Source organism: Dermochelys coriacea, chromosome 11 (assembly GCF_009764565.3).
Source record: "Dermochelys coriacea isolate rDerCor1 chromosome 11, rDerCor1.pri.v4, whole genome shotgun sequence".
Taxonomy (NCBI): Eukaryota; Metazoa; Chordata; order Testudines; family Dermochelyidae; genus Dermochelys; species Dermochelys coriacea.
In genome coordinates, this window is record NC_050078.2 from 23,182,195 (window position 1) to 23,304,090 (window position 121,896).

The window sequence follows — 121,896 nt, forward strand, 5'->3', positions numbered from 1 at the left end:
ATAGAGAAGAAGGGACCTTACACCTATCGATTTTCTGATGAGTGGGTATAGAATGTTTCTTATATTGCACCTGCCTATGCACTAAGAGGAGATTATGCCAACACCCAGTCTGCATTGGATGACTTCACCATAGTATCAACACAACAAGACATTGCACTGGAACCGCGGCTTGAGAGACGGCCTGTCAGACCCAGACAACCACCTGTCTGGACTAGGGACTATGTTATGTAATATCTACAGTGTTTTCAGTGTAATATTTCTGCCAACAGTATAGTGTCTTGTTTCATATTTGTTCCTGTGGTTAGAACAACAATGTTTATTTTAATTGGGAGAGTTTCTTAAGGGAGGAGGGAATGTGGTGTTTAGATGCTGCTTGTAATTATTAGAACTGGGAACACTGGCTGTTGGGAGTCTGAAAGGACAGGAAACAGGAAGGAGGGGGGAGGAGTTGAGGGGGCTGAGTGAGAGCTCCTGCAGGTGCAGCAGCATCTTGGTAAAAAGCTTTCCACTTTAAAAATAAAGTCCTGTTGAAGTTTGTTAGGACCTTGCCTGGTAGCTACAATACATGGTCAAGTAAAATGGAATGAAGATCTGACAATTTCACAGATTTACTCGGTGCCAAAATTAGAATCTGACAGAAGCAGGATGAGCTATTACCTGTAAATTGACATGAATGTGTGACTTGATCCAGCCTATTCCTGCAAGAGGTTAAAACATAACCCTGTACTTGAGGATACTCAAGGGCCAGACTACTGGATTAAGCGGGAGCAGGTGAAATCCCTCCACTAGCCAGGAGATACTAGGAATTTTAATGTGCCTGGAACTCTGGAGGAAGAGAGGTCTCAAAGGACTTTTGGAAGGAACAAAACAGGAATAACAAACTCAGTGGAGAAAGAGCAAAGATTTTACGCTAGAATTTACTAGGCAGTTGCTGCCATTAAGTTTGAGGTTTTGAAGTTCGCTGTGCCTTGGGATGACATCTGTGGATGATTTGGTCAATTAATCTTGATGTGAGACATCTGAGCTGAATGTTTTGAAAATGTTTAGTCTTCCCAAGCAGAGACAACAGAATCAAGCTGCATAAAGGTAAAGCACTGTCTGCACAGCTTCCCCATTTCCCTTTGAGCAGATGAACCAGACCAGTTCTGCTGCCCAAAGGCCTTCAGCAGCCTTCTAGAAAGATACAAGACTTGGTCTTTATTACAGCTAAATGTGTTCGGTTAATCTAACCATCATTTACACACACATGCTGTCAAGGTTCCTTCCCCATTCTGAACTCTAGAATAAGAATAAGCTTAGGGGGTCTTTCATGCAGGTCCCCACTCTAGGGTACAGATGTGGGGACCTGCATGAAAGACCCCCTAAGCTTTTCTTCCCAGCCTAGGTTAAAAACTTCCCCAAGGTACAAACTTTGCCTTGTCCTTGAACAGTATGCTGCCACCACCAAGCGATTTAAACAAAGAACAGGGAAAGAGACCACTTGGAGGCTTCTTCCCCCCCAGATATCCCCCCTACACCCCCTTTCCTGGGGAAGGCTTAATAATAATATCCTCACCAATTGGTACAGGTGAACACAGAACCAAACCCTTGGATCTTAAGCACAATGAAACATCAATCAGGTTCTTAAAAGAAAAATTTAATGTAAAGAAAAGGTAAAAGAACCACCTCTGTAAAATCAGGATGGTAAATACTTTACAGGGTAATCAGATTCAAATCATAGAGAATCCCTCTCGGCAAAACCTTAAGTTACAAAAAGACACATAAACAGGAATGCACATTCCCTCCAGCACAGCAAATTTTACAAGCCAAAACACAAAGAAAACCTAATGCATTTTCTAGCTAGATTACTTTCTAACTTTACAGGAGTTGGAAGGCTTGCATCCTTGACCTGTTCCCGGCAAAGGTATCACACAGACAGACAAAAACTTTTCCCCCACTCCAGATTTGAAAGTATCTTGTTCCCTCATTGGTCATTTTGGGTCAGGTACCTTCTGAACCCTTTACAGGTGAAAGGATTTTGCCTCTGGCCAGGAGGGATTTTATAGCATTGTGTACAGAAAGGTGGTTACCCTTCCCTTTATATTTATGACACATGCACTGTAGAGTCTTCCAGCAATAAGCGTGATTGGTGGTAGTTGTAACAGGGCAAAATATGCCACTTCCATGAACTACATGCCCTGGCACATAGTATCAAAATAGCCACGTTATGGGATAATCTCATTTCTTTTTCTTATGTATTTGAACAGGGTTTTTAAAAATTATTTATTCTCTAGGTAGGATTGGGAGAAAAATGTTGTATACATTTTATTATATCAGTGTTATGATGGGGGCACTGTGGTTGATTGGCTGTATTGCAGTATGACCTGGAGGCCCCAATAAGGAAACAAGGTTCCCTTTGATCCAGGTGCAGTGCACACATAATGAAAAGACTTCATCCGCCCTAAACAGCTTAGAGTCTTAATATAAGAGGAGATGACAGATGTGTAAAACAAACAGAAGGGTAGAGGAAGGCAACAATGAGACAATTCTGAATGGTATTAAAAAGCAGCAGTCATGGCACACCACTGGCCTTGGGTCACAGTGCCTGGTGTAGCAGTGCTGAGGTACAAATGTAGCAGTGCGAGTTAGTCCTAAAAATGAGCCTGGAAGTCTGCTATTCAGAGATGTTCTCGTACTGCAGCATCCTTAGTCCTAGCCTACCTATATGGTCATACATAGCTCTGCACCCAACCACTTGATCATCTAAATATGTACCTAAACATAACCATGTTTCTCCCCAAACACCTCCACTCCAACTTCTCATTTCTTAACAGTGAGCTTTAGTTGACCCAGTTTCCTCCTCTGGTTGCTCTTACTGGGTTGATCTTCATAACATATCCAGCCCAGTTGCCTCCAGTGTTGCTTGCATTGGCTTCCTAACACTGGGCTTTCAATGGCCTGAGCCCAGACTCATTCTGTTCATATTAATGGATGGATGGTCTCCTCAATGTCGGCAGAGGCGCTCTCCTCTCTTCCCATATAACAAGACCTCCCTCCCACCATTTGGAGAATGAGCCTGCTTTCATGTTAACAAGAACTAGACAAGCTCTAAACAAGGGTTTTCCTGGATATGTGGAGTGTGGAAACTGTAACTTTAAGAAGCTAAAGTTATGTTACTCAGAGGCTGTTGGAACTGAGACACTGAATGAAGCAGATTTGTCAAGCAGTTCGTCTGTGATTACTGAACGCCCCAAGGTACCATGATGAAAGAGAAATTAAGAAAATAGCCTGAGTAGAAGAACAGAGAAGTTAAAATCTCCACTGGAGCTGATGCTTTCTGGAAATGTGAAAGGCAACCGGTGGAAGTTCAAACAGTGATTCATTCTCTGTCTGCCAGCAATGACTGCCAGTAAAAAGGAAGACAGCCAGAAGGTAGTGTTATTTTTTATTTTAGTGAGAGAATATGAAGCACAGAGCCTTCACTTTTGCCTGAATAGTTCTCAGAAAGGGACCAACCAAAACAGATTAAGACAGGTAAGTCCTAGGACATGGAACAATCAGAACAAATTGACTTACTGCCTCCTGACAACAGTTGTATTGATATCTCAAGGGAGATATCAAGACACAGTACAAGGTACCTCAGAGACTAATAGAATATAGTTAGTAAATGTAATTAGTAGGATGGTTATAAATATTTGAAGTTCTGTATTTATATAAATGTTGATTATTCATGGTTGTTAAATTTGTCTGGGAAAGGAAGTTGTGGGCACTATACTTTTTAAGATATTTAACACAGAGGCAATTGAAGCTGAGAAACTGAATGAAGTATATCTCTGTCCAGCAGCTTGTCTCTGAGTGATTGCTAAACACCACACAAAGACCCAAGACACAGATGGTGAGTGAGATGGATGGAGATACAATCAATTGGTGATCTTCCTGAAAACACCATCCTGGCCACTATGGATGTAGAAGCCCTCTACACCAACATTCCACACAAAGATGGACTACAAGCCATCAGGAACAGTATCCCCGATAATGTCATGGCTAACCTGGCGGCTGAACTTTGTGACTTTGTCCTCACCCATAACTATTTCACATTTGGGGACAATGTATACCTTCAAATCAGCGATGAGTACCCGCATGGCCCCACAGTATGCCAACATTTTTATGGCTGACTTAGAAAAACACTTCCTCAGCTCTCGTCCCCTAATGTCCCAACTCTACTTGTGCTACATTGATGACATCTTCATCATCTGGACCCATGGAAAAGAAGCCCTTGAGGAATTCCACCATGATTTCAACAATTTCCATCCCACCATCAACCTCAGCCTGGACCAGTCCATACAAGAGATCCACTTCCTGGACACTACGGTGCTAATAAGCAATGGTCACATAAACACCACCCTATATCGGAAACCTACTGACCACTATTCCTACGTACATGCTTCCAGCTTTCACCCAGATCACACCACACGATCCATTGTCTACAACCAAACTCTGCGATACAACTGCATTTGCTCCAACCCCTCAGACAGAGACAAACACCTACAAGATCTCTATCAAGCATTGTTACAACTACTATAGCACCTGCTGAAGTGAAGAAACCGATTGACAGATCCAGAAGAGTACCCAGAAGTCACCTACTACAGGACAGGCCCAACAAAGAAAATAACAGAACTCCACTAGCCATCACCTTCATCCCCCAACTAAAACCTCTCCAAAGTATCATCAAGGATCTACAACCTATCCTGAAGGATGAACCATCACTCTCACAGATCTTGGGAGACAGGCCAGTCCTTGTTTACAGACAGCCTCCCAAACTGAAGCAAATACTCATCAGCAACCACACACCACACATCAGAACCACTAACCCAGGAACCTACCCTTGCAACAAAGCCCGTTGCCAACTGTGTCCACATATCTATTCAGGGGACACCATCATAGGGCCTAATCACATCAGTCACACTATCAGAGGCTCATTCACCTGCACATCTACCAATGTGATATATGCCATCATGTGCCAGCAATGCCCCTCTGCCATGTACATTGGTCAAACTGGACAGTCTCTATGTAAAAGAATAAATGAACACAAATCAAGAATTATAACATTCAAAAACCAGTTGGAGAACACTTCAATCTCTCTGGTCACTCAATTACAGACCTAAGAGTGGCTATTCTTCAACAAAAAAACTTCAAAAACAGACTGCAATTAGAGACTGCTGAATTGGAATTAATTTGCAAACTGGATACAATTAACTTAGGCTTGAATAGAGACTGGGAGTGGATGGGTCATTACACAAAGTAAAACTATCCCCCGTCCCACCCACACTGTTCCTCAGATGTTCTTGTCAACTGCTGGAAATGGCCTACCTTGATTATCACTACAAAAGGTTTTCTTCCCTCCCCCCCCCCACTCTCCTGCTGGTAATAGCTCATCTTAAGTGATCACCCTCCTTACAGTGTGTATAGTAACACCCATTGTTTCATGTTCTCTGTGTATCTTTGTATATAAATCTCCGCAACGTATTTTCCACCGAATGCATCCGATGAAGTGAGCTATAGTTCATGAAAGCTTATGCTCAAATAAATTTGTTAGTCTCTAAGGTGCCACAAATACTCCTTTTCTTTTTGCGAATACAGACTAACACGACTGCTACTCTGAAACCTGTCACTAAAGGTATGTCTACATTCGGAGCTGGGGATGTAAATCCTAGCTGAAAGAGACATACCCACACTAGCTATGACTCAGCTAGTATGCTAAAAATAGAGTGTAGCCACAGTGGCTAGAGTGACAGCAGGGGCCCAGCTAATAGCCATGTACCTCAAGGTCGCTAGCCAATGTTCCTTTTAATTTTTGACAGGCCATGTGCGCAAAAAATTTCTTCTGTGCAAATTGTTTGCTTCTGTGCAAATTTTTGTGTGTGTGGTGTTTTGCAGTGTACGCGGGGTTTAGGATCTGTGTGCGTACACATGCGCACAGCTTAGAGGGATCAGTGTCAGTAGTGTGATGGGGAATGCCAGATGGCTATAGAAAAGTAGTCTTATTGGGATCCGGGAAGTGGGCGGGCGAAGCCCGTCCACTGCTAAAGGATCCCCCCCAGCCTAAAAGGGGGATCCAAAGGACCTAGATACCCAAAAAATTCCAGGGGACAACTAATAAAATAACAGGGACAGGAATGAGGTCAAAGGGTCAAAAGAAGGGAACCGGATGGGGACACCGAGCAGAGAACCCCGGACAGCGCCCACTGCCCCTCAAAGGCGTCAAGGGAGTCAGAGGACGCCGCCCAGAGGAACTCTGCCCGGATACGTGAACGGACCGAGGATCGGAAATAGGCCCTACAGTCACAGGAGACTCCATCGGCCAACCTCCTCACTCTGGTTTTGTAGATGGCCATTTTAGCTAGGGCCAGGAGGAGGTTGACCAGGAGATCCCGTGACTTTGTGGGGCGGATAGGGAGTGCATAAATGAGAAGATGAGGGGAGAAGTGCAACCAAAAACGTAATAAGATATTGGTGAGGAGCCGGAATAGGGGCTGCAGCCTGGCACACTCCAGGTAGACATGTGCCAGGGTATCCCTCACGCCGCAAAAGGGGCAGGTGTCTGCGATTGTGGTGAACCGCGACAAGTACACGCCCGTGCTCACGGCTCCGTGAAGGAGCTGCCAACTGACATCCCCGGCGGGCTTTGGGACTAAGATGGAATATAAGCTGGCCCACCGGGGCTCCTCACCCTCCGAAGGTGGCAGGAGGTCCCGCCATTTTGTATCGGGGCGGGACACGTGGGTGCGGGCGTGAAGGGTGTGGAGCACGAGCGTGTAGAGATGTTTTCTTGGCGCGGTTTGAAAACAGACCAGCTGCATCTCGTGCAGCCGGCTTCTAGTGAAGGGATCGGTTGGGTCCACGGGGCAGGGGTCCAATGAAAAGGTCCGGCGGGCCTGGGGTAGTGGGTGGGCGGGGCGTGCCCTCGTGCAGGACCCGGTTGAGATAAACCCGAGCAGCGGGCGGCAAAGCGGTCTTCACCTCCTGAAGTATGCGTCGGGGAGTACAAGGTCTGGAAAGCCCCATGCGCTGAGCGAAGGTTAGGGGATCCAGCCAGTCTCCCCGGTCATAGTCCAGGAGGTCTCCGACTCTTGTGACCTCTGCCAGGACCAAACTCTGGCGCACCGAGCGGGTCTCCACCACCTGCAAACGGAGCTGGGGGTTGTGTAGCAGGGGCTCCGCGAGGAGATCTGCCCCCTCGGTGGCCGCCACGGACCTGGTCGTTGTAAAGAGTTTCCAGGTCCGGAGGAGGTCCTGGTAGAAGACCGGCAGCCCGGAGAGGTCTCGCGGAAGACCTCTCGGATGGAGATAAAGGAGCTGCCGGTCGTATCGGAGCCCTCGGAAGCGGCGCAGGAAGGCGTGCGCCAGTATGCTCCACGCCGGACTACCTGCACCATAAAGGAGCCTCTGCAGGGTCTGGAGGCGGAAGACATGGACCTGAGTAAGCAGACATTTGAGGCCCTGCCCTCCCTCCTCCACAAGTAGATGGAGAACCCCTGCAGGGACCCAGTGCAGTCCTGACCAAAAGAACTCCAGAATCGATGTCCGCAGGTTGGTCAGGAAAGCCGGGGCTTGGACCAGGGTGTTGAGCCGGTACCAAAGCATGGACAGGACTAGTTGATTAAGCACTAACGCTCTCCCTCGAAGGGAGAGGCACCGGAGTAGTCCTGTCCATTTCCGGAGCCGCTCTATCACCCCGCCCTCTAAATTCTGCCAGTTCTCCGGCAGAGAGGGATGCGTGGCAGAAAGGCAAACGCCCAGATAGAGCAGCGGACCCGTGCTCCACCGGATGGCCTGAAGCGCGGGTGGGAGGGAGCTCGCCTGCCGCCAGTCCCCTACGACCAAGCCAGAGCTCTTGACCCAGTTGACCCGCACAGTGGAGGCTGCTGAATAGATGGCCTGGCAAGCCTCCACTCGCACCAAGTCGCCCGGGTCCTGGACAATGAGGAGCACGTCATCAGCGTACGCCGACAGGACCAGCCGCAGCTCCGGCTCCCTCAGCACCAACCCTGTCAACCTTCTTCAGAGGAGACAGAGGAAGGGCTCGATCGCCAGAGCGTACAGCTGGCCTGAGAGGGGGCACCCCTGCCGTACTCCTCGCCCAAAGTTGACCGGTTCGGTCAGGGTCCAGTTGAGCCTTACCAGACACTCTGCGGAAGCGTACAGCACCCGGAGAAAGTTCACAAACCTGGGTCCGAAGCCAAACCCCTGCAGAGTGCTCAGGAGATACCCGTGATCCATCCTGTCGAACGCCTTCTCCTGATCTAAGGACAGGAGGGCGAACGACAGACCATCCCTACACCCAAGTTCCAATAGGTCCCGGACCAGATATAGGTTGTCGAAGATGCTGCGGCCCGGGATGGTGTAGATCTGGTCTGGGTGGACCACGTCCGCCAGCACGGACCCTAGCCTCAGGGAGATGGCTTTGGCCATGATTTTGTAGTCCGTGCTGAGGAGCGAGACGGGACGCCAATTTCGTAAATCGCGGAGGTCCCCCTTCTTCGGCAATAAGGCGAGCACGGCTCGCCTGCACGAAAGAGGGAGGACCCCGCTCTGCAAAGACTCGGCCCAGACGGTGACTAGGTCTGGGCCCAGGACGTCCCAGAACACGCGGTAGAACTCCACGGTTAGCCCGTCCATGCCCGGAGATTTATTGGTGGGCATGCAACGGAGGGCTTCCGAGAACTCAGCCAGAGTGAGGGGCAGCTCTAGCCGGTCTCGGTCGCCCACGCTGACCGTCGGGAGCTCCTCCCACAGCACTCTGCAAGCATTAGGATCGGTCGGCTCCGGGGAGAATAGGCTTGCGTAGAAGGCTCTCGCCCTCTCGCACATCTCCACCGGATCCGTGAGGGGGGTGCCATCTTCTGCCAATAGGCAGACGATATGTTTCTTAGCCCCCCTCTTTTTTTCCAGGGCATAGAAGAAGCGGGAGCCGCAATCCATCTCCCGAAGGAGACGGATGCGGGATCGAACAAAGGCACCCCGGGCCTGATGGTCCTCGATGGTCCGGAGCTCCTCCCGCTTCTCCCAGCACGCTCCGCAGAGGGGTGGATCCTTGGGGCTGGCGGCCAGACGCCTCTCCAGCTCTAAGACCTCCCGTTCCAACTGCTCTATCGCTGCATCCCTCCGTCGGCTGGTGCCCCGGGTGTAGTCACGGCAGAAGAGCCGGACGCGCACCTTCCCTACATCCCACCACCGCCGTGCCGAGGGAAAGGCATGCCGCTGCCCTCGCCAGGCCAGCCAGAACTCCCGGAAGGACGCCACGAAGCCCGCATCCTCCAGCAAGCTGTTGTTAAAATGCCAATAGGCCGGCCCCGGCCTCTCCGCGCAGAGGGAGGCTGTCACGATGGCTATGTGATGGTCAGAAAATGGGGCCGGCCGGATGCTGGAGGAGTGGGCTCGTGAAAGATGAAAGCGTGATAAATAAATGCGGTCCAACCGGGAGTGGCGCGACCGATGGGCCTCCACCCGGACAAAGGTGAATGTGGAAGTGTCATCCGGGTGGTGGTCGCGCCAGACGTCCACCAGGGAGTGGTGTTCGACTATCTCCTGGAGGACGGCGACGGCGGCCGGGCTCTGCTCGGTTCCCGAGCGGTCCCGTTCCTCAAGGGTGATGTTAAAGTCCCCTCCCAGGACCAGGCACTCCTGAGGATCCAAGTTGCCGAGGAAGGCGGACGCCTGCTGATAGAATTGCAGCCGCTCCGGGCTCGCTGCTGGGGCATAGATGTTGACGAGGTTGACTATGAGCCTCTCCATGCGGAATCGGAGGTGCAGCAGACGACCCGGCACAGCCTCGGCGACCCCCAGCACCTCGGGCCGTAGGTCAGGGGAGAACAGGGTCGCCACTCCACCCGTATGAACTGTGAGGTGGCTAAAGTAGACCCTGTCCCCCCAATCCAGCCGCCAGCTGTCTTCGGCGGTTGGATCCGTATGGGTCTCCTGCAGGAAAACCACAGAGTACCTCCCCTCTCGAAGGAAGGAGAGCACCTGGGACCTGCGGAGACCCATCCTACAGCCACGGGTGTTCAATGTTGCGATGGTAAAGGGTGCCATGAGGTGGGCTGGGGGGGATCCTCGCTGGCAGGGATGCTCCTGGCTCCCGGCGGGCCGCGCAGCAGTCCGTGACCCACCCCGTAGGTGAGTAAGGAGTCACGGAAGTGGCGGACCCGCTGGTAGGCCGCGGCGCCCTGTCTCCCGGTCCTTTTCCCCTCCCCCATGAGGGCCCTTGCGGCCCGGAGGATTTGATTAAAGTCCCCCCATCGCTGGAGGGCAAGCTGGACTTTGTTGCGGGATCCACGGACGTCTTCTAGGAACTCCCGCAACTCCTCTCGCAGCGCATGGGGGGCTGGGGTTATGGTCTGGTTGCTCCCCGATGGGGCCCTTGGTACAGCCACCTGGCCCAGCGAGACGGGCAGACAGGGTGCAGACCCCCGACGGGGCTCTTGATGGGTTGACCTGAATGCTGGGGCGATAGGGGGCGGCGGAGGGAGGATAGCAGCCCCTGGTGGTTCGGGACGGGCAAACACAAAGGCCATTCCCTGGAAATCATCTGTTGGAAAGGGGAAGGAGACTGTCCCAGGGGTGGCAATAATATCTCGGGAGGTGGGCGGGATAAGGGCAGGGGCAGGGGTAGAAATGAGAGTCTGGGTCGGGAGAGGGCTCTCACTGATGCCGGGCGCAAGCTGTCTGGTGGATTTGGCAGCCACGGCATCAGGAGGTGGATTTCTTCTGTAGGGTCCTCTCCCGGAAAGGAGGTTGAATGCTCCTCACCAGCGAGGGATGCCCCTGGTGGCTCAGGTTCCAGCCGCGTGGCACTGGCCGTCGCCTCAACTGGCTCGGCGGCTCTCAGCGGGGTGCCCTCTGCAGCCGGGTTGATGGAGGAGTCCAGGGGCTCCTTGGAGGTGGGAGCAGAAGCAACGGTTACGGGGAGGGAGTATGGGGAAAGGGGGGCTGGAATGAAGTCGCCCAGATCGAGGCCCGCTGGCATACGATCGTCCTCCCCCTGGGTGAGCGGGGTCAGACCCAGGGCCTCTCTCTCCTCATATATAGAGGGGAAATTATTTTCTGCTACCCTGGGATTCTCCCCGCCGACACCTGACGCGACGGTTACTTCGGGGCACACTGGGGTTTCAGATGGTGCCTCGGGGGTCTTGGAGGGGAGGGACTCCCGTGGAGGGGAGATACCGTCTTCCAGTGCTGCCACGTCTTCCCCAGCCGGCTCTGGTGGATGGAACACACCCGTGGGTAGAGTGGAAGGCTCCGCATCGGTGCCCCCCTTCCTGGTCTTCCGGGGGGCCCCCGCGTCAGATGGGAGGAGCGGAGCTCGAGCCTTCCGCTTGCCCCGCTTCCCCTGGACTAGGGCCCAGCCCTCCATGGCATCATCCGGGGGCTGGCTAGCAGGGGTTGTGTCAGGGGGCAGAGGCGATGGCTCAGGGACTCGAGGGGGTAACGGTGGGGCAGCACAAGGGAGGGAAGATTCCCCTTGGGGCGGGTCCTCTCCCATGCAGGGCGGTGTACCTGCCGCACCCTCCTCCACACGCCTCCCCAGATTGCAAACAGCGGGGGAGGGGTTCTCTCGCTCGTTTGGCTATAGTCGGGGAGGTACCCCTTGGGCCCGAGCGGGAGCAATGGTGGACTGGGAAGGAGGAGGGGCGGTTTCGGGTGCCGGGCAGCCAGGGGCGTCGGCGATGACGGGGCCGGTGTCCTGCCGGGGCTCGGGTGTCCTGGATGCCCCTCCTTCCCGGGCCAGGAGGCAGTCCCTCCGGACGTGCCCCATCGCCCGGCAGAGGTAGCACCGGGCCTCCCCCGTGGAATAATGCACCCTGTAATGGGTCCCCTGGTAGAGGACTAGGAAGGACCCCTCCAGTGCCTCTCCGTCGCGCGCCGCCGGCAGCAGTTGAAGCTGCACTTGCCAGCGGAAGGAGAGGACGTGACGGAGGGCGGGGTCTTTGCAGCCCAACGGGAGAGGGCTGATGACAGACAATGGGCTTTCCCAAGGTAGAAAGGGCGGGTAACAGGGCGGCATTGGGCAGAAAGGGAGGGACGGAGGTCAGGACCAGGCGGACGCCCAGGTCCTCTAGCGGCTCTAAGGGGACGAACACGCCCCCGACCGCCAGGCCCTTCTCCACCGCCTCCTGGGCGGCGGCCTCCGATGCTAGGAAGAAGACGACCTTGCCATACATTTTGGAGGCCGCCACAATGGCCGTGGGCCCCACCACCCTCGCCAACGCCCGCACATAGGTCTCCACGTGGGGTGAGGCGGGCACCATGAGGCAACGGACGCCGTGCTTCCTGGTCATGGTGAGAAAGGGGCCCTGGCCGCTATAGATGGTAGCGGAGGCGGTGGGCTGGAGAAATGATGTAGCGGCAGGCGGGGGGGCTGCCGCCACCTGGGTGTATGGTCTGGGGCCGGGGGAGGGTCACCTGCAGAGCTGGTGGAGGGAACAGCGGGGAGGGGCGCCCCAGCTGGAGATGAGGCCGGGGCATCGGGGACAGCTCCTGCCATGGAGGGCCTGGTCTTTTTAGCGGGGCCCTCCCCCTTCTTCTTCCCCTGGCCCTTCCCGCTGGCTGGGAGGACTCCCCCCAAATCTGAGGGGGGGAGAGATGTGGCAGCAGTGGAGGTCACCCCGGTGCCCGTCGCTGCTGGTGCCCCAGCGGGGGCGATGGCAGATGGTTTGGCAGCGGAAGTAGAAGCTTGAGGGGGTGACGGAGGGGTAGGGGGAGCTTGGGCCACTGGAAAGGTCTCACCCGTCTCATCCCCCGCCATCCTGAGCAAGGAGGAAAGGGGGACACCAAAAGGAGGAGGGGAGAGGGGAAGCAGGTCGACCACTCCTCCCGCTAGGCTGCAGGCAGGGGAGGAGGGCGCCAAAAGGGGTGGGCTGGACGGGGGGCAATCAGGGGTTAGGGGTCAGTCACCGACACAAGGTGGAAATTCCGGCTCCTCTTGGTGCACTAGGGGAGGGGGGGATACAACAACATTGGGGGTGCAGTGAAGAGGGTTGCAACTAAAAAGGGGAATTGCACAAGCGCATGGGAGGGGGCATGGGCACACGGAGCGAGGGGCTAGGCGGTCTCGGGGTAGAACAGGGAAACCAAGGGGCTAGCTTCAGAGGCTGGGGCGGGGCAAACAAACAAAGGCTGCAGAAGGAAATGGGCGGGGCAGGCAAACAAACTGAAGCTAGTAAGGGGGGCTGGAGCAAAAGAGGAGGCAAAGCAAGTGGCAAATGGGGCAGGTGGTAAAGGGCAAAGCTGGGGGGTAGGCAGTCCGGGGGGGGCACATGTGCCCATGTGCACTTGCACAAGTCTTTTTTAGCTGGCTGCTGCTTCTGGCCCAAAGGGTGGAAATAGGGCGTGGCAAGCCAAGCAAGCAGCTGAGTCCAGAGGCAGGAGCTGAGGCAGATGGTATACAGCCAGTGGGGGTGGTGGAGGGGGCAGCGGTGGTGGTAGTAGTGGTGGGGGTTGGGGGGGACACACAGATGGATCGGGGGGCAGCTCCCCGCCACACCTCCTGTGTCCGTACAAACCCAGTCAAAACCCCCACCACAAGAGCACAGTTTGGAAATTACTCAGTCTTAGGGCCCCCTCCATGGTGGTCTGCAAAGTCTCTAGGTGCTGCCCCACTGGCAGATGATCCTCTTCTTCTCCTCCTCGGGCTTCAGCAGCTTCAGGCAGCGGCCTTTGCAGCAGCAGCAGCTCCAGGAACTGCAGTTGGTCGTCCAGGCAGGCAGAATGGACCCCTCTCAGGTGGTGGTGCTGGTGGTGGTGTCCACAACAGCAGTGGCTGGGGTCCCTCACTCCTCCTCTCTGGGGAGTGGGCTAGCAGCCCCCTCCCCACCCCAGGGCTGCAGTTGGAGCAGTAGCAGCACCCAAGAGTGGGGGGTCCAGCAGCCAAGTAGCAGAGAATGGGGGTGTCTGGCCCAGCCAGGGGAGCAGCAGGTAGAGCTTAGGGCCTAGCAGCAGCTGGAGTAGCAGCTTCCCACCTCCCTCCAAGCTAGAAGGCTATTGGAGAGCAGTGTGGGGGAGAGAGAGATTCGCTTCAGGCTAATCCCTGGTACCAGGATAAGTGAAATGGAAGCTGCTCCAGATCTATTAAGACAACTGGGGCCAATTAAGAACTTTCCAGAAGGCAGGGAGAAGGCTAGGTTGATTGGGACACCTGAAGCCAATCAGGGGTTGGCTGAAACTAGTTAAAGCCTCCCAGTCAGTCAGGTGGGTGTGCATGTCAGGAGCTGTGGGAAGAAGTTGCGCGGTTGGAGAGGCTGAGTAGTACACACCATATCAGGCACAAGGAAGGAGGCCCTGAGGTAAGGGTGAAGTGGAGCTTGAGGAAGTGAGGGCTGCTGTGGGGGAAGTAGCTCAGGGAATTGTACATGTCATGTTTCTAAAAGGTCAGCTACCATAGCTGATACTGTTAGGGTCCCTGGGCTGGAGCCTGGAGTGGAGGGTGGGCCTGGGCTTCCCCCCTACTTTTGCCCCCTGTTTAATCACTGAGACTGGGAGACAACAGAGACTGTGCAAGGAAGGATAACTTCTCCTCTCCTCCCTCGCTGGCTTATGATGAAAATGGCTCAGTAGACTGTCACCCTTATCTCTAGAGACAGAAGGGTTATGTGGAGGGTCACAGTGAGCCTCTGAGGCTAGCGAAATCCGCCAGGAAACGCTGGACCCACGGAGGCAAGGACAGAGCTTTGTCACACTAGCTACTTGCACCACTGAAGCTACATTCTATTTTTAGCTGCGGCTGTGGCTACACTCCATTCCCAGCACCAAAAGTAAATACACCCTAATCTGATAGCAAAGATCCATTAATGTATCTCTACATGAAAGAAAGTTAAATTACTTCTAGCTTTTTTTTTTAAAGTGTTGCATTTAATTTTGCTGTGGTCAGAGGAATAGGTTTCATGTATCTGACTTCTGGCTAACTGCAGATGGTCACGTGTTCAGAGATAATGTTGTTCAGTGTTTACATAGAAAACACAGGTCTGTGGAAAAAGCTGTTCTTACCACAACGCTGTTTGTGTGTTGAACTTCCTCATTCTTCGTCTGAAATGGCTGCTAGCTGCAGGGTAATGTAGTTTTACTATGGAGTAGAAAGATGAGCTTTGTGAAATTACTTTTAACACTGGTTTCAGAGTAGCAGCCGTGTTAGTCTGTATTTGCAAAAAGAAAAGGAGTACTTGTGGCACCTTAGAGACTAACAAATTTATTGAAGCATAAGCTTTCGTGAGCTACAGCTCACTTCATCGGATACATTCAGTGGAAAATACATTGGGGAGATTTATATACACAGAGAACATGAAACAATGGGTGTTCTCATACACACTGTAACGAGAGTGATCACTTAAGGTGAGCTATTACCAGCAGGAGAGCGGGGGAGGGGGAAACTTTTGTAGTGATAATCAAGGTGCACCATTTCCAGCAGTTGACAAGAAGGTCTGAGGAACTGTGTATGTGTGGGGGGGGAATAAACATGGGGAAATAGTTTTACTTTGTGTAATGACCCATCCACTCCCAGTCTTTATCCAAGCCTAAGTTAATTGTATCCAGTTTGCAAATTAATGCCAATTAATTAATTTCAGTCTTTATATTGTAGCAGTCATGATGTGAATATTATATTTAGAATTTTTTCCATTACTAATAGTTCTGTAACTTACTTGAATTTAATGCAGTATTTTGAAAACCCTATTAGGATGATGTAAGTTTAGAAAGCAAATTGCTTTGGCTTGCATTTTTAAGGACTGATCTTGCAAAGTGTACTCTTATGAATAAGAATTACTAACATGACCAAGAGTTGCTTGATCAGACTCTTGTACTTAACTTTGTTTTTTTAAAGGCTGCAGGTCTGTAGTTCTTTAGTCCTTTACCACGTCTAGTAATGCTATTGGTGCATTCAGCTGGTGTCTTTTAACCCTTGAGACTACGGATTTATATTGCTTGCATATGACCCTCTTAAACATTTATTTGGACAGCAGCTTGGAAAAGATCCAAGTTCTATGGGTTAAACTACCTTTGGCAACCTGGTGAACTGCTATTGGAGGGCAGAAAGCAGAACACTTTTTCTTCATGTCATAACCTCTTTTAAGAGGTTACTGATTCAGCTTTAAGTAAAGACTCATGTTATGCCGTGTGACAGCAGCGTGTTAGGCAGAAAGTACCGTGAGTAATCAGCTCTGAACACAGTAGGAAAATATTGGGGGATAGTTGAATAATGAAGATATGATGACACAATTATATAGGCAGAGAATAGGACTATAAAATAGTATAAAATTGATCTAAAAATAATCAAATTATAGTTCTTAACCTAAAGGTCCTTTCCCTGTAAGTTTGATAGGATGGTTTGTTAATATTTCCTCATTGAGATTTTTTTTTTCAGTTAGTAAATTCTGTATAAATGGCAAAAGAGAAATATCCACACTGCTGTTAGTGGCATTTGCGTTTGGTTTATAGCTTTAAAATGGGAAATGCAAGGATAAAACTGATATTTGTGCTGAAAGACTATATAATGACTGTTTTTCAGCTTGCTTAATTTTGGCTGCATCTGTTCTGCTTGAAAACAGGAGATTGCCAATAGTCACTGGTGGGTCTTTTTCATCAAATCATTGCATAAGTGTGTGTGTGTGTATGGGGCGGGGTAACATACAAGGAGGATAATGATATGAAGTAAGAGACGGAGGAGAACAAAGAACTAGGTCCAGATAGGGAAGCATGGGCAAGGATTGGCAAAAAGGGGGAATGGTAAGAGGTGTGGGGAAACGGACAGCAGAGTCCACAGGGGAGAAAGAAGAGAAACAGAGGACTCTGAAAAATACAGGTAGAAACATAGAAAGAAACTGAGTCCCACTTAGGGTTATCATCTTCGAAATAAAAAAAAATTGCACAAGGCAAGCCTGCTCCAACCCTAGACCCCAACCACAAAGCAACTATGCAATAGCCCACTTATAGTATCCAGAAAGAGAACATGTATAGATAAGACTGATAACATCAATGATAACAAACGGGCTTTTGTTTCATCAGCAAATTTTGCCAGCCGGTCTTTGCAGCCTGTTTCCTTTTAGCCTCTTGTCATTGAATGGGAAGTTTCTGAAGTGAGCTTCGATGTCTCCTCACTCTGGCGTGACTCAAACCCTCTATCACACATGCGTGGTGCACTTGTGTGTTGGTGGGCACACAGTTGCTGTATTTTCAACAGTTTTGATCTATTAGTGCTTAAACTGTGGAAGTCTGAACACTGCAGCATTTTAGCTGGACACAGAAACTTTTAATATTAGATATCCTTGTGTATTGTGATAATATTGCAAATCTTTAGTCAAACTTGAATTCCCCCCCCAGCTGATTAAATTATTTTTTTGTCCACTGGAAAATCCATAAAAAAGCTGACCAGGTCAGTCAAATACCAGCCAGGCAGTAACCCTAGTTCCCATAGAAACATTGATTCTTTTCTGTTATAAAAAATAAATGCTGTCTCTAGAAAGCCAAGTAGGCATTAGAAAGTTGAAGGAGAAAAAGTAGAGGAGGAAATCACATCACCTCAACTAAATTTAAAAAAATTAGCCTTGTTCGTTAGTTAGCCTTGTTAGTTAGTGAAAACTTGCTCCATTTTGACAGAATTCTGAAGTGAATTCATCAAGGTAGGATGAGGCTTTTGCATTAATGGGTCTCTGAATTTCAACTGGAGAGGAATACAGCATATATTTTTTTCAGTTAGCTGTCAATAATTGGGTAAAACAAAAAGAAAAGGAGTACTTGTGGCACCTTAGAGACTAACAAATTTTTAAATGAAGTTGTTAGTCTCTAAGGTGCCACAATTACTCCTTTTCTTTTTGCGAATACAGACTAACACGGCTGCTACTCTGAAACCTGGGTAAAACAGGTTTCAGAGTAGCAGCCGTGTTAGTCTGTATTCACAAAAAGAAAAGGAGTACTTTTGGCACCTTAGAGACTAACAAATTTATTAGAGCATAAGCTTTCGTGAGCTACAGCTCACTTCATCGGGTAAAACAGTGTTTACAAAATTCTCAAAAAATATTAGATAGGATATAACAAATCAATGTTGAGAATTGTATGAAATAATTGCATGGTTCTGTTCAGCAGCAATTAGGATGCTCAATTATACGATAAAGGCCGCACAGGCTTTCATGGTTTAGCATCCAGCAAGCCTAACTCCTATTCCAAAGACACAAACGTTTACTCATTCTGGTCTCAGAACCGGGTTTCTGGGATTTCATTCCTCAGTGGGATTTTGATTGATTTTATTTTGGTAGTTTTATCTTATTTTATAATGTTTATGCCACATCACATACCACAAACTGTTATTATTCATTTATAGCATCTAGATATTTGTGGGGGTTTTTATTTGCTGTCAAAACCTGATATAAATAAGAATCTTAATAAATGGAAGTCATTGATCAGGTATAGCAAGATGCAGCATTGACAAGGGACCAAGGACCTTATCCAAACTCTACTGGACTTAATAGAAGGACTGATTTTTATTTCTGTGGGCTTTGGATCATGCCTCAAGTAGGGGGTGGGAGTAATGATATTTGCTTGTCAGGCAAAATATAGTCATCTGAAGTATAGTGGTCATTAATTCAGGTTGATAACTATTGGGCATATATAGGCCTTATTTAAAAATAGTGTATAGTAAGGCTAAGGGTGAGATTCTATACTGTGCCTCTGAGACGGGCAGAACAGACCTCGCAGCCTAGGAGAAAAGAGGTAGGTGGGGGTGTAAGGTGGTTTTAAATCACCTTAGGCCTGGAGAGGAGGCCCCTGGTGTAATTTAGACCTGCCACAGACTACCTAAATTACAGCTGCCCCCTAGGGCTCCCTTATGGGACTCAGTGCTGTCTGAAGAAAAGGAATATTTGTGGCACCTTAGAGACTAACAAGTTTATTTTAGCATAAGCTTTCGTGAGCTACAGCTCACTTCATTGGATGCATGCAGTGGAAAATACAGTGGGGAGATTTTATATACACAGAGAACATGAAACAATGGGTGTTAGCATACACACTGTAACAAGAGTGATCAGGTAAGGTGAGCTATTACCAGCAGGAGAGAAAAAAACCTTTTGTAGTGATAATCAAGGTGGTCCATTTCCAGCAGTTGACAAGAATGTGTGAGGAACAGTAGGGGGGAATAAACATGAGGAAATAGTTTTACTTTGTGTAATGACACATCCACTCCCAGTCTTTATTCAAGCCTAATGTAATGGTGTCCAATTTGAAAATTAATTCCAATTCAGCAGTCTCTCATTGGAGTCTGTTTCTGAAGTGTTTTTGTTGAAGAATTGCCACTTTTAGGTCTGTAATCAAGTGACCAGAGAAATTGAAGTGTTCTCCGACTGGTTTTTGAATGTTATAATTCTTGACGTCTGATTTATGTCCATTGATTGTTTTATGTAGAGACTGTCCGGTTTGGCCAATGTATATGGCTGAGGGGTATTGCTGGCACATGATGGCATATATCACATTGGTAGATGCGCAGGTGAATGAGCCTCTGATAGTGTGGCTGATGTGATTAGGCCCTATGATGGTGTCCTCTGAATAGATATGTGGACACAGTTGGCAACGGGCTTTGTTGCAAGGATAGGTTCCTAGGTTAGTGTTTTTGTAGTGTGGTTGCTGGTGATTATTTGCTTCAGGTTGGGAGGCTGTCTGTAAGCAAGGACTGGCCTGTCCCCCAAGATCTGTGAGAGTGATGGGTCGTCCTTCAGGATAGGTTGTAGATCCTTAATGATGCGCTGGAGAGGTTTAAGTTGGGGGCTGAAGGTAATGGCTATTGGCGTTCTGTTATTTTCTTTGTTGGGCCTGTCCTGTAGTAGGTAACTTCTAAGTATTCTTCTGGCTCTGTCAATCTGTTTCTTCACTTCAGCAGGTGGGTATTGTAGTTGTAAGAAGTTGTAAGACTACTATAAGGGGTTGTAAGAAGTTGATAGAGATCTTGTTGGTGTTTGTCTCTGTCTGAGGGGTTGGAGCAAATGCGGTTGTATTGTAGAACTTGGCTGTAAACAATGGATCGTGTGGTGTGGTCTGGATGAAAGCTGGAGGCAAGTAAGTATAGCGGTCAGTACGTTTCCGGTATAGGGTGGTGTTTATGTGACCATCGCTTATTAGCACAGTGAAAGTTATTGGAACATAAACTCTGAACTAATGGTTGAGTCAACAGTTTTTGGAATTCAAAATCTGGAACATAGAAGTCACCTCTGGCATGTGGTATTTTTGAAGAAGAGCAGAGTTGTCAGTGCCAGTGATGCCCAACATTATTAACTAGGCTAGCTGAGTTTTCTGGACTCTTAGGAGCATTAGCAAATTTGGGGGGAAATCATCATTTTTATAAAGATTACCAAATAAAATTTAATTGGTCAATGTCAAGTGGCTCCAGTGGTTTAATCCAGTTCTAATCCCCTGAGGGACTCCAGGAAGACTATCAGGGAAGGCAAAACAACAAAAATTAGAGCTGGGCAAATAACTGATTTTCTTTCTTTTTTGGTTCACTGGCATTTCCAAAATAATAATAATGATGATAAAAAAAATTGTGTTGAACTGAATACAAAAACCTTTGGCCAGTCAAAATAGTTAGTTCTGGATAGAACAACACATGTTTGCAGTAAAACATTTTGTTTGGGGTCTTTTTTTTTTTTAAAGGGCACAAAAGTGGGACAGGGAAGGAAGGGAAAAGGCAGTGGTGGTAATGTGATTAAGCCCTAAGTTTAGGGCACTCTCCTGTGGTGTGGGAGACCCTGGTTCAACTCTCCTGTGCTGTCATGGGGATTCAAATTTTCACATCCCAGGTAAGCACCCTTACCATAGGGGGAGTGGGGGGGGCAGAATCTCAACATTTGCTGTCAAAGCTGTTTAACATTGTGCACATAAATATTCATGGGAATAGACACTTGAACTTGGGTCTCCCCTCTCCCAGGGGAGAGTCATATCTACCAGACTACGTAGTCAATCTCATGTTCTTTCTCTGGCCCAATGAACCTTCAGGTATTTTATGCAAAGTGGAGCTTCAACAAGAGAGTAGTGAGTATCTTGGTGGCTGGGAGGAAGGAGAACTAGGAGAACATGCTTATCTGGGAAGAAGAACTAGATTGAAATCTTTGTTCCAGAGCAGGGATTCTAAATTGGGTCTCCACTGTCTTAGGTGAGGACTCTATCCACTGGTCTAAAAGTTATAAACTGGGCACTAGAACCCCCACCTCCTCTTCTGGCCAGTTTGTGAATCTTACCCTGCCCTCCCAGCCTACACTATTTGCTGACTTTATATCTGATTCATGATTTCTGAGTCAACCAAATCTAAATTTGTTGGCAAATAAATTATTGGTCTGAAAATTATTGCCCAGATCTAATTATAACCCATAAGAGGTGTTATCAAACGTGGAATCTTTGGTCTTGGCCATGCAGTGTCACAGTACCTGACAGAAGGCCTAAGTTTCCCTTCTACAGCTGGCCGCTGAAGGGTAAGGAACTTGATCATACCAGCAACATTTAGACTTGTCACAGTCAACCATACTAAACTTCCTATTTCACTAGGCTATGGCTCCATTAACACTAATCAGCTAAGCTAAACAAAACATCACCTACCGTTTTTCCAGGTGCTTCAAATAACCACCCTGAAGTCTTGAGAAACTGTAAGATCTGACAGGTTTCAGAGTAGCAGCCGTGTTAGAGAACACTTCAATCTCTTTGGTCACTTGATTACAGGTCTAAAGGTGGCAATTCTTCGACAAAAAAACTTCAAAAACAGGCTCCAAGGCGAGACTGCTGAATTGAATTAATTTGCAAACCGGATACAATTAATTTAGGCCTAAATAAAGACTGGGAGTGGATGTGTCATTACACAAAGTAAAACTATTTCCCCCTTGTTTATTTCCCCTCCTACTGTTCTTGTAACGTGCTGGAAATGGCCCACCTTGATTATCACTACAAAAGGTCCCCCCCTTCCACCTCCACTTTCCTGCTGGTAATAGCTCACCTTTCCTGACCACTCTTGTTACAGTCTGTATGGTAACACCCATTGTTTCATGTTCTCTGTGAAAATAAAATGTCCCCACTATATTTTCCGCTGTATGCATCTGATGAAGTGAGCTGTAGCTAACGAAAGCTTATGCCCTAATACATTTGTTAGTCTCTGAGGTGCCACAAGTACTCCTTTTGTAAGATCTGAGAAGTTTAAAGTTAAATATCAACCATTTTTTTTTTATTTTCTCTCTTTTTATCAGATGAGCTATGTGTCTGCTGGTTGAAAGAGAGAGTGAGTGTAGAGATAAGTAATTGAATACTATGAATTCAAACAAGAACAGTACATAAAACTAATTTCCCATGTGCACCAGCCTTAAACTACATAGAAACTGCTGTCCACATGATATGTGTGATCTCTTCTTGTAACTATATCTTGGTAGCAGAGGAAGGACTGTTACTATGTAAGTAAAATCTGGCAGGGCCAGACGAGAGGTGTGTTTGCTAAGCCCCACTGTTGTCTCAGATAGGTGCCTTCATCCGGGCTGCAGGAAGGCACCTATCTCCGCTTCGTGATCCATGAATGGGAGTCAGAGGGCTTAGGAGCCTAAGCTGTTTCTTGCCAGAATGAGTTACATGCCTGCCTCACTTTACACAAGTCAACCACAGCAGGCAGTGCCTGCTTATAGCCCAGTGGCTAGCCCAGTGGCTAGCCACTTGCCAAAGAGGTAGGAGATCCTGGGTCAATTCTCTCCTCTGACAAAAGGGCTTAAACAGGGGTTTCCTATTTTTTTTCAGTCAAGTGCTCTAATCACTGAGGTATAAGATATTCTGACCTGTGGTTCCCTCAGCATCTCCTTTTGAAGTTGTTCCAGTGTGGGTAAATTAATGAAAGGGGGACTGGACTTGGGATCGCCTACCTCCAAGGTGGGTGCCCTAACCACTGTGCTACCAAATAATTCTTGTTCTTTCTAACCCATTTAAGTATGTATCCACAAAAGGACAGCCATTGGACCAGAGACTGTGAGAATGATTCTGTTGCCCATTACTTAGGGCATCCACTTGGGAGGTGGGAGATCCTGGGTCCAGTCCCCCTGCTCCAAACATTATTTATCCACATCATTATTTATCCACAGTGGAACAGCGTCAACAGGAGAAATTGAGGAACCACTTCTTCTGAGAGGAGGGTGTCAAGGTTCCTTCCCCACTCTGAACTCTAGGGTACAGGTGTGGGGACCTGCATGCAAGAACTCCTAAGCTTATTCTTACCAGCTTAGGTTAAAACTTTCCCAAGGTACAAACTTTGCCTTGTCCTTGAACAGTATACTGCCACCACCAAGCATTTTAAACAAAGACCAGGGAAAGAGCCCACTTGGAGACATCTTCCCCCAAAATCCTCCCAAGCTCTACACCCCCTTTGCTGGGGAAGGCTTGATAAGAATACTCACCAGTTTGTACAGGTGAACAGAGACCCAAACCCTTGGATCTTAAGAACACTGAAAAATCAATCAGGTTCTTAAAGAATTTTAATTAAAGAAAAGGTAAAAGAATTACCTCTGTAAAATCAGGATTTTAAATATCTCACAGGTAATCAAATTCAAAACATAGAGAATCCCTCTCGGCAAAACCTTAAGGTTCAAAAAGACACAAAAACAGGAATATACATTCCATCCAGCACAGCTTATTTTATCAGCCATTTAACAAAAGGAAATCTAACACATTTCTAGCTAGATTACTTACTAACTTAACAGAAGTTCTGAGGCTGCCTTCCTTATCTGTTCCCAGGAAAAGCATCACACAGACAGACAAACCCTTTGTTCCCCCCGCTCCAGATTTGAAAGTATCTTGTCCTCTCGTTGGTCATTTGGGTCAGGTGCCAGCTAGGTTACCTTAGCTTCTTAACCCTTTACAGGTGAAAGGGTTTTGTCTCTGGCCAGGAGGAATTTTATAGCACTGTATACAGAAAGGTGGTTACCCTTCCCTTTATATTTATGACAGAGGGGGACCCTTGTTCAAATCCTGTCCCCTCCCCTCCACCTCAGGCAGAGAATTGGGAATTGAGCTCCTGTCTCCCACATCCCAGGCAAGTGTTCTAACTATGAGACTAACAGTTATATTACCACCTCATCCTCTGGCCAGATTTTGAATGGGATCCGAGCCAGTAGGCAGCCTTAGCACAGCTACCAGATTGGGCCCCGCAGACAGCCTAGGTGGCCGAATGTCTGTCTTCCGCAGCTTGTGAAATGTTCTGGTTCTTAGGCATTGTGACACCTAAAGTAAGGCAATAGGGTGTATGCCCAGAGTAGAAACACAAGTGCCTGGGGAATTTTTACCCTAAAAACATTGGCACCAACTGAGTTTAGGCAGCATTTGGCAGCAGTTTTATGGATCACAGTGAAGCCAAAACTGGGCCTTAAGCTCCTAAGCCCCAGTCTTAGGCACTTGAATGCCTTTGTGGATCCCCTCTAGCATCCAAATGGTGCACTGTGATGATAAGATCTCATCTGTACTGATTTTGTGTCTGGCTGAGTTTCTGTCTATCTATCTAACTAATATGACCCCTTTCACTGTAGTAGCTGTAGGTTTATGGAACGATGAAGCCAGATCAATAAAGCGAGGAACTTGCTGGAGGTTATTTGGCCATATTACTCTATGGTAGAATAATTTTTACTGGAGGTATATGTAGGTAAGAAGAGTGGAAGAATATAGGCCCAGTTCTCAATTGCAGCAGAGTTCTGCTTGGTACAGCTGGAGGGGTTGGGGAAAGGTGGCTTTAAACCAGTTTTCTTTCCCTAATTCTCAGAGCTGATCTGGTCTTGTGTGTAATTGTAGAAGCCTTTTCTTTGGGCCGTTAAAGGGAGTGACGTAGAGTGCATTCTAGCTGCCTGGAGATTTCTTTAAACTGGGCCAATCCCCAACTAGCTTATTAAGTCAGTCTTTCCCAAGTGCTCCTTGTGCTTCAGAACATAGCAGGGGTTCGGTAAGAACTGGCCCATAAAGTACATAATAGTTAATTCACAAAAAAGTACTTCAAAGGCAAATATTCTTTGACAAAATATCTGTTAGGCCAAATTTTCAAATAAGCCTGTGAAAATGTATCAAAAATGTATTAAGGGTAGTTTTTTATGCTCCAAACACTTCACCTCTAGGACTCTCTGTTTTTCATGTGAAGACTAGTGGGTTTGCAGATTTTGCATTTGTGGTTTGCATACTCTGGAAAATATGGCCTATCACATTGACTGCTTGGCCTGTGTTTTCCCACCCTCTTTCTCAAGAGCAAGTATAATGTTAAAAACAAACTGGAATGTGGTCTAGTAAGAGTGAAATATTATTTCAAATCCTGTTCTAGAAAACATAACTTCCAATTGTGCCTTTGTCTGCCATCAGTGTTTCCTTTTTCTTTCTCTCACTTTCATTACTTATTTATTTATTTCAGTAAGTGAGAAAGCTGAAAGTGTTTGAAGATTGCACAGACTGGAAAACAACTTCAAATGTAGCTACACACCTGCTCTCTTTCAGAATACAGATTGAAGAAACAATAAAATAATAATGCTGCCCCTGGCTTTGAGTTCTGCAAATGTGAATGACACTATAGAACTTGTTACCGCTGTCAGTTCAGTGATAGAATTTAGAAGCTGCTGATATAATTTAAAGAGGAAACAGCACTGTATCTGTATTTGGGGCTATAGCAATATGTTGTCTTGTAAATGCTTGAATTGATCAATTGTAGTTTGCCATCACATTCAAATATTTCACTTTATAAAAGCTTGGAATCAAATAAATCTTCTATGTCAACTAAATCAGCATTAGTGGTCTCTTATCAGCCCTTAGTGAATAATGTATCCTGTAGAATTTAAACTATGATGTTTTTCATTTTTAAGGTGAAATTGAATGACTGGAAAATGGATTCATCTTCTGATGGGTTCCCAGTGACCGTTTTAGAACTAACTGCCTCACAGCTAGGATGCAATCCAGCGGATCAGAAACTTGCTTTCCACTTAGATGAAGAAGATGAGCTGAAACACCTCCGTGAATGTTTCCATATTCCAAAAGTCAAGGATCTACCTCCAAGTGAGAATCATACTTCTATTGGGGAGTTTTACATCTTTTGCATATGTTTTTTCATAAATCTTTGGAAATTGTCACCTATAAGATAATGGAGCAATTGCAGACATGTCTGAGCACAGTACGTCCTCAGTGTTGCTAAATCAATCCATCAGCTTATTCTGACACAGAATGCTTTATGCTCATTCCCATCCTGAATTAAATGTGAAAATACAGAATTTACATTATGCTTATGCTGTCATTCAGCATCTTTGAACAATATAGTAACTGATTGAAAATTATAGGCAAAGAATTTTTATCTAGTGGATTGAAACTGCAATGTCTCTAAGACCTTGCAGCTCAGCGTGATTGCTTCTTCAGTACAACATAATTTAGTGTTATGTATTTTGTTACAATTATTTTGTGGTAATGGAAGAGACCATATATATGTTATGTTAGAGTATATAATATTTTATTGTTAGGACTCGAGAGGAAATTAATACAGGATCTTAAGGGAAATATACAGGGCTATCTTTTAAGAAAAAAGATTCATGTGGGCCAGTAATTCAGTATGAACAATTTATTTGAACAATTGCTCCTCTTTTTCTGTTCATGAATTGTCTGTAAATAGAGCAAGACTTTCGCAAATATAGTAATTCAAAATTAATCACTAAATATCTGAATAATTTTTGGTCTGAAGTTTGCTTGTAAACAAATCGTTGTGAGCACTAGAAATTTAAACTCTTTTGATTGGATAAAATCACAATGTGTTTCTTCTGTTCCACTGACTGGATCAACGTAAGTATTAGAATCAGGTTTCTTATGGGAAAACTCATAATTATATACTGAAAAGTCTCTTTTATCAACATTTTTACAATATTAAATTAATATTCCCTGTTTCGTCAAACAATCTTGCCATCATACACATCAATAGATATTCATAGGAAGCAAAGGTGCGAAGCTAAAAAAGAAAGGATGCTAATACTTAAATTCAAGTGAGTAATTGAAGAATAAAATAACTATTTAATTTTTTGCATTATTTTCTCTCTTCTATGAAAGGACTCTGAATTATAGACAGACGTGTAGCATTTGAATGTCAGGCTTGGGACCAGCAAAAGCAGAAATGAGTGACAAACTTACAGCTTAAAGGGCGAGCAAAAAAACTGGTACAATTTTAATAATGTGTGCATCATCTTGACCAATGTATGTAGGGCAATGCTAATACCTTTTCTCATGATATTAATAACAACAAATCTCATGTAAATCATTGAACTGCTGTAATAGTAAATTACTATTCAGGATGAATAATGTTATTGAAATAGGCTCTTATTTTAAAACATGGTTTAGAAAAAAAACCAATTTCCCCAAAGTGGTTACAGTAGAACCATCATTACAGAAATGAATCCATCTTACAGGAGACTTCCTATTCAAAGGTTAGGAATGATAATCTGGACATATCCAACTGCTTCATATTGACAGGTGCGTAATTGGAGGCTATTACCGGTACTTGTTTTTTGTTAAGTGCCAGTAATAGGCTGAGTGGTACACAAGACAAAACATAGACAGTGCCTGTCTTGAACAGTTTACAATCTAAACAAGAGTGGACAAAATGTACTGCAAAGCTCAGAGAAGGGCATGGGAAGGATATATGAGTTTTGTGATTATTTATTGTTATTTACTCTGTTCATATGTGCACCATGGATCTGGTAGCTGAATACCGGCACAAGAGTAAGTGAATATTATTTGTGGATGCAGTAATGATAGTTTTATAACAAAATCTTTCAAATGAGGAAAATTGTAAATGCTGCTATCCATAGGGGACATGTTGGAATTTTTTTAAAATTTAAATTGTGAATGTTCTAAATGGTAAATGTTTCCAATAAGGTTTCTTATGAGAGGATTAGTGTAAAATATCTTGAGAGGATTAGTATAAAACATCAGTTGCAAGGGCTGGTGAGCAGGTTTCTTGTTTCACTAAGGATCCCTGATGATAATAGCGTCATTAATAATTCAGTTAATCTTTTCCCACCTCCAACCACTCTTGTCCACAAAGGATCCTTCAGTTAGTAGTGACTGTCAACACAGACCCTTCACCCCCATGCAGCCAGTACCAATGCCATGCTTGGTAGCAGGGTGCTGTCTGAAAGGATATGTTGGTACTGAAATTCTATAAAGAGAAATCAAAATAATCACCTTTGCAGCACACCTACTATCATCTAAGTTTTGGTTTAGGAAACCAAATCTGTTTCAGATCTCCCATAAGCAAGTCTAAGCACAAAGTGCACACCAGTTCAAATCAATATAATTCTAGAAGCTTCAAGGACATCATGCTGTTTCCTTACATTGTAAATCTGCGTAGCAAACTTGTTCCTTCCTGCTGTTTCAAGCTACTTGGAGACATTTAATAAACAATTCAAGAAAAATTCAAAGCTGAAACCTAGTAGATCTATAACTAGCTTCTTTCTGCAAAATTTGTCCATTATGAAATAAATAAATCACTCTGTTTATCTTCAGTGTAACAACACATAGAAATAAATATTTGCCCACAAAACTGCTACCAAATAATCCACTGCATGTTCCTCTGCAAGTGCCAGGTACAGGTGGCACATCAGAAAACACAGGGGAATATGGAGTAAAGGTGAGTCCTTGAACTGTGTGTTAAGTAGAGATCCATGGTAGAAGACAGAGGGGATTCCATGAATCTATGGACAAATTTATGAAAGTATCTCTGCTTTCCTACTCCTTCCTGTTCATCCTAAATACTGGCAACATGATTTGCTTCTGTTTCCATACTGTCATTATATTCCCTAGCAAAGCTGCACTCTGTGACCCCTCTGAGTTACAGAGCATGGAGGGATATCCACTCTAGTTCTCTGTATGTGCAGGTGGGGAATGATCCTTCCTCTCTTTGAAGTCAATAGGAGTTTTGTCACTGACTTCAATGGAAGTAGGATTGAGCCCACATCATCGATATTTTAGTTTAACAGCAGGTTACATATTTGTTTGTGGTCCATCTGCTCTGAAATGGAGTTTGCACAGAGGGTTTCTGACAGATGCACATTTGGGGGATACTTCTGAACACCTGCTTTCTTCTCTGCTCCCATTTTGGGCTGATTACCCTGCTTTTGTTCTTGTTTCCCCCACGATGCATAGCAGAGAGGCAAATGAATATGGAGCCCTCTCTCTCTTTGTCTCTGTCCCAAATATCTCTAGGGCACCTATCGGCTTAGTATCTCAGCAACTTGGAGTCCAAGAAAGTATCTTTTCTGTACACACAACTATAAGGAGATTTCTATATTCTGTTTTCTCTATTTTAACACACTTGTAATGTTGTTGTTTCTCCCTCCCCACCCCAACCTCCAACTCCATTCACCATGGTATCTAGGCCCCAAGACTGCACTGTTACATATTTCGTTGATGGCACAACAACATACAAGGCAGTAAAAGTTTTAACAGTGTTCAGAACCCATTGTTCTCACACATCCTGAGTCCTCTATCATTTTTTTTAAACTGTCATGAAATACAGCCCCTGTCCTGAAGAACAGCAGGGTAAACAATATTTACATTGTATAGATATACTATGACTGATCTTTCTTGACATTTAGCTTCACGCATGAGCGGATCCTAGATAACTCGCTCCTGAAGATAAATGTCATTACAGATATTAGCCATCAAGTATTCTTTATATATTTACATAAAACATTACAATGAGGTTTTAACATAGTCTTGAAAGAGGGAGATGAGAACATCCATAGGAGACAGGTATAATATTATGTACTCTAAAAAGTGTCAAATATCATAATGATAGTTTAACTTCATCATAATGTACATTGTAATAACTGTTTGCACTATATAAATCAAATGAAAACCTGCCAACAGACTAATTCCATGGCACATTGTTCTGGGAGTCTGGCAAGAATATGGATGAGTGGAACAAGTGGAGTGAGATGACAGCAGAAAAGTTAGATAAATATTCAGACTTCTAAGCACTTCTTTGCATAGTCTCCATTATACTTCCTTTGTTGGGATGCCCTCATCTTGAAACTGCTGAACTATAATTTCTTAAAGAAAATATCAAAAGGTTACGGTAAACCTCCTAATCTCTTCTTTGACCATCTACCCTTCATTCTACAACAAGGCATATAACTTTATAATATACCAGCATAGCCAGTAGCTCCTCCTTGGCTAATGAAAAAAGTATATATTTCCCCTTCATTTAGAAAGAACATCACTGAAAGACCACTTGCTCTTGGTCTTGGATTAAAGGTGACCTTAAATCATTAGAAACACATCTCTAAATTATATGTAGAGCAATGTTATACTTCTGTGTGCAAAAGGATATGTTATTAAATCTGACCTGTTGGAATCATTCAAGTAGGTCTGGAAACCACTTACTATATCTTATCTAATGAATTTGAATATATTGTTTTATATTCAGCCTTATGTAAGGGCACATGTTTTAACTGCAGTTGTCTTTTTGTTACTATTATGCTCTAGTGCTTAGCAACAGTCCTTCAGTATTTTGGAATACTGCAATACAGACCCACGCCTATCCCTCTAAGCCCCTCCAGAAATAATTTGATGGCCAATGGTGTGAAGAAAAGGAGGTGCAGAACAGCTACATAGAGAGCTAAGTAGTAGCATAAGCTATTCAAATGAAGAGCTCTGTGAATGCAAGGGGAATAGTAGTGACTGGTGCAATGTCATGGCTTTACAATATGCTAGTCAGAGAAGTTGTGGAATAATTAATATGGTGCTGAAAAGCAAGCATAGTTGGACAGCCACTACAGTGCAATGTGGCATTAAAGATTCATAGATTCATAGATACTAAGGTCAGAAGGGACCATTCTGATCATCTAGTCCGACCTCCTGCACAGCACAGGCCACAGAATCTCACCCACCCACTCCTACGAAAAACCTCAATAGCTCATACATTGGTGAAGTCCTTAAATCATGGTTTAAAGACTTCAAGGAGCAGAGAAGCCTCCCTCAAGTGACCCATGCCCCATGCTATAGAGGAAGGCAAAAAACCTCCAGGGCCTCTCCAATCTGCCCTGGAGGAAAATTCCTTCCCGGCCCCAAATATGGCCATCAGCTAAACCCTGAGCATATGGGCAAGATTCACCAGCCAGATACTACAGAAAATTCTTTCCTGGGTAACTCAGATCCCATCCATCTAATATCCCATCTCAGGGGATTAGTCCTATTTACCCTGAATATTTAAAGATCAATTACTTACCAAAATCCCATTATCCCATCATACCATCTCCTCCATAAACTTATAGAGTAGAATCTTAAAACCAGATAGATCTTTTACCCCCACTGCTTCCCTTGGAAGGCTATTCCAAAACTTCACTCCTCTGATGGTTAGAAACCTTCGTCTAATTTCATGTCTAAAAGGTAAAAGCCCAGGCCCAAGCCCTATATGCAATTGATAACCAAAAAAAGAGAATCCACAGGATAACAGATGTAAAGGTAGAACAATGTGGGAAGGAGATAGGGCTAGCTTTCTGCATTAGTAGCCAATGGGCATTTGTCTGAAGAGGGGACTGCAGTACAGAGGAGCAGTTTAGCTTTTAATTCATTACCTGTTTTAATGCTTGATTGGAATTTAAGGCGTACTAATGAGATTTACAGCTCTAAATTCTGAATAAGATTCTTTTCTCTAGTCTCAGTGAGACTATTATTGTCTTCCTGGATAACAAAGGAACAGTTAATAGAACCAATTTAGAAGTGTGAATAATATTTACACCACTTTATCATTCATGTTAAAAAGAATGTGCATGAAAAACAGGCACAGAGTATCTGTAAAACAGATTAGATTAAAATTGCTGTCTGATTTATGCTTTTTAAAAGACTTTTAAGGTTTAATTAAGAAGTTACCCAAGTTGTCTTTACTTCTGACAAATGTGCTAATGGTTCAGTTCAATGAAGTATTGCAAAACCAAGCAAAAGAGATTTTCTAGTCATTTAATCTATTTTTCTATAGCCCTAAAATCAAATCACTGCACAAAGAAATGTAACCTTAATGTGTGTTTCTAGCATGTATTTTAATACATTTATTTGATCTTTTCATTGATCAGGAAATTGGCTTTCTTTCGAGTGGAAGGGGATGATACAACTGTCTGAATAATGGTACAGTTATAATTGAGCTGTTTTATTTTTTCCCCTCCCAGCCGACTCAACTTTAGTGAATGAAAATGAAAGCTGCATATACTTTGCTGGGAATTCTCTTGGACTTCAGCCAAAAAAAGTTAAAGCTTACCTGGATGAAGAGTTGGATATGTGGGCTAGAAGGTAAGTAATTAAAGGATATGTAAAACATTAACCCTCATTGCTTCAGGGGGCAACCTTTTATGTTATCTGGAGAGCTAGCCTGAAAATATTTTATTAGGAGAATATTATGTTCAAACCATTCCCAAGACAAAGATAAAGCATATTCAGTCTCTTCCTAGCAAAATTTAAATCTTCTTTAGAAGGTGTGAGCTGGAAAATAGGCAAAGAGAAACTTCCAGGAGACCATTTTAGTCTGGCTTTCATTGGTTAAGCCATAGGGAGGCTCCCATTTGGCTCACCTGGAAGATCTTCAGATTACAGACTTCAGCTTGCTCCATTCAAGCTCTAGCTGTGCTTCTACATAGAGAGCACAAAGAAAAGGAGTACTTGTGGCACCTTAGAGACTAACAAATTTATTTGAGCATAAGCTTTCGTGAGCTACAGCTCACTTCACCTCACGAAAGCTTATGCTCAAATAAATTTGTTAGTCACACAAGTACTCCTTTTCTTTTTCCGAATACAGACTAACACGGCTGCTACTCTGAAACCTGTCATAGAGAGTACACATAGTCATATAATTATGGCTGCTTGCTGATATACATGATACATGATACCACGATGTTCTTATTAGTATTCCTCATTGCTCATAATTCATCCCAACAATCCTTAAAATAGGCAAACTCCCATTGAGATGGCCCTCAGTGCAGGTAGTATGACCGCTAGCATTGGCTGTTCCCCCAGCTGTTCCTATACCATGCCTGAAAATTCATTCTGTATGGGAAGAACAAACTTTCTGTCCATAGCAGAGTCTGAGCAAGCAGCCAAACATGGATTAGAACTAGCACCACAGAGTGGACCTGGCATAAGAAAAGCTGGATAAATTACAGTACTGGGGACTTCACAAACATCTCCATGTGCTGCTTAAAAGGGGAATTTATTAGAAACTAATTAAACTTTCAATTGAATAATAAATAGTAAGGCAGCAGCTGCTGGGCTCACAATTTGTCCAGCTGTATTGAGAACAATGATATCCAAAGACAACAGCTATATCAGGTGACTAAAAGGGGACCTCCTTCTGTTGCAGCTAGTAGCCCCACTGCTATGAGTGGAGAGTCTCTCTGCACATTACAGCTCTGCTAACCACACTGCATGTACTATAGTAAAAGTGCAAAGAGCCATACCAAGTAGTGCAAGTGCTTCCAATGTGGATCTGATGTAGAAACACTTGGAGAGTTCCCACCATCAATGGCCTAACTAAGGGAACTAGGGTCACTTTAAAATTGAAGAGGAAGAGAAGAGAAGAAGGAAGAAGTTAGAGGGAGGGAATAGGAGAGAGACAAGACAGAGGAGAAGATTCCCAAAGACATCTCTGAAGTCTGTCCCTTCCTTTCTGTTTTAGCAGCCAAATCCCTTCTCCACACCTTTATCTGCTGCTTCAACTATTGCAATCTTCTAGTGTTTCTTCATACAAACTTTTCTATTAAGGCTAGTCAAAATTTTTCTATCCTTTTTTCTTTCACCAGGACTTGCAGCTAAACAAGTATTTTTAAGGAAAATCTATCGTTTCTGTGAAAATTTTTAATTTTATTTCCACTAGAAAATTCAGCATTTTTTTCCCTGTGAAAAATCAAAATTTTCCATGGGGAAGTGGGGGCCCTATTTTTCAACCTGCTCTAATTTCTGTATCTTCTTTTATGGCACATTCAATCCCACCTAAAAACTTACTTGTGAAACATGTGGGGAGAAAATATATGAAACAAGAAAGAGAGAGAAAAGGAACTGAACTATTGAATTCTCATGTTACCTTATTGCCACTCTTTTCCTCCCTCTCCTCTTCCCTAAGGGATTGTCAGGTAAATTTAGATAGTATGCTCTATGGAGCGTGGAATCTTAGCCTGCTTTATGAAGTGTCCAACATATACCTGGGCAACTGCAACAGGGGAGAGAGGGAAGGGATAAATAATAATGACGGAGTGGAGACTAGAAGGAAAGAGAATAACCAGATGACTGAGTTATTTGGGAAAAGAAGAAAAAAGGACAGTTTTACTGGGTAGAGTATATTGACCTTAAGAACCCATCAGTGCCAACGGCTAAAAGGTTCACTGTTCCATAACAGAAACTCCTAACAGGCCTGGCAGACTCACTATGCTGAACACATTGCTTTCATGATATTTATCCAAAGAGGGTCAAGGGGGCGGTATCTAATACAAATTTGTCATACTGATTCTCATAATCATTGTGAGATGTTTGTACAGATGATATTTAAGGAGTTGTGTATAGGTACTGAAATTATGTTTTAAAATCTGTATCCAAGGCAGAGATGACAAACATGTTTTGGATCAAACAAAGGACTTTGATTCACCTGTCTCTCTGTCAGCTATGTTGATTAAGCATTACAGGCAAAGTTCTCTCTAATTTTTTCCATCCATGTGCAGAATGAATTTTGTTATGTGCAACACCAATATCGAGGTAATGTGCAGATGTGCAACACCAGTAGAAACAAAAAACCCTAGATGATATAACTTTATATATATATATATATATAAATATAAAACCATGATGAAGCTGAGGCAGCCCGAGAGAAAAGCTGAGGCAGCCCACAGACTGCTGTGGTGGAATAATAACACTAGTGGGAGCTGTGGTCACACACAGGGATGATTCTGTCACCTACACCAAGCTCTATGGGGACCTCACAAACCCTGCGGTAAGGGGTTAGGGAAAAATAGGTTTGGGGATTTGAAGAGGCACGCCCAGCCCTGTTTCCCTACAGCAGCCCTGGCTGGCATAGACAGGTGTCTCTCTCTGCAACCACTCCGGAGCTGGGAGAGACAGGCATCTCTCTCCACAGCTGCCCCAACAGGAGACTACAAGATACTAGAAAATAAACTCCAGTGGAGGAGGGCCACATCCTGACTCTGGGGACAAAATAAAAAACTTTGGGGGTATAAGACAAAGGCAAAAAGACACCATTTTTTTTTCATTCCCTGAGGCATGAATGCTTGGATCCTAGTTTGACTGAAACCCAGCTAGCTCTGCAAAAGACTGAATCCTAGGGGAAAAATCTCCTTTATTAAATAGGAAAGGTAACCATAGAGAAGTGTAGACCCAGGTTTGCTTTTTGTGTTTCTTTTTTACGTAATCCTTTGTTTCTATTGTCCTCATTGGCTATCTCTTGTATCTTATCCTGTGATAATTAACTTCTGGGTGTTTTCACTATACATGTATCAGTGCAGTAATGTTCTATTGGAGCTGAACTTCCGTTGACTCTAACAAGCTGGTGTGTTTAGTTTCTTTGGGGACCTCTTATCTGATAATTTCTGTGAGTGTTTGTTTAGTGCTTAAAGGCTGGACATTGCAAGGAGCACTCCGAGCACTCAGGGATTGGTGTATTCCTATCACTAGCCTGCACAGAAAAAGTGAAGTCTGCAGAGACCTGGATGGCAGTGCTTGTGTGACCAGAAGCTGTTGATTTCAGGGAGCTGAGCTACCACAGGCACAGAAAAGTATGCTTCATACTGAAGGCAGGTAGTGGTAAGGTGCCTCAGAACTCTGGGTACCCCTGGGGCACATCACAAGGGTATGACTGGAACAGATATGAGTTCCTGGTGAGTGGTCATAGGAAAGGTGGGGAGGTTGACTGGGGAAGGTAGGTTCTACTAATTGGATAAATTTTCTACAATAGGCAACTGGCTGCTACAGAAGCATAATTATATACATTACACTGTAAATGTGGAAACATTGCACTTCCTTGTTTTACTCCTTAAAAGATGAAAGTTACAGTTAATAAACATGGCTTAGAACTTACAATAGCTAGTTGCATTCTTACAGGGGAGGAGGGAGTTGTTCTGAATGAATTTGAACTTTGTGAAGCACTCTTTCCTCTTGGCTATTCATTGAGCACAGCTCTGCAGTTTCTGTATTCATTTAAAAAAAAAATTGCAACCCTGTCCATTTCTGTATGATTATTGTACTTTATCATGGAAACGGCTGACTTCTTTCAAAAGGTTAAAGTCAGATAGACTATTCTCTGTAAAATGATGCAGAGAGAGCATATTTCAGCTCCCTCACTATCCCTTTTTGTTGGTTTGCTTTCCATTCTTCTGTTTGTCTTTGTGACAATGAAGGATTTTTTCCCGCTTAATGAATATAAACATCCAAAAGGAAAGGTGATGGAGTATGAGGTTTCATAATATCAAAAATGCCTTCACAACAAAACCTAGAGTCTTAGAAAAAAAAATCTGGGTAAATATGATTCCAAACCTCTGAATAGAGGGAACAAATCTACAAAGGCTTCTTGCGAAAAATACAATTTGGCCCAAAACACCTTACTCAGTAAATAGCAAAAAGTTAAAAAAAACTATATCACTGTATTAGCTATAGAGACACCTAAGGCAAATGAGAATGTCAAAATAAGGTCAGTACAAAATAGAACAGAGTAGAGAAGCTTATACTTGGAGAAGCCAGCATGCAAAAGAAAAAAAAAACAATAAAAATAGAATGTAGATAGTTGAAGCCATTCAAAATGGTTTATGGTGCCTTTTACCTTTAGGTTACCAAGCACAACTAGGTAAACACCAGGCCAAGTAAGTAGTGTCTGAGGGTTGTTACAACTGATGGCTGTTTAATGGCCTATATGTTGGCAATGTAAGATTTTTGCAGTGGGGGATAAGTGAGGTAGTACAACTAAATAAAAGGAATCAAATAAGTAACATTATGCAAATTAGATGCATCCTTATGAAAGCAAGTAAATCTATATTTTACACAAGCAGTACTCTCAGGGATCCTGGCTGTCTTGTAAAGCAGTACTTCGCCTTTTCTATCAGGTTGTTAGTGTCTTGGGTCTTCTTTCAATAAACTTCAAAGCTAGTCCATTCAAACTGTGCTCACTCATTGAAGTGCCTTTGTTGTTTCTCAGGTAAGCAAGAGCAGCAAAGGAACACTGCCCAGTAGCGGCAAGAATAGTGGCAGAATAGCAAATATCTTAAGCTGCATGTAATTAAAGCATCTAAACAGATTAGGATCTGGGGAGAGACTAGAAACTTCTCCTCTCTTGCCTTGGTTCTCTTTACCCTCCTATGTTGGCCCTTTCCAACTTGCTCCATGTCTTCTGTTTCTTTCTCCTTTTCACTGGCCCGAGTCTCCTTTTCTTCTTCTAGGTCCTTTGCCCCCACTCACTTGCACCCCCTTAACTTTCCTGTCCCTTTCCTGAATCCTTTATTATTTATTTTCCTTTATACAAACAGTTAAAAGGTGCCCATCTCACTCTCTAGGCATCCTAATCAGACACTGAAAAATAATCAAGCAAATATGAAAACAGGGAACTAACAGCAATCCTCCCAAATATGCTGGTAACTTAATTACACCAGCACAGTGATGAAAAATACTCCATCCTCCCTAAATATTACTCTTCTTGCAGCATCCACTTTCTAAAGATGGGAAAATGAACCTTTTAGTGCTCTCTGAAGATCAACAAATTCAGACTATTTCTGATGAAGTGAGTGGAAGCAAGTTTCTAAACTCTTGATCTTTGTTGAACACCCTGCCGCCAGCAATTATCAGTAGCAACTAACAGATCTGCTGCCATCAGCATAGACACTTGGTGGCAAGATCTGAAGTCAACAAATGGAGGGTTCTTGAATCAACCCCCCAGTGAGGACAGGCAGGATTAACCAAACTGTTGATGTCCCCAGAAAAATGAGCTGGTAGAGAATTAGTAGATGCTTTAGCGAAGGCAAAGAATCTCTTCTTTGCCTCATGGACAGCTGAGGCAGCTTTATGATATCAGAATCAGTGCAGTACTTTGGCCATTGGCACTCAACCAGCCTTCTCTCTTGGTTCATACATCGCAAATAATCATGCACCAAGTTCAGACTTGTGTGGATGGAGGTAGGGAGTAATAAGAATACTGTAGACAAGGAATGGCAGTTTTCATTAGTTCCTGTTACAATGCTAGTTTTGCAGTGTGATTGGTAGGTAACAATGGGAGTGCCCTCACCACAGAGTCTGCACCCCCAGCCAGAGCCCTCACTCACTGCACCCGATCCTCTACCCCACCCCTGTTCCCCTCATCCCTAGCCCCACACAACTGTAGCCCTCACACTCCTGTACTCCAACCATCCGCCCCAGCCCTGATCCCCCTCCCACAGCCCATGAATTTTGTTATGTGATTTGTCACACACCACCTCCATATTGGGGCACGTAACAAAATTTATTCCGCACATGGGTGGGAAAAATTAGAGGGAACACTGGTTACGATCCCAGTTTAATGGGGTCACCAGGGCTGGCATTAGACTTGCTGGGGCCCTGGGTTGAAGCCCAAGCCCCACTGCCCAGGAACAAAGCCAAAGCCTGAGGGCTTCAGCCCTGGGTGGTGGGGCTCAGGCTATAGGCCCCCCCACACACCTGGGCCTGAAACTATAATCAAAATTTAAATATATGTGTTGGCTCATAAAATAACTGATATAAAACACTGGTGAAGGAAGATCCTTCCTTTTATTTGTAGATGATTGGGACAGGAGAAGATTCTCTCTCTCTCTCTCTCTCTCCCTCTTGTACAAGGTTGGATGAGACCAGAAGACCCTTGAAGTTGGAAATTTAAAGTTCCGTAGGGAAATAATCAGCTGGGGGACAGGCCCCCAAAGGTCTTAAAGGGAAAAAGGCATTAAGATGTCATGCCAAATTGCAAACAGACAAGCAACTGCATAAATACTAATTTGCTCAGTGAGAAACTCACTGTAGTCTACACAATGGTTCTCTATCAGCTTTTCTCCTGTGCTTTGATAAACCAGGCATGCATTCATTTATTCGGGTACCTCCACTAAAATCTCTGTCACTACCTAAGGGTAGAGTGGACACAAATTGAGACAGTAGGCTATCTATGTCCAATGAGCGGAATGCCATGAGAACTGCAGTTGTTACTATATCCTTAAAGATTATTATCCCCAGTGTCTACCAGACTTGGGAATGGGGTGGCATAATATGCAGAAAGATAAATTCTCTGAGGCAGAGCATAGAATTTTACAACCTAAGTGTAATAGAATGTATTGTGCCATCAGCAAAGGCTACAGAGTTCCATGTGATTAAAATAAAAAAGGAGCCAAGAATATGCCTTAAGTACCATTTTAGCTGTAATAATTTTTGTCTCTTAGCATTTATGTTGGCCATCAGGAAAGAGACAGGCTGAAAGCTGTTCCATAATAATATGAATAATAATAATTAATACTGCTTCTCCCATTCTCCATTATGCTTTTATTTCCAGGGGTTTTTTTCTCCCAAAATAAAATAAAAAAGTGTTCAAGGTTCATATCAGTTTTCTGGGTAAACTGGAAATTAGTTCTGGAATTCTGATACAGAGCTGAATGTTGGGGAAGAGATCTTTCACCAGTAAATTCACCTTAGGAGGACATTAATGTTTATCGAAGAGAGAAAGCTAAGAAAAGAAGAAAATCCCATAGGTTGTTAAAAGAAAAGGAGTACTTGTGGCACCTTTTCTTTTTGCGAATACAGACTAACACGGCTGCTACTCTGAAACCTGCCATAGGTTGTTGTCACTTTCCACTCAACCATGTAAAGGGTGCCCTTTTCAGAACTGCAAATCCAGTGAGGACATGGAGGTAATTCAGCCCAAGGAAAATCCTTCTGTTTTCCCATCAACAATCTGTATTGTTAAAGCTTGGTTGGTTGCTATCCTACCATAAAGATGAGTTTTGAAGGGAAGTTAGTGATGGCTGTCTACTTGTTATCCTCTGCACAGAGACAGAGAGAAATTGTTTTATGGACTGAGCCCAGCCTAGGAACTCCTTCAGATTAATCCTCCTGGCTCTGAGACTGACTTCTTCTGTCCCAAAACCACTGGTCACTTAGCATCTCTGCCTCAGTTTCCTCATCTATCAAACTGGAAATATTACTTACCTACAAGAACCATGCCTATTACAATTATTTCTTTAGGGGTTAATTTTAAGGCTGGGAAAAGATGTTTTAGTCTAGCCCATAATGATTGTATCCACACTGGGGGTAGTGATATCCTCTGGTCTCAGTGTTAGATTTCTTCTCATTTAGTATCTTAGGGCCAGATTGTGCTTCTTGTAAACAAGATGAGGGAGATGGCAGTGTCTTTGCTCATCTTTGCTCCATTGTGCATCTACATAGGGGACAGTGCAGGGGTTTGCTCTTCTTGAGCAAAGTGAGGATGAGATAGGTAACACAAGTCTTTGCTTTGTTCAGAAATTGTTCTTTACTTTGAACCAGTGAATTGCTGAAGTGTAAAAGTCGCTCATGTCAGTCAGAAACCATAGGATTATAAAAAGTCCATATATGTGTGGAAGAGGGGTGCTGCAGGACAAAAATTGATCGGGGGAAGGTTTGGAGCTACTTGGGGAAAACATTTTAAAGAAGGTGGGAAAGGGTATGAGCCCTTCTGATGTTGCTGGCTGGTTCATACAATGTGTTTGCTGATGCATTAATATGCCAGAAGGCTCCTGCTGAGTTTGGGGGAACATCATAAGCCTGCTGCAATTCTGAAAGTTTATTTAGACCACGGTTCTTTTTTACTTTTGTCACAGCTTCTGGTTCTTCTTGTTCTCCACCCATTTCTCCACTGGCCCAGTTCCTCTTCTGAGGCAGCTTTATTCTTTTTCAGTTCAGCCACCTGCAGTCTGGTATTTCAGATTCCACATGTGCCTTCTGGTGTTCAGCAAGCAGGAAAATTATACAGTGTATGAGAGATGAGTCCAGGAATAAAATTCCCTTAAATGAACACCAATGTTATTTTTTCATATACTGATTTTGTGATTAAACATTTGCAATTTTGCATGCGTAGATTTATAAGTACATTGGTTACCTTACAAACTTATCTTTTTGCAGTGTTTGTAGCAGAGATGACTTCCAGCCATGTAGTTCAGATTCAGATGTAGATTCCAAATGCTCCAGAGGTTTGGTTTGGTCCCCATAAAGAAAGGAATAATTTTCAAAATATGATTTAGAAATACCAGCTATGGTTTCATAAACCCCCCAAAATTCAAAGGACATTTGTATCTGGGGTTTTATGGCTCTGAATAATTTTTTAGGGTGAAGAAAGGAAATGTCTGGTGGAGCAGGTTCACCCCTGAATATACAGCATACACATACATGTCATTTTGTACAATATGATGAATTCAAGTGGGCAAACTTTTTCTATTCAAAGAGGCTCTAAATGATCTTTGGCAAGGATTGCTGTAACCAAACAGCAAGGAAATCCTTCTGTCCTTCCCCCTCCACCCTATGTAGCCCCCCTTCAATGTAAATGCTGCTTTTGGACTAGATTGTGCCTTATGCTATGCAGCCATGCACAAGAGTAAGGGAGTGTAAAAAGCATCCCTTACTCCCCTGCACTGGCTACCAGAATTGTCGTTAGCAATGCAGGTGGGAAAGCAGCATTGAAGGGTCACTAGTCTCCCTTCTGCACATGTGTGTGGAGTTGGTGGGCAGGGATAGGAAGTGCCTACTCCAATGCACCAGCCAGCACAGCTATGCCAGGTATATGGCTGGTACAGATTACTTCCCTTCTCCACACACACAGCAAGCCCCACCAAGTTCCGATCTTGTACCCAGTCTGCTCCTGAGACAGTGCAACTATGTACTGCCCCTTTATATAGGACTTGTGACAAAGGTGTTATCTAACCCTTTGTGGTTCTCTAAACAAAACATCCATTTTGGGGTTTATTTGTCTTTGTTTTGTTAGTCAAAATTTTGAATTAGATGTTTTCCAGTCTTTAAAACCCCTCTTAGATGCCAATAAATGCATTGTTTGTTGGTGACTCTATTTGTTACGTGCTCATGTGGTATAATAAATGTACTGTGTTCAGATGAAACAAGCCCCATATTGAGGAGGACTGAGTTAGTGTTGTTAGCAATGTACCAAAGGGAACAGAATACATTTTCATCATTTGTTTCTCTTCCTTTTCAGAGGTGTTCATGGTCATTTCAATGGTAAGCGCCCATGGGCTTTAGGAGATGAGTGCATCGTGGAGCTTATGGCTGATATTGTGGGTATGTGTGGGCCAGAGAGAAAACTGTTTTTGAAAAAGTGTAATTTTTTGTCTTGTGATGGAGAACCCAGAAACTTTACATCCAAAACTTAATTCTCAGCACTTTGTTTCACAGTAGTCTTTCTGACTGCTCAATCCGGAGTCCAACTTATTTTAAGATCTATATGATTTAGGAGATGAATATGGATGATAATATGACCATGAGTATATCCTGAAACTAATTGCAGTGAGGGCTTCTAGGATCATCATAAACCACTTGCTCTTGTATATGAAGCCAAAACCCTTCTTAAAGGGCAGTGAACATCACTTCATTTCTCTTTTAAAGGGAGAGTCGGAGTGAAACAATAATTCCTTTGGTTCTAAGCAAAAGATTGTCTAGATGTTTACTGCTTTTCCTCCTTGTCTTGCCTACATGCTCAGGGTCTGACTGATTGCCATATTTGAGGTTGGTGAGGAATTTCCCCCCCCCCCAGGGTAGATTGACAGACTATGGTGATTGTTTTTCACCTTCTTCTGCAGCATGGGTCATGGGTCACATGTTGGTTTAAACTAGAGTAAATGGTGGATTCTCTGTAACTTTAATTCTTTAAATCATGGTTTGAAGACTTCAGTAGTCATCTTATGGGTCTATTTCAGGTGTGGGTGGGTGAGGTTTAGTTGGCAGCGATGTGTAGGAGTTCAGACTAGATGATCTTGATGGTCCCTTCTGGCCTTACAGTCTATGACTCTGTGATCTAGCATGAAACCCTACCCCATGTTAAGAGTTGTTTACCTCATCAGCATGGGGGCAGAACCAGCTGCCAAAAAAGAATATTTGACTTGCACCTCTTGTGAGCACCAATCCCCTCATTGCACCCCTCTAAAGAATCTGCCAAAGAACAATGAACACACTTGTTTATTCTAGAGTTAGTGTGGTGGTAGCCATGTTGGTGCCTGGATACTAAAAATACAAGGTGGGTGAGGTAATATATTTTATTGTACCAACTTTCTGCTGGTGAAAGACAAGCTTTCAAGCTACACAGAGCTCTTCTTCAGATCTGGTGAAGTTACTCAGTGTCATAGCTAAATATGAAGTGGAACAGATTTTTTTTAGCATAAATACTTAACACACATTCTAAGAGACCACTCATGGTGAATAGTCCTGTTAACACCTTTGCAGTCATAGGACAAAAAAAATGGGGTTAGTGAGTTACCGATTGTTGCAATAGACCATAAATCCAGTGTCTTTGTTAACACCATGATTTTTAGTGTCTAACAAAGTTAGGAGTCTAAGCTCCCAAGTTCATTTTTTGAAGGTGTTGTGCAGGTTTCTTTTGAGATCAAGGACTGAGAAGTCAGATATGGACTGATCATTTTGTGAAAAGTATTCAGCCATGGCTGATATGGTGTTTTTGTCTTATCATTTTTGTGTCTTAATTTATTCAAGAGTGTAGTGATAGTTGTTGTTTGGAGGCATTTATTTCACCCAATGAGGTACACCACATGTTGTGATAGGCATACGTAGGGCTCATGGATCTTGAAAGGTGTGTTGTGAGGGATATTGATCATTATAGCTGCAGGTTTTGCATCTTTCATGGCAGGGTCTGGTGCCACTTTGAGTTGGTCGGTGTGGTTTGTGAGGCGCTTACTTCTGACAATGAGCTTGGAGAGGTTGAAGCATTGTTTGAAGGCCAGATGAGGGAGTTTAGGAAAGATTTATTTCAGAATGTGGTCCCCATCGAGTATGGGTTGTAACTGTTTAATTGTACCCTGTATGGGTTCCAGTATGGGGTGATAGATGACAAGGGATGTGAGTGTGTGTTTGGAGGAGTGGTTGGTTGGTTTGTTTTTTTGTTTTTTGCTTATGTATGAAGCAAGTTTTCTCAGGGTATTTAGGTGGCCCTTTCCATTGTGTGATCTGCTTCTCTGGTGAAATGACCTTGTTTGGTGAAATTAAGTGTGTTTAAGGTTTGTTGGACTTTCTCCTCAGAACATTTTCTGTGAATCTGTATGCCTGGCTTTAGGTAACTGGTTTCTTGGTGTGTTTGGGATGGTTAATGGATCTTTGAAAGTAAATGTGGTAATCCATGGGTTTCTTGTATATACTTGTCTGTGGGGTTCCTATGTTGTAGCTGATTGTAGTGTTCAGGAAGGTGACAGTGAGGGAATGTTCTGGAGAGAATTTGATGGATGGGTGATGGTAGTTATATTTCCACCATAAATTCATGTGGGAATTTAGGTCATCTGTCCAGAGGATGAAAATATCATCAATGTATTTCAGGTATATGACAGGTTTCATGATCCATTTGTCCAGAAACTCTTCCTCAAGGTGGCCCATGAAAAGGTTGGCATATTGGGGAACCATCCCTAGCATTCCTGGCTGTTCCCATGGTTTGGACAAAGTGTGTGTTGTTGAGTGTAAAATTGTTATGGGTGATGATGAAAAGTGTTTGGAGTGAATATCTGAGTGTTGTCTTGTAGATATTTGAAGCAGGCAGAAATGCTATCATTGTAAGGAATGTTGGTGTATAGGGAGGTGCCATCCATGATGGCAAGGATTGTGTTCTGAGGGTGGTTGTTAATATTGTAGAGTTTCTGGAGAATGTCGGTTGAGTCCTGGAAGAAGCTGGTCCTCTGTGTGGTGAATGGGTTGAAAATGGTTTCTATAAGTCCTGATATTTCTTAAGTGAGAGTGACCTGGCCAGATATGATGGCTCTGTCTGAGTTCCCTTGTCTATATATCTTGGGAAACATGTTGAAGGTCCCTGGGGTGGGTTTGTGGGGGACAAGGTTGTAAAGTTTTTCTTGGAGTTGTTTGGGGAAGGATTTGCTGATATTGTTAAAATTCCTGGGTGAATTGTGATGTGGGAGGTCTTCTTTGAGTTCTCTATAGTGGATGGTGTCAGAGTTTTTGGTTGGAGTCCTCAATGTACTCATCACAGTTGAGAACTATGATGGCAACCCCTTTGTTTGCTGATATAATGGTTGGATTTCAAGGACTGCATAAACGCCCTCTTGACAGTGGAGAGATTGTGGTGGAAGTGATATTTGTTAAGAATTTCACAGTCAATTTTTTTCCCCTGAAGCAATCAATATAATCAAGTGTGTGGTTTCATCCACTGTGGGGTGTCCAATTAGATGATTCTTTTTTCTGATGACTGTCGGTGGGGACACGGTAGTTGTGGTAATGTGGTCATTGTTGTGAAAGAATTCTTTGAGGTGGAGTCAGCAAAATAATTCTAATTCTCCATGTTAGTTTGGTATCAGGTTCCAGAGCAGAAGTTCAGTCCCTTGGAGATCAAAGACAATTCAACTACAGTGAAGGGTAGTCTTGATAAATTGATTATATGGGGCATTGTTTAGTGTCAATCAAGCACTAGGCTCTGGAAAGAACTGGCTCAGAAAAATAAGACAAAAACACCATATCAAACATGGATAAATACTTTTCACAAAATGATCACTCAATATCTGCCCTTTTGATCTTCATCCTCAAAGGAAACCTATGTAACACCTTCAAAAGATTAGCCTTGGAGCTTAATTTTTTAATTTTGCTAGACACTAAAAATAATGGTCTTAATAAAGACACTGGATTTATGGCTTATTACAACACCCTGTAACCCATTAACCCTCCCTTTTTCATCCTAGGACTGCAAAGGTGTTAAGAGGCCACTTCACCTTGAATGTGTCTTAGAATGGTTACTTATGCTAAACAATCTGTTTCGCCTTGTATTTATCTGACACTGAGTAACTTTCCCAGACCTGAAGAAGACTGTGTAGCTCAAAAGCTTATCTCTTTCTCGAACAGAAGTTGGTCCAATAAAAGATATCACATTGCTTACCTTGTGTCTCTAATATCTTAGAGGTATAAAAGGCAGCCATAGAGAGAGCTCCTGGAAGCTCAGCAGGCCCACATGCAATGGATTGGGTTTGAGTATGAATTTTCCTTCGTAGCTCCTCTCCAGAGCCACAAATAAATGCTGACATAGATTTTCCACCCTGGCTGCCTTCCAAACTGCTCTGAGGGGAAAAGAAATGGTGTAGGCAGTGTCTCCTCTTGTCCCTTTCTCTCTACAAAGATCACAGAGTTTGCATAGAAAATAAGAACTATAAGAATAAATAAGAAATAGAAAATAAGAACTATAAGAATAAATAAGAAAATAAACTGAGATTAGGCTGGAGTTGGCTAGTATCTTTTACTTCAGTTTAGCAAATTGAGGTAAGGATTGGCCTCAATTTGCTAAACCCACAAAATTGAGGTGTAAGGTGTTAACCTGTGTCTACACTAGGGAAAAGTCAAGGTTAGATCAGATTAATGCATGTTAGCTAAACCCAGTGTATCCTAGACCTTTTCTTACTATAGAGAATCACATTGCATGGGAAATCCAGGATCCATACCTGTGGCCAAGGGAAGAATAGTAGGACTCTGGGGTGATGGGAGAGAATGCCTGGAAAGCATTCTCTAATGCTGACCATCCTATTTGACTATTCCTCATATAAATTAATTTTACGATATTTAAACCTTGTGAAAGAAATTTTCATTATTTTATTTTATGAACATATTTACTTCTAATGAGGGAAAAATATTTCTAAATATCAGATTGTTAAACAAAGCTCCCAGCCAGCTAGGGTTCTGGCAATGATAACTAGACTTGAGATAATGGGAGGAAGTTTAATCATGGGCTCAGTCTTAAAAGGAAAATCATAGGCAGCTATATTTGTTTGGGTTTTTTGTTTAATTTCCCTCACACACTTGTGCAACTGGGTTTCATTCATGTGAATGTTTGGAGAAGAATTTTTATTTGTGAGACTACAGGTATCTGTTTCTTTGCAAACAAGTATATTCACTTTCCCAGCAAAAGATTACAAAAAGATTACATGTATAAAAATCACAATATATTCATGGGAAAGTCATAAAAATATAAATAAAAACCAAGTCTGATCAGTTGTTCAGCATGAATAGTGCAAACAGCTTTAATTGTTTTTCTGTCTAGGATCTAACATTGGTACCCATCAAGCATACCACATAGTACTGGCTAAGAGAAACAACAATATTTTTCTTTGTAGAGGTGGGGTTTGCAATTAGCACTGAATACAGAGAAGTTAGTGGTCATTCTTATTTCATCTGGCAGTGAGTTTCATAGTTCTGATCTATGAACGATCTGTCTCCCACAGTCACAAGTTTCTTTCCACTGGTCAACATTTACTGTTCTGGTGCTGGGTAGCTGTTATGGGAGGTTGTGCTTAAGGAGAGACATTTAATCTCTCAGGTAGCTAGCACCAATTCCATTCAGGGCTTTGAAAGTCAGGACAGAAACCTTGAACTGCACATCTGAGTGCTGTGGCCATTTTGTGCCACCTACAAGGGGACAATACATCCCCTTGCATAGAACAACCCTCAGCTACCCAGTGCAGAGATGCTTTGCAATTTCTGCACTGCCTCCACGTAAGCCCTGGCATAGGAGGCACTCCAGGGGGTAGACTGAAGTGGGAGCAGACATAATCAAGGCAGACCTGCACCCTGATTTTTCCACTGTCACAAGCCCTGTATGAGTTATGGCTACAGGAGATGCAAGTTACAGTAGCTCTGGTTCTGCCCTAGCCTTTATTGTTTGTTGTTTGTTTTACAGTAGCATCTAAGAGCCCCAGTCATAGACCTCCGCTATATTAGATACTGTACAAACACAGAACAAAAGTCCCTGCCCCAAGGAGCTTACAATCTAAGTATAAGACAAGAGACAACAAATGGATCGTGACAGTCCAACAGTAGTATAAAGAAACAATGAGCCAGTATTAGCCAGCATGTTGAGTTGCAGTCTCAGCCCCACCAGCCAGTACCTTGTCCCACAACAGCAGACAATAGGAGAGGTACATGCATTCTCTATTCAGACTGTGTGCTAGCACTGATGCAGGGATGAATCTAGCTGCAACTCTTAATTGCCTGACAGAAAGTAGGGAATTGGAGTGATGTGTTCTGTGTTGCAGATCTGTCAGACTTCTGCATTCTGTATTTCACCATCAAAACAGTGTATTTTAAAGTACTCCTTTAACTAAAAAAACTATGCACAGCTCGGAGAGAAGAAATTTAAATCTTTGTGTAGCAGCCATCTCATTTCTACTGTTGCTAATCTCCTTGCTCACCCCTTCTCTTTTAGAGCACTCATACACTTATTGTGTATCTTATAAATATTTCTTCTGGTCTTTCACCAGAGTCAAAATGTTTTTAAGTTGTTACACCTTTATCCATTTTAAGCAGCATGAACAATGAATAAAGGTCAACACGCTATTAACCTGCGTTTGTTTTGTTTTCAATTGTTCAGTGGGCAGGATTCTGTAGCCCTGTTGCACTCTACGGCAGTTAAGGTTCATTATGTACTGAGCTGTAAAATGTGGTCTGAGTTGGAATTTGGCATTAAGATAATCAGCCCAGCAGGATTTTATTTGTGGGAAATTTCCTTAGAACTAATTTACAGAATCTAAATGATTATTTCTTTGAAAAGGAGCTAATTAAGATAATATCTCCCCCCAAATAATGGATGAATTGTCAACTATCTAGACTGGTAAGATCTCCATAATATGGACTGATTATTTCAGGCTCTTTTTTTCTTTTATGTAACAGTGAAAAAGTGAAGTGAATAAATATGAACAACAACACTGTTAAAATGTCTTCTCCAATGTGGTATTTACAATTAAGCATTCTCCCCAGCAACATGCAATGCTAAGTATTTAAGTGTGTCAAGGAGAGAGGAAGGCTGAATTCTGAATTTTTCCTTTAGTAGGTTTAATGTGAAGACATAAACAGAATTTTAACACTGTTTGGTACTGAATATTTACCATATTATAGAGGAGGAAGAATTGTCATAGCTTATGCTGAGAAGCAGTAAGTATATGTTGTCTGGTGGAATTTATTTAGGAATGGACTAAAGGCTGTAAAGATTTTCTTTTGTCCATTTAAAGGTTTATAGCCCTATAACACCTTGCTTATTAAATGTGCACACTTTCTTTTAAAATGAAAGTTACAATGGTAAATATATTGTGAAGTGCAGAGTCAAGGTCACTAGATGTCAAAGCTCTTTTCTTTTCTTAAGCCAAATGGCGTAACAGGGAAAATGTAATATTGCCTTTTCCTACTATACTTTATTAAAACATTACAACCTTGGCAGGATCACCTTCTAATGAAATCAAACTAACTGTATTGCTGCTGTTGTACAATGTGCTCAGGCAGGTCTCTGTTGAGAAAAGACTGAGTACTGAGCAGATTGGTAGTGACTTTGAGCGATAACCTGTTTTCAGGATTGGGGCTTTTAGCCTTTTCCAATCATTGCACAAAATGCTTTTTACTTATTCTGGTGAGAACCAGACTCCTGTTGCCAGGGGTGCTGGAATGATTTTTATAGTCAGGGTGCTGAATGCCATTGAACCAAACTGTAAACCCTGTATAAAATGGAACCCCACTTCAAGCCAGGGGGTGCAGCAGCATCCCCCACACCCTTGGTTCCATCACCTATGCCTGTTGCAGTCACAAGGCTGCAGGGGTGGGGAAAAAACTGGCAGTGGTTGCCTAACACAATCAGAATTATTTCCAATGTTGTAGCAAGGATGGTGTTTTACAAACACTGCTTCCTTTCACTAAAGAGAGGATTTATCAAGCAGAATATATAGAGGGTTATTCTGTCTTGGTGATATAGTATAAAGATAGGAGATAGTGATGGCAAATATAGTTTTGTCTCTTGAATGGTCTTTGAATATAGTAATAGGTTAATTGGATCATACAAGGGTTGTTTCTTAAATACAATGCAGATTATAAAGGATTCCAATGAATCATAGACTATCAGGGTTGGAAGGGACCTCAGGAGGTCATCTAGTTTAACCCCCTGCTCAAAGCAGGACCAATCCCCAACTAAATCATCCTAGCCAGGGCTTTGTCAAGCCTGACCTTGAAAACTTCCAAGGAAGAAGATTCTACCACCTCCCTGGATAACCCATTCCAGTGCTTCTCCACCCTCCTAGTGATTTTTTTCCCCTAACATCCAACCTAAACCTCTCCCACTGCAACTTGAGACCATTACTCCTTGTTCTGTCATCTGCTGCTACTGAGAACAGTCTAGATCCATTCTCTTTGGAACCCCCTTTCAGGTAGTTGAAAGCAGCTATCAAATCCCCTCTCATTCTTCTTTTCTGCAGACTAAATAATCCCAGTTCCCTCAGCCTCTCCTCATAAATCATGTGCTCTAGCCCCCTAATCATTTTTGTTGCCCTTCACTGGACTCTTTCCAGTTTTTCCACATCCTTCTTGTAGGGCCCAAAACTGGACACAATGGCTTGGATGAGGCTTGCTTTTTGTGGCCATGAAATTCAATAAAAGAAAGCTTTAAATTTTAAATATATAAATTACAAGAGAGCAAGACTTATGTGATAAATACAGTGTCATATTTAATTTGGGATATTGGCATGCAGTCAACCATTTTTGTTAATGTGTTGAACAGTACAACAAGACACAGGCAGAGAAATGGTAGTTTTAGCTCCACTGCGGCTCTAGTTAGAAGGGGCTCTGTGTGCTTATGGAGATGGGGAGATAGGGGCAGGGGACCCATCACTTCATGGTGCCACCCCTTTTTCAGCCCCATGTTTCTATATCAAAACAAAGGATGCAATTAATATAGCTCTGAGCTGCACTAACTCCCTCTGGCTCCCTCATGCAGCTGCTATTGAGCAGCTATGTAACTGCATGGCATCTGCAGGAGCATGCTGCCAAGAGAAAGAAAGGGTAGTAGAGAAATATAGGTTGGCTGAGGGTGAAGCAGTTTTGTACCTATAGATGACCAGGCTTGATGTGCTTGCCCCCAACAAACTTTACGGTGCTTCAAACCTCTGCCCATTGAGTCTGGAAAATCCATGTGAGGAATTCTTCAGGAGATCTCCTGACTCTTTAGAATCTTGCCACAGTTCCCTCCCTCTCATACAGTGGCAGGTTGAATGACACACACAAGGAGCAACTGAAGACCTATTTATATTATAAACTCTTCAGGGCAAGGATCATCTAATACTGTGTTTGTACCTTGGCTAGCATAATAGGTTCCCACTCTTGATTGGTCCTTAGGCACTACTGTAATAAATAAGGTTGATTGATAATAACAACAACAGCAATAAATCATCCTAGACAGCATAGTGCTTGGCCGTTCATCCAGTAGTAGCAAATAAGGCCTACTGCAGGTATGTGATCCCTTATACAGAGGTTTTGGGACAGTAAATTCATGTCGTTTCCAAACCCACTGGCCATGCACCTTTCTACTTCAGGCCCATTCACAAGTACTATATTTTTCCTACACCGGTGCACTGACAATCCTGACAGAACAGTTCTCTGGAACCCAATCGATGGCAGAATCATGGTGCTGGGTCCTTCTCATCTGCTTTTCCTTTTTTTTGTGTATGTGTTCATTCTCCCCTTCAAGCTTTAGTCCTCTCTTGGGCTTCTGTTCTCCTCAAGCCTATCCCACATCTGTAGAGATTATCAGGCAACTCAGACAAGCCCATCTTCCAGCAAAAGAGACTTGGCAAAGTGCTAATTCATCTCTAGGGTGTACAGATGGTTGTAATTCTTTTCAACAAAAAGACATGAAACCAAAGCCAGGAACCGGTAATTTTTCATGTTTAAGCTCTGCCCTGTATAACATATAGCCCCTTATCCTGCCTAAAACCTCCCCAGCAGCTGATAGGTGTTTGAGAATTGGTTCATAAATAAGCAGTAAGAACAATATTGGAAAAATCCATTAGTTGTGCCTGAGGTTCCTATTAGCCTCCATATATCTATATAGTTATCTGAGAGCTATGTACTCAAAGCTGAATCCAAAAGCTTGGCTGTGGATAATAATTAATTATATTTTGCAAAAATCTTTTTTATTTAGGATGCATTTTACCTTGGCATTGTATACTAACCATTTAAAAATAGATGATTTTCCTTAATATATATTTTTTATCTAGAGATATTTGTTTAGAGATGTACTTATGGCAAACATACACTGTTGCTGAATTTGGCTAAAGTATTAATGATAAGAATAAATCAACTGGTGGTTTGCTGGGAAATGAAGATACTTCATTATCTCTTAATGGCTATATCAAACCTGAAAAAGACATACTTTTTGTCAACTGACCCAGTGAGTCAGACAGGAGAACTTTTTATTTCAGTGGGATGACACATCAAATATGTTTGCCATCTAGTCTTTTGAGAGACATTGACTGAAAACCATGCATTTGCTTTTTACATCATTTTACCAGACTTTACACAGGGTGAAAAGAGATAGAAACTTCTGTGTTATTACTTTTCAGGTTCTCGAAAGGAAGAAGTAGCCCTAATGAATGGCCTGACTGTTAATCTGCATCTCCAGATGGTAAATTCATTCTTTTTTTCTCCAGTATTTAGTACATTTGATATTGTCAAACTAACTTTAGTCCTTATATCTTGAATTTGAAAAGATTTTACTCTTCATTTATGTTAATTAAAATATTTTGTGGAGGTTCCTACAAGAAAGCACGGGACAGTGATCTCGATGCCTTTTTCAAAAGACTTGAGGATCTTGCTGAGTGCTCTGACCTATGTATTGGTATATACAGTACCTTGCTCAGCCCATAGGAAACATAAAGCAAAAAAGCTGGGCAGCAAAGCTTTTTTCCACAAACATTTTAAGGACAAATTTGATCTTTTCTCATGTACACTATAAAACAATGACTAAAGGGTAGCATTCGAGACTCTTGTTCAGGAGATGTGTGCAAATACCTATTTGCTTTTTTGGGGGTTTCCAGACACATTTCCAGAGTGACATTTTGATAGCTGCTCTGAGAGTCCTCTTAAAACATCATAGCTCAAGAAGAAGATTCTCATCTGAGGTATTAATAATTTCCCTACAATTTAAGTCAAAAATGCATGGTATATGGGCTCATCATGTGAAGGACTATAGTATATAAATATAACTAGAGCCCTACCAAATTCACAGTCCATTTTGGTGAATTTAACAGTCATAGGGTTTTAAAAATAGTAAATTTCATGATTTCAGCTATTTAAATCTGAAATTTAACGGTGTTGTAATTATCGGAGTCCTGACTCGAAAAGGAGTTGTGGGGGAGGGGGTTGCAATGATATTGTAGGGAGGTTGTGGTACTGGTACCCTTACTTCTGCACTGCTGCTGGAGGCAGTGCTGCCTTCAGAGCTGGGCAGGTGGAGACTAGCGGCTACTAGCCAGGAGCCCAGCTCTGAAGGCAGTCGCCACCAGCAGCAGTGCAGAATTAAGGATGGTATGGTATGGTATGGTATTGCCACCTTTACTTCAACAGTACTGGGCCCTCATTAAGCAGCCGCCACTCTCCGACCGCCCAGCTTTGAATGCAGCATTGCAGGAGTAATGTTGGAGTGGTATGGTATTGTTGTCCTTACTTCTGCACAGCTGCTGGTAATGCTGCCTTCATAGCTGGGCACCTGGCCAGCAACCGCCACTCTCCAGCTGCCGAGCTCTGAAGGCAGCGTAGAGGTAAGGGCAACCCTCCAGCAACTCCCTTTTGGGTTAGGACCCCTAACTTGAGAAACGCTGATCTCCCCGCTGAAATTTTTATAGTATAGGGTAAAAGCAGACAAAAGATCAGATTTCACGGGGGGGAGACCAGATTTCATGGTCCGTGACTCATTTTTCATGGCTGTGAATTTGGTAGGGCCCTAAATATAACACCTGGTAAATAATCTTTTCACTGTTCGGTAAGGAATTATAAAGCTGCCTTCATTAGGCCCAGATCACTTCACAGCCCCCCAAGTTCTGTGCTCAGTCCCAGAGCTCCCACTTTTTCCAGAGCTTGTGAAAGGCATTCTGTCAGTGTGGATCCCACACTACATGAAGGGGTAGAAAGTGGATGGGCCATGATTAGTGGGTGTGGCTTCAGACAGAGTATAGGTAGGAACTGACATTCAGCTTGGGGCTGTATTATATATTTTGTGGAGCATCACCTTGCAAGTCTCTCTGTCAGGGAGATGCATGTGATGCAGTGATCCACAGCTGGTATACAGACACATTGTCTGCATGAATGGCCCAGGTTTCTGCTGATCGTTTAGGTTTGGAGGTAGGCCCTACAACATTCATCACAGGAGGATGGCAGCAACACCACCCCCATCACCAGAGGATGATGTGGGAACTTTGCAGAAAGCTCTGCGCTCCCTCTGCAGGCTTTGCTACAGAAGGGAATAATCTGGATCTTGGTGATTAGAGCAGGGGGATGGAAAATCAGGATGACTGTGTTTTTTATTTCTGTCTGCCAGTAATTTGCTTGTATGACCTCGACGAAATCATGTAGGGTGTAATACCGGCCTCACTGAAGTCGGTGGTAATGTTGCCATTATCTTAAAGATGTGGATTTCACCCTTAAACTCTCTGTGGCCATACTTACAAATTTGTAAAATGGGTACAATGTTATAAAAGTTTTCTACATCAGAGTATTGTAAAGACTAAATATTTTTCAAGTGCTCTGGGATTATTTTGACATGCTCTACATAAATGCAAATTGTTTGTATTTTTCTTAAATTATACGTGGGGATGAATTCTTTAGTCTCGGTTTAGATAAATGTTTTAACATATTTTTTTTAACAGTTATCTTTTTTTAGCCCTACTCCAAGTCGCTATAAAATTCTTCTAGAAGCCAAAGCCTTTCCCTCTGACCATGTAAGCAATTCATATTTCACCATATTTGTATTATTAATCATATACTGGAAAGAGTATCAGTAGCCTGATTTGAATATTTATTAGATAAACTTGTCCAAGTACCATTACAATAAAAATAAAAACTGTCAGATGCTTTTGAGCTTAGCATGTTTTACAGATTGTAGTTTTATTCCTTTCGTTCAAATAAAAAATGTTACAAGATGAAAAGATTGAATGGGTACATTGATTTATTAGCCTTTTTAAAGACATTGAACAAACTGCTGGCCTAAATCAACTGAAGTTGTAGCTGTTTTTTATTAATTCATGTTGCTGTTTTACTTGGAAACCAAGTCAATAGAAAACTCACAACATTAACACTTGTATATCCCCAGACAGAGGTGGAAATGCTTGTTTTTTAGCACTTTAAATTACTAGTTCAAACATAATTTGTGTGCTATGAAACAGGAGACAATAGTCTGTGCATCACAGCTTACAGCAAATAAATCTTCGAGTTTGTGGCCCAGTGTTACTTAATCATCAACTCAGTAAACTCTTGGAAATTGGTATTTTTTTTTAATCTTTAAGGCACAATAAAATGACTCCAAATATCACTCATAGGATTATCTGTAACCCGGATGCATGAACTTCAGATTGCCTTTATTCTAGGCTCCAGAGCTCAACAGTTACATTTGCCTTTGCTCACGATAGCTTCATTTGTGCACACTCTGTGCCTTCTATGTTCCTTTGACACCCCAATAATAAGCTGTACAACTGCCTTCATCTTAGACCACTATACTATAATTATTAACTGTCTATAGCACAATATTTCTGATTGACTATATTTGACATTGTCCCCCAAACATTATCAATACAGTATCGTTAGTGATAAAATCATTGGCTGAGATATTTAAAGCTTGGAGATAAAGACATTGGGTGGACTTAGTAGTAGTAGTACTATTTTGTAGTGCCTATGAGCCCTAGTCATGGACTAGAACCCCATTGTGTGTGTTAGGCACTGTTCAGTCACAGAACAAAGGACAGTCCCTACTCCAAAGAGCCTTGGCCCACTGAAGTCAATAGGAGTTTTGGCCCATTGAATTTAATGGGGCCAGGATTTCACCCACTAATTTTAATGAAAGATGTGTGTGTAGGTTTGATATAAAAATCTAAGCCATTTCTTTTAAAACCCATTTGTTTTGCTAAACTGTAGTACATGAAATTCTTTTTCAGTATGCTGTTGAGTCTCAGCTTCGGCTTCATGGACTTGATGTGGAGAAATGCATGCTCATGGTACAGCCACGCAAGGTTTGTGAGGGATATAAATGTCAGAACTCTCCTCTCCTTGTTAACATTGGCTATATACCTGTAATTAGCATGGGCTATAAATGTGTAGTTAGTACAAGAATGGAGGTGTTGTCTCCCAAATTCTTTAGCATCTGCTGTCGTTGGTTATGTATATGCATCTCTTCTTATATTTCTACTCATGTGCCTAGAATTTTCAGATAAACTTATCGATTGCCACTAATTGTCTATTCTGTTGCTTTCCATACATTTCTGACTTTAAGGACCAATATTATCTTTGTTGTCTGACTTAAATTGCTGGACTTATCTCTTAGGAAGAAAATAATCTTTCAAAACAGTTACTTAGAATGTATTTTCTGATTGCCATAACACAATAGGCTCCTAAAAGAATGCAAAATTCAGAAGCATCAGCATATATCTTCCTTATTGTTTTCTATCTTAAAAGATTGCCATAAAGACAACATACTATATCTTTATTATCACAACCTAAGGAAAGAGCCTGCTTCAAGAAATATTTAATTTAGATCATGTTGAGAGATTGCATTACGATCCCTTCTCAACATAGGAACTTTGCCACTTAACTATAATATGGATGATGACCACTGGATTCTAAATTCTGAGTAATCTTGTGAGGAGAGTGAGGCTACTCCTGAATCCTTGATAGATGTTCAAAGATTGTTAAGATAATAGCAGTTACTTCCAATTTAGCAAATTTTACCCAAGCTCATTGCAGTAACAAATTTAATTTCATTCTGAGTTTTAACTGCCTTGGTGTCCTGAGATAGTAGTGGGTGGTGGCTACTTTGTGGGGAGAAGGAGGCAGAAAACCTTGCTACAAAAATAAAAATTAAATTTTTCTGTTGAAATTTCTTTATATTTAATGACTTTAGGTTTGGGATTTTTTTGTACTTCTGATTATGACAGACTTGCCATTTTTTGAAATATAAATATGGCAGATTTAGAATAGTTTCCTCTGGGAAATGAAGTGTACTAAAAGGTGAGGGAGAGACCTGATAGACAGCTTTTAATACTTGTGGGTATCATGATTTTCAAATGCCACATAAAAATCATTATGTATTCTGTTTACACCAAGATCTTTTTATATTGTAAATTAAAACTGTCTGAAATATTAAGAGGGGTGAAAGCAAAACAAATGTTTTTAAGAATCTACCACCTTGAAAATAAGTTGCTAATGATTTTTCATTTTTTGCAGTAACCTACTCAAAGGCTATTTCCTGTCAATTACCTTTGTAGATCATTGTTGTGCTAGGATACGCTTTTGCTCTCCCTATGCAGGCAGCACAGCACATAGTAAAATATAGATTATGAAATAAGAAATGACAGTTTCATTACTGCCAGGGTAGATGTAAAACATGTGCTTTAACTTTATTTTAGGGGGAGGAGACCTTGAGAATTGAAGATATTCTTGACATAATTGAGAAGGAAGGGGACTCTGTTGCTGTAATTTTGCTGAGTGGAGTGCAGTACTACACAGGACAGCTGTTTGACATCCCCAGAATAACAAAGGCTGGCCAGAAAAAGGTAGAATTGTTCCAAGACTACTTCTCTAAAATTGGTTTAAAATAATCCTTTCCCCCTCTATAAACTGGACAGATACGTAACATATCGGTGGTCTATCTTAATCACTCTAAAGATTTATAGGAAATCATAATCTTATTCTTGCATTTCCCAAACAATTCTTATAGGGTGGCTTAAAAAAAATCTACAGAAAGGCTATTATTCTTTATTAAATTCTGCAGGCCTCTTCTTTAAGAGTTCTGAATGGGGAAGGAAATGATCATCCCAAACTCTTCAAAATAAATAGAGCACTGTGTGTTAGACTTCTATATTTAAACAGAATTTAGCTATGTTCTCTCTTCTCACCCACTCACTGGCAGCTGCTATCACAGCATCTTGCCTCCAGTCAGCAAGGCAAGGTGAGTTCCTTGTGGAGTTGACAGCTTCTGACTCAGCTGATCAGTTAACAGGAGACAGGCAGGATACTGAGTATATCATCTTCATGAGATGACTGGTTTTCAATACAATAACTCAGACTTGGAAACTTGCAGCCAGTGTATTAGAGACTTACTGTGAATTTTTTTAACCATCTTGATTGCCTCCGGAATGCAGCGGAAGGTTGAGTCTTAATTAAGTTTTCTTATCAACAAGAGATCAGCACACTTATCAGGAGGCACATTTTTTATTGGATATATCTTATCTGACCTGAGATACTCAAGGAATTAACATACTGGATGTTACTAGATTCCTACAAACCTGCAGTATAGCTGTATCTAAACAGTTACCCCTTTTGAGGCTTCAGCCCTGATCATACCAGGGCTTCCACTACCTGTTGTTATACCTTCTGTCTCTCCTCTGCTGAACCCCTGGGGCACAAATGCAGGTCCATGAGTTAGCTATAGTGACCATGGGATGCAAACATTGAGTACACCCTCTGAACAATCTATTTTTTCTAATGCAACATAAAGCTGCTTTCCCTGGTGCCAGAAACTTCAAGGGAGGACAGGCAATGGCAATTGCATTTGCCCCCTGCCAGGCTTAAAGCTGGCATTGCACTTCCTTGCACGGGCTTGGCTGAATTTAGGTCCGCACATTTTAGAGCCACATAGTATAAAAACATAATTACTAGATCTATCTTGAGGATCACCTAGCCTCTTGCTAACTCTAATGAATCAAGCTTCACAACACTGCCTTTTGATTAAAGGGATGGATAGTCTGATAGAAAGATGATGTAGTCAAATGCTAGGGTACTGTGTCAGTTCATAAAAGAAGGTTATACTGGGGGTGATGAAAGCATTCATTCCCTGGAAAGCTGGAGCTAAGTGCATACACGTGTATATGTGTGCGCATACACGTGTATATGTGTGCACAGACAGAGCATGCTTCCTCTCATAAATCTGTCATTGCTGATGTCTGACACATGTCAGACAGCCCAGAAAAATTTATACTAAACTGTAAATACAGGTAAACTTGCAAGCCTCTAACTTTAGTGCCCGTCTAAAGATGTTCTCCATAGTTTGGACCACATCCACATCTACTGCAAATCAGTATAGTTCCATTAAGAATAGAGAGATTCTTTCTATACCAGTGGAGAATCAGGCCCTATGTGTTTAGGTATGCATGTGTTTAACTGTTATATGTTTTCAATATTAGGAAAATGAGTAATACATACTTTACTATGTTTAAGCTTTTCTGGGACTGGTATCTCAGTGTTATCTGATGCAACTGCTGGTTGCTGACTAGAGGAAAAAGTAAACTCTGTAGAGTAGGCAAAGCAAGGTGAAGGTGACTGCCTGTAATGGGTCTTAGACACAGGACAAACTGTAGTCTTCAAATCAGAATGAGAAAAGTTCTTGGGGGGGTTGTGGGTGCTCTATGACCTTGGCAAGTCATGTAACCTCTGTCCCTGTTGCCTATCTCTTAATGGAATAGCAATTTGCCTAGCTCATAGGGGTATTTACAAGCATTAGGATGAAATCCTGTCCTTTCATAAGGTCACAATTTCACCCATGGTTTTTCGGAAAATCCTCTGATATCCTGTGAAAGGCAATCCAAGTAGTATATTATACGTTAGCATATTATTATTATTATTATTAGGAGCTAGAGGTGTGTATAGGAAGGCATACAAACCACAATGTCCCCATTAGAGCTTATTGGTGGATTTGTGCATATATATCTAAGTCACCTATTTTATTACTTCTATGTGATAGAAATACTTTAGAGGACAGTGAATTTCCAGCAATTATTCATCCCATTAGCATCCAAAATTGGAAGCCAAATGCCGTCTCTTCTGTCTGAAAATCTACAAAGCTTTAATGATTCTAAATAAAGGTGGTGTGAGAAATGTATCAGTTGGCTCCTCTAGGGATTTTCAAAAGTACCTATGGGAGCTAGATGCTCAATTTCCATTGACAGTCAAGTGCTTTAACCCCTTTGATGCAATAAGGATCAGGACTTGGGAAGGGTGGATTCAGGATCCTAAATTTACTAAAAATTCATGCAACACAAAGATGCAGTTCTAAGCACTATTTAAGTGTTGCTGGTCTGGGAGAACTTAAAAGCATGACAAGAAATTTTAGGTTTCAGAGTAGCAGCCGTGGTAGTCTTTACCCGCAAAAAGAAAAGGAGGACTTGTGCCACCTTAGAGACTAACAAATTTATTTGAGCATAAGATTTCGTGAGCTACAGCTCACTTCATCGGATGCATTCAGTGGAAAATACAGTGAGGAGATGTATATACACAGAAAACATGAAACAATTGGTGTTACCATACACACTGTAATGAGAGTGATGAGGTAAGGTGAGCTATTACCAGAAGTAGAGCGGGGGGGAAAATACCTTTTGTAGTGATAATCAAGGTGGGCCATTTCCTGCAGTTGACAAGAACCTCCGAGGAACAACGGGGTGGGGGGGTCATCATGTGCCAGCAATGCCCCTCTGCCATGTACATTGGCCAAACTGGACAGTCTCTACGTAAAAGAATAAATGGACACAAATCAGACGTCAAGAATTATAACATTCAAAAACCAGTTGGAGAACACTTCAATCTCTTTGGTCACTAGATTACAGACCTAAAAGTGGCAATTCTTCAACAAAAAAACTTCCAAAACAGACTCCAAGGAGAGACTGCAGCCGGCTCAGGAGCTAGCAAACAGAGCTGTAAACAGGGGAGTTTGGATTGTGGTGCTTGTTTGGGGTTTGTTTTTGCTGTGGGGGGTGGCCTTTTTGGTGTGGCTTGTGTTTCCCAGACTAACAGGACTTAGGTGGGAAGGCGATGACAGATACGGACGCAGCTGTGGGAGTGACTCCTGTAGTGGAAGACACAATGAGGATGACTGGATGTTGAAGCTGTGGTATGTACATGATCCTGGAGTGGGGACCTGGTAAGAGTTTTTTCTGCATGAAATGCCATCTGATAGAGCTGATGGAGGAAAAGATCTGAGGTCTGGAGATGCAGGTGGAAAGTCTGGTTGAGTTTAGGAGGGGGTTTGAGCAGATGATGGAGCAAAGATATGAGGTATCTGAAGAGAAAAGCTCAGACTTACAGATGGAAGCAGGGCTGGGGAATTTTGAGGGGAGACTGGGTGAGGAAAGTAGTCAGTGGAAGCATATGACTAAAAGAACCAGGCAGAGGAAAAGACGGGCTAGTGAAGGAGAAATAGAGCTTAGGAACAGGTTTGCAGAGTTGGAAAATGAAGAAGGAGCTCAGCAGGTAGTTACTAAAGGTGGAAGGGTAAAGAAGAAGAGAAGAGAGGCTAGTCCTATAGGAAAAGGGGAAGAGTCAAGGGAGACTACACCAAATATGAGCCCCAGGAGGATACAGGATGGGTTGAAGAGGATTATAAGGTAAAATAGGAATGGAAAGAACTTGCAGCCAGAGAGAACAGGGGAGAGACTGGAGAATAGCACTGTCACCAGGAAAAGGCAGGTCTGTGATCGGGGACTCTTTATTGAGAAGAATAGACAGGCCTGTAACTAGAGCTGATCCAGAGAATAGAAGGGTGTGCTGTCTTCCGGGTGCTAAGATACAGGATGTAGACCTGAGGTTCAAAAGGATCCTAAAGGGAGCAGGAAAGAATCCCCTAATTATCCTTCATGTGGGAACAAATGATATGACTAGGTTCTTGCTGGAAAGTATTAAGGGAGACTATGCTAGGCTGGGGAAGACGCTTAAGGAAATTGAGGCTCAGGTGATCTTTAGTGGGATCCTGCCTGTTCCTAGAGAAGGGCAACAAAGGTGTGACAAGATTATGACTGTCAACAGATGGCTTAGGCAGTGGTGCTATAAGGAGGGCTTTGGGATGTATGGCCACTGGGAGGCATTCATGGATAGAGGACAGTTCTCTCAGGATGGACTTCATCTGAGTAGGGAAGGAAATAGACTTCTAAGATCAAGGCTGGCACAACTGATAAAGAGAGCTTTAAACTAGGCATTTGGGGGAGATGGTTGGGAGATGTCCAGGTAATCTCCATGCTAGATTTTAGCATTGAGAGGGAAGAAGACGAAGAAAGAAAGGATACAGCCGTGGGTAGGAGAATGTATATAAGGAGCGAGGGCAGTGTGGATACTAGTCTAATAGGTTATACTGGCTGTAGAATGACTGTGCTTAATAGAGTACAAAATGTGAGCGAGGCCAAACAGCAAAAATTAAGATGTTTGTACACCAATGCAAGGAGCCTAGGTAACAAAATGGAGGAACTAGAGCTACTGGTGCAAGAAGTGAAACCAATATTATAGGGATAGCAGAAACATGGTGGAATAGTAGTCATGACTGGACTACAGGTATTGAAGGGTATGTGCTGTTTAGGAAAGACAGAAATAAAGGTAAAGGTGGTGGAGTAGCATTGTATATCAATGATGAGGTAGAATGTAAAGAAATAAGAAGCGATGCAATGGATAAAACAGAGTCCGTCTGGGCAAAAATTACATTGGGGAAGATAACTAGTAAAGCCTCTCCTACGATAGTGCTTGGGGTGTGCTATAGACCTCCGGGATCTAATTTGGATATGGAGAGAGCCTTTTTTAATGTTTTTAATAAAGTAAATACTAATGGAAACTGCATGATCATGGGAGACTTTAACTTTCCAGATATAGACTGGAGGACCAGTGCTAGTAACAATAATAGGGCTCAGATTTTCCTAGATGCGATAGCTGATGGATTCCTTCATCAAGTAGTTGCTGAACAGACTAGAGGGGATGCCATTTTAGATTTAATTTTGGTGAGTAGTGAGGACCTCATAGAAGATATGGTTGTAGGGGATAATCTTGGCTCAAGTGATCATGAGCTAATTCAGTTCAAACTGAACGGAAGGATTAACAAAAATAAATCTGCAACTAGAGTTTTTAATTTCAAAAGGGTTGACTTTCAAAAATTAAGGTAATTAGTTAGGGATTAGTTAATTAAGGTAGTTAGTTAGTCACCTTTTCCTGGTGACAGTGCTATTCTCCAGTCTCTCCCCTGTTCTCTCTGGCTGCAAGTTCTTTCCATTCCTATTTTACCTTATAATCCTCTTCAACCCATCCTGTACCCTCCTGGGGCTCATATTTGGTGTAGTCTCCCTTGACTCTTCCCCTTTTCCTATAGGACTATAGGGAAGTGGATTGGACTGAAGAACTTATGGATCTAAACTTAGAGGAGGCCTGGGATTACTTTAAATCAAAGCTGCAGAAGCTATCGGAAGCCTGTATCCCAAGAAAGGGGTCCAAGCTGGATGAGCAAGCATCTTAGAGAGGTGATTAAGAAGAAGCAGAAAGCATACAGGGAGTGCAAGATGGGAGGGATCAGCAAGGAAGGCTACCTTATTGAGGTCAGAACATGTAGGGATAAAGAGAGACAGGCTAAAAGTCGAGTAGAGTTGGACCTTGCAAAGGGAATTAAAACCAATAGTAAACGGTTCTATAGCCATATAAATAAGAAGAAAACTAAGAAAGAAGAAGTGGGGCCGCTAAACACTGAGGATGGAGTGGAGGTTAAGGATAATCTAGGCATGGCCCAATATCTAAACAAATACTTTGCCTCAGTCTTTAATAAGGCTAAAGACGATCTTAGGGTTAATGGTAGCATGACAAATGGGAATGAGGATATGGAGGTAGATATTACCGTATCTGAGGTAGAAGCGAAACTGAAACAGCTTAATGGGACTAAATCGGGGGGTCCAGATAATCTTCATCCAAGAATATTAAAGGAATTGGTACCTGAAATTGCAAGCCCATTAGCAAGAATTTTTAATGAATCTGTAAACTCAGGAGTTGTACCGAATGATTGGAGAATTGCTAATATAGTTCCTATTTTAAAGAAAGGGAAAAAAAAGTGATCCGGGTAACTACAGGCCAGTTAGTTTGACATCTGTAGTATGCAAGGTCCTGGAAAAAATTTTGAAGGAGAAATTAGTTAAGGACATTGAAGTCAATGGTAAATGGGACAAAATACAACATGGTTTTACAAAAGGTAGATTGTGCCAAACCAACCTAATCTCCTTTTTTGAAAAAGTAACAGATCTTTTTAGATAAAGGAAATGCAGTGGATCTAATTTACCTAGATTTCAGTAAGGCATTTGATACTGTGCCACATGGGGAATTATTAGTTAAATTAGAGAAGATGGGGATCAATATGAACATCAAAAGGTGGATAAGGAATTGGTTAAAGGGGAGACTGCAATGGGTCCTACTGAAAGGCGAACTGTCAGGCTGGAGGGAGGTTACCAGTGGAGTTCCTCAGGGATCGGTTTTGGGACCAATCTTATTTAATCTTTTTATTACTAACCTTGGCACAAAAAGTGGGAGTGTGCTAATAAAGTTTGCAGATGATACAAAGCTGGGAGGTATTGCCAATTCAAAGAAGGATCGGGATATTATACAGGAGGATCTGGATGACCTTGTAAACTGGAGTAATAGTAATAGGATGAAATTTAATAGTGAGAAGTGTAAGGTTATGCATTTAGGGATTAATAACAAGAATTTTAGTTATAAATTGGGGACGCATCAATTAGAAGTAACGGAAGAGGAGAAGGACCTTGGAGTATTGGTTGATCATAGGATGACTACGAGCTGCCAATGTGATATGGCTGTGAAAAAAGCTAATGCGGTTTTGGGATGCATCAGGAGAGGCATTTCCAGTAGGGATAAGGAGGTTTTAATACCATTATACAAGGCACTGGTGAGACCTCACCTAGAATACTGTGTGCAGTTCTGGTCTCCCATGTTTAAAAAGGATGAATTCAAACTGGAGCAGGTACAGAGAAGGACTACTAGGATGATCCGAGGAATGGAAAACTTGTCTTATGAAAGGAGACTTAAGGAGCTTGGCTTGTTTAGCCTAACTAAAAGAAGGTTGAGGGGAGATATGATTGCTCTCTATAAATATATCAGAGGGATAAATACAGGAGAGGGAGAAGAATGATTTAAGCTCAGCACCAATGTGGACACAAGAACAAATGGATTTAAACTGGCCACCAGGAAGTTTTAGACTTGAAATTAGATGAAGGTTTCTAACCATCAGAGGAGTGAAGTTTTGGAATAGCCTTCCAAGGGAAGCAGTGGGGGCAAAAGATCTATCTGGTTTTAAGATTCTACTCTATAAGTTTATGGAGGAGATGGTATGATGGGATAATGGGATTTTGGTAAGTAATTGATCTTTAAATATTCAGGGTAAATAGGCCTAATCCCCTGAGATGGGATATTAGATGGATGGGATCTGAGTTACCCAGGAAAGAATTTTCTGTAGTATCTGGCTGGTGAATCTTGCCCATATGCTCAGGGTTTAGCTGATTGCCATATTTGGGGCCGGGAAGGAATTTTCCTCCAGTGCAGATTGGAGAGGCCCTGGAGGTTTTTCGCCTTCCTCTGTAGCATGGGGCACCGGTCACTTGAGGGAGGCTTCTCTGCTCCTTGAAGTCTTTAAACCACAATTTGAGGTCTTCAATAGCTCAGACATAGGTGAGGTTTTTCGTAGGAGTGGGTGGGTGAGATTCTGTGGCCTGCGCTGTGCAGGTCAAACTAGATGATCATAGTGGTCCCTTCTGACCTTAGTATCTATGAATCTATGACTGCTGAATTGGAATTAATTTGCAAACTGGATACAATTAACTTAGGCTTGAATAAAGACTGGGAGTGGATGGGTCATTACACGAAGTAATACTATTTCCCCATGTTTATTCCCCCTCATTGTCAACTGCTGGAAATGGCCCACCTTGATTATCACTACAAAAGGTATTTTCCACCCCACTCTCCTGCTGGTAATAGTTCACCTTACCTGACCACTCTCATTTCAGTGTGTATGGTAACACCCATTGTTTCATGTTCTCTGTGTATATAAATCTCTCTACTGTATTTTCCACTGAATGCATCCAATGAAGTGAGCTGTAGCTCACGAAAGCTTATGCTCAAATAAATTTGTTAGTCTCTAAGGTGGCACAAGTCCTCCTTTTCTTTTTGCGAATACAGACTAACACAGCTGCTACTCTAACTTTTCTTTTTAAGAAATTTTAGACATTCAAAGACCCTTATAGGTACTACCCTCTGCAATATCTAAATACTATACATTTATACAAAGTTAACAGGTTTCAGATAGCTGCCGTGTTAGTCTGTATCTGCAAAAAGAAAAGTTAACAGACTCTTCTATCATACTCAGACACCCTAAATATTGAAGACATTTACTTCAGCAATTTCCAGATTGTGGAGAGTTTGTTATACTTCTAAGAAGCACATGGGATCTTTATAGGGAAGAAGGCAACTCTCTCTCACACACACACACACACACACACACACACACACACACACACACACACACACAGAGTTCTGCCAGTTGATGTTTATCGTTCCCAGTCCAGAGTCTAGATCAATCTAGTGGCCAGCCAGATTGGACGCAGAAGGGAGTAGGGCTCTTTCGGTTGCAATCCGATGCTCCTGGAGTGTGGCAAGATGAACCCAAAGTCCCATGGGAAAGCACCCTGTTCCTACAGTCCTTTTTCTCTGTTGAAGTCTATAGATTTTGCTGTGTCAATTTCTGACCGGTTACTCCTTTATTGGTATTAACATTCCAAAACACCTTTGAGAGGGTCATCCTGTCCTGGTTTCGATTTAATCAATTGTCGTAGGGGTGCCAGCCTTCACCTCAGGGTTGTAAATTCGCCCTTCCTCAATCATGGATACACGTTTCTGGTTCTTTGGCATCAACAAATCTCTAAGTGTCTTTGCTCCTTCTTTCTTGATCATCTGGTTAACAATGGCCTTCACATTGTATCTTTTCCTGATGCGTGCATTCCTCATTCACACAAGCAGTCTCTTAAAGAGACCAAACAGTCTTTTACAGAGACTTTGAGAATACAAACAGTAGTATTTTATATCTGGCAAAAAAGCATTGCAAATTAAACCTTGCTACAAAACTTTTTACAATCAATAACCAAGACAATTTACATTGAGACCCAGGCCTTCAATGTTCCTCTAATCTACTTAACATAGACACAGTACAGAGTCCTGTCTCTTACTAACTAAACCTTAAAACAAAGAACTAAAGAGGGCGCAATTTATAATGCATATGGAAAAACAGAATCTCATAGTCCCAGAGGGTCATTCCTTTCTATTGTTCAAATGGGATGGCTAACAGAATGAAATCAAATCATACATTCATTCTTGTAGTGCAATTCTAAAATCCTTCCCCTACAAGTTCATAGGTGACATGGGTGTTGACAGATCTGGTTTGCAGCTGCTTCCACAAGTTTCCAGGCTTCTCCGTACAGGGAAGATCTGAGAAGCCTTTAAAAGCAACTGGAAACAGAAGGGATCAAGACTAGCTGCATATATTAGGGGCCACTGTTATATGAGAGAAGGGGTAGTGGAACATGAGCCATTCCCCTAGACCAGAGCCACAAAGGAGAGAGAAATGTCCAGAAGAAAAGGGAACCAAGACTTTGTCTACTCAGGAAAGTTGCACCATTTTACCTAAGGGTATGATTTAAACCAATTTAGTTTAACTAGTGCAAATCCCTGTGTCAACACTCTTATTTGGATTTAAATCAGCCCTATTTTGGTTTAGCTGAATTCAGTTAGAAAGTAGTATAAGTTAAACTGAAATAAGCTGTTTTTAAACTCAGACAAGGCCTAAGTGGCAGGGGAGAAGAGATGATGGCAGAGAAGCATGCAGAGTTGATCAACAGGGGCAGGAAGAACTGTACACATAGGAGGGAGAGATTAATTGAATACTAAATTAGGTATTTTAATTCTTTTTTAAAAAAGAAAGACAACCCATTTTTCATATACAAGATGGTTAAAATACAGGAATAATTTGTCAGTATTGCTTTATCATATAAACTCTTGATGTAACTGACAGGACTATTATGAAATCTCTATTGATAAAAGGGTGAGTTGCTCAGTTGTCAATGGAAACTTATGAGGCTGATGATCTCTCTGCTGAAATGTTGTCCACACTGTATTAAAAAAAAACAAGTTCAGGCACCTATGGTTTACTTCAGACTGAATTACGGTATTCCTTTATATTGTATTTCATCACAGGCACACTAGCTGGAGAACTCATGTTCACTGTGCAACAATAGGAATAACTCAGGTTATATCCAAATCTTAATCTTTGGGTTATGAGTAGATTAAGAGATAAATTCTTTATGCTCCTAATCACCCAAATAAAAGTCCTAGAGGAATAGTGCCCCTTGTGGCTGATGGAAAACTCGCACGGAACATCTGAGCCCTTTAATTACCAAATTCATCAATTCCTTCTTCAGATTAGGCAATCTACTAGCAACCATTAATGAAATATCTATATTTACACTACTGCCTGCAACACCATTGGCACAAAATGCTGCTATCTCAGTTATACAGCCTAGGAAGAGTAGTCCCAGAAAGCATTGAGCTGACTTAACTCATTCATCTTTGACAGATCCCAGATAGTTATGATGAGCAAGTGCTCCTCTTTCACAGGAGTTTTCACAAGTACTGTTCTGCATGGAACTATCTCCCCTCCTCTCAGCTGTTCAGTTTAGATATGAACTATCTTGGAAAGATTGTTCAACCAATATGTGATTGATACTTACCTTTCTCTCCTCAGTGGACAGGACTCAAGCCATCACACAGATGTCACAATGCTTCATGAAAATAAGCAGATGGATAAAAATTGGTTTAAGATGTACCCAGATAAGACAGAAGTGATAACTAGAAAAACTATGCTGAACTGATCTCATTCACATCCCCTGAAGGCATCTGTCCTCCATGTCAGCACTTAGTGGTCTGATATTAAGGCATGGAAGACTTGCAGTATCACATCACACTACTGCTCTGTACTCTCCATGGTTACTCATTCAACTCCTAGTCTTTCTGGTTTCTGGTGGACTAAGGCTCAGTTACCTTAAAGACAACATCTTTCTGCCTCTTCGGGTGGGGGATTAAACTGTTAGTGGCTAGAATGAAACTCTTAAGAGCCAGTGGAAAAACTTTATCAAAAGTAAGCTGTAATCTTTGGGATGCCAAAAAAGATTGGAATGGGCCGTAATCATCTCATGTTCAAATCAAAATGCAAGACCCACTACACTGACGATTAATAAACCTGCACATCTCATGATCAGAAAGTAAAGTAGGAAGAACAGAAGAGAAAAGAAACAAGGAAATGTAAAATGAAAATTGCAAGTGTGATGAGAGAAGAAAAAAATATAATTTGTAGAACAACCCACTAAATATTATAGTCAAACAATATAGCAGAGGGAAATGTTCTTCACAGGAAGTCTTTAAAATCTTTTAAACGTGAAGGTTAAATGATACACCACAATGATTGCCCTAAAACTGCTTAAACAGAGATTTAAGAGGCAAGTTCAGAAAGGTCTGAAAAAGTGTTTTAAGAAGACTGAGGTCAATTATTTATGAATTAAATTACTGATTTCCTTTTGAATTTTTTGAAATCAATTTCCTAACTTCTTTGCTTAAACTAAGATTCCTCCCAGAGTGAAAACTCTGAACACAGACAGCTTCATTAAGCCATTAAATATTAAATGAACTAAATTAAGCTTGAAAAATCACCTCAAGCTATTTTTCCATCTTCAGTCTCTCAGATAAATGAAAATTGCTACATATTGTGCCAAGCTTTCCTCAGCAGCGTGTAGGCAGTGGAGGGTATAGCATTACTTTCTTTTTTTCATCTTTGCTTTTAGGGGCTAACCCTCTAATCTCCTGAACCACTTAAGAAACAGCCAACTTCTAGGAAACTAACTTCTAAGTTCACTTTTCTATAATACATTATGTAATAAAAATACTATGCCTTCAGCCCTCTGTGTACAACATGTAGACTATTTTTAATCTCTCAAGTCCCAGTAGGAAATGCTTTAAAATCCTTCATCTTCATTTCTCTTCCTGACTTCCTTTCTAAAATGTCCCAGCTGTGCTTTCATGAAGCTGTCAATTCCTTCTCTCCAAAAGTCATTGACCATGCTGAGCTGCTACCTGCCAGTTATCAGCAACTACCCAGGCACTTTCCAACAATGCCTTTCAGAAGTTGAAATAAAGATGGGGATTCAGTGGGGATCACATATCCCTCTCCTCTACCAAAAGCAGATGGAGAGCTCCCCATGGTCTCTGTAAGTAACATTCCCACACAGCTCCCCTCCCTGCTCTTTTGGTGCAATGAGAGCTCTTTCAATTTGCTTTAATTGCCATTTAAAATCTCCCTTTATATAGAGTCTTACTGTTTACATAGCTGTGCCACACATCAGGTAGGGAAGCATGATTATCCCCAGTTCAGAGATGGCAACTTGAGGTAAAGGGAAATAAGACTTGCCCAAGGTCATAAAGGAAGTCCATTGGCACTGAATTCAGATCTTCAGGGTCCCACTCTGGTGCCTTAACCACAAGGCCATCCATTCTTGTAAGGAGTCTTGTGCTACCTCACTGAACTTCTCATTCTTTACAGTATGAAGTACCAGAAGAAAAGCATTGTTTAATTCAAAAGTTTGTCTATTTCATCAAAAGAAATTGGTCCAATAAAAGATATTACCTCACCCACCTTGTCTCTTTAATGTCCTGGGACCAACACAAGTACAACAACAACAATATGACAGGTTTCAGAGTAGCAGCCGTGTTAGTCTGTATTCGCAAAAAGAAAAGGAGTACTTGTGGCACCTTAGAGATTAACAAATTTATTAGAGCATAAGCTTTCATGAGCTACAGCTCACCAAATGCATCCAATGAAGTGAGCTGTAGCTCACGAAAGCTTATGCTCTAATAAAATTGTTAGTCTCTAAGGTGCCACAAGTACTCCTTTTCTTTTAACAATATGACAGACATTTTAAACAGGCTTTCTTTGTTCTCTTCTTTTTGCGTTCAAAGTAGCTTTTGTAGAAAGCTGGCATATTCTTTGGGAATGGGTCAACCAGTTTAATAGAAGAACTGGTCCTCACACAACTTAAACACGTAACTTATTTAAATTTTTACTGATATGTTTTTGGCCACTTACCAGTTTCTGTTGAGACTAGAAATATCAAAATACCTTAAAGGCTATTCCCAGAATAATCTGGATTTTGACTGGAACTAATGAGAATCTAGTGAAAGATCTTCAGATGAGCTGCAATTCAGGGGATGTCTACACTCCAAAAATTTAAAATGACTCAACAAAAAGTGCAAAGTTAATGTGCAATAAACCCCTCTGTGGACGCCTTCATTTAGAAGTTAAGTGACCTTAACTTGCTGTAGTTTATTTAGAATTAAGCTACTGCAAACTAAGGCCAGAATGAGAGCATCCACGGAGGTGTTTAATGCACATTAACGTCACTTCTTTAGTTGATTGATCTTAAATATCCTGAATGTTCCTGTGTAGACAAGTTCTTGCTGTGTGAGGGCTAGAATACTTATCAAACCAAACCTGAACTCTGCCCCTATTTCAGTTTACCCATTATTAATATTTATATTGTGCAAGTGATTAGGTGCTGGCAGTTCATCCCATCATTTTGAGAGAATTTTACAGCCCCACAACTTCATTAGCAGCTTCATTAGAATTAGGTTGTCACACTTTTATACATGCTGTTTCATTTGATTAGCTAGATAGTTTTTAGAGGGGATTAAATATACTAAAGTATTTTAATAATTTAGCTGAGATGCCTTTTGTACAAGAAATGGCAAAAGAGATTTAAAAAAAAAACCCTTTGTTTTATTACAGGGCTTAGATGTATTAAAGTCCATGCTCTCACTCTCATTCTTACCATGCCACTTGTAAAAAGGCCATTTGTGTCTTGAGAGAAAAATGTAAAATAGTATTAACTTGTAGTCCATGCACAAAATATGCTATTTTTCTTCACTTTAATGGTGTAGCATTATAGTACAAGTTTTAGATCACTTTTAATTTAAAAATGCTGCCATCTAGTGATTATTGTGTGTATAAAATGTTTTGTTTCATGCTCCTTAGTTCCAAATTTTCAGTTCCCTAGATATGGCCATCCTATAACCTTTACAGGGAGTAGAGGGTGGAGTGGTGGTGTTAGTATATTGTAGGGACAAGTACAATAAATTTTAAAATGCATGGTACAGTATGTGATGCTACCTTACCTGTTGCAAAATTCTAAGGGACAGATTTCCATAAGTGCTAAGGTCCCAAAATTGCAAAGGCAATGAGAGCTTCAAATATTTAGCAGCTCTGAAAATCTGACCTTACTGTGTAACTGATATAAATAAATTATTTATCCTTGTCTTTGCAGCATGTCAAAACATATATTTTAATTAACTATAATCTTTTATTTGTTAATATTTTTTCACATACCATCCCAGCGTTACAAAATTGGGGGCCTAATAGAAGCCCATAAAATTATTCATTTGAGGATGGATATAGATGTGTGTGTGCATGTGTACACACACACACACTCACTGTACACAACTTGTTTCTATCACCAAATCAAACAGACTTTGGTGCTGGGATATGGGGAACAATTTACCTTTTTTGCAGAGTCACTTTTATGGTGATTATCCTTTTAGGGAGTCTATTAACGGCTTCTCTTTCCTCTAGGGTTGCTATGTTGGCTTTGACCTGGCTCATGCTGTTGGTAATGTAGAACTGCATTTACATGACTGGGGGGTAGATTTTGCCTGCTGGTGTTCCTACAAGGTGAGAGTTGCTATAGTATTTGAGAATGTTTTTAATAATTATGTTTCAGCAAAGGGTGGGCAAAGAGAATCAGATTAAATAGGAATCATACCGGCTCCTTGGACCAAAACTCAAACAGAAGCTTTGTCTAAGGTGTAAATACAGCTACCTTGGGTATGGTGGTTTTTAAGACAAATCTGAAGAAATAAAATATTTAACAATATCTATTTTCAACAAGCTCATTACTTTAAGACAATAGATGAGGCCAAAGAGCTTCAACTAAAAACCTTATTGAAATTGTATAACCATCCTGTCTTTATTGAGGGAGGATGAGGGAATGCTGCATGTGAGAAATAATGACAGCAAAATGTATACATGTTAATATTTGTTTACAGTATTTAAATTCTGGAGCTGGGGGCCTGGCTGGTGCCTACATTCATGAGAAACATTCCCAGACTATAAAACCAGTGTAAGTATTTCTATATATCGAAGAAAGCCCACAGGGATGTTGTAAAGTTTAAATGCGAAAACAGTTCTCTCTTTCTCTTTCAAAATACACTGTTGCCTTTGTGACATTGCTGATTGATTCTGTTTTTCTGACTGAGGATAAGGTTTTAGAGGTTCAGGTTCCAGGTCCAACCAAGGCTGGAGTTCTGGTTCAACAATATTAGAATTTCATAAGATTCTTCTTCTGAGATATTGGCCCCAAATACTGGAAGTCTTCTGAGCTCAATATCTTGAGGGTAGGAAATCACAAGTATAATTTATTCTTGTGAGAATTCCCACAATTTTGGACTGATGTCTTAAGATTCATTTGAAACAGAGAGCACTTAGGGAGGGTTCAGAATTAGGGATACATATCAACAATCCTCACTCCCAAATTTGAAGAAATTCAATTGTACAGTTCCTGTTGGACCATGTCTTATATAAGTAAGTAATGGTGCTTATGGTTGAAGAAGCTAGATCAGTATGCAACATCTAATATTTTTGCCTTCCCTCCTCCCAGCCAAAAGAAAATGAACATGACCACATCTGAAAAATTTAACTAAAAGCTGTCTTTTTCCCCCTCAGAGGGGATAGGAATAAAGCTCTGTACATCCTTTCAGTTTTGTTTCACAAAGGTTCATGATATTTTTTTTCCATTTCAGTCCATTTGATTTTCACCTCGTGACTTTTGCTTTCAATTTGTGGTTAAATGAATCAGTTTTATGCAGTCAAACCAACCAAGTGGCATCCAAATTTCAAACCTCAGGGGGTTTTTAAACGAACATAGGCTGAGTTTAAATGCCTAGTCAAGCCAATATGTACTTTCAGAATAATTCACTGACATGAATGGGATGAGAGAGACAAGGTGGCTGAGGTAGTATCTGTTATTGGACCAACTTCTGTTGGTGAAAGAGACAAGCTTTCAAGCTTATACGGAGTTCTTCTTCAGCTCTGTGTAAGTTCAGAAGCTTGTCTCTTTCACCAACAGAAGTTAGTCCAATAACCAGTATTACCTGACCCACCATCTCTCTCTAATATCCTGGGACCAGCATGGGTATAATAACACTGCAAACTTGAATGAGATTACTCATGTGAAGAAGGGTTATCTTTGTCCGCAAGTAGTTTACCAGGGTTCTGGACTAAGACCACAGTGCTACAATGAGCTCTGCATGTGTAGCCCCTGATGTCTGTATGGAGTCCCATTGAAATTAGTGAGGTGTGGGGTTCCATCTGCTCAGAGTGCATTGCAGAATCAGAGGCCTAATTTGTTTAAAAACAAAAACATCTAACCCATTACATGAAACCAATAAAAAATGGTGTGGATTGTTGTTTTCTTGCATCTATAATATAGAATTGCTTAAATCTTCTGTTTGACCTTAAATTATAAATAGTAGTATATAAGGGTGTTGAAATTAAAAGTGTATATGCAGGGAGGGATTTCAGATTACATTACAGAAAGTAAGTGCTCATGCATGCCCTAAAATGGATAGTGATTTCCAGTTTTTGTTAACGGAAAGGGTTTTTTTAATTGGCAATTTCACTTTTCAGCTATACTCTAAATATTGGCTAATACAAGTTCAGGCAACAGTTAATTAACCTCATTTTATACTAATCTGGTGACTGAGAATTTTAGTAAATTATAATAGTTTTAAACTCCATTAACACATATATGTGCACCCTCTAAATAGGTCGTCTTCTTGGACTCTGCTTTCAGGTTTACATGCAATCTAATAAGAGGAAACAGTTATAACATTAAAAATAAGTAACCCTAATCATGGCTAAAAGACCGTTTAATGTAAAGAAAATACATCAAATTTTCTTTTAAAATGTAAACACTGAGTACCTTTCTTGGACCTGAAGAAGAGCTTTGTCTAAGCTCAAAAGCTTGTCCTTTCCACCAACAGAAGTTGGTCCAATAAAAGATATCTCACCCTTTTAAGTTCCCTTTTAAAGTTAGACTTTAAAAATAAAAATCTGAGTCTGTGATTGGTGAACAAAATCAAAGACAGTTTTAGCTCTGACTAATAGTTCTCTAACTGTGGCATGCTTTCATTATAATATCTACTTTTAAAGCTAGGAAAGATCTGTTTTCTCAAAGTCTTTATAATTCATGTAAAGCTATATTCTCTGAACAGAGGTTGGCTGCATACAAAGAAATACTTGTTAAAATGTTATATAGATGCTGTCATATTTAAAAAAAGTCAGATTGTGATTTTTTTTAATACATCAACAAATGTAAACACTACTTTTCTGGCGTAACACCTGGAGAAATTGCTGGTACTTATTTTTATTTTAGCTGGGACAAGGAAAACTAAATCTAGTTTCAAAGAGAAATAATATTATTATAACCAGTTGCATTACATTATGTGCAGCTCCTAGACTGTCTAGACTCTTAACAGATAACACAATAATGCTGATTGGTTCTTGGAAACATCTCAATTGCTCACAATAGAGAACCCATTGTAGGGCGTACAGCCATTTATAAGCTGATCATCACAAGTTTTTATTTGCTTGAGGCAAACACCAGCAAGACTGAATGCTCTTCTGAACTATTCCACCAAGTACTTCTCTCCCTCCATTTTCGGTGTCTCATCTTTCTTTCTCCCTCCCTCATTACTATTTTCCTTGAACTACATGCTCTTTGTCCTCTCTGTATATGCCCCCTCTCCTTCACTCAAAAGATTAACTCATCTGCTCCAAAAGATGCACCTTCCGTTCTCTACTCCTTAACCTCCCAGTAGGCTTTCAGGTCAGAAAAACAAACAAACTACCTAGCCCATCTCTGTACTTTTCCATCACTCTAGGCTTGGTCATCTTTTTATGGTCCTCGTGGAGTTTTTCCAACAGAACACACAAAATAGCCATCTCTTATTGCTGCTGTGTTCAAGAGTACTCTTAGGCTCTCCCCAGTCAGATACATACAATGCAGTCTGGCACTAATGTGGCCAGGCCTGCTGGATCCTACAAGGATCTTCAAGCCTATTTGGGGTGGGTGGGAGAAGAAAGGGGTCAGGGTCTCGCGGGGGAAGATGTTGGGGACAGGAGAGAGGAAGGGGACTTTGTAGTGAGCCTTCTGGAGACACAGAATGGGAGGAGTGATTTACATTGGGGGTATGTGTGAAAAAGAGACACATAGGGGATTGGATCCCTTTCCTCAGCTGTTGAAACCTTAGTAAATTTACCAGCTTGACTTTGTGGAAGGGCTAAGTTTAGAGTTTGTTACTGAACCAATTTCCCCATACACAGTCATTAAGTCCTGTACTATGCTGAGATAAATGAACATTTTAAAGTATAAATATAGCTACATGTTATATACTTTTCCAAGCTGTGACCCGGTTAAGAGATTTCTGCTGTATACATTGCAGATGGTGCTGAAGCCAAACTGTGGGTCTAAGCATCACAGAACTTTGAAGTTCAGATCAAGATCTGCATCTGAAATTTGAGGCAAGGCCCTATCTTTATCTCTATAACAGGCTCGAATCAGAATTCAGGATCAGAGCCCTGAGTCCAGACAGCTGCAAATGTTAGATATGTAGAACTTTGGGTGCAAACTTTGCAACATGAGCCCATCTCTCAGTCAAGTTACTCTATAGCAGGACGGCACAAAGTCAGAAAAGCAGGACAGTGAAAAATTGTAAGAGTAATTTTTTGTTGAGACCTAAGTAGCCATAGTTCTTTCGTATATAATGAAACATGAAAATCAAATTGTTTGTTGTTAATATGCCCCAGTTGCATTCCTTTTTCCCCCTCCCACATCACCCAGCCATTTCAGATTTCCAAATAAAGCAGTGATACAAAAGAGAATTTGTCTATGTCAAAGTGCTCAATTTGATAGCTGATTCAAATGCAGAATAATTTGCTGTGTGGTGTACAATCAAATAGAATGGAATTTAACTGTCAGTGAAGTAGCAGACTTTATGCTGTATCTAAAAAGTCTTTAATCGTCATTTGAATCAAGGATGACACCCAGTGGCCAGACAAGTTCATTCAAACACAGAAGCCTCAAATATCTTTTCATTTTTGTCTTTCAGCCACCCTGAAGTAGGTAATTAAATTCCAATCCAGTTGATCTCTGTCATTTAAATGATTTGACAGATTGTTTTTAACCCAGGGCCAATATTATGTAAACCACTTTAACCAACCATATTGATTTCTTTAACTTATCTCATCCTTCATATTCAAGCTATTGACTAGGCAATTATATTTATCAAAGTGTTTTATTGCCTTGTAATGTAAAATGTACATTCTGGCCATCTTTCAAAGATGAAGATCCGAGGTGTATGCCAAAGGACCTCTTGCCTGTAATTAGCAAGTATAAATTAGAGGCCAAAGTAAAGCCAGGGCACAGGGTGAGAAATGGTTTTGTCGTCCTGCAAAACTTTTTGAAATTTCAACATTTTTTCGTCTTCCACAGCAGGTGGAAAACGAGAGAGAGAGAGACTAACCCTAACAGCTAATAGCCTGATGGTCAAGCCACTAATCTAGGAGATGGGACACCCACATCCAAGTCCTTTTCTGCCTACTGTAGACCAGGAACTTGACTGAAGATCTTCCACATCCCAGATGAGTGCCCTGACCATCAGGTTGCTGGCTATTCTGGGATGGGTTTCTTTGAATCTCTCCTTTTGGAGTTGTTCCACTTTGCAATTATAAGTAAACAGTCATTAACTTTCCCACATGAGTACCCTAACCCCTAGGCTGTAGAGTCAGTATCTCTCCCTCTCTGTATAAATAATTAAATATTTGCTGGGCCAAAGCAGAACAGCTCCAACAGGAGCATAAGACACAGACTGACTCTAGAGCCCAGTAGTCAGGGTATTCCTGCTCAGCATTATTAAGTATCTTTACCTAAAAAGTCAGATGGCATTTTTCTAGCTTATCTTTCCTTTCCTCCTTTAGTGGAAACTTTGGGCCAATTGACTTTTGATGTCAATGGTCGCTAGTCTGTTGACTTTGACAAGAGTTGAGACCACATCTGACACCAGGGCTGAATTTAGCCTTTCAGTACCTGTACCATCTTTTAGAATGCAAACTGATTCAGTCAGCTTGGACTAAGATGGCTTCCCCACATAGGTATACATTGACATTTTATAATGTAAAGAGGTGTGGTCTGTTGAGCAAGGACTGGGTGTCAGGACTGAAGCTGTATGATTTAACATTTGATTCCCTAAGTTTGGGGCTGCAACAAACCCAAATACTCTGTTTCTTTTTTTCTGGTGAAGAAAGAGGATCTAATTCTGTAAATTTAAGGCTACAAAGAAGGAAATTTTGTTTTATTCCTGACTATACTACACAGTTGCTGTATAGCCTCAGGCGGATCACTCAGGGAGAGATGTTCAAAGATACAGATGACAGGTGCATAGCTCCTTTGTGAACTTCTCCCTCTTAAACTTCTGTTCCTCAGTTTCCCAATTTATAAAAATGAGAACAAAACTTACCAACAGGATTGTTATAAGGAAAAACTAATATTTGTAAAGTGTCTGGAATGGAAGGCACTATGGGAAAAATATTTTATTGTAGTATTTGTAGTTATAATTGAGTAGTTTCTTTAACCCTGTTGTCTACTGGCACAACCGCTGTGCAAAACAACCTGACTGAATCCTGGCTTAGAGGAAAAAGAAAAAAAAAGTTCCTAGCTGAAACCTTATATTAAAAAGTACAGCACCATTTAATAAGATGAAAAGAAAATGTATGTAAAGCAGCCAGGAGAATAATAGATAAGCCTTGGTAGAAGAGTAAATAAATATTCTACACCATCTAGTGTTTAAAATGAAAGGATTTATCAAGCCTTTACCTGCCGCTTGTCTGCGCTAAAGTTGAGTTTAAAAATAAACCGTTTGTTTGATGTGGTGGAGAAATGCTGTACACACAGGAAACAGCTGATACCCAAAAAGCATCTCATTTTTATTATAGAAACAAAATATCAAAGGAAAAACAAGAAGGCCATAGCTATTTCATACACACCAGGCTCCCACTTTGAAAAGCTTAGGATCTTCAAACAAGATTTTGGTTGTTTGTTTCTTGATTGTTAGAAAGGCAAGAATTCAACCTTTTCTGGAGGATTGCCTTTCTTTTTGACTGTATGGTCCCTAACAAAAACTCAAGGGCCTGGGTTTGTCCTCTTACAAAAACCTTATCCCAGTATGCCTTCCTGGTTTTAAGATGATTAAAGACAAGCAAATACCATCTAAGCTGCCTGACGATTTAGAGGTCCTGAGGACCCACAACTCCATTGACAGCATGCATATGTTCAGCATCTCTGAAAATCAAACCTATAAGCTGTCTGCTTTGCATCTGATTGTTCTATCTCCATCCCTCCAGCTGGTAAGTGTTCTTGGCTCTTATGACATTTTTTACTTCAGTTTATTGGGTTTCTTATTACTGTTATTTTATTCCTTTGAGGAAATAAATGAGGAAATGCTACATAACCATATTTTGGGATTCGAGCCCTCAGTGCTGTGACAAAAATGGCTGAAGCTGCTGTAGAGATAATGCATCTGCCCATCTTTGGGAATAGAGTTATTCTAAGGAAGAAAAAATGATTCTCAAATAGGGCAGTAATGTTGCTTAGTCTATGCTGGAAAAAACTATGGATGCTTTTGTGAAGGTGTTTATACAGACAATAGACACATGGCTTGATTTTCATTGACCTTCATTCCTCTTGAGGCCAACTGGAGCAGCAGATCTCAGCCCTTCTGAAATCAAGCCAATAAACAGTAACCTGGCCAAAGGAAGGATGTGAAGGAGCAATGTAGGAGTCTTATGAGAAGCTGTGCTCAATGGAGCAAGGTCAAAAGTTAGTGGTAACTGATAAAAAAAATGTACTGGGTGGAGTTTGTAGAAAGATTTGTTGTTAGTACCAGTGGACTCAAATAGTTGGGTAATGTAGCTGTAAGCTGTTCATGAAATGCAACAAGTGTCTCCTGAGTGCATAAACTATCCTGGACTATGACAGAAGTAAACTGTTTCCCTGCCAAGTCAATGCGAGCAATTTAGCTCCTTAAGCTAATTTAAAAACCAAAACCTAAAATCTCCCATGGGAAGAGACACTTTAGGAATAAAGGCACTGGCTAATTAGGTTTAATTGCATTGTCTTGGGAGAAGTGATTTATTAGGCCAATCTAGACCCATGATGGGGCTGCAGGGGTATGTTCTTGGATTCGCCATGTGAATGGCAAATATCCAAGAGCATTATTTAGCTTTGGAAGGAGTTTTAGGTTATGAAGGAGAGGCTGGTTAATGTGCTTTCCATCTATTCCCATTCTCATCTTTTCAGCTTTGGGCCAATTATGTCTGTCTGCATCAGAATTACTGGTCTAGTTGATGCAGGGAAGGTGTAGACATGACATATCTTGATTTTTTTTGAGGCTTTTGACACAATTACACATGGCATTCTCATAAGCAAACTAGAGAAATGTGGTCTAGATGAAAGTACTATAAGGTGGGTTCAAAACTGGTTGAAAGACCATACTCAAGAGTAGTTATCAATGGTTTGATGTCTCATTAGTGAGACATATGTAGTGGCATCCCACACAGGTCTGTCCTAAGTCTGGTGGTATTCAATATTTTCATTAATGACTTAGATAACGTTGTAGAAAGTGTGCTTATAAAATTTGCAGATGACACCAAAGTGGGAGGGGTTGCAAGCACTTCAGAGGACATGATTAAAATTCAAAGGACCTTGACAAACTGCAGAACTGGTCTGAAATCAACAAGATGAAATTCAAAATAGACAAGTGCAAAGTACTACATTTATGAATGAAAAATCAAATGCATAACTACAAAATGGGTAACTGGTTTGGCAGTAGTGCTTCTGAAAAGGGTCTAGGTGTTTTTGGTGGATCACAAATTGAATATGAGTCACCAATTGGATGTAATTGCAAAAAAGCCTAAGTGTCTGGGGTGTATCAACAGAGGTGTCAATGTATAAGACTCAAGAGGTAATTGTCCTACTCTACTTGGCAGTGGTGAGGCCTCAGCTGGAGTATGGTGTCTGGTTTGGGACGTCCCCTTTCATAGGAAAGATGTGCCCTAATTGGAAAGAGTACAGAGAAGAGCAAGTAAATTGAAAAAAGGTTTAGAAAAGCTGACCTATGAGAAAAGGTTAAAAAAACCTTGGCATGAATAGTCTTGAGAAAAGCAATCTGAGGGAGGTCCTGATCAGTCTTCAAATACATTAAGGAATGTCATAAAGGGGACAGTGATCAGTTGTTCTCCAGGTCCAGGGAATGTAGGACAAGCAATGGCTTTATCTGAAGCAAGGGAGATTTAAGTTAAGTTAGATATTAGGAAAAACTTTCTAACTATGAGGATAGTTAAGCACTGGAATAGATTTCCAAGTGATATTGTGAAATTCCCATCATTGGAGGTTTTTAAGAACAGCATACACAAACACCTATCAGGGACAGTCTAGGTATACTTGGTCCTGCTTCATCACAGAAGGCTAGATGAAATGACCTCTCAAGATCCCATCCAGCTCTATATTTCTATGACTTATTTAGATTTTAATATCCTTGGGACAAGGAATGTATCTTTCTGTTTATAAAGTGCTGTGTATATTTGTAGTCCTATATAACCATAAATATGTTGCAATAATGTTATCAGAGTTAGGTAAAATTGATTTTTTGTGTGTGCCTGGAATATGCCACTCACATTCTCTTTATTCTTTCCATGTCACCCAACAGTTCATTCCTAGACAATCGTTCACAATTTCATTGCATCCAATCACATTTCCCAAAATTATGGTTTTCCACAAACTTTTGGGGAACTGAAAGTTTTCAGTAGAACCTGTGGTAATGGGGTTCACTCACCACTCTGGCATCTCCTGCTGGCTGTCCTGGGGATTAGCTCAGTTTGCCAGGGCGCCCTCCTCTTGTGGTGGCTCACCACCATCACTCCTGCTCTAGGACCCACATCTCTCCAAGGACCGCGGCATCCTCTTCAGCAACACAGACCTCCGGCCGTGCCACACACTGTGCTCCCCCCTTCCAGGGGACCTGCAGTCCACTGTTCAGCCACTTCCCCTTAGTGGCTGCTGCAAAGAATTGTCTGGCCACTTCCTCATGGCCCCAACATCTTCCTTGCCCTTGCTTCAGGGTCTCATCCTGCAAACCCCAGCAGCCATCCAGGAGCTGTCTCTCACTCCCCCAGTCCCTTCTAGCAGCACTGCTCTGTACAGGGTGCTGGCAGTTCTCTCAGCCCTCCAGGGACACAATCCTTCCACTCTGGGCAAAGAACTTTCCTTCTCTGCCCTCCCTTTTTATATGGGCCTGCTTGGCCCTGATTGGCTGCTCCCTTCAGTCCGTCTCTGATTGGCTGACTCCTGTGCAGCCTCCATAGGGCTCTATTAACTGCTTAGAGCCCAGTGTGGGGCAGGTGCACCATCACACCTGTGAAAACTTGAGAATCCTATTTCATGTAAATCTGTCAATGTATGTGTCAATTTTGAAAAGCATGGTCATGAGTTCTATTCCCACCTCTTCCACTAGCTAGCCTTGACATTTCTTTGCACCTTCATACAGAACTTTAAAATTATTATCTAGTCCATAGATATTATTACCTACATTTTACAAAGGAAAAAATAGGAAAGGTGACTTGCTGAGGATCACAAAGTAAATCAGTATCAGAATTAGAGCCCAGGACTTTTGCCTTCTGTCCCATGCTGAAATCAACTTATCCAGTGAGCCTCTTAAATAAATCACTCAAATTATCTGAGCCTTAGATTTCCTATCTATACAATAAGGATAAAATGTATTGGTTACCCATGTGTGGCTGGAGACATCTCATGTACCATATAATTTTTTGGATTTTATGAATGATGTTTTTAAAATGTTGCCCTCTGACAACTTTATTCCTTTCAAAACACCAAACCTTATGCTGTAAGTGAAAGAGCATCCTATTTACAGCCATATCTTCTACAAAAGTTCTCTCATATCCAATGCTGATTCACCAAAATCAAGATATTTCCTGGAGCCTGTTTGATTTCGAATAAGTTGTGATAGGCCGCATGGTTATCTGCCTAGCTGCTCAGTAGACCACCTGCAGACTGACAGGAAGCCAAGAGTTTGGAGGCCCTGACTTCTGAGCTCCCAGACTCCAGCTTCTCTTCAGCTTGTCAGACAATTTGATGGGGATCCAGGAGCCTGCAAGCCCTGGCTCCTAAGACCATAGGATACTGGCTCCATTGGGCTTGCAGCCTCCCAATTCCCCATCAGGCACAATAACAGGTAGCTGGGACTCTGGGTGTGCTGGCTCCCAGGTTTCTGGCTCCTTGAAAGCCTCATCTCCTAGGACTTCCAGGGTCTGTTGCTTCCAGAGCAGGTCACCAGATGACCTGCCTCTGAGCTGGGGAACCCAGGGCTCCCAGGATCAAGAGCTGCATTCCTCTTTGAATTTCCATTTCACAGCACATTCTGAAATGTTGTGGGGGTTGTTCCAAATGGGAACTAAATCAAATTTAGAAATATTGAAATCTGACAGAAAAATGAATTACTTTTCTCTGTTCAGCTTGAATCCTGATGGAAACCAGCAAACAGAGCTGTAAAAAAGGGGAGTTTGAGTGGGAGTTCTGTTGGAGGAGAAGGTATTTGTATTTGTATTGGTATTTATAGAGGCTGGTAGGGGCAGTGTGCTGGGAGAGAAGCTGAACCCTGATTAGGGGGCGGGGCTTCTCTGACCAGGGGTCCTATAAAGGTAGCCAGCCAGTAAGGCAGGCAGCGGCATAGACAGCTACAGTGGCACAGGAGCCAGCAAATAGAGCTGTAAACAGGGTAGTTTGAGTGGGAGTTTGTTAGGGGAGTTTGGGGGGAAGACTAAGAGAGCCAGGTAGAGGAACAGACAGGCTAGTGAAGGGAGCGTGCGGTGGTCTGGCAGCGTTTTGGTGCTCATTGGGGGTTTGTTTTGCTGTGGGTGGTGGTATTTTGGTTTGTTTTGTTTTCCAGACTAACAGGACTTAGGTGAGAAGGCGATGACAGATACAAAGGCAACAGTGGTAGTGACCCCAGTAGTGGAAGACACAATTAAGATGACTGGATGTAGAAGCTGCGGCATGCACATGATCCAGGAGGAGGTACCTGAAAAGAGTTTCGTCTGCATGAAGTGCCGACAGATAGAGCTGATGGAAGAAAAGATCTGAGGATTGGAGATGCAGGTGGAAACTCTGGTCGAGTTTAGAAGGGGGTTGGAATGGATGATGGCGCAAAGACATGAGGAAGCTCAAGAGAAAAGCTCAGACTTGCAGATGGAAGCAGGACCAAAGAACTCTGAGGGGATATTGCTGGGTGAGGAAAGTGGACAGTGGAAGCATGTGACTAAGAGAACCAGGCAGAGGAAAAGACAGGCTAGTGAAGGAGAAACAGAGCTCAGGTAGGTTTGCGGAGTTGGAAAATGAAGAAGGGGCACAGCAGGTGGTCACTGAAGGTAAGAGGGCAAGGGGAGAAGAGAAGAGCAGCTAGCCCTATAGGAAGAGGGCAAGAGTCCATGGCAATAACAACACCAAATATGAGCACCAGGATGATATGGGATGCAAGGGACAATAGGAATCGAGAGGACTTGCAGCCAGAGGGAACAGGGGATATACTGGAGAATTGCTTGATTGCCAGGAAAAGGCAGGTCTACATGACTGGGGACTCATTACTGAGAAGAATAGACAGGCCTGTAACAAGAGCTGTTCCAGAAAACAGAAGGGTGTGCTATCGGCTGGGTGCTAAGGTATGGGATGTGGAGCTGAGGCTGAAGAGGATCCTAATGGGAGTGGGAAAATATCCTCTGATTGTCCTTCATGTGGGAACAAGATACAGCTAGATTCTTGCTTGAACATATCAAGGGAGAATATGCCAGGCTGGGGAAGAGGCATAAGGAAATCAAGGCTCAAGTGATCTTCAATGGGATTCTGCCTATTCCTAGAGAAGGGCAACAAAGGTGTGACAAGATTATGAGGCTCAACAGATGGCTCAGGTAGTGGTGCTATAAGGAGGGCTTTGGGATGTATGGCCACTGGGAAGCATTCATGGGCAGAGGACTGTTCTCTTGGGATGGACTTCACCTGAGTAAGGAGGGAAATAGATTTCTAGGATGGAGGAGGGCACAACTGATCAAGAAAGCTTTAAACTAGGAATCTGAGGGAGATGGTTGGGAGATGTCCAGGTAATCTCCACATCGGATTTTAACATTGAGAGGGAAGAAAACGAAGTAAGAAAGGATATAGCCGTGGGTAGGAGAATGGACATAAGGAGGAAGGGTAGTGTACATACCAGTCTAATAGATGATACTGGAAGTAAAATGTCTGTGCCCAATTGGGTAAAGAATGTGAGCGAGGCCAAACAGCAAAAATTAAGATGTTTGTGCGAGGATCCTAAGTAACAAAATGGAGGAACTAGAGCTACTGGTGAAGGAAGTGAAACCAGATATTATAGGGATAACAGAAACATGGTGGAATAGTAGTCATGACTGGACTACAGGTATTGAAGGGTATGTGCTGTTTAAGAAAGACAGAAATAAAGGCAAAGGTGGTGGAGTAGCATTGTATATCAATGATGACGTAGACTGTAAGGAAATAAGAAGTGATGGAATGGATAAGACAGAGTCTGTCTGGGCAAAAATCATATTGGGAAAGAAAGCTATTAGATCCTCCCCTGGGATAGTGCTTGGAGTGTGCTATAAACCGCAGGATACAATATGGATTGAGACCTCTTCAATGTTTTTAATGAGGTAAATACTAATTGGAATTGTGTGATCATGGGAGACTATAACTTCCCAGATATAGACTGGAGGACAAGTGCTAGTAATAATAATAGGGCTCAGATTTTCCTGGATGCAATAGCTGATGGATACCTTTGTCAAGTAGTTGCTGAACTAAATGGGATGCCATTTTAGATTTGGTTTTGGTGAGTAGTGAGGACCTCATAGAAGAATTGGTTGTAGGGGACAACCTTGGTTTGAGCGATCATGAGCTAATTCAATTCAAACTAAATGGAAAGATAAACAAAAATAGATCTTTCACTAGGGTTTTTGATTTCAAAAGAGCTAACTTTAAAAAAATTAAGGAAATTAGTTAGGGAAGTGGATTGGACTGAAGAACTTGTGGACCTAAAGGCTGAGGAGGCCTGGAATTAATTCAAGTCAAAGTTGCAAAAACTATCACAAGCCTGCATCCCAAGAAAGGGGAAACAATTCATAGGCAGGTGTTGTAGACCAAGCTGGATGAGCAACCACCTCAGAGAGGTGATTAAGAAAAAGCAGAAAGCCTACAAGGAGTGTAAAATGGGAGGGATTAGCAAGGAAAGCTACCTTATTGAGGTCAGAACATGTAGGGATAAAGTGAGAAAGGCCAGAAACCCTGTAGAGCTGGACCTTGCAAAGGGAATTAAAACCAATAATAAAAGGTTCTATAGCCATATAAATAAGAAGTGGGACCGCTAAACACTGAGGATGGAGTGGAGGTTAAGGATAATCTAGGCATGGCCCAATATCTAAACAAATACTTTGCCTCAGTCTTTAATGAGGCTAATGAGGAGCTTAGGGATAATGGTAGGATGACAAATGGGAATGATGATATGGAGGTAGATATTACCACATCCGAGGTAGAAGCCAAACTGAAACAGCTTAATGGGACTAAATTGGGGGGCCCAGATAATCTTCATCCAAGAATATTAAAGGAACTGGCACATGAAATTGAAAATTTTTAATGAATCTGTAAACTCAAGGGTTGTACTGTATGACTGGAGAATTGCTAACATAGTTCCTATTTCTAAGAAAGGGAAAAGAAGTGATCTGGGTAACTATAGGCCTGTTAGTTTGACCTCTGTAGTATGCAAGGTCTTGGAAAAAAATTGATGGAGAAAGTAGTTAAGGATATTAAGGTCAATGGTAATTGGGATAAAATACAATATGGATTTACAAAAGGTATATCATGCCAAACCAACCTGATCTCCTTCTTTGAGAAGGTAACAGATTTTTTTTAGACAAAGGAAATGCAGTGGATCTAATTTACCTCAGTTTCAGTAAGGTATTTGATATGGTTCCACATGGAGAATGATTAGCTAAATTGGAAAAGATGGGGATCAATATGAAAATTGAAAGCTGGATAAGGAACTAGTTGAAGCGGAGACTACAACGGGTCATACTGAAAGGTGAACTGCCAGGCTGGAAGAAGGTTACTAGTGGAGTTCCTCAGGGATCGGTTTTGGGATCAATCTTATTTAATCTTTTTATTACTGACCTTGGCACAAAAAGTAGAACTGTGCTAATAAATAAATGACAAAAAGCTGGGAGGTATTGCCAAAACAGAGAAGGACTGGGATATCATACAAGAAGATCTGGATGACCTTGTAAACTAGAGTAACAGTAATAGGATGAAATTTAATAGTGAAAAGTGCAAGGTCATGCATTTAGGGATTAATAACAAGAATTTTTGTTATAAACTGGAGACGCATCACTTGCAAGTAACAGAGGAGGAGAAGGACCTAGGAGTATTGGTTGATCACAGGATGACTATGAGCCACCAATGAAAGCTAATGCGGTCTTGGAATGCATCAGACGAGGTATTTCCAGTAGAGATAAGGAGGTGTTCGTACTGTTATACAAGGCACTGGTGAGACCTCATCTGGAATATTTTGTACAGTTCTGGTCTCCCACTTCTAAGAAAGGTGAATTCAAACTGGAACAGGTATAGAGAAGGAATATTAGGATGATCCGAGGAATAGAAAACCTGTCTTATGAAAAAAGAAAAGGAGTACTTGGTGGCACCTTAGAGACTAACAAATTTATTAGAGCATAAGCTTTCGTGAGCTACAGCTCACTTCATCGGATGCATTTGGTGGAAAAAACAGAGGAGAGATTTATATATACACACACACACAGAGAACATGAAACAATGGGTTTATCATACACACTGTAAGGAGAGTGATCACTTAAGATAAGCCATCATCAGCAGCAGGGGGGGAGAAAAGGAGGAAAACCTTTCATGGTGACAAGCAAGGTAGGCTAATTCCAGCAGTTAACAAGAATATCAGAGGAACAGTGGGGGGTGGGGTGGGAGGGAGAAATACCATGGGGAAATAGTTTTACTTTGTGTAATGACTCATCCATTCCCAGTCTCTATTCAAGCCTAAGTTAATTGTATCCAGTTTGCAAATTAATTCCAATTCAGCAGTCTCTCGTTGGAGTCTGTTTTTGAAGCTTTTTTGTTGAAGGATAGCCACTCTTAGGTCTGTGATCGAGTGACCAGAGAGATTGAAGTGTTCTCCAACTGGTTTTGAATGTTATAATTCTTGACGTCTGATTTGTGTCCATTCATTCTTTTACGTAGAGACTGTCCAGTTTGGCCAATGTACATGGCAGAGGGGCATTGCTGGCACATGATGGCATATATCGCATTTGTAGATACGCAGGTGAACGAGCCTCTGATAGTGTGGCTGATGTGATTAGGCCCTATGATGGTATCCCCTGAATAGATATGTGGACAGAGTTGGCAACGGGCTTTGTTGCAAGGATAGGTTCCTGGGTTAGTGGTTCTGTTGTGTGGTGTGTGGTTGCTGGTGAGTATTTGCTTCAGATTGGGGGGCTGTCAGTAAGCAAGGACTGGTCTGTCTCCCAAGATCTGTGAGAGTGATGGGTCGTCCTTCAGGATAGGTTGTAGATCCTTGATGATGCGTTGGAGAGGTTTTAGTTGGGGGCTGAAGGTGATGGCTAGTGGCGTTCTGTTATTTTCTTTGTTGGGCCTGTCCTGTAGTAGGTGACTTCTGGGTACTCTTCTGGCTCTGTCAATCTGTTTCTTCACTTCAGCAGGTGGGTATTGTAGTTGTAGGAATGCATGATAGAGATCTTGAAGGTGTTTGTCTCTGTCTGAGGGGTTGGAGCAAATGCGGTTATATCGTAGCGCTTGGCTGTAGACAATGGATCGAGTGGTATGATCTGGATGAAAGCTAGAGGCATGTAGGTAGGAATAGCGGTCAGTAGGTTTCCGATATAGGGTGGTATTTATGTGACCATCGCTTATTAGCACTGTAGTGTCCAGGAAGTGGATCTCTTGTGTGGACTGGTCCAGGCTGAGGTTGATGGTGGGATGGAAATTGTTGAAATCATGATGGAATTCCTCAAGAGCTTCTTTTCCATGGGTCCAGATGATGATGTCATCAATGTAGCGCAAGTAGAGTAGGGGCATTAGGGGACGAGAGCTGAGGAAGCGTTGTTCTAAGTCAGCCATAAAAATGTCGGCATACTGTGGGGCCATGCGGGTACCCATCGCAGTGCCGCTGATTTGAAGGTATACATTGTCACCAAATGTGAAATAGTTATGGGTGAGGACAAAGTCACAAAGTTCAGCCACCAGGTTAGCCGTGACAGTATCGGGGATACTGTTCCTGACGGCTTGTAGTCCATCTTTGTGTGGAATGTTGGTGTAGAGGGCTTCTACATCCATAGTGGCTAGGATGGTGTTTTTAGGAAGATCACCAATGGACTGTAGTTTCCTCCGGAAGTCAGTGGTGTCTCGAAGATAGCTGGGAGTGCTGGTAACGAAGGGCCTGAGGAGGGAGTCTACATAGCCAGACAATCCTGCTGTCAGGGTGCCAATGCCTGAAATGATGGGGTGTCCAGGATTTCCAGGTTTATGGATCTTGGGTAGCAGATAGAATACCCCAGGTCGGGGTTCTAGGGGTGTGTCTGTGCGGATTTGTTCTTGTGCTTTTTCAGGGAGTTTCTTGAGCAAATGCTGTAGTTTCTTTTGGTAACTCTCAGTGGGATCAGAGGGTAATGGCTTGTAGAAAGTGGTGTTGGAGAGCTGCCTAGTAGCCTCTTGTTCATACTCCGACCTATTCATGATGACGACAGCACCTCCTTTGTCAGCCTTTTTGATTATGATGTCAGAGTTGGGCCTGTCCTTTTGCCCCTCCACCCCCACGAACATGATACAGTTCTGTGGTGACCTAGAATCCTATTTTCGACGTCTCAGACTCAAGGAATATTTCCAACACACCCCTGACCAACATATTAACCCACAGAGACCTTCCTGCCAACACTACAAAAAGAAGGATTCTGGGTGGATTCCTCCTGAAGGTCGAAACAGCAGCCTGGACTTCTACATAGAGTGCTTCCGCCGACGTGCACGAGCTGAAATTGTGGAAAAGCAGCATCGCTTACCCCATAACCTCAGCCATGCAGAACACAGTGCCATCCACAGCCTCAGAAACAACTCTGACATCATAATCAAAAAGGCTGACAAAGGAGGTGCTGTCGTCATCATGAATAGGTCGGAGTATGAACAAGAGGCTACTAGGCAGCTCTCCAACACCACTTTCTACAAGCCATTACCCTCAGAGCCAGAAGAGTACCCAGAAGTCACCTACTACAGGACAGGCCCAACAAAGAAAACAACAGAACGCCACTAGCCATCACCTTCAGCCCCCAACTAAAACCTCTCCAACGCATCATCAAGGATCTACAACCTATCCTGAAGGACGACCCATCACTCTCACAGATCTTGGGAGACAGACCAGTCCTTGCTTACTGACAGCCCCCCAATCTGAAGCAAATACTCACCAGCAACCACACACCACACAACAGAACCACTAACCCAGGAACCTATCCTTGCAACAAAGCCCGTTGCCAACTCTGTCCACATATCTATTCAGGGGATACCATCATAGGGCCTAATCACATCAGCCACACTATCAGAGGCTCGTTCACCTGCGCATCTACCAATGCGATATATGCCATCATGTGCCAGCAATGCCCCTCTGCCATGTACATTGGCCAAACTGGACAGTCTCTACGTAAAAGAATGAATGGACACAAATCAGACGTCAAGAATTATAACATTCAAAAACCAGTTGGAGAACACTTCAATCTCTCTGGTCACTCGATCACAGACCTAAGAGTGGCTATACTTCAACAAAAAAGCTTCAAAAACAGACTCCAATGAGAGACTGCTGAATTGGAATTAATTTGCAAACTGGATACAATTAGGCTTGAATAGAGACTGGGAATGGATGAGTCATTACACAAAGTAAAACTATTTCCCCATGGTATTTCTCCCTCCCACCCTACCCCCCACTGTTCCTCTGATATTCTTGTTAACTGCTGGAATTAGCCTACCTTGCTTGCCACCATGAAAGGTTTTCCTCCTTTCCCCCCCCCTGCTGCTGGTGATGGCTTATCTTAAGTGATCACTCTTCTTACAGTGTGTATGATAAACCCATTGTTTCATGTTCTCTGTGTCTGTGTATATAAATCTCTCCTCTGTTTTTTCCACCAAATGCATCCGATGAAGGGAGCTGTAGCTCACGAAAGCTTATGCTCTAATAAATTTGTTAGTCTCTAAGGTGCCACAAGTACTCCTTTTCTTTTTGTGAATACAGACTAACACGGCTGCTACTCTGAAACCTGTCTTATGAAAGGAGACTCAAAGAGCTTGGCTTGTTTAGCCTAACCAAAAGAAGGCTGAGGGGAGATATGATTGCTCTCTATAAATATATCAGAGGGATAAATACCATGGAGGGAGAAGAATGATTTAAGCTGAGCACCAATGTGGACACAAGAACAAATGGATATAAAGTGGCCACCAGGAAGTTTAGACTTGAAATTAGATGAAGGTTTCTAACCATCAGAGGAGTGAAGTTCTGGAACAGCCTTCCAAGGGAAGCAGTGGGGGCAAAAGACATATCTGGCTTCAAGACTAAGCTTGATAAGTTTATGGAAGGGATGATATGATGGAATAGCCTAATTTTGGCAATTTATTGATCTTCAACGATTAGCTGTAGATATGCCCAATGGTCTGTGATGGGATGTTAGATGGGGTGGGATCTGAGGTACGACAGAATTCTTTCCTGCGTGTCTGGCTGGTGAGTCTTGCCCACATGCTCATGGTTTAGCTGATTGCTAATATTTGGCGTCGGGAAGGAATTTTCATCCAGGGCAGATTGGCAGAGGGCCTGGGGGTTTTTCGCCTTCTTCTGCAGTGTGGGGCATGGGTCATTGCTGGAGGATTCTCTGCACCTTAAAGTCTTTAAACCACGATTTGAGGACTTCAATAGCTCAGACATAGGCTAGAGATTTGTTACAGGAGTAGGTGGGTGAGATTTTGTGGCCTGCGTTATGCAGGAGGTCAGACTAAACGATCATAATGGTCCCTTCTGACCTTAAAGTCTAAGATTCTATGAATTGCCAGATGATGAACACACACTTTATTTCAGTTCACCTGACCTATGGAAGAGGGGAGGGATGCAGGTTCTGTTATGTTATCTTTCTGTTTCTCCCCCCAACCCTCAGGGTGATTTGGCTCCTTGTCTATATTACAGTAGCTTTGAGCTCTTCCAGTGGCTGAGGATTTTCTGGACCCCAGCACCTCTTTTTCTTTGTGTGAAGGGCTGATGTAAAGAGATGCAGGAAGGAAGCCAGTTGCCATTTACAAGCAGAAGCTTTAATCAGTCCTGCAAACTCCAGGAACTATGTTGTATATTCTTGAGTGCCATTTACTGTCTGGTGCCTTATATATTTATATATAATCACACAACTCTTATTAGCACCCCTAACATTTTAGAATGTGCTGTGGAATGGAAATTAAAAGAGGACAGGAAGGCAGTAGCACAAAGTCTGTTACAGGAAGCTATAAATCCTCTGTGCTGCTGGAATAGAACAAAGGGTAATTTATCATAGAGTACAACTCATCCTTCAGTATTAATTCATAGTCATCACTTTTTATATAGCACACACAATTTATATTGGGTGATCAAGGCCATACCCATCACAAACACTCAAAGCAAAATTTACCAGCATAAACCATCCACTTATGTTCAGTTTCTCCTGTCCAGTCTTCAAAGTTGCTTTTGTTTGGACCTTTAAGATTGTTTGCTGCTTCATATAATTAAAAATAGAGGTAATGACTTCTTAAGTGTTTTTTACTGTGCCCAGTACAATGGAGTCTTAAAGCTGACTGGGGCTTTTGGTGCCACTACCACATTACAAATAACATTCAGTATATATTGCGTTAATTTACCTTGAAAATAAAAAAACAATTCCTCCACATCACACACAAATGAGATATTATTCAAATCCTGTAGGACAAAGAGGATGTAACGGAACTTCTAAAACTAGAGTGTGATGGGATATACAAACTCCACTCTGGACAACAAGGGGTTAAGGAATTGCTCTAAGATCAGCCAGCCCTGCCCCACTACACCTGTAGGAACAATCAAGAGCTACAGGAAGCATAACTCCCTGGTTCTTTAAATTTTTATTTTATAGTTCAGTCAGATGTATGCATTTATTTAGAATTTCATCTAGATACTATTCCCCCAAAGATCCATTCAAGGGATTAAGGAGTGTGTGAATGGTTCACTAAATATATCATAAAGAAGACTCAAATGGTTTTGATTATTAAGTCAGAAGTCACAGTTCAGAAATATCTTTAGGTGGGATTGTCGCTTCATGTTTAATTTAATCTTGTTGAAACACCCTAAAAAATTTACCATATTTCTTTACAAAATATAGTATTATCCAGGACTTTATAGAAAACACTGAGAACTTTATTAATATCTCTATTATGAGTAAATTGGCTCCCTGTTTGATTTTTAATTTCTGATGTTAGGCAGGAAATTTGATTTTCTTTTAGTAAATGTGCTAACATATTTATCTTATATTTGGCTAGTAGAAGTGATGATATATGAGCACTCTGATAATAGTTGCTCATGAGCTTATTTAACAGTTTTTCATTCAACTTGATTAGCCTTGGAGGGGTTGTTTTTTGTAAGATCTTTTCTTAGGATTTAATTTAAGCTCCAGCTTTTTTTGCAGTTTAATCATACCTTTTTTTCAGTCTGGCAACTGAATGAAATTATCATCCCTCATTGTGAATGCCTTAGAGGTTTCCTAAACTGTTCTGGGTGAATTCACCAAGCTCTGATTGGATTCCCAACATAATGGTCATTTCTCTTTCACATGCTCTGATCACAGAAACTTGTTTCCTGTTATAAAAGTGAACTCAATCTCCGTTTGTTTTGACCTGAAGGGATAATATGAGTGGACATGTTCTGAGATTGGAATATTCTCAGTTGTACTGAGTCTAAAAGTCTAACAAGGAAAAAAATCAATCCAAGAGGAGGACATATGCACTCTTTATCTGCAAATACTTATCAGCTGTTAATCAACTCACACTTGGTTGACCAAACAGTCTAGGTTTTTTCACCTGTGGAGTGAAGTTGTCTTATTCTCTAACCTTGTAACCTGATACATTAAAATTTCCACCTGTGACACAAGTGAGACCTGAATTGGTCAACTTTTGGGGAAAGGAGGATGATTACTCAAATCTAGGTCATTTTATAATATCACCAACCAAGACAGCAGAGTTAAGCTTGTGTCAGTACTTGGATTATAAAACTGTTCTTAGAGAATTAGATTTGTGCCATTAAAATTTGCATCTGGGGAGAAAGTCAGTTTGGCCATTTTTAAATGAAACATATGAAAATTAAGAAAATAAAATAAAATTACTTATTTTAGCTGTTGCTGAAAATGCAAACAATTCAACAGAAGAGACATCACACTATTAGCCTATTGTATAATCTTATTGTTTTGGTCTTTTGACAAAGTAAAGCTTCAGAGATATTAAATATGAAAAGTCACTATTTTTATAGTAACACCTTTCATAAAGGGTTTTGATTTTTTATTGAGTTCTAAGAGAGCAATCCATTAATAATATACAGCAATATTAATGAGTCATATACACTTAATAATTACAAAATATTTGTAGCAAGTTTGAAAAGGGCAAAGAAAGTATACCAGGATATGTGAAAGACCAAAACTACAGTAATATGAGACTAATAATTACCTGTAGTTCCAAAGCTTTTCAAACTCCGTAAACATCCTACTTATAATTAAGTATTGATCTAGTGTACAAGAGAACTATGAAATGGTTGAAACTTGACACATGTGATGGGGGGGGCACTGTGAGATTGCTCAATCCGAGCAAACTACAAAGAATGGGGCAGACAATCCCCCCAAATGGTGTTTATTCTAATACTTAGATTTACCAAGCCAGCTTCTACAATACCTTACTGGTTACCAAGAAGCCAAAACACAGTTCCCTTAAAGCAACCTAGCCTTGAGCTCTCACCCAGACAGCCAAGTCAAATACGATGAGGATTACTGAAAATCTTGTTTATCATATAAAAGTTACTATTCCAATAAGTGAATCGCTGGACAGAAAGAAACAAATAGGGTTTTAAACATAGCTGCTGGGAATCTTGGCAGAGATTTTCCAAGGAGACAAAGTGAGTTAGGTGCCTGAATGTTATTGGAATTCAATGAGAGCCAAATCCTATGCAAATCCTGGCCAACCATATATATTACAGAGCCATAGGTAGTTACTCCATACTTAAGGTTACAATGAGATTTGCACCTGCAGCAGGAATAAAACCTCTGAATTTTGCACTTAATTTGTAAATTATTTAGCAATAATGAAACAGCTTCAACAGGAGAGACTGAGAAGCCCACCTCAGAGTATCCCATAGCCCAGTGATTAGGGCACTCATCATTAGGGTGATGGTAAAGCCTACTTCAAATCCCTTCTCCCCATCAGATGGAAGAAGGACGTGAACTGGGGATCTCCCAGAGCCCAGATGAGTTTTTTAACCACTGAGCTAAAAGTTATGAGGGAAATTAACTGCTTTTTGCCCCCCCTCCCCCCACAACTGTTTTGTGTGATCTCATATGCAGGGCCTGATACGGTAGGTATGCTTAGAAGGTGCCTTCCTGATTGGGCCCTGCATGCACCTCAGATGGCTAAAGGCCTATCTTCCCCTGGTTTGTGAATTGTGCTGGGGCTTCAGCAGTAGATAATGTCTGGATGCCCAGAGAGAGGCAGCATATGCATGCCCATAGCAGAAACTTAGATGTCTAGAGATCTTTTACTTCAAAAACGTAGTCACTGAGTGAGTTTAAGTGCCTAGAGGCTTTTGCAAGAGTTTTGTACATCACAATAGTGCTAAAACAGGGACTTAGGTGCCTGAAACATGGATTTGGTGTCTAACTCTTGTGCATCCAAACCTAAATGACTTGCCCAAGGCTACACAGGAAGTGTGTGACAGAGAAGGGAATGGAACCTAGTTTTCCCAAGTCCCATGCATGGGCCCCCAACTTCTCGACCATAAAACACAAAAAAATGGTAAATAAAATGAACAGTTTCACTAACATTCTTGGCATTTTTGTGAAGTGCTGGAATGAAACCATAAAAGCAAAGAGAAAAGGAGTACTTGTACTCCTTGTACATCGGTGAATCCGATGAAGTGAGCTGTAGCTCACGAAAGCTTATGCTCAAATAAATTTGTTAGTCTCTAAGGTGCCACAAGTACTCCTTTTCTTTTTGCGAATACAGACTAACACGGCTGCTACTCTGAAACCTGTCATAAAAGCGAAGCTGTTTCTATGGATTCACAGTGACAATTACTTTGAGGAGAAAACTGGGTTTTCAGAACCTTTTGTATCCTCAGTTCTGATGCCATTTTGAAAAACAATATTAATTCAGTTGTAAATAGTTCAAAATTTTAATAGTTCTTAATAACTTTTTTAGATCTAGTAGTTTTTAATATCCTTTAGAGTTAAATTAGGCTACAGGCCACCCTCTTCGCCCTGTACCCTGTTTGGAATCTGGGCTTTAAACTCTGTACTTCCTGCCTGTGATCCTTTTCATTCAGTGACAACCATCAACACTGCCTCTACTGTCTGGGAGAAGCTCACATCGAAACTCAGTGCAGTATTTGCTAGTCCTTCCCCAGCCATATCTAAGAAGGGTAGACACTTTTCTCTGAAAGTATCTCATGAAGATGACTATGAGACCCCAATCAGATCCATGCCAGGGAACCCCCCCAGTACATCAACCTGAATCAGCACGGAGTGTGCCTCCCACTGCAAAGTTCAACTCTGTGCTAGAGAATCCATCCCCACAGATCCAACTGCAGGACATAGGAAGTAATCACATAAGCATGGGACTAAGCCTTCCTCTAAATCCACTTCAAAGAAGTCAGACATGCTTGCAAGCAAATCCACCAGTTCGGCCCATGAGGACTTAGTATGTCCTAAGTCCCACAGGCACAAAAAAGCTCAGAAACATTGGGTTCCACACCATGCTCCATCGGTACCACCGTCCCCAGCTCTTCACAAGACCTGGAACCCTCCACCACTGGCAAAGACCAATAGCTTCCAGATAACATCATCATTGCTGGCACCAACTGCCCTGACAGAAAGAGTCCCCTTTACACCGGGGAGATCCAGATCCATAGACACACGATAGGACACTTTTGCTTTCTGATTCAGAATATCCCCTCCATCAGGACCTTCCATTTCCAGGGAGCTTATATCTTCTCCAAGAGACCTGCCTGCAGAACAGAGCCTATTGGCGCCCCCCATAGACAACTTACACCTCTCCAACAGCACAAGCGGTACCACCACTTTAACCCAAGTCAGGCTTTTTCTTCTTGGGAGATTTGGAACCCTCAGATGAACCGCTTCTCCCATACCACCCTTACCCATTCCTCAGGAGATCCACATGGCCCTGGGATCAACCATTGCCTCCCCGACTCAGCCATGGGGACCCCCATGACCATCTGTCAACCCATGCTACTGGCCATATTGGTGACCCTGGTATGAGTATCCCTCTTCAGAATCTATCCGATCTACCAGGGAGTCATCACCTTTCTTCCCTCTGAGGGAACCATCAAATTTTCCCCTGGATCTGATAGGGGAGGAGGAGTACTATGCTCTGGTTCCATAAGAACTGGCCAGACTACCATCACCATCGCTGGATGAAGAGGTAACTTCGACATCCCTTTCCCCCTGGATGACTTCAGGCAGTTCCAAGGCCTTCTCTGCAGAGTCATCAGGGAACTTCAGATTCCACTAGAGAAGATCCAGGACTCCCAACACAGGCTTTTGGACATCCTCCATACCTCTGGGTCTATGAGAATTGCTTTCCCTGTCAATGATGCCATACTGGAGCTGTCTAGGAGAGTGTGGCATACCCCTACCACCTGCGCTCCTACCCTCAAAGGGATGGAAAGATGCTATGTGCTGGCTAAAGGCTCAGAATTCTTATTCTCTTACCAAGCTCCCAACTTGTTGGTGGTTCAGGTCACTTTGGAAAGGTCCAGGCAATAACATCCCAGATCTACTCCCACGGACAAGTAGGGTAAACATTTAGATCTACTGGGGAGGAAGGTTTTCTCGTGTTCCAGTCTTCAATTCACGATAACCAATTATCATGCGCAATTGGCTAAATATTATTTCCTGAACTATACTTAGTTTGAGGATTTCACCAATGGCCTCCCACAGCAAAATCATATTAGTTTCCAAGCTTTGATAAAATAAAGTTAATTAATAGCCAGAACTACCTTCCAATCTGTAGTCCATGTGGCTGATACTAACTCTATAGCCATAGCTATTGCCATTATTATGCAAAGGGAGTCCTGGCTTCATGCCTCAGGGTTCCCCTGGGAGGTCCAGAATACCATCGAGGACCTCCCCTGGATAAAACAAAGAGTCATTCTACCAGAAGAGATGTATATTCCACTCTCTTAGATTGTATCCTATCTTTGAAGACATTGGGTCTCTCCCTCAGCTCCTTGCAAATCCACTTAGCAGAAATCAGTGCATTCCATCCACCTACTGAAGGCTACACTATTTTTGCATCCCACTAACCAATCAATTCTGGAAAGACCTGATAAGAGCTTTCCCACCCCCTGAAAAGATTGTGGTACAATGGCACTTGAATCCTGTTCTTTCAGTACTGACAATGCCCCCCTTTTTGAGTGTTTAGCTACTTGCTAAAGGCTCCTCTCCATGAAGGTCACCTTTCTTGTAGCCATCACATTGGTGAGGAGGGTGAGTGAACTTGGAACAATGATGGCAGACCCCCCATAAGCTGTATTCCACAAAGATAAAGTTTCTTTACACCTACATCCCAAATTTATCCCTAAAGTGATTTTGGAATTTCACCTTAACCAATCCATTCACTTACCTGTATTCTTCCTGAAACTGCATGTTTGTGCAATGGCCAACAAGCCTTAGCCTTTTACCTGCAGAGAACAAAACCAACCAGGAAGTCCTTGAGACTGTTGCTGTAGTGAGGAGAGTCAGAGGGCATACCATCTCCACCCATAGAATTTCCAAATGGATATCTGGTTGAATTTTACTCTATCATTCTATTCTACGTCCCTCCCCCTACAAGGTTATGAGCTTATTCCACTAGAGCTTAACCAGTTACCATAGCATTTCTCCAGGACATACCCTCCTAGGATAGCTGTAAAGCAACCACGTGGAGCTCCATCCACACATTTGTAAGGCGTTATGCCTGGTACAGTATTTAGTTGCTGATGCCACCTGTCGGATGGCTGTTCTCTGATCAGTGCTACTGTCTTCATCTACGCACTCTGTTCCTACTTGGGTACTTCTTCTCAATCACCCACAGTTAAATACAATAGGAAGAAAAAAGAAGAAGAGAAGTTACTTACTGTAACTGGAGGCTCTTCAAGGCATGTGGTCCCTATCTGTATTCCACTAACCACCCTCCTTCCCCTCTATTTTGGATCTTATCCGATTCATGGTGGAAAAGGAACTGACAAAGTGATTGGTCCACACCACCCTTTATCACCTCGGTTGGACACAAAAGGTGAGCCAGGACACATTCATCAATCAACAGACACTACTTTCAAATTCTCTGACTCCAGGTGCATGATGTGCATGCATAACCCCCCACAGAGGAATACAGATAGGGACCACGCATCTTTAAGAACCTCCAGTTAAAGTAACCTTCCTCTTAGCATTTGTTAATCCTGTGAGAAAATAAGGATTGTTTCTAATGATGGGAGCATCACAAGATGTTCAGAGTTCTTGTTCTGTTTAGATAAGAATCTAAACATTCAGATGTATTTCCAAACTATGCACATCTTTTGGGTCAGCACAAGTGGGCTGAAAATCTCATGAGAACAATTTAACTTGTCAAAATTGACACTAATATTTTTGTGAAAAATTCATATTTTTTTCATCAGAATTTTGAATACTGAAATGTCTTGATCAGCGCTATAGACCAGACTTTTTCATGAGATTTCCAGCATTACTGGTTGCATTCCCATCTGGTTAGCAGAAGAAGGTATGCTGAAAGACAGGATCCACTGTTTTCAATTCTTAAAGGCTTAAGTTTACTTCTAAGAATGGGCAAAGGTTTGGCAGGAGAGAAGGGGAGTCTTTTGTATTTTTGTCCTTATCTGCTTTGCCTACCTCTTGTTTTTTCATCTTCTTAATCCATTCAGATATTAGGATTAAAAAGCCAAGCATAGGTAAACTACAGAAATCCAATAATATAGTATTTCTATATCATCAGAGTAAGGCATAAGACATTTCCAGGCAAGGATGTGATCTGACTAGTAAAGGGAGACCAGTATACTCCATACATAGTGAAGTTTGAGAATTTAATTTTTTTAGTGTCATTAATTCTACACTGTTATTTTCCTGTTATATCTTTTAGCATACTTGCCCATAGACCCTTAAAATGATTTCTCACAAAATATGATGATAGAATGGTTCATAGAAGGCTTTGTCCTGGGTTGTGAAAGTCAGGCTGTGTTAACAGTGTTTGCTTGTTTTCTGTATCACTGCTCAATAGTTTCAGAGGGGTTCTCCCCCCCCCCCCAAGAAGGCAAATGAACCACATGTTTCTTCACATTGTAAATTATAAATGAGTTGCATAATCATCTGTTACTTAGAAGCAAAGGTCAAAGGATTTTTTTTTGTATTTCTTCTATGTTCTTTAACTGGATCTTCTTTGATGTCTTCACGGCACATACATAGTGATCATTATATCCCCCATTCTTGCATCTTTAATGCAACTACAAACGAAACGACTCAAGTTATGAATGCCCAGTGCTTCTGTCTAACACACACAGATGTGAGAAAAAACTGAGCTAAATAAAAATACTTACTGAAGGGATTGTTCCCTGGTGTAAATGTGCTTAAAAGAAATAGGAACAAAATGAAAGGATGATGCGCCTATCTGGTATAATTTTTCCCCTCCATAAATCTGCTGTCTACGCCTCTTGATTTGTAAAATGGGAGAATGTTTTTGGGTATAACAAGACCAATAAAATATGTGTAATGATCTTTAATTACATGCCTTATTTGTGTCATGAACTTGGGCAAGTAACAGTGTGCATTAACCCAGCGTATTAAACATTTAAAAAGTAGTGATGTGTATAGCTCAGAAATACGCAAAAAATATTCTTTCTTGTCAGAACATTAGGATTCCTGCTTTATTTTAGAGACAAAATGGACCAAAGTGCTTTTCCTTTTTAATGGAATTTTTACTTAAAAACAAAAAAACTAAAATTATTTAGCTCTAAGTAGGGTTATGTGATTACATGTATCTCACAAAAAACACCATCCTAATTAGCATTGCTTTTTGACAAGCTCAGCTGTGAGTCTCTATGCCCATTTGGTCCATGGACTGAAATACCTTCTCACACTGAGAGGTTCTCACTCCTGAAACATATTGGCACGGCAATCTTGAGAAGCTGTATGTTCTCTAGCTGTTTGTGGGATGTCAGAAGGCTAATAATCCAATGTATATCAGAAACACAAATATACATACAAAGCTGGTATGGCCATTTCAAATTGTGTTATAATAAAATGTGAAAAATCTCCAGTTTGGTTGTACCTATGTGTGTCCATATGTGCAAATGTCCATTAAGAGTCAGTTCCCAATAGAGATTATTAAAGCATGTTTCCATAACAAGTCCCTTCTCTAATCTAAAAAGCATGTTTTTATCATGGTCTGTAAAACAGTCATGCCAACAGCTAGTTCTCCTAATACAGTTTAATGCCCCAACTTGGCTGGGGACAAATTACTTTAAATACAGGAACATAAAAAAACAAGTTTTTTGTTATTTCATGCATTTAGTATTACAAGATTTTGCCAAAATCATGGCTCAGATTTAAAATAAAAGTTATAAGCTGCTGCCTTGGTGTTTTGAAAACAAGAATGTTTGAAATAATTAATTCCTTTCAGAATATCCACTTTGCATGCAGAGTAGCTACTCTTTAATAAGAAATGTTACTACCTCATCTTACTGTGCAATTTTACTGCCTATTATTTTTACTATGCATTTATATACCCTTATATAACATCTCAGCTATTTCACATCATAACAGGCTAAAATTTGGCATAACAATGGCAGCCCTGATTTCAATTCTTTCACAGAAAATTATTAACTGTTAATTGCTAATTTATAAAGCTTGTGTATGTGTGTGTGTGTATATAGATATAAAACCTCTTTGAATCCTGTTGACATATCGTACATCAAACAAATGACATCCATAGGAAATATTGGATTGATGACGGTGTAGAACCAGAATTGTATCTAAACACCCATCATGTATGATGCCCATGGAGTTCTAGAATCTCAAAAAGAAATGTCAGCTTGTCAGTGTTTTAGTAATGGTAGGGACAGGCAAAATGATTTTAAAAAATTGTGCCACCTTTAAATTTCATGCATTTCTATCACCAAACTTTAATCAGTTTCTGAAATTTCAGTTTCCAAGTTCTAGACATGACAAACCACAGGATAGGTCCTGCTCTAGGCCAGTTGCACAGAGTCAATAAGTTTAGATACAACACCAAGCATTTGGAGTCTCATCTGAACTAAAACCTGAAGTCCAGGACTGTTAGTCCTTCATCATTCTTTACTGGGACAGTACTCCTGTTGATGTCTGTGGGTCTCCTGTTGACTTCTATTGCCTGAGGAATGAGTGCATGGCATGGCTCAACAAGTAAATTGCTCTTTAGTATTTTTTTAACCTTACTACACACTGTTATTCTAGGTAGTGTACTTCATGTTTGTTTTTTTGCTATGCTAAGCCAATTGGAATGAATGGAATACTTGCACCATTAACTTCAATGGGATTTTGTTATAATATTATTGTGTAATATTGTGTTTTATGGTAAACTATTATAGAGGAAAGATACTGTAAAATACTATAAAACAGTTGATGCATTTTTTATTATTCAAAGCATCCGCATCTGAGTTATTTGGGCAATAGCAAATAAATAGTTTTATTTGTAATATATTATTTTTGACAAAAAATTCATTGAAATGAATGGATGATTTCATTGTTGATTTCCATGTGACTTTGAATAGTAAGACTATTCTTTAGCAATATAATATTTCACACGTCTGCTTTATTTAATACAATGAGATGAGAGTGATGGATCTATTCATAGGGGTGAAATGTAAACCCATATTATCCAGAAATAACAAGTAAGCATTTTACTTGGCACTGTGCATAGTTTGTATAACAATTCTTTACATACAGTATGACTGACCAAACTAGTCCCATCTATCTTAGACTTTTACAGTTTGGCCTTTTTAATTTGCAGCATATGGCTAGGCCTTTCCAGGAGTAGTGAGGAGAAGCACAGTTCCTTTCCTCCTTGTTTGCTCCAGGGGAAAGTAATTTGCTACTAGCTGTTGCTAGCAGCAAATTACACACACACTCTAGCCTTCAACACAATGATAGCTCAGCTGTGCTGGCTGGATGCTGAAGATGAAGCCACAGAAATCAAAGCCACCTAGTTGCTTAGAGATGTGTATTGGGCACCCAGCACCAGTTTAACTCTTTGTGCTGAGACCCCAGGTCTACAAAGACCACACACGAGTTGAGGTGGGGTTGTCTTACTCCCCTCATATCCTTGTATGGCCACATGAGTGGGGCTATGATCTGGCTCATAGTAAATACTAGGTCAGTGCAAAATATTTGATGAAAAACTTCAAATTTTATGTGTTCATGTTTTATTTAAATTTCTGCAATATTTCTATTTTTTGGGGGGGGACCACCTTGAAATGTCTTCAGAATATTGTCTCAAAAATCTAGTTGTGAATTAAATGGGACTGAATTTCATTCAAAAAAGGGTTATATTATTGAGTAATAAACCCAGTTTCATAATCTGAAATCTTATTGCTAGGTTGGGATTCACATCAGCACAACATGGCAATGGAACGATGAAGCAACTGCAACCTTTTCTTAGAGGCCTCTTCGTCTATTTTTTGTTTGCTGTTCATATCTTTCCTTTTGTGGATTTAAGTCAGATTTATAATGTCCTTTGGTTTTCAGTATTTACCAAAGCGGATTTGTGTTTGTCCTTTTAGCCATTAGGAATATAACACTGGAAATATTTCTGCTTTATTTTTCAGTTTGTAGGATGAATTTAGACAAAATGAACATTAATAGAGCCCCAATAGATTGATTGATTGTTTGAAAACTATAATAAATATCATATTTCAGTGTTGAAGAGAAATTGAAAAGTCACATAAATAAGTTATTAATGCCAGTTAACCACATAACTTACTGATACTATTTGATTAGTAAAAAGAAAAGGAGTACTTGTGGCACCTTAGAGACTAACAAATTTATTAGAGCATAAGCTTTCGTGAGCCACAGCTACAGTCTCTAAGGTGCCACAAGTACTCCTTTTCTTTTTGCGAATACAGACTAACACGGCTGCTACTCTGAACCCTATTTGATTAGTGTATCAGAAGCTATTTAGTAATACTCATGTCAGATTTAAATATATATCAATGCGTGATTTTGTTGTTTTTTTCCGTTTTTTTTCCATATTATGTTTTAGGCTAATAGGCTGGTGGGGTCATGAATTCAAAACTAGATTTCTCATGGAAAACAGTATGTATACTTCTTTAAATATGTCACATGATATAGAACTTGCATACATTGCTGTTCACTATTATTTTGAATAGAAATGATAAGACTTTATGTTTGCTCACTGGTGTTAAACCTATTAAAACCAAATTCATCCTTGATGTTGTGCAGCTTCACTGAAAGCAGTGAAGAAACAACCAGAATGAATTTGATCTACTGTCACGTCAATCTAGTTGGTTGTTTATGGTTGCTCAAACAGACACTCCAAAAAGGCCTTTCAAATTCAGACTTGGACTATGGGTAAATTTTTCACCCTACTAGATCCCGTAAGGGCTAGAGACTACTTTCCTTCTTCATATTGAGTAGTACTTTATGGTGGGAGTAGCTCCATTGGAATGAATGGGAAATGTGAATAAAGGCAGAATCTGGCCCTAACTGAAAACAGCCATCTATTTTGGCTTTACTAGCCCAAGCTAGAACTCAATGAGGTATAAAATAAAACAATGACCTGTTTCAAAAGAAGTGAAATGTCTGTGTTCCAGCCTTGTGCATGGACACATAGGAGTACTTTCTAAATCTGGAGGTCAGTCTCTCCTCCAACCCCATCTTAAAGGAGACCTCAGCCTGCAGGAGGGTTAGAAGCTTGCTTTGAGGCTTTACCATGCGAGTCCTTGCCAATCTGACTTTAGGTCAACACTGCTGGCCTCAGTCCTCTCTTTGAGATACTGCAAGGATTCTGGCCAAAAGTATAGAGAGGGACTGGGCTAGTCTTGCTGGAGAACCATCATCAGACATGTCATCTTCTAAAGCATAAAAAATAAAATCTTTCACCTCAGATGCTCTCCACTCCCTCTCCTTTGGGTTCCTACTCACAAAAGGCTAGTCTTGAAGTCATTTTGTAGGGGCAGTTCACATGAGGAAGATAGGCAAAAATTATATGAGTTTAATAAGTCCTCACAGTGAGTGAGAGGTGCTCCTTTCCATCGAAAGAGCTCTGGTGCTTGCACTGAAAAGATAAACGATGCAATATTTCAAAGAATGCAGTATAAGACAGATCACATGAAATTTCAAAGCCTAAAGCAGTGGTAGCCAAAATCTGGCCTGGAAGTCAGCTGCCCCCACAAGTTCCGTATTGGCCTAAATGGGTTTATGGACACTACATGTCCCTTGGATATGATATTCCATTTGATTCAAGTGGACTTTGTTTAGCTCAAGATGGAGCACTGCAATGTGCAGTCTCCACAAGCCACTTATTCATATTAAAGATAAAAAGCCTGAGTCTCCTCTCAATTACTGTACTCCTTTTATACTACATTGACTTCAATAGATATGCTTGTAGTTTACACCAGTGTGAGAGGGGAATCTGGCCTAAAGGCAATTTTAATATGTTCCATTGTATGCAAATTAATTGCAGTCCTCTGGCTCCTGGGAAGCTGCTGATGTAAGCTTCAGTTGGGTAAAATTTGAGTACCTCCAATGTGAAAAATAGTAGCTGCAAGTGGACTAAACGTGTTTCCTTATAACCAAATCCTAATGTCCCACTGACTTTAGTGAAATTTTTAATTGAGTGAAAAGTCAAGATTTGTCCTAATGAATAAAACAAATTAAAAAATATAACTAACAGAAGTTATTAATTTTCCAGAATTGCAACTAAGTCCTGGAATCAATGGATATCGGTTATCAAATCCTCCAATTTTATTGGTCTGTGCACTGCATGCTAGTTTAGAGGTAGGTAGTTATATTTCTTATGACTATGAATTTTAAGAATCTGCAAATTGTAGAATGGAATCTTAGAATCTTTTCATCAAGATTATCTTTTTTAAAAATGTAAAATTTAGACCAGGACTACATGTGGTTATGAGAGAGATGGTTGACTTTTCGCAAACCTTTCTATTGGCAACCCCACACTTGTTTTACATTTTGGGTTGATCTGAATACAAGAACTCAAGATGAAAATAAAACAAAATTTATGGAAACTCACCAGATGGGTAAAAATCATTGTGGTAAAACTGACCTTTTCCAGGTGAGTTTTTTAACAGAATCATTTTATCTGCCTCTGCCTAAAGAATAAAATTAATCTTGGCAGCATTTGTTGGTGAGACTCAAAACCCAGAATCAGGCAAGATTTTATTTGATTTCAGGCTTCATTGAACTTGCCTGGTTTGACATTTCACTTTAAATGTTTCAATGTCCTTAATGTACAGAGCCAAATTCTGCTCTCAGTTACTCACCTCTAGCTCCAGACTGTCTCCTCCTGACTTCAGCTTACTTTGCTGTTTTCAGTGGAGTTCCTCCAGATTCACACCTATGTACCTGGGCAGATTGTGCCTCACTGCAGTTTGCCTGTGAAACTCAACTTCAGGAAATTCAACACAGAGTTTCTTCTTAATTATTTTGTCAGGAGAGTGAGGTTTGTTCAATATGGAAGAAACAGGATCTGGCCACCCAGTGTCATGGATCTTGGGTGATTGCACTGGCTCTGGGAATCCATCTCCTCTATTCCCTGGCAGCAGAACTCCACAGCAGCTGGTATTTGGCCTTTGGAGCCTTCCTCAAAGAGGGATTACCACGATAAGGTTTGGGGGTGAAAAGAAATTACAGCCTGGGGCAGTTAGTATACTTGGGAAGTACATCAGAGCAGTGGAAGGATGATATGCATCTCCCTGGCCCACACACTTCAAGCTATATCCTCCTGCATTAATTCCTGAACCAGGAGAGTGCCCCCTCTGATGGCCATGGGAAGGGAGTTTTTGCCATGATGGTAGGACAGGAGTAATCTATGCACAGAAGGTCCCATGATTAGACCTTGAGAGCAGAATTCAGCCCATTTAGGAAAGCATTCAGAACTCCTTTAGATGTCCTGTGTGGTAGTGCAATCACATATTGCCACATTTCATCTCCAGACATGGCTGCATTTCTGTGATGGGTGAATTTATCCCTGTACAAATGATTCTCAATCACTCAGGGATCCTTTGTGGATGAAAGGTGCAGTTATGCATAGCTTTCTCTATGCTGCAGTACTCACAATCTTGAGAAACTTGTTTAAAAACTTAAAACAATCTTGGTTAACAATGTTCTGTGGCCAGTCTGAATGGGGTATACTTTTAAAAAAAAGTTTCCCAAACCATTTTATTAGCATTAGTTGTACTGGTGAAGCCAATTCTGGAACAAAAAGACAACCCCCTCACACTATCTTTTCATCTGTTTGTTATGAAAAACAAAAATATCTTAGACATGTATAAAACAAGCCATTAAAGTCAGAAAATTGCCAGCTGAGGCTATCTTTTCTCTCCAGCATTACATACTAAATTGAAGGACTGCAAAAGGTCACAGAAATACTTCTTGTTCTGTTTGACAATTTATTTTGTTAGTCCTTAAACATTCAATATATTTTTAAACTTTCAGTGACCTTAGAGATAAGCTAAAAGCAGCTTTGCTATGACCCAGATTGTCACTGCTCCAGTTTGTGTGGGTGAATGTAATTTAACTCACCTCAGGGAGTCTCAAAGAGCAATAACTGATCATATTCCACTGACTCCCCTTTTCATGCCTACATTACCCTTTTGGCACAGACAGGATTTCCAAGTGCTAATTGCTCTAGGACAGTGGGAAACAGAATAGTTTCCATGTCTGGCAAGAGATGGCTTGTGAAATTCTATGCCATCCTGCACTGGGACACATTAAGCAGAAGGCAGTGTTTCCAATGGAAACAATGAAAACTGCAAGTGTTGAAGCCTCAATAATGCTTAAAGTGACTGTTATGGCACTAGTTGTTCCCTTTTATGGATTGAAGTGCGTGTGGTGGGAAGATCTCCATCGCCATATTAAAAAGAACTTTTTAGAAAAATTCCACTCAGAGGGCACATATTTCTTGAACAAAACCTAAGTAACCAGGCTTTCTAGCAGCAAGAGAGGGACCAAGAATCCTGCTCATCCTGTAAACCCAGTAGCTCTGTAGTACCAGCAAAGCCTTCTGTATAACTCCTGCAAAGGAGCAGTTCTAGTTTTAAGTTTTCCATCCATGCCAGTGCAGCTCACTTAATGCTCCTGCCCCTTTCACATTCTATACCCACCTCCACTGCAGCAATATCTCCCTGCAAGACCTCTGCCTGACCAGCCACATCTTGCACACCACTGCATACAGGAGATGTATCATTTCAGTTGTGTTTAGGCCAAGTTACTCCAGGCCCATGATAGGATTGGGGTCAATGGCCTGTGGATATTCAGCAGGGAGGAGAGTACTCTCCAGACAGCATGCTGTAAATTAAGTGGGATCTCTTGGCTATCTCTTCCTGTAATTACTTTATACGCTTTATTTTCATATTATAGTGTAATATCATTTTAAATATTATTCTGAAATTTCTCCCTCAGGGTCTGATATTTTGAGTCTGCAATCATTAGAGGGCACAATCAGCTGCAACTACATAAAGTAAAATGTAGGGTCTGGAATATGGCCTTAGATTTAACTACCTGGTTTTCAGGGACAATCACTTCTTTGAAGTTTATTCTGTCATTTGCCCCTGCAACATGCACAAACCAAAATGTTGTGTTTTGTTTTGTTTTTAAACTTGGTCTTAAGATCATATTTTCAATTGTTCTCCTAAACCAAGCCGTCCCATATGCCAATGGGGGAAGTGAGAGCGACATGCCTCCTTTTTATCTCTCACAGATTCTGGCAATATGGTTTGTCCCCCTCAATGTGGCAGCAGGGTTAAGCAGTGTCACCACCTATTACAATTTTACTGTGAATCTTGTGAAATGTGAAGTTTGTCTTAAAACACCATTTCCTTGAATCATATAAGAGCCTTTTTTAAAAAGAAAGAAAAAGAGAAAGAAACAGTTCTTTTCAAACATTGTAGTAGTGGAGAAAAGCTTAAAAACATGAATCCTAAAGGCTCCAAAGACCAGAATGCAAGTTAAAATGGACTCAAAGTGTATTTAAAAAAAAACAAAAACCTCATGGTTTTTAAGCCAATATCAAGATGTTCCAAGGCCTAACCCATGATTTTTGAAACTGCTATTTTCATTCTTAGTCCTGGTCCAGCTCCCATATTTTTTTTATTGTAGTGGCACTATTGAGCCTGCAGTATTTATGGACAATATTTATACGGGATACTGCTCTCCTAGCCACTTGATGCATGTGTTCAGATTCCCATGTGCATAGGTAAATGTGGTCAGAACAATTGCAGCAGCAGATAAGGAGACCCTTTACATCTGACCCTTAAAGTACATAGTCTTGTATTTTCTAAGGCTCAATTCTGCTCCCCTCATTTACACTGGGTAGCATGTTATTACTTGGTTCCAGTGGCACTACTTACAGAGAAAGCTACTACTTAACATGATTAAGGATGGAAGAATCTGGGCCTCAGAATATTGTGGCTCTTGAAATGATTAAAATTATTGAAGAGGATAAAAATGGCCTCATCCTACTTTGGAAGGTTTCTGTTTTATTGTTTCTGTTTTCAGAACAGAAATGCCGCAATGGATTATCTTTCTAATTATTTACATCCTTGTAGGTCTTTGGGCAGACTACAATGAAAGCACTGAGAAGGAAATCCATTCTGCTAACGGGTTACTTGGAGTACCTGATAAAGCATTACTACAGTGAGGATAAAGCAAATCCAGAGAAACCCTTTGTAAAAATAATCACACCACCTCAGATTGAGGAAAGAGGATGCCAGCTCACACTAGTTTTTTCTGCTCCAATCAAATCTGTATTTAAAGAACTGGAAAAAAGAGGAATAGCTGTGAGTAAATCAGTCTTCCCTGCTGCAGATTTCCCCATGCTTTGTTTTATGACTCTACTGCACTGAGTTAATCATTTTTGTTATTATTCCTGTATAGTTTCATATAAGACCTGAGAAAGACTCCAGTTAATTTCAGTAGGCTTTGGATCAAGCCTACAGAGGATAAATTTCTTATTTATAATAAAAGAGAAGCTTTATCAATATTCAGATTACAATAATATGATTTTTTTCACCCTAAACTTGAACAAACTCTTTTTGCAGGTTGAGAAATGTTTGGAAAACTTCCCCCTCACTTCATATTGCCCCCCCTCCTTGCCCCCCACAGACACCATAAACAAATAGTCTGTAGTTTTATACAGCACTGCTCTGCTTTCTCCCAGTCAAGATGAAATGTTTCAGCTTAAAATACTACAAAGGAAGGCTATTTCCAACCCATTTGGAGAGTGCCAGGCATCCCAACAAGAAGGACATCTTGAGATTTCCAGGCTAATTCTGTTGACTGAAGAGGTGTGGCTAATTCAGAAAAGCCTTCTGATTTTATATACTGAATAAATGGAATAATAAAATATTTTCATAACTCATCTTTAGCTCTGAAAGAAATGTATATAAGTGCATGTTATTACCCACATTATATAGATCATTTGCTAGACTGTAGGCTGTCCAGACCATCATTCTTTTTCTCTATATTCTGTACAGCATTGATTTATTATCATTAACTAGGAATAGCACTAATGCTGGGACAAATTTTGTGGCTGAAACTTTTTTTTTTTGCTGAAAAATGCAGATTCAGCTCAACTGAAACACTTCATGAATTTGTGCTAATTTTGGTAAATTGTTTCAGTCAAAGGAAAAAACAGAAATGTCCAAATGGTTAATTTTGATATTTCCAAAATGTTTTGATTTTTTAGGGAGCTAGATTCACAATGGGTAGTAGGCACCATTCACAAAACTGAGGGGGACTTCATCCCAGTAAGGGAAAATGACTCTCTAGCTTTGGTGCTCATTGAGGAGAGGGGGAAACCTGGGTTCTAGTCATGTGCCCATGAACAGCTATAATTATTTATACAAAATGGAACAGCTTCAACAGGAAAGATTGAGATAGGCCCTCCCTAACGTAGCCAGTAATGTGGTGGTTAAGGCCCTCATCTGGCCTATAAGACACCTGAGTTCAAGTCCCTGCCCTAAAGCTAGGATTTAAACCTGGGTCTTTCTCAGGTGAGTGCCCTAAGTAGTGAGTATAAGCACATCTCCCTGTGAATCTAGCCCTTCATTTCCTTTGCTTATATATAATCAAACAGTTCAAGTTTCCTAAAATGGAAACCATTTTTTTCTGATTTTTCAATTCATTGAATTTTTTTTTAATGTGCTTGGGTTGACCCTGAAACAGGTTTTGTTTTGTTTTTGATTTTTTTTCCAGAACTGAATCTGAAAAATCAATAATTCACACAGCTCTGATCAAGGCTGCACTGTGGAAGATGCTGCCTATACACATAGTAGAAGACCATTCCTGCTCCAATGAGCTTGTAATCTAAATAGAAAGAAACAGAAACATTTTATAGATGACAGGTTTCAGAGTAGCAGCCGTGTTAGTCTGTATCCGTAAAAAGATAAGGAGTACTTGTGGCACCTTAGAGATAAATTTGTTAGTCTCTAAGGTGCCACGAGTACTCCTTTTCATTTTACAGATGGGAAGCCTGAGACAGAGAGATGAAGTCACTTCCCAAAGCTCACTCAGGAAGTCTGTGGCTGAGTCAGAAATTTGAACCCAAACCCTATATCTTAAACCACAAGATCATCTTCCTCTAACTGACACTTATTAACTAAAAGGTTATTTTCTCTAGATCTGAAGAAGAGCTCTGTGAAGCTCAAAAGCTTTCCTCTTCTACCAACAGAAGTTGATTCAATAAAAGATATTACCTCACCTGCCTTGTCTCTCTCCCTGGGACCAACATGACTACAAAAACACTACAAAATGTATAATGCTCAGTAAGGAGCTCTCAGATAAAACCAATTCCTTTAATGATCTGCAAAAAGACAGAACCTTGTTGTTAGCAATATGTACAACAGGAGAGATAAAAAACACTCATCTCCTTAGAGAAATATTCTAGAGTTCAGATAGTAAGGCAACTGAAAGCCAATCATGCTGGTAACCAGTGAACACAGGTCAAAAAAAGTGAAGGAATCAGAGCCTGAATTTAAGGTATTGTATTAGGAGGTTAGACGTGTTGGTGGGATGATAGTCTAATGCCATATAAATGATATAGTAGATCTATTTCTGCTGGTGACTTGCATTTCCAAAGGGCAGTACTTGTAGGCAGAATACACTTATGTGTTTTGGTGCTGCCAAGGAATTCCAGGAACTACTGCTTTTAAGAGGGCATAGGGCATAATACTGTTGCCTTGTCATTGGGACTCAGTAATGTTTCATTTTTAGGAGATTATCCTATTCAGCAAAATATTTAAGTTCAGAATCACAGTAAGTCTTGTGGCATTATTTGTACCTTTATTATAAAACATATTATTGTACTTTGTGCATACTTTTTATCAAGAATCTGGGCCATATTCAGTGCTGTGCCTCTCAGGATTCACAGTGCAGAAGGTTTCAGAGTAGCAGCCATGTTAGTCTGTATCCACAAAAAGAAAAGGAGTACCTGTGGCACCTTAGAGACTAACAAATTTATTTGAGCATAAGCTTTCGTGAGCTACAGCTCACTTCATCGGATGCATTTAATGACAGGTATGCATCCGATGAAGTGAGCTGTAGCTCATGAAAGCTTATCCTCAAATAAATTTGTTAGTCTCTAAGGTGCCACAAGTGCTCCTTTCCTTAGTGCAGAAGGTGTAGCCCATGGGTGAGAGGCAAAGATGGCTTTTTTGCCAGCTGAGTGCTTCCCTAATTCTGGGCTGCTCCAGGGGCCGATGTAGATCATGGCATAAGTCAGTTCTGCAGCACAGAATAGCCAGAGTTCAGAGTGCTCTGGCCACTCCCCATAACATTCCCCAGGCTAGGGGCTGCACAGAAGGGAGGAGGGTGTAGGGCTGCCTATGTTGTTTCTGTATTGGGGATGTTCCCTGGAAGCACTTTACTTCACCAGAGTGATGTAAGAGGTAGCAGCATGGACCAGAATCTTGCCCCCACAGGTAGGTTCTTATAATATGCCATTATTCATGGTATCTTTATTGTCTAAACTTTAAAGGTTTACATAAGAACATAAGAATGGCCCTACTGGTTCAGACCAAAGGTCCATCTAGCCCAGTATCCTGTCTTCTGACAGGTTTCAGAGTAGCAGCCGTGTTAGTCTGTATTCGCAAAAAGAAAAGGAGTACCCGTGGCACCTTAGAGACTAACAAATTTATTAGAGCATAAGCTTTCATGAGCTACAGCTCACTTCATCGGATGCATTGGTAAATGCATCCGATGAAGTGAGCTGTAGCTCACGAAAGCTTATGCTCTAATAAATTTGTTAGTCTCTAAGGTGCCACGGGTACTCCTTTTCTTTTTGTCTTCTGACAGTGGCCAGTGCCGCGTGCCCCAGAGGGAATGAACAGAACAGGTAATCATCAAGTGATCCATTCCCTGTAGCTCATTCCCAACTTCTGGCAAACAGAAGGATCTCTCTTCCTCGAACTTGCAGTAGCCAGACTTTGGGGAGAGAGGGTGGACTGGTTTTTAGTTAGTGTTATTGCATGAAGGCAAGGAAGAGGTGAGCTTTTTGTTGTGACAAATACATTTGAAGTGGCATTAATTTATTAAATGTTCCTTTTCTGTTTTGCAGTGTGACATGCGAGAACCAAATGCTCTTCGTGTTGCCCCAGTTCCTCTCTACAATTCTTTCCATGATGTACACAGATTTATTGAAATCCTGGGATCTGCAATTACATCTGCAAAACAAGCAGCAAACAATGCTGCACTATCCTGATTTTATTGATGGCTCAGCTGTATCTTTTAATATATTTCTGACTAAGATGCATTTATTCTTCTGAGCAATTCTGTCCTTCTAGTAGACTAGGCTATATTCACTGCAATTTGAAAAAAAAAAGGGAGGGGGGGCGTCGAATAGTTATTTACAACAGACTGTACTTTTTATTAAAGCTAATATTTCCTCTTTGCTTTGATTTCGACTCCACAAGTTCTTATGATTTGTACATTTTAAGGGGGCTTTCTAAAACATTTTATAATTTCATTCCATTAGGCTTGAGAAGAGGAACAGGTGAAGACTTCAATAAATAAAAAAATAAAATCTCATTGTACTATAACAATATAATGCATAACAAAGAATGGAAATATTAGGCTTATTACTTCAGTAATGTACCAAAAGTTTGCTATCTATTTTGCAGTTTTAATTGGCATCAATTCTGTTTAAATGCATAGGCACATTTTAAAAAGAAAATCTGCTTTTTTTGGTAAAGTCATTAGTTAGTGCTTGAGGAATCTTAAATGGAGCAAACATTTTGAGCTTTTGTTTCACTCAAAAGACCAAAGTGGTGAATTCTCATTATATTACAGCCACTTTATACCATGTTAGCAGCATGAAGGAAAGGACTTTCAAGGAGAGTAATATATTTGCACCCATGTAGACAGGGCTTGCCTACATGAGAAAGTTACTGGTTTATATAACTGATGAAGTGAGCTGTAGCTCACGAAAGCTTATGCTCAAATAAATTTGTTAGTCTCTAAGGTGCCACAAGTCCTCCTTTTCTTTTTGCGAATACAGACTAACACGGCTGCTACTCTGAAACCTGATTTTAAACACTTACTTTGGTTTAAACAAGGCTTATTATCTGGTTTAGCTTAAGTCAGTTAGGAAATGGGTTAAGTTAAAATAGTCAGGAATCAGGACCTGCAGCAGAACCAGTCTCTGGGGAACCTAACAAGCACAGCTGGCCTGCATAGTAGGCTGCCTGATTAGCTACACTGCCTGAATGGTGGGAAAAGTCAGCAGACCATTCTTAACCCCAGCAGCAATTTGGTGGTGATTCAAAGTATTTACCTGTGACAGCTGCCGTGCTTGCTTCTTCTGATCCTTGCTCCTGTCTTGGACCCAGCCCCATTCCCATCTTTTCTAATTCCAGGTAACCTGGCTCCTACCCTCTGCTCTGATTTCTGACTTTGACCCTGGCATCTATCTGCTAACTGGTGCTCCAACCACTAAGTATGGCTGTCTATAACCCACTCTCTACTGTTAAACTCAAATATCAGCCTCCACACAGGGATTTGCCCCAGTTCAATTAGATCAGTTTAAAAACTGATTTAAGTTAAATGGGGAAATTTTCTCATGTGATAAGAACTTTGTGTATGTGATTATCTGTAATTCAAGGGTATGCCAAACAGGACAGGTAATATCACATCTCATGTGATGTTCAGTACTTCTTGAAAATAGCATCTAGTGCTACTTCAGAGCTTCTCTTTACTGGAATTTTAAGCCAAAAGAGAAGTGGGTGAAGCCGTAGGACTAAACTGCATTGGGTAGTAAAAGCCATTCCATAAAATGAGATTCCCAAAGCACTAGGCATGCCCTCCACACACTCTCCTATTCTGACGCATCTCTACACATCAGTGAGCAAGACCAACGAGGGATGTTTCTATGTGAAGGGGGCACGGCAGGGGGATCCCCAAAAGCCTTATCTATTAGGTCTGGAGCAAACACTGACTTTCTGTTCCTGTGCCTCTTGAATTTCCCCAAGGATTTGGGGGGAATAGAATAGCAATTGCCTTAATGGTATCATGATCTGAAACCATTCAAGAGGAGGGCAACATGATGGTTAAATCACCAATTGTGGTGGTATCTGTGACTAATGTTACCCCAGTTTCAGGGAATGTAATGTAGCTCTGGTCAGTTCATACAAAAATAATTACAAAATAAATCATTTATTGATATTATCCGTGCCTGCCAAAAATAAGATCACCAATATATTTAATATCAATATAAGGAATAGAAGATTTTTAATGGTCTGGGAAGTATGATAATAAAAAGGTTATAATAACATTAAAACAGTTTCTTTTTAATTAAAGAAGCTTTACTGAATTGAAGCTCAGGTATCTGTGCATAAGTGGTTACAGCTTTGTTTTCTCTTTTGATTAAAGGAGAGGTATTGTCATTATAAAATCCATGACATTCTGTAGATAGGAGATGACTCAGTTCATATAATGTCATGAAGTTAGAAAAGTACCAATTCACATATAGTGTAGTGAATGAAAAGAATTCCTGAACATTATGTAGGACATAAAACAGAAGAGAAATTCTGCTAGCACCTGTGAAGCAATCACACTGCTCTATAATACTGTGTAGTAACCACAATTTGTCCTTCACACAATGTTTAGTAAGTTTATTAATAAAAGGCCAGATTCTGACACCATCACTCATGCTGAATAAAACCTTACTCAGCAAGTAGTCCAACTGATTTTTAGCAGGACTACTCAACAAGTAAACTACTCAGGGTAAGTAGGAGTGTTGGAATCTGGTCCTAAATAACTATTAGAAGATCAGTCACTCGCAGGCACTGGTCCCTTTGGTTTAGTGGGAGATACAAGTTTGTGTTCTCAGTCTAGTAAAGCACTTCAGAATTTGCATAGCTTTCAACACATTGGCTTAAATACGACTTCTCATATGCTTAAAATTAAGCATGTGCCTAAATATTTTGTTGGTTCATAAACTACATGCAGGGAGGGGAAGAAAATTTCTTCCTGTTCCTTGTGGAGCTCAACCGATGACCTGAAAACAATTTGTTAATGAATGTTATATACTTTACCCTTCTGTGACACTTAAAATGCTCTGGGTAAACATTAACTAGCTAATTCTGTGTAAGATATGTATATTCTATTTGGGTTAAGTTTGGTACAGCAAAATTCACTTGATACTTCAGCTTTTCTGACTTATACTTTTACTTCCACTAGTGAACACTGAGGATAAATACAACCCCCATTCTCTTACATATATTCAGTATCTGCTTATCCATAATGTATCCAAACATCTTATGTTTAAAATGTTAGAGGCTATCAAGATTTTTACCAAAGTAAAATTACAGTTCAGCAATTAATTTTAAATATTTTCCACAAACTCAATACAAAAGTTTTATGAAATGAATAATACTGAAAGTTAACATTAGGTGTCAGTATTTTACATATTATTCAGAGAAAACATCTAGTGGAAAAACTGTTGTATAAGAAATGAATATTATAAACTACATTTTCAAATGCTTTTAGTTATGATTGTCAAAGTAAAATCAGAAATAATTATGTGCTAAAGTAATTAGTTGTATACACCCCAAAATGCTTCTAGCTAATTATGTCTCTGATTTTAAATTCAGTATTCAGTACCACTGGATTTTAATTGTGATGAGATTTAATTTTAGGATGGTTGGAAGAAATTACATTTTCAAATTAAACTACAAGATGTAAGGATCTAAAGATGCAAGAGGGAAAAAATACTCTGGTAGTGTTGAAAAAAATGCCAGGGGATTGACAGAGATTTGTGACAATAAATGGGAATCTCATACCAAAGAGAAGGGGAGTCTGTCAGTTGTGTTTCAGAGTAGCAGCCGTGTTAGTCTGTATTCGCAAAAAGAAAAGGAGTACTTGTGGCACCTTAGAGACTAACAAATTTATTAGAGCATAAGCTTTTGTGAGCTACAGCTCACTTCATCGGATGCATTTGGTGGAAAAAACAGAGGAGAGATTTATATACACACACACACAGAGAACATGAAACAATGGGTTTATCATACACACTGTAAGGAGAGTGATCACTTAAGATAAGCCATCACCAACAGCAGGGGGGGAAAAGAGGAAAACCTTTGTGTCATCCATCTCTGAACAGGACAATTTACTGTTACGTAGATTTCCTTAATTACTTGGGCTCAGATCATGCACAACCGCTGAAAAATCCCCAGAAAGTAGAAAGTGCACAAGTTCTACTTGCAGAATTTTGCCCAGATACTATAATTGGAAGGATAGGGGGTTACAGAGAGCAGAGCTTTCCTTTCAGAACAAACAGGGAATTCAGTCCCCTGAAGTTGTTCATCTCTCAAGATGTACACTGAAGGAGTCACTGGAGGCCCTGTTCTTCTACAGCAGCTTCAGGTCCCTCTGGAACCTGGCTTCATAGCTGTCCCCAGCTGACCTGGGAAAATCGGAGGTACAAATCAGTGCCTGTACCAAATACCAACCTTGTTCCATGGGATATTCTGATGTGAGGTGTGCTCAATCTCTCCTATTGGAGTTCCATTTTAATTAAATATTCATTGGGCCAGATGAAGAGTGAGAACGATTCTACTGCCCAATAGCTATGGCACTCACCTGAGGAATAGCAGCTCCCCATTCAAATCCCTTTTTCTCATCAGGCAAAGTGGGGACTTGACCTGGGATCTTCCACATTCCAGGTGAGTACCCTAACAACTGAGCTAAAGGTTATAAGATACTTCTCTTCCCCTCCTCCCTTATCAGGTTATGTGGCATTAGTTGCAAGAAATTACTTAGGCCCCTGAACTGCCTGATTCTGGGAGAGGGGCACCCAGTTGTGGGTTACAAGCAGAAGTAGGTGCCAAACTCCCAAAAAGGGGAAAGGCTTAGGACACACCTTTCTCATCAGTGTCTCCTATGGTGGCTCCCCACCTAGTGTGCTGGCTTTTGCTTATTACGTTCCAAGGTGCCTAACTCTCCCCATACATTGTACAGGGAGCCTAGGTGATTTCCCAGGTGCCTAAATGTCAGTAATGAGCATTGCAATGCCTAAATCCCTTTGTGTATCTGGCCTTAGTACCCACAGAAGGCTGTTGGTCACTTTTTCCAACTAGCCGAAGAATAATTTTCTATGCTAAGCCTAGACTTTTGTCAATATTTGTGAAATATATTTACAGGGCTTCCAACATTTAGAAATGAATAACTTATAGGTCAGCAATTCATATTTTTATGTTCCTAGTTTTTATTACCTAACTTACTTGTCTAAGTATCATTTTATGTTTCTAGTTAAATATAAGTGAAAATTGATTGGGGGTATTTCTCAGTGGAATTCTATCTTTATTTCATCATAATTGCTTCATATTTGAATAATGACAGATGAACTGCTTCATTCAATTGCAGTTTTAAGGCTTTGAAGTCACAATAACTGCAAAGGATTTAAATCCTGAAGCCATTATTATGGCAGGGAAGGCATCAGGGAAAATGAAAACTTATGGTGTTGTAATTTTCCAGCAAGAAAAGTACTCGTATGGCTACACAGCTTCTTTCCTGGACAATTTGCTAACCTTACTAAAATCTACTAAACCTCAATGAAATGACCAGCTGGTACAACTTCTAGCACACCAAATGTCTTCTACAGTGCCCAGAAGAAGACATTATAAATGTTGAATGAAAGTCCATGTATTAAGTAAGCTTCTCTATGGTTATTTTGATTTAAAGTCACATGCTAGCTACAAACCATTTAGAATTCTATGCAGCTACAATACTGTATTTCACCAATAAAGAGTTCATTAGATCTTTTTTTTTTCTCTCTGACATTTACATCTAGTCCTGAGTACATGTTAGTACTCTAAGGTATGAATTTCAAAGTTCCCTTTATCTCCATGTTCAGAAATTAATCAAACAATATGAAACTGCTCTGGAAAATAAGGAACAAATCCTGCATTCAAATACGTATCCAAAAAGTTGTTACATTATAACTTGATTGCAGGGTACAATGCATATAGCCACTCGCTGAGGGAAGTTAATCAGAGTATTATTTACTTGTTACTTGCATTTTACAGAAAGATTTTAAATACTTTGTCATTAGGTTAAAATATGACCAAATTGTATATCCAGCAAACTTTCTTCTGCTATGAGGCAGCATCAACGCAGAAGAGGCATAGCAAATCATTACTCAAAGTGACTCGAAGATGCGGATAAGCTTTATGCAGGATTCCAAAGTATGTCTGGGGACAAGGAACACTGACAACCCTTTTTCAGAAATGAAAGGCAACTGCATTCTTATCATCGCCAGGTATAAATACAAAGATATGTGGAAACTGTCCCAGTAATTTCCTAGTTAAAGCACATCTTAAATAAAAAGATCTCTCTCTCACACACACAACCAGCTGGTGATTCCACCAAAATTTGACAGTAATGACTCTCTGGTGGGCCTTCATCTTGGCCTAGTCTAGGAAGCCCTGACATGTACCATTTGCAACATCTTGTATGGGATTCAAAATTACATGGAGCACCAACAAAACTGTCTCACAGAACTGAGAATATCCATTACAGTGGAGAGAGTGTTGTCTAGTGGTTCCAGCAGGAGGATGGGATGGGACTCCTAGATTCAAATTACAGCAGTACATGTGTATCATAAGGCTTACTGGCAATTAATGATTGCAAAATACGCTTGGATATGTGCACAAAAGGTCCTAAAGTCAGACATTATTTCAAAAAATAATGTGACCAGCCCCAGCCTTGACAGGTAAAATTTATGTGATATATTTACTTTCTATGTAAAGAGAATACTGTGGTACAGTCAGATATTGTGGGTCAGTAAATGTTTGCTTGTTTGGTTATTTTTAATGGAATCCACTAGAATGCAAAGTATTACTGAAAACAAACAAACAGTTTCTGAGATAGGAAGTAGAAAGATAAGACTGGAAGTGTCATTCAACTAAAAATTTGAGAATGCACCCTGTTAGGATGCCCCCAACGTATAGTATTTTACTTTATCTTGCACATACTAAATCAAATGCCCTAAAATGGGGTCACAGATGCCAACATTAATGCTAGTCTATTTTTAGCCTACTGGAGCAGTTCAGATCCTTGCAACTAGGGGACTTTGAAATGGCAGCACTTCTCTGGAGATGTTGCTAGACTTTCCTATAATGATACTTCCTGCCCAGAAAGCAGGATACAGGTCTCTTGAGAGAAGTTAGTTGTTTGTTAAGGGCCACCCATCACACATGCTAAGTATTATTGTCATTGACTCTGTGAGGGCTATTACTCTCTTTCCTAGGCTGAGCTGCTGCAAAAGAGTAGTGGTATTCTCCTAAGTGCCACCCACAAAATAAGCTTTTCCCAAAGGAGATGCCATACACAGTAAAGTATTAAAAATAAGGCCAGGCATGCTCTCCAGGATTATTTGGACTCATCTGCCCCTCATTGGA

The 121,896-nt window shown here is 41.4% G+C and overlaps 1 protein-coding gene across 11 annotated transcripts; it reads left to right on the plus strand.

Moving 5' to 3' along the window:
- Positions 1 to 3,125: 3,125 nt before the first annotated feature.
- On the plus strand, positions 3,126 to 121,328 carry KYNU (kynureninase). 11 transcript variants are annotated; one of them, XR_006277918.1, is made up of 16 exons: positions 14,946 to 15,083; positions 25,857 to 26,046; positions 32,196 to 32,316; positions 42,239 to 42,321; positions 52,623 to 52,684; positions 54,924 to 54,995; positions 56,205 to 56,279; positions 57,672 to 57,818; positions 72,782 to 72,880; positions 73,255 to 73,328; positions 105,006 to 105,058; positions 106,677 to 106,762; positions 110,551 to 110,781; positions 114,558 to 114,720; positions 118,643 to 119,160; positions 119,861 to 121,318. XR_006277918.1 is itself a non-coding variant. In XM_043505073.1 (15 exons), exons 1-14 carry the CDS (start codon positions 14,946 to 14,948, stop codon positions 114,699 to 114,701), a joined length of 1,575 nt encoding a protein of 524 aa, XP_043361008.1. In that variant the 3' UTR covers positions 114,702 to 114,720; positions 118,643 to 121,328. The 11 variants fall into 11 exon arrangements, 9 of the variants coding, with proteins under 9 accessions (XP_043361009.1, XP_043361014.1, XP_043361015.1 ...); XR_006277919.1 differs by having other exon boundaries at positions 120,523 to 121,308; XM_043505073.1 differs by having other exon boundaries at positions 118,643 to 121,328.
- Positions 121,329 to 121,896: the final 568 nt, after the last annotated feature.

Bases quoted from the DNA above. Each gene is read 5' to 3' on its own strand.
- KYNU (XM_043505073.1), top strand. From the start codon at position 14,946: ATGGTCACGTGTTCAGAGATAATGTTGTTCAGTGTTTACATAGAAAAC. The intron at 15,084-25,856 runs GTAATGTAGTTT...TTCATTTTTAAG, and splicing joins AAATGGCTGCTAGCTGCAGG to GTGAAATTGAATGACTGGAA. The intron at 52,685-54,923 runs GTAAATTCATTC...TTTTTTTAACAG, and splicing joins TTAATCTGCATCTCCAGATG to TTATCTTTTTTTAGCCCTAC.